At 39.5% G+C, this 144,179-nt stretch overlaps 1 long non-coding RNA gene across 1 annotated transcript; it reads left to right on the forward strand.

Moving 5' to 3' along the window:
* The first annotated feature begins 10,644 nt into the window (after positions 1–10,644).
* On the forward strand, positions 10,645–65,615 carry LOC124790107. The gene is made up of 3 exons (XR_007016224.1): positions 10,645–10,708; positions 17,774–17,926; positions 65,503–65,615. It is a non-coding gene; the product is annotated as an uncharacterized LOC124790107 (long non-coding RNA).
* The last annotated feature ends 78,564 nt before the right edge of the window (positions 65,616–144,179 follow it).

The following is a 144,179-nucleotide window of genomic DNA, read 5'->3' on the forward strand; positions in this document are numbered from 1 at the left end:
CCCCGTGGTCAACGTGCGCGTTAAAGATGCCCTCCGATACACATGTGCCTGCACCAGCGCTGTACGCTGTCGTACATCTCCAACACATCGCCTTCTATCCTCCTTTACGCAGAGGACAAACCTCCGAGCTCTAGGTTCTGCTAAAACCTCGTCGCCTACTCTCAGTTTCAGCCTCAAATGATTCAAAATGGTTCTGAGGTCTATCGGACTTAACATCTGAGGTCATCAGTCCCCTAGACTTAGAACTACTTAAACCTAACTAACTTTAGGATATCACACACATCCATGCCTGAAGCAGGATTCGAAAATGCGACCGTAGCAGCAGCGCGGTTCCGGACTGAAGCGCCTAGAACCGCTCGGTCACAGCGGCCGGCCGTTTCAGCATCCTTCAACCATTTTCCGTAGAGGCTAACGACAGTAGCACACCAACAACCGTCTAACTTCGCTGTTTTCAAATGGCTCTGACCACTATGAGACTTAACATCTTATGTCATCAGTCCCCTAGAACTTAGAACTACGTAAACCTAAAGAACCTAAGCACATCACGCGCATCCATGCCCGAGGCAGGATTCGAACCTGCGACCGTAGCAGTCACGCGGTTCGGGACTGAAGCGTCTAGAACCGCACGGCCACTGCGGCCGGCTCGCTGTTTTCTAGATGTTTCCCAGAGGTTGGACCGTAACGTTCTACCATTTATCAAAGTTGTTTGTGTCAATGGATTTTTTTTTCTTTGCGCCCCGTATCGTTGTTAGAATGATTCCCGACTTTTTTCCCTGACAATGAGTGTGTTTGAAGTCCCATCGCCTCCATCTGACCTTCACTCCACCCTTGTGTGTGAGAGGTGGGGATTATGTTCACTTGATTTCACTCTATAAAAGGATTTTAAGAGCCTACTCCTGACAATTTTGTTCTAAAATTATCTTATGCCATCTGGGCTAACGTCTTAGGATCTTTGAATCGGTGCCAGGAATCGTTGTTCCTGTGTGCTCCACCTGCCTGACTGCGTCGCGAACCTGATCGATATTACTTTGTAGATTCGTTGTTTGTTTCTGAACTGCTGTCTCTGACTTACCCATGTGGGAGTCGTGGTGCGGGCCTCTGATTCTGGAGTATCTGTTCCCTCTCAAAATACACCTAAGATATTTATTTTGGGCCACTTGCATTTCGTTGGGACGGGTTTCACTCGTTAAGCCCCAGAGGTACTGCCATGAAGTGTCTTTCACAATACCATACTCTAGGATAGTCCAGTTTTAGTAGACAAATTCGCCACTCCTCCCTGCTCCGCTTGTACGCTTTCGTAACTGCAGCACGTGAGCTGGAGTTGGTCGGCTGCCTACGATCAACTTCAGTAGACAAAATCTACAGTCTTATAGGCATAGCACCGCCGGATATTAGACGAAGAACAGCTACAGAGATTGAGAATAAGAAACAGGAAAATGATACCAGGCATCCTGTGTTTGGAAGCGAAGCATCTATCCCACGCTGAAGTTGAGAAAGAGCTTTCTTCGTACAAATGAAGCACTTACGTCATCACCTCCTGCTCGCCGAATAGAACTGTGGTGAAACAAAGTGACTAAAAGTAACAACCGAAACTTAAAGGAAGAACTAACCTACCAGATGAGGAAGACTTGCCGGCCGCTGGTGGCCGAGGGGTTCTGGCGCTACAGTCTGGAACCGCGCGACCGCTACCGTCGCAGGTTCGAATCCTTCCTCGGGCATGGATGTTTGTGTTGTCCTTAGGTTAGTTAGGTTTAAGTAGTTCTAAGTTCTAGGGGACTTATGACCTCAGCAGTTGAGTCCCATAGTGCTCAGAGCCATTTGAACCATTTTTTTGAGGAAGACTTGAAGAGACTGCGAACTGGTATGACGTGGTGGGGCTACAACCTGTGAATGTGGAGAACTACAAGATACTGGACATCTCTTGGTCTGTCAGAAGTTGCCTGAAGCGCGCACGCTGGAGAACCTGGTTTCAGTAAATGTTCCAGTAATCAAGGCTGCCGAATGTTGGGCCTCAAAATCAATTTAACATGTACAAAGGCTATGTACATGCTGTAGATATTATTTTGTGTTGTGTTATTTTGAATTTGTAAATAACTGTACTGTACTGATTGTTCTGGACACGAAAAAAGTAATATAATTGCGGCAAGTGCCCGTAAAGCCCGATTTCCCTACGAGCACGAATTTTGCGCCGTGTAGAACGTAATGCGCCGGATGTATTGCGTCGTCCCATTGACAGTGAAAAAATAGTGGAGATGTTCTTTACCTCAGGCGTGACAGGTCAACCGTCTGGACGAATCTGATGCGTTGTACGATGCGTTCTAGTGAAGCTGTTGCTGCAAGCCAGGTAAATTTCGTGTATACAATGGCTATAAAACGTGCTAAAAAGCCATAGGTGCGTCTCAATGGCCAGGAAGAAAAACTGTGTTGGTTGACGCCGTGTCCAAAGCATAATGCTGACTGTTTTTCTACTTCGAGTCAGTCTGGAGCAATTAATCCTCTTGCCCATCGTCCATTATTCGTCTAGCCAGGGGCAAACCCAGGAATTTCCTTTTCTTTTCTCCCACAAGATCATCAGTACCGTAAAGTATAGTAGCACTTTGGTTTAAGTAACAAAAGCTTGTTTAAATACTCTCCCCATATAGCACGTGTGGGCTGAATAGTTAATGCGCTTGAAGTTTCATTTTCTGGGAAAACACAAACGCGTAACGTATTTTAAGTTTCGCTCCTGTTCGCTAGGTGCAAAATTCTTGCTCGCAGGAAAACCAGGCTTAACAGCACAGACGGCATTCATTACCACGGTGAGCAGTGGTTATATGTTCCAAAACGCCGAGCATAGAAAAGGGAATTTCCGGGGCTCATACCTCGGGTTCTATTGGTAACAGAAAAGTAGGGTCACTTAGCATTTGGGCTAAGAACCAATTGTACACCCAGTTGAAGTATAAATTAGTGTAACTATCCTACAGTACAATGTGAAAGTTTGAAATTACTCACGTCCTTCAGCTTCGGTAAATGGAGCAAATCGATTGGTTCGTTTTGCATTATATGTGGACTATGGCCCGCCTTAAGAGTCTCATGGAGGCCCCATTTATTTCATGGGCGGTTCCTGAGAAAACCCGATAAACATGGTTTCTGGATACCAAAACCGAGCCGATCCCAAGACGGCTATGCACAGCAGATGGCTGAACATTTTTACGATATATTCCTAAGCTCTCGATATCGAATAACCTTGAAAGTTTTCGTGATATCTTTATCCGTTTTGGAGATACAATTTCGAATTTACACTACATGCGCACTTAAAATACGCACGTAATGTGTTATGTGAGGCGAAAACATAGTTTTTGAAGTCATATAGCATCGAGATATGTGCTGTAAAGTGCCTCCGTTTTCACCAGAAAGATTCTGGGAACCCCGTGTTGTAATAGTGAAGCATATGCAAAATTTCTGTGCACGTAAAATCCAGTCGGAGATGTAAAATTGATTTCGCGTTATTTCGCTTTCACGTAAAGAAGCTATGAATATTTTACTGGGCGATAAAGTTCTTTGCATGCAAGTGAAATGCACTGCTGTAGCAGGGAAAAGAATGATAGCTGCGGAAAATGCTCCTATCGGCGCACAAGGAGGCTAATGTGCTCCTGTTTTTGACTCTTGAGTGAAAAGTGGGGTACCAGCTGCCTCATTCTACCTTCCTCAGCATCTTTAAAAATGTTCCCAAAAATTTTGGCATGAGAACATATACGCGCTTTGTTGTGCTGAGAGAAAAGGACACAGTGGCAATGGGAAAGAGACGGAAAACTATTAAATAATAGAAGACAGTAGACAGTGATTGTGGTATAGAAAGAGCGAAGATGACAATGGTAGTATGGGAGAAAGAGAGAGACAGAGTGGCAGTGGAACACTGTTGACAGTCACAGAACAGCGCCAGGAAAAGAGTGAAGGAGACAGTGCCAGCGAGAGGTCAGTAAAGAGAGAGGAAGTGGGTGAGAGCCAGTGATAGTGAAAGACAGAGTCTCTGACAATGACAAGGGAAGAGAGACATAGTGACAGTGAGATTAGACTGCAGCAATGGGAAGGATTGAAAGGGATAGTAGCAGTAAGTGAGACGGGAGGGAGACGTTAGTAGTAGCACAAAGCGAAGGAGGCTGGGGCTGTCAGATTGAAGACACAAAGAGGTAATGACCGTTAAGCAGCATGCGCGGATGAGAATGAGCAAGTGAGATCGGATGAGCCGGCCGCTGTGGCCGAGCGGTTCTAGGCGCTTCAGTCCGGAACCGCACTGCTGCTACGTAGCAGGTTCGAATCCTGCCTCGGGCATGGATGTGTGTGATGTCCTTAGGTTAGTTAGGTTTAAGTACACTACTGGCCACTAAAATCGCTACACCACGAAGATGACGTGCTGCAGACGCGAAATTTAACCGACAGGAAGAAGATGCTGTGATATACAAATGATTAGCTTTTCAGAGCATTCACACAAGGTTGGCGGGGACATGAGGAGAGTTTCCAACCTATTTCTCATACACAAACAGCAGTTGACCGGCGTTGCCTGGTGAAACGTTGTTGTGATGCCTCGTCTAAGGAGGAGAAATGCGTACCATCACGTTTCCAACTTTGATAAAGGTCGGATTGTACCCTATCGCGATTGCAGTTTATCGTATCGTGACATTGCTGCTTGCGTTGGTCTATATCCAATGACTGTTAGCAGAATATGGAATCGGTGGGTTCAGGAGGGTAATACGGAACACCGTGCTGGATCCCAACGGCCTCGTATCACTACCAGTCGAGATGACAGGCATCTTATCCGCATGGCTGTAACGGATCGTGCAGCCACGTCGATCCCTGAGTCAACAGATGGGGACTTTTGCAAGACAACAATCATCTGCACGAACAGTTCGACTACGTTTGCCGCAGCATGGACTATCAGCTCGGTGACCATGGAGCGGTTACCCTTGACGCTGCATCACAGACAGGAGAGCCTGCGATGGTGTACACAACGATGAACCTGGGTGCATGAATGGAAAAACGTCATTTTTTCGGATGAATACAGGTTCTGTTTACAGCATTATGATGTTCGTATCCGTATTTGGCGACATCGCGGTGAACGCACATTGAAAGCGCGTATTCGTCACCGCCATTCTGGCGTATCACCCGGCGTGGTGGTATGGGGTGCCATTGGTTACACGTCTCGGTCACCTCTTGTTCGCATTGACGGCACTTTGAACAGTGGACGTTACATTTGAGATGTGTCACAACCCGTGGCTCTAACCTTCATTCGATCCCTGCGAAATCCTACATTTCAGCAGGATAATGCACGCCCGAATGTTGCAGGCACTGTACGGGCCTTTCTAGATACAGAAAATGTTCGACTGCTGCCCTGGCCAGCACGTTCTCCTGATCTCTCACCAACTGAAAACGTCTGGTCAATGGTTGCCGAGCAACTGGCTCGTCGCAATACGCCAGTCACTACCCTTGATGAACTGTGGTATCGTGTTGAAGCTGCATAGGCAGCTGTACCTGTAAATGCCATCCACGCTCTGTTTGACTCAATGCCCAGGCGTATCAAGGTCGTCATTACGGCCAGAGGTGGTTGTTCTGCGTACCCGTTTATCATCTGCATTTCCTCTTGGTGTAGCAATTTTAATGGCCAGTAGTGTAGTTCTAAGTCTAGGGGACTATTGACCTCAGATGTTAAGTCCCATAGTGCTCAGAGCCATTTGAACCATTTTGAGATCGGATGGGTATGAGTGACTTACAGCGATAAACTGGTGGGTGTGAGCGATTTTCGATTAGGGGAGCTTGTGAGCGTTAGATGTGAGTTGCATGTTAAAAAGAGCGCAATTATATTCGAATGACAAAATTTTTGGGAAAATTTGTACAGGTCAGGCAGTTGGTAGCCCTCTTTTCACACAAAGTCTTTTAAAACAGTAACCTGTTAGCCTTTTTCACCTCCAATAAAATAATTTTTCCGCTGGTCAGTGTATGTACTGTGACATGCTCACATGTTCATCAGTAAATTAATAATCGGAGTCGGTATTCTTCTTCCGCTTCGTTATAGGCATTATTTTACACTTACATACATTTAAAGAGAGCCGCCATTCATTAGAAGAAGTGGATTTTTCTACCAAATCTTTCTGAAATTCCTTACGACCGTCCCGGCTAAGACGTGTGGATGCGCGAGTCTCAGCGTGTCGGATTTTCGTAGTACTGTGTACGCATCACTTCCATACATGGCCACACTCCATAAAAATACTTTCAGAAACGACTTCCTGACGCTTAAATCTATTCTCGATATTAACAAATTTCTCTTCTTCAGAAACGCTTTCCTTGCCATTGCTAGTCTACATTTTATATCCTCTCTACTTCGACCATCATCAGTTATTTTGCTCCCCAAATAGCAAAACTCCTTTACTACTTTAAGTGTCTCATTTCCTAATCTAATTCCCTCAGCATCACCCGACTTAATTCGACTACATTCCATTATACTCGTTTTTCTTTTGTTGATGTTCATATTATATCCTCCTTTCAAGATACTGTCCGTTCCGTTCAGCTGCTCTTCCAAGTCCTTTGCTGTCTCTGACAGAATTACAGTGTCATCGGCGAACCTCAAAGTTTTCATTTCTTCCCCATAGATTTTAATACCTACTCCAAATTTTTCTTTTGTTTCCTTTACTACTTGCTCAATATACAGATTGAATAACATCGGGGAGAGGCTACAACCCTATCTCACTCCCTTCCCAACCACTGCTTCCCTTTCGTGCCCCTCGACTCTTATAATTTGGGAACATGTGGTGCAGAAAGTGGAAACTGGCGACTGGCAGAGGCGGCTGCCACGTAGCCGCAGCCATGCAACGGTGCGCCAGCCGCCGCCGCCACCGCTGCCGTGGAGTCCCGTTGAGCGATTACGCGGCAGAGCTAGGCTAGGTAGCTAGCCAGCCAGCCAGCTAGGATAGCGCGTGACACACTGACTGAGTGGCTGCCCCGGGGCTCAATGGACTACACTTTCTCACCTTGAGGTTATGTTTCCCTGCCGCGACTTTTTGCCGCGCCGCCGCCGCTACTACTAGTACTGCCGCTGCTTCTATAATGTTGAGTCACGCTTGTTCTATTCCGAGCAGACCGCTACGCCGCGCTATCCGAGGCGCGGCCGCTGCCCCGCCGGGGCTGCGCGCAGACCAGTTGCCGCGCGCCTATCTAGCCGCTCGCCTAGACTCGCCAGCATCCGCCGTCCCACGGCGGGACTATCTTCGACACTTACCGTCCCGAAGTGCGCTTCACACCTCTGGTATTTTGACGTGGAAACGTCTGTTCGCCCGTCGGTCCAACTTCCTTGTGTGTCAAGAAATCGCCACATTCGATCTCTAATAACTTGTGACTAATAACGCGTCAACAGTGATAGGACACACAACGGGTTCATCACTTCTGTGCGTGTTTGTCGCGCGGTTTTTGTTTTGCTTCTGACGTCGTCATACCTGTCTACGCTCTAGCTTTGTGTAAAGTTAGAAATTGGTGCAGCGTGGAAACATTAGCTAGGACACTGATTTGGCTGTCATTGAAGGGAGCTGCGGACCGCACCCAAAGTGAGACAAAAAGGAATTCGCCGGAATATAAGTGAAAATCGGTATTAAATGGAAAAGCACAAAATGATGAAAGAAATCGTCTCATATGACGCGCAGATATGTTCGGAACGGTAGGAAACGCGAGTCACAGGAACGCGCGCGTCGAAAGGAATCCGAACAGTGTAAAAACTCCAGTGCCAAGCGAATGTAAGAGCAGGAAATGAGAAAAACGGTGCAAAGCGTTTACGTAGCTGGCCAGCGACAGTCAAAACGTCTAGGGATCATTTACACGCGTCGCTGGAAGGCAATACTGTGCGAAACAACTGTCTTAAAGAGACTGATCAAAGAGATGATTAAATTACATATAAACGCGATAAAATTTTTATGACTTTATCCCGAAGTTCTGACGAAAAACTAAGGCGCTCACCTACACTTTGGACACTGTTGGACCACAGCAATACCAAAATTCGGTAGCGACTGTGATTAAATGCCAAGACAGCTCTCGACTTCATCTGACGAGTAACATTTGCTCCGGAACGAACAAAATCGGAAGAACTTCCAACCCTTTCTGATGGCCCACTCTCTGGCATAGGCTGGAGTTCTTCTGAATACTCATCGACCAGCAGGAACTTCTGCAAGCGGTGCCGATTATTTATCGATTTTTCTGTCTAAAAATTTTGTGATATGTTAGTGACGCTTTGAAAATATCCTAGTCCTTTGGCAAAGGCCTGTATGTCAGCGATATGGCGATATATCGGCATTAGCCTTGTTGGATCGATGTAACATTCAAGGTGCATACTATTTTCAAGACTGAGAATGTCAGTGTCTGGCGAATTTTAATTTAAGTGATGCGAAATGTTTGCCGCAGAGGTACGGAATCAGAACATCCCAACTTCCGCTCACGTATTAGTTTCACTACTCAAGTGGATTCTGTAATCGCCAAAAATATATGTAGCGCCGACACTTGATTTAAATATGAGGAATTCCGGAGTCGATGCTGTGTATTTATTGGAAATTCCTACAGTGGTTACAATTAGTGTATAATATGATAGAATTTGTTATTCCATCTTTCTAGAGTTTTTTTACTGTCGACATCGAGAACAATGAGTGAGCTCAAAGCTGATGTTGCAAGGATATGGAGGATGGTATCGGTCTTGTCATCGTTGAAGGAAACCTCGTAGCTTCTGGCTGCATTGTTTCAGTAAAAAGAGGAGAAAAGTGAATCAGGTTGGATAGACTGAGCGAAAATACAGTGTCTGAACCGTTGCGCTATTTCTGTGCGTGTTTGAACCGTGCTAGCGAAATTAAGTCGTTCACTGGGCTTTTCATTGTTACAGTATTCGATTATTATATTAGTAGTCAGAGTAACTGCTAGTTACGTTTTTTTAAAAAGAACAAAAGAAAGAAAATGAACGGTTACATATGGCTGCGGCAAAGTGGCCAATGGCAGCGTTTATTACACTGACAGGGCTTCAGTTGTCTACAACCATATCGATAGGTGTTCATATGCACTGTGTCTGAGGACGAAGAGAAGGCGATAGTATTGGTCGTTCTACAAGAAATAAAATCACATGTGTTCTGCTTCACATGTGTTCTGCTTCATCCGTGCTCGAGATAGAGGTACTTGCAAGTATTGGACACTGAAATTGTCCATGATATTACAGCAGAAGAAAATGTACTTTTGTCTTTTATTGCCAAATTTACTATCACTTGCAAATGATCTCATTTCTGTCAGTTTCTCAGGGGTATATCGCGGAAAAGTAGTGACCATACTTTCATTCTGTCGAAGGATGCCGAAATCGTCAGACTCGTATATTGAAAAATTGTAAGGGGGAGAACTAGCTTATTTGCTAAAAATCTTTTCAGAATATAGGGTTCAGTTACAACAGAGAGCTCCAAAGATAATGTTCTTGTAAGTATGGTGAAGAAAGGATGAAATACAATTCGCACTGAGTGTGGGCGACGTTAGTTCAAAAATGGTTCAATTGGCTCTGAGCACTATGGGACTTAACATCTGTGGTCATCAGTCCCCTAGAACTTAGAAGTAATTAAACCTAACTAACCTAAGGCCATCACACACATCCATGCCCGAGGCAGGATTCGAACCTGCGACCGTAGCGGTCACGCGGTTCCAGACTGAAGCGCCTAGAACCGCACGGCCACACCGGCCGGCGAGCGACGTTAGTTTTTCTTTGTTCCCGTCAGTGATTTGCAAGGCGAAATGATTAATATGTGGTTCCGGTACAATGCACGAATGCTGTCTCACTCACTCAGAGCGACTGAGAAACCGCAGACGAAGATATAGAAACCTTCTGGAAGCTGTGAAAGGGTACGGTCAGTAATCTTCGGCGTTCTGTCTGCCGTGACCAGAGAGCGTATTCTGCGCAGGCTCCGCTGCACGTGGCCTAGGCCAACAAAATTTATATTGCGCTCGAATCGTGCACCGAGTGAAAACGAGAAGAGGAAACGGAGACAAAGGAGACGGCGGTCGACAGATGGCGAGGAGAGTTCCAGCGGTGACCGGCCGCGAACAATGCTGCGGGCAAACCGTTCAGCGAGGACCGCCGGCGCGATACGCACAACCGGGCCCTTTGTGCGACGGACCGCGAAAAATAATAAAAAGGCCGAGACGCCGGGCCGGGGCAACGAGCGCGAGAGGAAGAGGGACGGGAAGGGAAGAGGTGGAAAAGAATCGGCACGCAAGCTGCGGCGGCGGTGGCGGCACGGCAGCTGGAGCCAGGCGTGCAAACTAGGGAGGGCGCGCCAGGCGCAGACGTCTGGAGCTTCTGGCTGGTCGTTTTTTCGCAAGCCTGCCAGGGCGGGCCGTGGCGAAGGCAACGAACGCGCCGAAGGTCGGCGGGCGCGCGGGCGCGCGGGCGCGCACTAACCTCGGCCAACGTCAGGTGGGTTGACGCGCTACGCCGTGCCGTCTGGGGCCGGCCGTTGACCCCGCAGCAGCGCCGCCGCCACGCCGCCAGCACAAAGCCGAAAACCGCCCGCCGCGCCTGGTGGGGGGTCCGCGGGAGGGGCGCCCGGCGAGGGAGGGCAGGGGCGGGGGCCGCAGGGGGAGGGGGAGAGCCGAGCGCGAAGATGGCGGCGGGCGACGCGCCGCGACCCGCCGGCCGAGGACGTCGTCTCCGAAAAGCAGCCACCCTGGGGTGAGTAAGGTCTACCTTAAGGCGCAGGCGCGAGCGGCGGGGGTGCCTGCTGCTGGCCGCGGGTGGCGTCGATCGCTTGCTCTGCTTGACCGAGGGGCGAGGCTGCCGCACCCTGCCACGCCAATGCCCTGCGCGTCGACAGCCGTCCATCTGATAATTTTATCGCTACATCCGCAACTGTAGGCCGCATGTGACAGGCCGATGTCCTCAGGAGCTTACGCCGCAACTTTCCTATCGCGCTGTTTCTGCCTTCTTCAAAAAGCCATTCACTCATCTCTCCACTCGTCAATACTGTTACACTCATTTCCATGTTTGTAGAAAAATTACATTTTTTCGGGGACAGTTGCTGATTTTTCTTTTTCATTTCCTTTGACGCAGTCACAAAAACGTTTAGCAGCACCGGTCACCATTGGCCGTCATCAGAACTTTTGAAGCATCGTCATGAGGGTCGCTAAATAATGCTTTGTCAGATTCTCATTACTTGGAGACCACCATCAGGCTGTTTCAGTTATTCTGATGATAGCGATTGTTGCTCGACACCATCTAACGATCATGTGATTGCGTCCAAGAAAATGTGTTTTCACTTCCACGAAAGGTCTGCTTATCTGCATTTTAAATAAACAAGTTTGCTGTTATCGGTCACTGTTTATTTATATCCACGACGCATTTCGAACGTATAAACCTCTATAGTCAGGTGGACTTACATCTGTTAGTATGTCACATGTCTGTGTTGTGTTACGGTTTTGGGGTACCTTGTGCTACTTCCGGTGGTCACAGGCTCCTTTCTTTCTCGTAAAGAGTCATATTTCGTAAACCAAGATCTTTGCGACCATCTTTGTTTACTGACCACTGGAGACGGTGCCAGAGCGTCAACCGAAATCAACACACACGTCATACTAACACATGTAAATCCACCTGATGATGGAGGTTTAAACCTTCGAAACGCGTCAGGATAAACAGTGACTGGTAACAGCAAATTTGCTGTTTCATTCGATATCAATAACAGTCACGGTAAAGCCTAACCTAAAATGTTCACATTTACAATGATTTGCATTTGTCAACTTCTTGCTAGGCGACGGAAAATCCAGTGAATGATCACCTGTATCGCAGATGGAAAGTATGTTTTTTCGGAATCATCAGTCTTCTGACTGGTTTGACGCCTATTCTACCCTAACCTATTCATCTCAGAGTAGCGCTTCCACCCTACAGCTTCAATTATTTGTTGGATGTTTTGAAATCTCTGTCTTCTGCTACAGTTTTTATCTTCAGCTCCTTCTAGTACCATGGAGGTTATTCCCTGATGTAAGACATGTCCTGTCCGTTCTTCTTGTCAGTGTTTTCCAAATGTTATGTTCTTCGCTGATTCTGCGGAGAACCTCGTCAGCTCTCCATCTCAGATGTCTGGATTCTCTTCTATCCCCGTTTACCCACAGTCCATGTTTCACTAGCACACAATGTTGTACTCTAAACGTACATTCTCAGATATTTCTTCGTCAAATTAACGGCTATGTTCGATACTAGTAGACTTCTCTTAGACAGAAATTCCGTTTTTGCCAGTGCTAGTCTGCTTTTTGTGTCTTCCTTGCTTCGTCTGTCATTGGTAATTTTGCTTCCAATGTAGCAGAATCCTTAACTTCGCTTACTTCGTGATTCCCCCCCCCCCCCCCCCCCAAAGTTTGATATTAAGTTTCTTGCTTTTTTTATTTCTGCTACATCTCATTACCTTTGCCTTGCTTCCGGTTTACATTTAATCCATATTCTGTACTGTTCCATTCAACAGATCTTGTAAACTTTCATTTTTACTGAGGAAGCGATGTCATCACCAAATCATCACTGATATCCTTTTACTCTGAATTCTAATATCAGTCTGGAAGCTTACTTTTATTTCCGTCATTGGAAATTACACCTGCCGTGGAAGCAAACCAATAGGTATGAAAATTCTTAGAAGCATCTGTGTGTCCACCGCCAAAGCCCAGGTATACTGTCCACGTGCTGTTCAGGTCGTGGTTCGATCGTTGGTGCTGTGACTGTATTGTTGCTGAGTTATTCACTCCAAATACTGCTTTGATGCAGCTCACTACTTGTCTAGAGTTCCTCTTTGCATAACCAGTGCACCCAACCTGTACAGGCATTTCGAATTGCTTACTTTACTAAGCCTACATCTCCCTCCACTTCCTCTTGTTACCAAATTGTGGTTTACTCAATACCTGAGGATGTGTCCTACCAACCAGTCCCTTCTTTGAGCCAACTTGTGCCACAAATTTATGTTCTGCACAATTCGATTCATTACATCCTCGTTAGTAATTGAATCGACGTTTCTAATCTTCAGCATGTTTCAGAAACTTTAATTTTGTTATTGTCTGTACTTTCCGTGGTCCACTTAGAGTTCTGTACAAGGCGACACTCCAGGCAAATACTTCCTGAAAAGATTTCCTAACATTTAAATTCGTCGTTTATTTTGCTGCCTAAATTACAAAACTCATCTACGACTGGCAAGTGCCTCACTTACTGGTCTAATCCTAGCATCATCTGAATTACATTCCCTCACCCTTTTTTTGATTTTTGTCGATGATCATCTTACAGCTAGGCACTATCCAGTCCGTTCAACCACACTTCCAAGTCCTCGTCCATCTCTAACAGAATTAGAACGTCATCGGCAAACCTTAAACCTTTTCATTTCTTCTCCCTAATCTTTAATCTATTTCCAGATACCTCCTAGTTTCCTTCGCAGCTTGTTCAAAGGAAATTCATTTCAGATAGAGGGCTTTTAATCCTGTTACACAACAGAGGATACACTGAACAATCACCCAGGTCGCAAGCGTAAAATGTGGACTCAGTCTAGAAAAATCTTTGGAATACTACAGCACCAACAACTGAACTATGACCTAGCTTACATTTAGATAGTATTCCTGTTCTGTATACTAGACAAAAAGAACCAGTTCTCAGGAAGATCTGCTTGTCTACTGCCTAGTTCACACACCATGTACATATATTATCCAGCTGCGATCTGTGTCATCGTTCAGTTGTTGGCGCTGCAGCATCCCACAGGTTTTTTCCAGATTGACTCCACTGGCGTCTGTTTCGTGCTGTCTTTGGCTATGACAATCTCCATGTATTCATAGCTCACCTTGGCATCATATTCTTCGTCTTTCCCTCCATTCTTGAAGGATATCAACACACAAGGAAATTTTCTCTCACGTGTCATTCTACATTGTCTTGAACTGTCGCGTTCTTTGCCGTATTAGTATATAAGCTACACACTGATCGGCAATGTTCGGAGATATGCTTCAGCAGTGGCTAAGCAGAACGTACCTCATTTCACTAAAACTCTGTACCAAATCGTTTTGGAATGTGAATAACACACCTCCATCTGTGACTGTTAAATAGCTCCATTATTTGCTATTTAATGATGAGGACAAGGTTACATAATAAAATCTGGCGCAGTTATGGGCTGTACCATGCTGCCGAATATAAGTGGATCCTTCAGTCGTTCCGTCCAGTAACTTATTGATCTGTTTCCTTTATCCCAACTCTTTCACATTTTTAATGAGCTTGGTTCTGAATTATCATGTTATTTTACTAGGCTGACCTCGACTACAATTTTCCTCTGTCCATAACGCAAGTAGAACACAAATTTTATTGTTTTGTTTGGTAATCCCTTTTCTAATTTCGTCTGCAACATTTTTAAGACAACTTTGTCTCATCTGCCAGTGTTCTATTCTCAGTTACCGTCTCTAGAGTCCACAAGCAGCATGAATACTTCATAACGTTGATCTAGTTAAGGCAACGCCTGTCATCGTAATTTCCCTTTGTTTCCCTATGCAGATTGAGAAGAATACCATGATGGTTCCTCCAGCAAGACCATGGTCTGCTCCCTTTCTGATTCTTGTCCATCAGTGTGACTGCACTGTCTCTCTCAACAGGGCAGTGAACCACTTCCACCTTCTTTAGTCCTGATTTAGCATGAAGCGACCTGTAGATGAATTCAGTTTCTATTAGCATTTCCTGCATGACACAAGTTAGCAAACCTGCCTCACAGTCTGGATGTACTTCCCAAATTTCATTATTATGGCCACTCACTGATGAAATTGATTGTAGATTATGTTACTACTTTTTAACTGGTCTAATATCAAATTATTTGGAATTACTAGCTATGTAGTTGTTTTCTTGAGTGTCCTCTAACTTCTCGACTGGTAGAACGTGAAAGTGTAACCTGCTTCTGTTTGGCAGAAGTCTCTTAATATCAGAACAGAACACCACATTGCCACACTATTTATTCTAAATCTTCCTCGTGGATCAACAACTGTCCACAGCCTAGCTGGTATTGGACTGTTTACTTTCAATACCCAGCTTGAGAATCCTTTCCAATTAGAAAGCTTTTGTACATCAGTGCACGCAATATTAGTTTTCTCTTCCTTCCCTGCATTCAGTGGTTATCTCTGTCAGTATACTACATGCTATACAATGGATGACAGAATCAGACATCTACCTGGGCTAAAACTATTCCATTAGAATAGGATTGTTGGTACCAATTTAGTTGCATGGCATTAAAAAGGTCCAAAGACAGTGGATACTACATCACATTCTCACCATTAAAATTGTAGATTTTAATTCTCCCAAACAGAGAAACAGGATAATGACAGGAGCCTTTTTAATGCATTTGCTACTATACTCCTTTTGATGTTCCAGGAAACTAATGACAAAAGGCTACATTACAACATTTTATTCACTAGCGGTTTCAGCCTAAGACCATCATCTGGTACCAAAAATTGGCCAAGGCAAATTATATGTCACTCACTGCCCAATTTTTCGTACCAAACAGTGGTCTTTGACCGAAACAGGTGGTAAATAAATTGTACTAATGCAGCCTTTTGAGATGAATTTCCTGAAACATCTATCCTCTGCTTGTGACAGCTTGAAGACATATCTAAAATCATCATGACGGAATATTTCTGCTATCCAACCAGCCGCCTTAGATGAAATATTGCTTTTATGCCGTGTGAACCTGACAAATTTGTGCTCTACCTGGAAACGTTTACACCTCTAAAGTGAATAATATTTGCAATTTTACTTCACTTTTCTGTACAGTATGTCTCGTGACAAAAGAATCACTTACTGCTACCGCAGTAATAGGTGACTTCTTAATGCATTTTTCTGTACTGCATCACAACTGTGATGGTAATTTGCCAGCATACACAAGCAATCCAATGACTTCCATTATATTCATTGCAACCTAGAAATAACACCACAATACAATTGGTACCATCATTTCAGTTAATAAGGAGACTGAAGCTTCTCAACATTCACATATAACGCTTTCATCATATTTATTTAGAAGTATCTAGACATTCACTGCCAGAAAACCAGCTGTGGCAGAATAGTTGAACAGTCAAAGACTTGCTGCATCTACATTGAATTGTGATTTACCTCATTGACTATATAACATTAACAACGCCAGTGTCTATTTTAATTGACCAGGTCCCCAATATGCTTGTGAGATACCATTTACAAGTAACTCATGTATTATTTGTGACATTTAAAATTGATTTTGGTAATAAACATTGGTGTCATAGGTATGGCGAATTATAAATAATTTTGGCTTAATACAAAAGTCATTTATTATTTTTGCATTTAAGCTAAGATACTCAATTTGATATTCAGGTGAATCTCTGAATCTTCACTACCACTGAAACATACATTTTGTAGCACACTTTTCATTGTTTTAATGCACAAGTGTTGGAAGTAAAGAAAAGCTGTGCTTTTTCTTTCTTCCCTTCAGTTATCAGTTTTAATAGTTGGAATCATTCAATGCTTCTAAAATTTCGGTGACAAGGATTAGTCAGAGAACGACCATCTGTAAGAGTAATATACGCTTTCCACATGTATTACTGAGGTCTGGGAAGTGTCAGATCCTGCACTAAGATGAAAAAATTTACTTAGCCTGAAGTGCAGTCGTGTCTTACTTCTGCAGATGGTTACTGTTTAGAATACTGATACACTAATCACAGAGTTATTGTACAACACAATATTCCACCTTATAAAACTTAGAGGAGTTTTGTTTCAGTGAAAACAAATTCCTTAGATAATACAGATAAATCGAATGAAGCAGTTAAGCAAGAAGAGATTACATTGTTTTTCAGCCTCCAGCCGTAAAACTAGAGATAGCACAACATAAATCGCTCGTAAAGTGTCACAAGACTGACAACATTGTTTTAATCTGCTGCTTATTGATGAAATATGGTCAAATCTGTAGTTTATTATTAGTGAAGTTCCAGTGCATTAATTTATATTCCTTAACAAACATCTTTCACAGACTTTTGGTGATTTAATTACTTTATCTTTCGAAACAAAACTTTGTTTTGAAACAAGTATCGTCTCTAGATGTTGTAATTCTGTACAAAATGTTCTTATCAAATTAAAATATTGCCATAATTTGCATATTATTAGACGTCTGTGACATCATAAGAAAAAGATACACATCCTTTTTAATTACAAAGTGTACAGTAAATGACATTATCAAATTTCTTCTCTCTACACGGTAGTACCCTCTGTGGTTTGACGTCCTAGAGTGATATAAATGATATTTCATCTTCTTCCATTGCCATGTATCGTAAAAATACAATGGGTGTTTGAATATAAGCTCTATACTCTTAATAAAATGATATTTTCAGCAAATATGTATTTTAAAAGTGCGATACACATCTGATAATAAATTATCTGTGTAGCCATATTTTGTTTAATATAAATTTTAATAATATGTAGTTTTCATAAGGTTATTGGTCTCAGTTAGGATAAATAAATTGTAGTAACATTTGGCCAAGAAGTGCAAAATTGCATAAAACGTAAATTTTTAGCCCATCAATGGTGATTTTATAATATGACTCAAACTGCAAAAAGCTTCATGCTTTTGTCTGAAACACAACAGTAAAAGCAGTGGCAGTCTGCTTCCTAATATCCCAGAAATTCTGTTTTTCTTGGTTTTCAAACAAAAATACCTATCAGATTAGTATTAGTGTGGAATGAAATCTTAATTCACAAAATTCGTGATAATTTTATCTTGAACAGTGCTTCCAAGCTGATTCAGGTCAGCTAACGTGACACCCTGGGTTAGAGGCAGCGTCACGTCATCAGAACTCAATGCACGGCCACAGAGCCGGCAGCGCCGCACAGTGGTCGCTTGGCAACGCGGCGGGGCTCAACCATGGGCACATTGCGCAGGTCAGTAACCAGCGCTACAAGGACGTGGCTGCGACTGCGCCGGCCCCGAACCGAGCGTTGGCGCGCCCTCTCCTCCCAAACTTGTTTCTGGCCTTGGTTAGCCCTGTCTAGACGGGCCACACAAGCATTTGGACGCTGCCGCCTGCATTCGCGTTCGGGCAACTGCCGCTGCAGCTGAGTCTCTTATTTTAATAATACAGTTAGCCACGCGAGAAATCACTCGGATTACTTGATTGTAAACAAACATTAGTGAGATAACATTTCTAGGTCTCGACATCCACAGTTCGATATCTTCTTTATGGTTATAATGATTAACACTGCACAACAAGAACGCAGAAAATGTGATAGTGTTATCAGCATCACACCAGAGATATATATAGCTGTTTATCTGACGTATTTTTCGAAATGTAAGACATAGGAAAAGAAATTTCCAGGTAAGATAAAATATCATTTCCAGTAATATTTTTATGCCTTTTTGTGTTACTGTATTGTTTTTCACTACAATAACAATAAATGTACTAACATAGTGCTATTTTTTTTTTATTTTCAGGTTACATCCCGTCTTTGTATATTTGTGAATCCGCTAATGAAGGAACACCAATTGAGACACCCCAGCTTGGAGGAAAAGTTCCATAAACAAACTGCTCTTTTATGGTGAAGATGAGCAAACTGTATAACGTTTCTGTTATATCTGAAGAGAGATTTATCGAGAGAACACCCAGAAATACAGAGATAATTTATACCATGGTGAAGTAAATGCGACTGAACTGCGACTAATTGATCGTCCAGATATTGTGATGAAAAGACACAGAATGCTATTAATTATGGAGATTGTCTTAATTGAGTGATCAAGTGAACATGAAACAGGTGGCGGAATATTTTTGGGAAGATTGAAAACACATGCTGAGTGCATCGGAGTGAACAGCAGTTATAGATACCATTTCATATTGCAACAATTATGAGGTTGTTAAATGACACAAAAAGGGCTGAAATATACTGCAGTCACCACTATAGTGCAAAAGGATATTTGTAAGTAGATACAAGGAGAAGCAAAGAGAGGAAGAGGCAATGAACAACTTGTCACATGTTCTGACAATGATCAAAAGTAAATCACTGCTGGTTAAAAGTGCTAAAGAAATGAAATTGCCCAGTAAATTGTTGAAACCCTTGAGGCAGACAAACAGGGCAGCCACCCTGAGCTCACAGTCTCAGAGCGCCTGCAAGCTGGCTGTGCACTGTGCAGCAGGCAGCCAGCAACAGCCGAGTGACTTGGCAGCACTGGAACACACCTCCACACAGCGGAGAAGACCGCAAGGAAGGCATTGTTGCGGCAGGTCGTGTCTACCGACCAGGTCAAGGAGAGCGAGTGACGAGCGAAAGCGGCCAACAGCGCAACAGCTATGACGCCGTAGCCTCGCAGCACTGCGGGCTTGCCTGTTCGCACACCCAGCCACTGTTGCCATTCATACGAGTGTCAGGCTCGCCTCAGGCGCTGCCAACCATCGCGAAGCAAATTATCTGCTGGTTAGAAGCACACGAGGGGTATCGCCACTACTCACACGCAAAGAACACTTACACCAGATGGTTGGCACAAGGAGCTTCAGTTCAGCATCGAAACTTATTTTAACGATGAATATCTCTACTGAAAGAAGACCAGAAGGCGTTTTCTGTCTACAACAAATGATTTGAGGTTGCTAATGTTGCTTCACTGGTGATATCAGTAGAAATCAAGGCAATAAAAAAGTGTTGAAGAACTTTGAAAAAGTAATTAAACAAGAAATTATAGACAGTGTTCTGAACACTAGTTATTACATGACAGACTAATCTCGAAATCATTCTGCATAGCCGTGAAGAAATGGTTAAGTATGTACTGGAGCTAAAAGACACTGTGTCTCGTACATAATTCCCTGCTCAGTTGCGGAAAGAAATAAACTGCATCAATCTGCTTTCTCTCATCCACAAAATCACTCTTAATACGTTTGTTTTCCAATCTTTTGTACACCAACACTGATTAGAGAAATATACCTGCATTGTCACTCATCCTTCACGATGGACACACACACAAAATTCACTCAAACAGCGCAAGATACTGCGCACAAAAGAGTCCTTGAACGACTATCGTCTTGTGAGAGGCGCAACTAGCCACAATGAAGTACAGATTTTTTACTTACTTCTGCGAAACTTTGCAGGAAACAGCCATCCTTTTCGTGGAACACAGTTACCACAGACGAACACTGAACACACGCACCGCATCTTTCGAGAAAATAGCGCTCCACAAGCGCGCCAGATGTGTTTCCCTTTCACGACAGCCGTACTCTCTCACAACTAGTCTGTCGCCATCACAGTCGGCGCGGCATCTAGCGGTAGAAAAACGAACGATTCGTGTTCTCCCCACCTCGCAGTGTAGCACTAAGGACGCATAGAAGCGCTCGCCGCCAGACAAGGCGGCCTTCATGCGCCCAGCCAAGCTCTCCGATTAAAAATTCTTCTTACTATCGAATACCGCAAACTAGAGATTACTTCTCTGGCTTTATTTGTAGCTTTGAGGTGTGGCGCTAAGCTCACCTGGAGTATTCTTCATAAACCTGAGTATATTCGCCAGTTAATACGCAAAATACGTCTTTAAGATTAAGTATTTTACGATAAATGTGCAAGAGACAGCGAACTTGAAATGAATGAATGAGTTTCAAATAAAGCACAAACCCCAGACGATACTTTAGTAAGGCTGCTAACTCGTATGTATAGGCAACACAGCCTTTCATTACCTAACACTTCCGTTTATTCTTAATAAAGCGGTGAACAAAACGCTTCCAAAGCTGCTTTTTGTTTCGTGAGATACACCTTTCTTCTCATTAAAACAGACCATTGTATGCAAAGCCTTTGTAAGCAACTAGAACCCACAGACTTGACATCACAGAAACATAGACACTCTAGTAAAACAGTGTTTATACTTCACAGAGAAGCAAAATGCACATATAAATGGGAAGTACAACATCATCAGCAATTTATAAAGCAAATCAAGCTTTAGTTCTAAATACAAAAAGCACAGAGAGACTCAAAAATCATTAGTATAGATTCTGAATATGTCTGTAAAATGATATCACAAAGGAAATAATCAAAAACTTCCTTCAAGTGAGGACCAGATTCACTGAATCAAATTCCACAAAGAAAAGAAAACTGAGATAAAACTTGAAATGAAAGTTAACATAAATATATTGGATAAAGAACCACATTGGGAATAACAATATTTAAGCTTAATTGTTAACCAAGAGAAAGGTACCTCTCTAACTTTTTAAACAAATCTAGTTTCAAATGATCATAAAACAGATGCCTAGATTTTCAGCTGACAGTATTCCCAAGAAGAAAATGTCATGTTAGTGAGTGAATCATTTCTAATAGTTTTAATTCCGTTCATAATCTGAAGTGGACCTAGATGTTGATACAACGATGGTTCACTGAGATGAAGGAGGTGTCTGTCATTATTTAAATACACTGACATGCAGAAAGAAAGAGGAAGGGTGAGATGTATCCGATGGGCATTGTATAGTGACATTCTACAGTGAGAGACACAAGAAATGAATCATCAAGAAAAACTGGTCTTCACCATCGTTTGCAGAACAAATAGATTGTAAAGATAAGAAAAAGAAGACAGTCAGTGGATTGAACAGTTGCCACGCCAGAAGTGAACACATGAAACCAAGAATATTGTGGAAATGATACAGTATAAAAATAAGCTAAATCTTAAATACTCTACGGATTAAATGTGAGCAGTGAAAGGAGTAAAGTCCATAGGCATTACTAGAAAAGAGTATGTGCAAGTAATGAACTGGGCTGTATCACATGACAAAGTATTAACGTAGCTCACGATAAAAACCTTCTACAAAGCATGCTTCGCTTTACAGAAATATACATTTTAGCTTTGTTTTACTAAGAACACAAGATATGAACATGCTACAGCTTGTAAGATGGTAATTTGAAGAAGATTATGAGGAGGCTCGTAATTTATACTCCTGTGCTAATGGAAAGGACAAAATTCTCTATGCAAATGAAGTTTACTTCTTCATCTGACATCCACAGAAAATGTAAGCATTGTTACAGATAATGTGGTTTAAATTACATATTGTAGCATCTGGTGGAAAGAGAGTGGAATAAAATTCAAAGCAGAGGAGACTTCACACAAAATAGAGTCTACATGAATCTATGTTGAGATGGAAAAGGCGTGAGTGGAAGATGAGTAAGAGATTAACAGTAACAGGTTAGTGATGTGAAGGGAAATCAACAACCACAGTGAAACCATTCCATTAAATGAATAGGTGGATAATCAGCCCACTGAATCATTCAACAGAGCAGACGAAAGAAACTGATTTGAAAATTATACTGAAGGAACACAAATGTGAAACAACGCCAGTAATGTACTAGACAATGCCATATGTTGATGTATACCCATCTTCAATGACCCAGGTAGCATCCTGTAACTCCATGATTCATTATGCGTGTTCTTAAATCTGTATATCAGGTACAATAACTGTCAGAAAAGACCAAGATCATAAATATGTTGGCTGATGGAATCGAAAATACTCATAGAAGAGAGAATGAGAGCAATATGTTTACAATTGAAGAAAGTAAAAGATTTCACTTATTGCACTCAAAACGAGAGTACAAAAGAAAACAAGTTAAAAATACAAAAATATTTGGAGAAATTAATCACAAAGGTCAGAAGAAAATAAAGATGCTGCAAGTCGTCTAAAAATTTTAACAGAGTATAAGCAAAATTGCTACACTTGTCATATAAATAAGAAAAAGTTAAAATGCATATCTGTAACAGTAACGTTGGACTGGGGAGTAAACAAAAACTTAGTAAGCTAGGTACATGTGTAGAATGAGCTTATTTTCTTAGTAGTGGCAATAATTAGTGGAGAGATTGAACACCATTCAGCAGAAGAACATTTCAGAGAGAGACAACATAGAAATTATTTTCAGAATGAAAAGATTGCTACGAGAACTCGCATGCGCCGTTAACACAAAGCTGAAGGAAAAGTAATTAACCATACAGTTCTTTGTTATTGAGGAAACAAACGAAAAAAGAAACGAGACTTGTCGACATAAGAAGTATAATATTGTCTCTGGAAAATAGCTGTCACATTGAAGAGTTACAGACAAAAAGTTAAATGTTTCCAGGAAAGAGATTCTAATTGTACTGAAGCAGTATTTCACAAAAATCAAGTTCATATGAAAATATAGGAAAGAAGAGGCTGTAAATCTGGCCAAAGAAAATATGGTTCTGAGTGGGAACGCTCGGAATGTCTTCTTCTTTCTTCGACCTCATATGGCGCTGAAAATTAAAATACATTCGAGTTCCTAAGTGTTTCATGCATGGATACCCGTAATCATCAATATAATTACTATGTTGACTGATTCATTTGTCGTAATGGTCGAACAGCTTTCCTTTAACCTCAACAAAAGCGTCTGCCGTTATGTGGACATGGTGGTTTGGATTTCTATCTCTTGAGGTGAAATGCCCTCCACCCAGATACTAATTATACTGCCTTAAAAAGGTGGCAAATATGTAGGGTTAGTGATCCACCGGCTATCATTTACTTCGGTGAGGAAATTGATGAGCTGGTGCAGTAGCATGCAGTCAAAAGGTTGTACAGCAAAACGACATCTGAGGAAAGTATATCTCTTCTCTTGTTTTGCAGGGCTCTGCGTAGTCGTTTGAAGGTCTCTCAGTAAGGGACTGCAATGAGTGCTGTCTTTTGTGACATAAAGTCTGGAAATTTACGTAAATAAAGATTTCTAGGGCACCGTGAAGGCACTGCTCGACAAGCAGGCGGCAGACAGATTTGCTAGTGGGCGAGGGACGCCATGGTGACTATGTTGAAAACAGTCGTACTCAATTGTAATACTAGAACTGAAACTGTTTGTAATACCCAAGCGGGTTTTAATTTGGTACTCAGTCGAAGACTGGAGAAAAATAGCTATCGACACATGTACTTGTTTATCAGTTGAGAGCCAAAGTAATTTTGAATAATAGGAGAAAAGGAAGTAATCTCCAAGACAACCTCACTTTATTGCTACTCCCACGAAAGAAAGAACTTGATGTAGATCATTTGCAGAAGTAAAGAAAGATCCCAGAAGTAGCGAAGTTTCATTAATCCCAGGGATAGAAATATCCTTAGAAGCACTAGACTGTTTCAGTAAGAGCGAATTGATAACAGGAAAGCAAGGACTCAAAAAACACACATGATCTGACTAAAGTAACTGCATGAAACTGATAATACACTGTATAAGTAAAAAGAACAATACATTGTCGTCCTTGAAATGGAAAATGAATGAGCCATGCAATGAGAAATCCTGCATGTTTTTCTAAATAATGTCTCGACTTCTATCAGATATAAACATGTCTTGCATTTCCACAGAGATAGTGATGTGAGAATGAGATACTGAAAAAAGATCGGCACAAAAAAATCTGTTAATACGTGATGTGACTGCACAGTCACAGCACAATTTAACTCAGTTCTTAAGAGCATTGCTTACCAGAAACATTCACTGCAGCCGAAATTTTCCTTCTGATGACCTAAGGTTGACATGGTTATTACGGTGGCACATGAGTCATATCACGCCGCCTGTTGTACACTAATTCCAAAAGTAACAGTGTCGTAATGGAAGTAGGTGTCACTAGCTGAGAAGATAGCTGGCCCAAGAAATCGTGCTACGAACGAAGTAACACCGAAGAATTTGGTGGAAGATGTTAAGACAGCATGTGGGCGTGAGTTCTTTCTAGTTACAAAGCTGCCTGTAAATACAGCTAAAAATCAGATTAGTGACAACATCAAGAAGTTAGTGCAGTATGTTTTCAAACTACATAGTTATACTAATAAAAAAGCTGTTCAGCAGTCGCCTTTCAATACTACATTAGTATGAAACTGAAGAAAACTCAGAACAGAACTGAAGGGAAAGACAAGACTGTAAATCAGACAGCAAATACGAGTACAATGATCAAGAAACGGAGTACTGGCGAGGCGGTATGGTCTGAGTAAGACAATGTGGAAAGGACAGAACTGGAGGTAAATTAATTGTTCGGATCGTATTTTACAGAGAGTAAACGACAGTCTGAAGTAGTGCACAGAAGAGTAATATCTAAAAATTATGACTGGAGAAAATGCAGAGGCCTCCATATGGGAAAGGATTAATGAAGTGCACAACACGTTAGGTTCTTCGAGAAATTGTACCGAATCTTAAAAAGCTTGTCTAGAATAATACTGGGAGATTCCTGAACTTAATGTCACTGCGAGATGGAAATAATGTTCAGGTAATCACCCCGGGAGAAAGGTTTATTGAAAAAGGAAGAGACCTATATATGTGCTTCATCGATCTAGAAAAGGCATTTGAAACGTGGTTTGGGACAAGCTGGCGACTATAATGAGGGAAAAGAGAGTGGACTGGAAAACCAGAAGACTTATAAACTCATTATATCTTAATCAAAAAGTTTCAGTTAAAGTGAGAGGAGAAAGTAGAAACTGGATCAGACTAGGAAAAGGAGTAAGACAAATGGCTCTGAGCACTATGCGACTTAACTTCTGAGGTCATCAGTCGCCTAGAACTTAGAACTAATTAAACCTAAATAACCTAAGAAGATCACACACATCCATGCCCGAGGCAGGATTCGAACCTGCGACCGTAGCGGTCGCTCGGTTCCAGACTGTAGCGCCTAGAACCGCACGGCCTGGAGTAAGACAAGGATGCTGTTTATCACCTACTCTTTTCAACCTCTACTTGGAAAATATGATTGACCAATGCTCATTAGATGACAAAGGAGTAGAAATTGGAGGAAGAAGAGTAGGGTGTTTGAGATTTGCTGATGACATGGTCCTTCTAGCCACAGCGGAAAAAGAATTACAGGATTTGGTGGACACCATTGCAACTAACGGAAAAAAAATATGGAATGAAAATCAACACAGATAAAACAAAAGTATTGGCACTAGGAGGAAATAAGGAAATAAAAATTGTGCTAAATGGAGAAATACTAGAACAGGTGCAAAATTTTAAGTGTCTTGGAAGCAGGATAGACACCGACTGGAAGTGCACCACAGAAATTAAAACAAGGATAGCAATGGCAAAAGAGGCGTTTTATAAGAAAAGGAGACTCTTCTGCAGCGGTCTGGACAGAGAACTCAGAAAGAGACTCATAAAATGTCTTGTATGGAGTGTTCTTCTATATGGCGCTGGAACATGGACGATGAGGAAAAAAGACAGAGAAAGGCTGGAGGCTTTTGAGATCTGGACATGACGGAAGATGGAAAGAATAAGTTGGATGGACAGAGTAAAAAATGAAGAGGTACTGAGAAGAGTGGGAGAGAAAAGACAGTTACTAGATATAATAAAGAGAAGAAAAAGAAATTGGATTGGGCATATATTAAGAAAGGATGACGGACCGATAAAAACAGTTTTAGAAAGTTATGTAGAAGGGAAAAGGAAGCGAGGAAGGAAGAGATTCCAGATACTGGATGACATGATGGACGGTACAACATACAGCAGCCGTAAGAAGGAAGCAATGGATCGCAGAAAATGGAGAGGCAAAGGACCTGCTAATATAGCAGATAACTGATGATGATGATGAATCATCCCGTCTTCGAACAACCAAACAATCTGTTCCAACAGTCACTCACTGTAAATCCAAACTATTCTACATCCAGTAAAGGTAGGAATGAAGAAAGAGAAGAAAACAGAAACCCTGATGAGGAAGGAATTCAGGCCAAAGTTCTTCAACAGCGAAGACGGAAACTTCCAGAAAGACTTCACCGGTTGATTAAAAAAACAAAAAAAAAAAAAAACCTGGTAAGGCAGAAAGTTCATGGAGACTGGGAGACAGCAATCGTTTGCCAAATTTACAAGAAGTGCTATAAAATTAACTACTCCAATGACAGTTATAGTTCCCTATCAGATACTGTTCAAATGTACACTAAGTCGAATTAAACCTTTAGCGGAAGAAATAGCTGCTGGAAGAGCTGATCCACAATGGATTATATCTATGTGCTCCGACATCTTACTGAGATGGCGTGTGAACATGGCAAAATTCCGCAGGTACTTGCTCCTTGTCGCATAATTGGAAGGTGTATGGCTGTATTCAACGAGAGAGTCTAATCAATTGCTTTATGAAGTTCAGAATACCTAAGAAACTCGTTAACATAGAGTGAGTCTGAGTAACGCAAGGGATAAAGTAAAATTCAGGAACAGAACTACAAAGATCAACCTTGCGCTAGAAAAGATACCGAAGGGAACATTCATCAACAAATTTGACATGTCGGAGATATGATCATTACTGACGTTACCCATTTTACTGATGTAGCAACGTTGTACAGATCCAGAGACGAACTGGAACAAACAGCTAGCAGGCTTGGCCTCGATATAAGCGAACCGAGAACAGAATATCTCACAGTTAGGGGTCTTGCCGCTGATAGTGAGAAGACGCTGCTACACAAGGGTGAGAGTACCAGGGAATAACATCCACGGAGAATGTATCTTGTCTGGAAGAGATCACAACGATTATCCAAGCCAGGACAGTCTCGGTACTTAATTCACAATGTCTCTTGTAAACGGTGAAACTCAAGATGTGTGTGCCAATGACCATACCACTGATATTTTATGAATTTGAGACGTGAAACAGCTAAAAAAAGGCCTTTATAATCATCTAAATTTTGAGCACTCATCTCTTGATGAAAACCAAATGCCTTGTGTAAGCAGATCATGCAATTTGAATGGCCCCCACCCGCCACCCCCACCCACATGATACCCGTAAAAGTACCGAGCGAGGAGATATGGAGATTAAGAGACTGGCCTCTCATTTGTGGGAACGGCGTTTCTCATCACCGCCCAGTCGTCCAGATTTAGTTTTTTCTCTGGTTTCCTTAAATTGCTTTAGGCAAATTCCAGGACGTTTCCTTCAAAAGACCACGCCCAGTATTATTCCCCTTTGTTAACCAAACGCAGATTGTGTTCCGTCTCTAATGACTTCGTGACCGTTACCTTCGTCCCTGCCTGTAGAGCTGTTCGATCTTACTCCCAGTTGAAGAAAGCCATGAAACAAAACGAGAAACAATGGACTCCACGAGTACACCCTTCATGATCAGCATGCAGGGGGATACATAAAATGATGGTGGAACAGAAATTCAAACTTTTTCTGGTCAGAGTGCAGGATGCTTAGAGTTTAAACGTTCTGGGCAAAACTGATACATTTGGAGAGAGTAATGAATAGGAAGAAGTCGTACTTAGTAGAGTTGATGGAGTAAAATATGAAGGGAACACAATATCTAATCGGTTTACCGGATAAGAACAACGTCAGTAAACACATATGAGTCGGCAAGTGAGTAGCAGATAAAGTTGCAATGAGCAACGATATAATCAAACAGTTTTCAGAATTACAGTTATTACTAATCATCATTAAGTGAAGGACTTCAGCCACAATATGAGTGAAGCTACATACAAGACGTTCGTTCCCAATCTACGTAATGTCAACAAAACTGGATCAACTGAAGTCAATAAATATACTGCGCAACAGCATTGGTGGATCACTTTTCGAAAGCCCGAAATTCTTTTCCATTGCGACGCATAAGTTTGAAACGTGGCTGAAAGGTGTGTAGAACTTTCCTCTCTAGAGGTTCAAAAGCGTCGTGCCCTACGGCGTCTCCCTCGGGCTCGACGAAGTTGCAAACAGCAAGGCGATTAGACGTGCGAAAAAAGGCCACAGCTCAAAAGTTCATGTGACGTATAAGGTGGATTAATGATATCACATTCGCACTAAGCTTCACCGCAATTCTGTTTAGCATCACTGTGGACGTGTCACAAGATAGAAAGGTTGTCATACCCCTTCTTACCCACACTTCACCCATTTTTCTGACGCCTCTACGATATTCTGCCTTGTGGCTACTCTAGCGCCTGAAAGCAGGCAAACAGCGCCTGAGGGGTCTCGAAGGGGTAGCCTAACCCTCAGGCGCTAGAGTAGCTAAGAGTCCTCATTTGTGTCGAAGTTTCAACAGGTTCACTTGTAACGTGCTCAACTAAGGTGCTTGGGTGCAACCATGGTCTTGACAAAACTGGGAGGAGGGTTTTACGCGGACCCTTTGCCGTTTTGTGCACCGTAATGTTATATCCCCCCCCCCCCCCCCTCTTTTTGGTACGCGAAAAATGAGGTATTAGAGTGTATTCGTAGCCTTTTCTGCCACGGATCACGTTCAGATTTCGTTGAATGGTTTTGAACAGTCCCTAGCGTTTCCAGCCCGTATCCAAGAACAAAAATTGTTGTCACGGTGCACTCCAAAGGGGTCAGATCACATTTAAGGGGGATGCATTCCCACAGTGTTCTTATTAGAGAAGGGCTGCAACGTCCAAGGGTGTCAGCAGTATTAAAAATTGTCAAGTACATCTCCCTGCTGCTCATCGCACTGCGGGCAGTCTTTTCGACTGCAAAATGTGTGGAAATCAACGCTCTAGGAAAGCGGATGATTTCATTGACGTCCTTTATGCCATTCCCTTACGCCGTTCCGTTCCGATTCTAAGCAGCGGTGTGTCCAGAATGTTTTTCGCAGACACTCATACGAACTCGCACCAAAAGTGCGTGATTTCAACGCTATCCGTCGCGGTTCTAATTTCCATCGCAGAGGCGTCAAAAGAAGGGGTTGAATGTGTGTAGGAGGGGCTGTGACGACCTTCCTTTCGTGTGACAAGTCCACGTTGGTGCTGGGTAGAATTTTGGTGAAGTTTGGTGGCACTGTGACATCATTAATCAACGTTATACTAATATGAACTTCTGAACTGTCACCTTTTTCTCACATGTGTCGCCACCTTGCTGTTTGAAGCGCCATAGAGCCCGATGGTGACGTGGCAAGGTGACATATTTTTGCACCATTATAGATAAAAGTTGTATTCACCTTTGAACAAAATTTCACACTTATCTGTAGCATTGGTTGGCAAGTACGAGGTTCTAAATAGTGATCCATTAAGTCTGTTGCGCAGAAGATCTAAGGAGCCAGTAATACAATAGTACAACGCATCCTACGTCTGGAGACTTGTTAGCTATTGGAAAACAACTCACTTTACATTCTGTTCGATTGTAGCTACAGATGCTGGCGCAACTGCAAGTTTTTTTTCTATCGCTTGTTCTAGAGAATGTATTTATGGCGTACTTCGAGGAGAATCTTCGAAAGGTCATTATCACACAGGTACTTTCCTACTTCCATGCAGATACTACATTGAAGCACCAAAGGAACTGGCAAAGACATGCGTATTCAAATACAGAGATATGTAAACAGTCAGAATACGGCACTACAGTCGGCAACGCCTTTATAAGAGAACAAGTGTCTGGCGCAGTTTTTAGATCGGTTACTGCTGCTACAATGGCAGGTGATCAAGATTTAAGTGAATTTGAACGTGGTGTTATAGTTGACGCACGAGCGATGGGACATACCATCTCCGAGGTAGCGATGAAGTGGGGGTTTTCCCGTATGACCATTTCACGAGTGTACCGTGAATATCAGGAATCCGGGAAAACAACAAATCTCCGACATCGCTGCGCCTGGAAAACGATCCTGTAAGAAATGGACCGACGACGACTGAAGAGAATCGTTCAACGTAACAGAAGTGCAACCCTTCCGCAAATTGCTGCAGATTTCAATGCTGGGCCACAAAAAAGTGACAGCGTGCTAACCATTCAACGAGACATCATCGATGTGAGCTTTCGGAGCCGAAGGGCCACTCGTTTACCTTTGATGACTGCACGACACAAAACTTTACGTCTCGTCTGGTCCCGTGAACACCGGCATTGGACTGTTGATGACTGGAAACATGTTGCCTGGTAGACGAGCCTCTTTTCAAATTGTACCGAGCGGATGGACGCGCACGGGTGTGGAGACAACCTCATAATCCATGGACCCTGCATGTGGGCAGGGTACTGTTCAAGCTGATAGAGGCTCTGTAATGGAGCAGTTGGAGTGATATGGGACCCCTGATATATCTAGATACGGTTCTGATAGGTGACACGTACGTAAGCATCCTTGCATCCATTCATGTCCATTGTGCATTACGACGGACTTGGGCAATTCCAGCAGGACAATACGACACCCCTCACGTCCAGAATTGCTAGAGAGTGGCACCAGGAACACTCTTTTGAGTTTAAACACTTCCTGTGGCCACCAAACTCCGCAGACATGAACATTATTGAGCATATGTGGGATGACTTGCAACGTGCTGTTCAGAAGAGATCTCCACATCCTCTTAATCTTACGTATTTATGGACAGCCCTGCAGGATTCATGGGTCAGTTCCCTCCAGCACTACTTCAGACATTAGTCAAGTCTATGCCACGTCATGTTGCTGCACTTCTGCTTGCTTGCTTGCTTCTGCTTGCTCGCTTGCGATAGTAGGTAGGTAATACCAGTTTCTTTGACTCTTCAATGTAATTTTCTGAGGAAACATATTTCATGCATAATAGACAAATTTACAAAGAAGCTAAGTACTTTAGATTGTCAACAAAATCATATGTTTCCAATTTGGAAAATTAACTCAATTTGCATGGATACGGATGAAACATAGCGCTTTCCCATTGGCCTTCCGGTTCTGACTTTTCATTGATTGCTTGGTTAGATATGGGACCGATGTGGTGGGGTTAGTGCAAAAGTCTGTGTCGTTTCTATTTTCGCGGCAGGATGTGGCACTGACTGAGTCATCCATGCATGGCTCCTTCCTACACCACGGAGGCGTCCGCCCGGGGTTCAGGTCAAAGTTAAGGGTATGAGAGAATGCCCCACCGGAGTATTTTCTTACTCACTCACCAAGAGGCATGTAATAACTGTACTCCATCATGGGCGAAATGCATCCCCTACCCAGACGACGAGGGTAGACGAACTAAGCAAAACTATAGCTATGCCAGACAATCATCGATCGCATTCTGCGGTTGTGAATCCAAAATGTCTCAGCGGAACTTAGCATCAAATAGCTACACATACTCGAGGACAAGACTAAGAGCGATTCTGGACGTATTCCAAACACTGACATACGAGCAAAAATACAATATCAGACATCAGAGGAAATAATTAAACGAATTACTACTTTGTGAAAAACACCAAAAGGCTTGCTGTAAGCCCTGATTAACAACGCTGAACAAGGCGATAGACAAAACAACTTTTATATCTGGTGAGACTACAGTAACATATCAGTTTCATATAACGTAACTGAATTACAGTCGTATGAGCCTAAGGGAATACCATTCCCCGAACAGAAAAAAAAAAAAAAAAAAAAAAAAAAAGTATGACAAGAAATCCTTTGGGTCTGTCATTAAAAACCCAGTCATCTCGACTGTCCAAGCTGATCATTAATAGTCACCTAGAGATGGGAGGAAGTGTCATAGCTGAAACAGAGTGCAGAAACAAAACTCAGCTTACTAGGAGAAGATCTAAGAAAAATTTAAGTCACGTACTGGATGGAGGAGGTTTGCTCATCACAAGATGACGATGATGATAAATTGGAGACGACATACAACGAAACAGGAATTGATATTTTGAAGCAAATGTAAATTTTGTGCTTGTACCAGACTAGAATGCTACATATATCTAATGCGAATGTAAAGTCGCACTGCAACACGAATTTATAATAAAATGTCAGGATTCAAGTTGTGCGCGAGCTGAAAACACAAACTTGCGCGCGTTTATACGATTTGATGCGGTTGGCAGCCTGGTGTCAGCTGTCTTCTGTCACAGTGTGGTAAGGATTTCAGACTGGCTACTACCCTGAAAAGCACAACCACGAGCGTATATAGACGCAGATCATGGTGCACTACAGTTGATCAAGAGGGTGAATTCCACTGAGGAAAATAAAAGAGAGGAGCTGGAAAAGGTGAAATATTGATGTACAAAGAAAAATGCAATAGACGAAATGATAATTAAATAACAATAATGAAAGTAGTCAAAATCATTTCATGTATGCTAAAGTGAAGGATGAAAAATCGTGCATAGCTCGAGAAATCCTTCAATTCATTGAGAAAGAAAGAAAAAACCACTGAAACATTTAAAAATGTTTTGCCTTGTGTCTATGAAACTTAAATGCCATTTTGTCACAGCAAAAGGTTTCAAAATTCACGTAGAAGCCTTCATTAAGTACAGTCATCAGATTATGTAGGTGGCTCGAATATAAAAAAAATGGTTCAAATGGCTCTGAGCACTATGGGACTTAACTTCTGTGGTCATCAGTCCCCTAGAACTTAGAACTACTTAAACCAAACTAACCTAAGGACATCACACACATCCATGCCCGAGACAGGATTCGAACCTGCGACCGTAGCAGTCGCGCGGTTCCCGACTGCGCGCCTAGAACCGCTAGACCACCGCGGCCGGCTGAATATAAAATGTCTGTACGAATGAGGAAGAGTGGTATACCAGTGAAAAAGAAAGAAATAGAAAATAAGAAGACAATTTTAATGAAAGTAATAAATCGTCCAGTATTACACCCACATTTGACACTCTGCTGAAAGATATCAGTTGCAACAAATCAGAAGAATCAAATCGATGCATATCTTCAGAGACATTAGAATTAATGAAAGACTTAGGTAACAGTAGATTTACATAGTACCTTGAATATATGAAACTGTGATGTGTTATTTGAACGATATACATAAGAATGGACAGAGAAGTAGAAAAGGCATTGAACTGAGATCCTGACTGTTTTAGGATAGGGAGAAGTACTTGAAAATCAATTTAGACTTCACACTTGATAATGTAAACATAAACAAAAAGGTGACAAAAAATACAAATCGTGACATTTATACGTCTTAAGAAGCCTATAATAATGTAAGGCAGAATAAGATGTACAAAATCCTAAGAAGAACATGGATTATGTACAGTGTCAGACCAATAGTCTTCAATCTATTATTGTGAAAAAAAGCGCAAAAATCTAGAAAACGTAATATTTTTGGAAAAGGTAATCGCCTCTGACATTTTTACTTGCGTGTGAAAGAAACAAAGCAATGAAAGAAAAATTGAGATACAAAATTAAAATAAAAGTAGAACGTACACAAATTATAAGATTCTCAAATTTCTTTCTGGTAAAAAGTAACAAAAATACTGACTGGATTGTAGAGGCTACTTCGTATAGGATTCAAATTGAGGAAGAATACAATTATGATGGATAAGCAGAAGGAGAATGGAGACCTCATAAGCATTAAAACAGGAGAAGGTAAAGACGGAGAAGTGAAGCGCTAATAATAACCAGAAAGCAAATCAGACCACGTGAATGAAGCCAGGAGTACGCGAGAAGCAGATTGATATACATGAAAAAGGATTTCCTAAGAAAAACAGAGTTCTACAACTACCACAGATTAGCAACAGAACGTAGTGGTGCAGAGGTGCATCCTGGATTGCATTCAGAAGGATGATGGTTCACTAAGGTTTTCCATGACTACCCTAAATAACTTAATGCAACTGCCGGTATGGTCTCCTTGAAAGAGCAAGGACGATTTCTTTCCCATCCAACCCTAATTCGAGCTTTTGCTCCATTCCTAATGACTGTGAAGTTGATGAGACATTAAATTCTAATCTTCCTTCCTTCCTTCGTTCAAAATAGCATAAAATTGACACGGAAAATTCAGAAACTTTACTTCGGCAGTAGGAGCATAATGGGAAGTAACAATCATGCTTCATTCTGGTGGTAATGACAGTGTTTCCGAAATTTATTTCGACGGCAACATTTTAACAAGGTGAGGAAACAGAGGCCAGTCTTCGTTGCAGCATCAGTAAGGCCCCTACGTTGGAGAGTGTTTTGAGAAAGCCCACTGATTGATGGCAACGGTGAGGATGGCAATTCATATTTTAAAAGAAAAAAATTACAGGGATTGTAATAGGAGGCTGGGAGAACAAAACGGAAAAGAAAGATAATGATGGTTAAATTAGGTGAGTAAAACGAATTTCCATCGATATAGAAATAAATCTGCAGAAAAGAGAAATCCTGATGGCAGTATAACTGGTTCAAGACTTTGAAACTTCTCTTTGCTTACACCAAAACGTAATCCAGGAATGTGCAAGAATATTCATATGTTTCGCTGCCCTGCAACAGTTCAAAACGTCTAACTTTAACACAGATCAAGGGGAATGCTAAGGATCCCAATTAATGCTGGCTGCTGGCAACGAGAAGACGTAGGTTACTATATCTTCAAGCTGTGAGTGAACCATAAAAGACATCCCAGTACCGACTGATTGCATACACAGTGCTTCACATTCTCAAGGCTGAAAATCAAACGTTAAGTAACTCTCATAACTGTAGAGAATTCAGCAGACTTGTATTTCAATATATTTTTTTCAGTATTAATACTAGAAGGTATCTGCTACTAATACAGCTACTTTGATAATCTGGGGCGCTTTGTACTGAGCTATAGAACAGAAACAGTAAGTCTCCGAGTTGCAATTCTCTTCCATTCTCTTACATTCAAATGAGTGCAAGTAGATGGAAAGCTTTGGCTGCAGCATCATTCCGTAGGGTTGCATACGTTATTTCTGTCACTAGTCATGAGCTTGAACGGATTTTCCACGATGGCAAATTGAGTGTTGAAAGTATCGAACGAAAGGAAGAACACTTCGGAAGGGGATGGCTGCTAGTGCCCTGGATGGTGTCAGCTGGTCTGTGAGCCAAAGTCAGGCTGGTTGTACAACCAGCAGGGTACCTTCGACCTGGTACCTGGGGGGTCACAGGTGTCAGGCGGGCACTAGGCGGGTCGGCAGCTCTCGCTGAGTGCGAAAGAAGGGGCGGTCTCTGGCGGATTACTCGATCTAATTTGAAAGAGTATAGACCTCTCGGCTAGTCTTGAGTTGCATTACAACAAATCTGATTTGCAGCAGGAATAAATGGAGCACAGCCAGGGACGCCGTTGCAAATGACGACTTTTACAGGACTGTCTAGTAACTAGATAGCTTATTTTTAGGTAGCACGAGTAGGCTGGACTACAGATGGATGGTAATTTCAGTTGTGTCGGGTATGAAAATGATATATTACTGCTAAGTAAGTTAGACTTTGAGTTGAAAGAAATGTACCAGAGAATGGACAAGTATGCACGGAAGGTTTGGCTAAACGTGAATCAAAACAAAACGGAGTTCCTGCAATTAGGATGTAGACGAGGAGCAAGAGTGTCTCGAAACAGGTGGCTTGAAGTCCAAGAGAATTCACCACTTCAAATACTTGGGATCGGCGTTTACCAGCTACAACAGCATAGAAATTGACACCAGGGAAAGGATAGCTGTAGGAATGAAATGCATGTATTCCTTCAGGGAGACACTCAGCTCAAAATAAATATCAGCGAATACTGAGATGAGAATACATAACAAAGTGATATGCCCAGCAGTCACGTACAGTTCAGAAACCTGAACTATGACTAAGTGAGAAAGATAAAACCTATTAATTTTTGAAAGAAGAGTAGTGAGAGAGATATGTGAACTGATCTTAGATAAAGGAGAAGGGAGAAGGAGGAAGAATGAGGAAATCTACCTCTTGGTACGTCAATCAATAACCCTACAGAAGTTAAAGAGCTAAAGAATCCAATGGGCGGGCCGTGTAGCCCACATGCCATAATAAAGACAGATGAAGAAGGTGCTTGGGGGAAACCAAACACCAGACGCCCCATAGGCCGACCGAGGCAGTGCTGGACGGACGACCTGGCAGCACTGGGGATGGAAGAGACTTAGGTGACTCGCAAATCAGAAAAGAGTGATGGCATTTTGTGGAAGGAGCGCGTGGTTTGGAGGGCCTGTTCAGTGGGAAAGGAATGATCTGTATATGAATAATGAATGCACGAACAATGGGGAACAGGAATTGTTGGACCTGGAGAAGGGATTAGTGGAGCATGTGGAAGAGAAGGGAGAAGTATGGAGGCGTACATGGGATAGGAACATGGAGACGTTAACAGACTCAGAAGAAGAGGAAAAAGATAGTGTAGAGAATAGTGTCTGGGCCAGTGAAGACAGAACAAACGATTCGTCAGAGAATGACCCAGTTTAAGTATAAAGTGTAGGCTATGCCCAATGAGGAAGAGAAAGCTAAGACAGCCATTACCATAGGAAAGGGAAGTGGTGAAATCCCTGAAGGGAGAAGGACAGTATATGAGATGCTGAAGGTACAATGGGAACAAGAATAAATGAAACAAGCAGACGTGGTAAGGGACAAGAACTGGCAGAAGGTACGAATGCTAGCAACCTACAAATCAAGCCTACCAAAGCGACGAATATTTCAAGCCGAACATGGAGCCTTTGGAAGACGACACAGAATCTTTGAAACCGGAAATGGTATCGGAAATGCCATTCGTGAATACTGAAATAGATTCTCTGACGCCATACTAAGCGAAATGAGAAACCGTTTTTATTCCAAACCAGAGTCAATATTTGGAAAGAAAATCAATTCTAATGAGCTAGAGGTTGATGAATGCGTCGATTCATCAATAATTAAATTGAAAGTAGACAAAGAAAATAGATATTGATTCTGCTATTACGTCAGAAAACAATGTTCCACAGGAAATATTGGAAGAATGCGTACTATAAGATATTAGCAAGGAAAAGTGAGCAAAAAGAAATAAGGTAGACAGCGATTCCCATAAAGGAAAAGAGTTACATGAAATCGATTCACGGGATGAATCTGACGAAGACGGTGGGTCAGAGTATAGATGGTCTCGGAAAAGAAGTAGTAAGAGTATAATATAACAAAGTTCTATTGGAAGGAGCTGGAGCACGAATCATTATGACTGAATTAAATAAGGAAGGTAAAATTACGATCTTTTAGAAAAAGAAGGATGTAATAAGTTATAACAAAGGTTACAGCAAAGTGAGGTGAGTTAAGGGGTGTGAAGAATATTGTCATGAGTGTAAAGGTACCAAATTAAAAATTATTGAGGAAAGGAGGAAGAAGCACCCGATAAGAGGTTGACAGCAGTATTGGCAGGTGATGAATCTCTTAGTAAGCATAAGAAAAGAAGAGTCAAGGAGTTCACGAATGAACATGTGTGTGGCGGACATAGCTTCCCAGACTGATTGCAATTATTTTTCTACTTCGTTTTCCGAAGTCTCTTCTACAACTATTCTGTAAATCTATTTAAAATCTTTTTCTACTTTAGAACCTATTCCCAGAATAGACACACGAGGAACCAGGAGGAGAAAAATCACTGTAAAGAAAGTAGACTGGGACTAAAAACGGAGAATAAAAGTAGGAAGGTAATGGAGGGCTAAAAGGAATAAATTCAACAATATCTGGGCTAGTGGAAAAGAAAAACATATGACGGACTATAAAGGCTATATAGTGTCAAGTGAGAAAAAGAGGAAAGCAAACATCAATAAGAAACGGAAATAGATGGCAATTCGCTACGAAAGAATAAATGAGGAACCTTATTAATAAAAGACCTTAAAGCATAATAAAGGTAAAAATTGCAGATTACAGTCAGTCTTAAGATGAAAAGAAGTATGCTCTGGCGAAGTGAGACAACTTTACGTAATAAAGATGTAGTAGTGAGATGAAAAAGGAAGTATGAGGACTTAAGAAGGAAAAGAAAGTGGAATAAGGCATAAAAGAGGAGTAATTTATGTGTGGAAGAGGGAATATGGAATTATGAGTAACGATGGTAGAATCCATGAATGTATCGTATGGTAATCGGAAGAGGGTAGAGAAGAAAGAGGGAAAGAAAATGGAGTTACCACAAAGGAAAAGAAGAGAGAGTTGAAAGGAATACCATTCAGTTATAGATATGTACACATATATTTGGAACCACAGAAGGGATAATTATGGAGGATACCCACTGAGTTGGTAGACAACAATCAATGTAACAGGCAGAGATAGAAAGCCAAAACCGATGGATGTCAGAAGGAAAAAGGATGGAAAACCATAAGTAGTGGAACGTCCCCTTTTGAACAATTATACATGACTGTCCTTAAACTGTCACACAATATTTTTAGCGCAACGCAATCTGACTTTCAATAATCCCTACAAAAGAATGGCCCTGACTAACATTAACCTATACCTTTCACAAATCACTTACCTCACAAAAATCTTCGTTATTCGAACTACTGCAATATAGCGAGCGCCACTACTGCCAGCTAAATAAAAGATTCTAACTACTGAAGGCACTAACTACTGATAGGCAAATGAAAGATTTTGATAGAGAACAAATGATGTATTTACCTTAATAGTCATAATATATATAGCAGTTCATGACATCCAGTATTACAAATTTCAAAACTCCGCCATCTCTCTCCCCACATCCACCACTGCTGGCGGCTAACCTCCAACTGCGCAACGCTACGCGCTGTTCACATCCAGCTGCCCAACACTACAATGGCAGACAACAATGCAAACTAGCCACAGACTGCACACAGTACAGCCAGTGATTTTCATACAGAGCGCTACGTGGCGTTACCAATATAAAAACCTAAACAGCCTACTTACAGTAGTAACGAGTTGGTAAAGAGGGCTAACATGCAGTTCAGGCTAGGGTCTTAGTTGTGTTAAAAGAGGTAATATAGCAACTAACATACAAAAAACGTTAACCTAAAGGTTATACGAAAACTGTGATGGCAATGTCACCACGACACCAGTCTATCTGTAGAATGAGGAGAGTAAACATTAATGGTACAAAATACGTTGGACCATCCAAGTCGACACTGTAAGGACTGTTTGTATCTACTAATTATTATCAGCTAATTACAAATCAGTTTTAAGCTGGTGTAGTGTTCTGGTGGGTGTACCAAGGGCTGGTAAGCTGTGACGCTCCATGACAGTAAAGTTTTCCAAAGAAAACCGGCAGTTATGTGTTGAGATAAATCCATGAAATTTAATTACGGTTTTATTGCTTGTGTCTCACGTGGTACCAAGTATGGGTTGGTCAATGTTACCTACAATTGAATAGACATATTTGATAAGTGTAGGAAGGTTCGACCTAAGCTATAGAATTGGAGGAAATATTAGTGGAGTGAAGATAGAATAAGTACAAGTACCCATTGGAGGACTAAAAGTGGCGCCTATTGAAGGGGAATGAATCAGTAAATTCTAGGTAATAAGGGACTATGGCGCAAATCCCACAGTGATAGGTTACGAACATCCCACTGTTAAAACTATAGGATTAGTGTTTTTTAATTAATACTGGATTTTGTTTCTGTTTTGGATCCAATTGATACCCAGATTTTCTGACAGGATTTAACTAATACCTGGAGTTTCTCTATTTTTTGTGTTTAGGTTTAGAAAAAAATTGTCACTGATGTTAGTGGTTTAGTTGCTATTCATCTCTGTCCGATTTTTTCAGGGGTTTAGCTAAAACCCATATTTTCTTCAGTGCTTTTGTGTTTGCAAGAAGAACAACATTTTTCATAGCTTTAGAGGTCTAATTAATATCCATATTAATACTTCATCATGGGTCTAAATAATACTTCCTGCTTTTTGAGATTTTTGGGGTTTAACTAAAATCTGATTTTTTTCAAGTAGTCTGTGTGGAGATGTACTTTTAGAGCTTAAGCAATAGATAGCAAAACTTGGAAGATGTTGAAAGGACTTGTAAACTAAGATGATTAGTACTGAGATGTTAACCTATTGAAAAATAATTTATTTTACGAAGAACCTTCTTGACTGTGAAAGAATGTCTTACAACTTGTAAAAATGTCAGTCTGAAAGTTTGTTTATTTCATTTGATATAATAGTAATAGATAGGTCGTATTACTGGACGAAAACATTTCTTCTCGTTATTGTGAATATAATTATGTGTAGAAATATGTGGGCATATGTAACGACGTGCTTGAATTTGGAGGTAGTGATAATTTTTCTGTAACTTATTTCAGGGACTGTGTATTGCGCAAGGTGAGAAAACAAAAGCCAAACTTTATTGTGGTGTCAGTAGGACGCCTAGGTGGGTGAGCGTTTTGAGCAAGCTCACTGATTGGTGGAAACGACGAGAAGGACAATCCAGATTTTAAAGGAAAAGAATACGGAATTTTAAAAGACGCCTAGAAGAACAAAATCGAAAAGCAAGTTAGAAAAAGACGGTTAAGGTAGGTGAATTACATGAGTGTAAATCAATTCACAACGAGAACAGAACTGTGGAATACAAAAATTATGAAGCAGCCTGCACCTCTGAAAATAATAGCCAAGAGCCAAACACCTTGTTGAGCCTCAAGTGGGAGGACAGATGGGGGGGGGGGGGGGGAGGTTGAGAGAGATATGAAGTCCAGGGCCTATCGGCTCTTAATAAAGGTTTGAATATTGCTCCTACACGACGTACTATACCCATCGTGGATCTTATTAGGGAGTAGAACAGACGGTGTGGCATCTTGCACAGGAATACGCCGACGAAGTGAGACTTATTATCAGTCGCTTTTTGGCATCAGCTAAGCCTTCCAAATCTAATATGAGTAGAGAGGAGGGAGACGGGCTCCGTTTACTTCGGAGAGATGAAGATCTTGTCGTATTACCATCTGACAAAGGAAATGCCACAGTCGTTCTTAATACTACCGAATATCATAGCAAAATGGCATTACTACTGGAGGACAATACGCACAAAAGTCTTAAATGCGACACAACTTTGACGTAGAGCAGAAAAATTACGGAGCTGCTAAAGAATTCCGGTCTGCCAAACGATGTTACGAAAATTCTCAGAGTCCAAGCTCCTAGACCTCCCAGGTTGTACGGGCTATCGAAGATCCACAAGGATAATGTTTCCTTGAGACCTACTGTCGGTGCAATTCGTTCTCCTATCTACAAGCTGGCCTTCATTGAGAAAATGAAACAGATTAGAGTTGGTCCAAATGGCACTTTGGTCAGACTGGATGTGGTATCGCTTTTCACAAAAGTTCCTGTGGAGGACACTTTGAAAAGGCTCTCGGATCTTTTTCCTCCTGAAACTATAAAGTTGTTCCAGAATGTGATGACGACCACCTACTTCTCGTATGGTAGTAAATTTTATGAAACGACGGACGGTATGGTGATGGGCTCTCCGTTGTCTCCATCATTGGCTAACTTTTTTCTGAAGAATATTGAGGAACGACCATTAAATTCGGCTCCCCTCCGTCCATCCCTATTTTATAGTTGCGTTGACGATACATTTATGGTCTGGTCACACGGCGCAGAAGGTCTCGAACAATTCATGGAACACATGAAGAGCATACATCCGAACATCTAGTTCACCGTCGATATGGAGAAGGAAGGAAGGAAAGTTACCATTCTTAGACGTTTTAGTACAACGACAGGCGGACGGGCGTTTCGGCCACTCTGTGTACCGCAAGCCGACGCATACCGACATATATATCTTAATGCACAGAGTTTCCATCGTCCCGTTCAGAAAAGAGCAATTCTGAACACATTGTTATATAGAGCAGAAACTGTTCCTGACGAGGACCACTTGAAGTCCGAAATTGACCATCTGAAGAAAGTGTTCCGAAAGAATGGCTACGGTGCACGCGAGATAATGGCAGCGTTCTCTAAGAAAAGGAAACGCGAAAATGCTGCACACTCACAGGATGAGCCACCGATTGCGGTTCTTCCTTTTTGTGGCGCTGTATCCAGTAACATAGGAACAGTAGTGAGTAGATTTTTCGTCCTCCTAAGAATATTAAGGAGATGATGCACTCTGTTAAAGACAGTCTCGGCCTCAGGGTCCCTGGAATATATAATATCCCCTGTGAGTGCGGAAGCAATCATATAGGTCAGACCATTCGTACCGTTTCCGACTGCTTTGCGGAACACCAACGGCATATTAAAAATAGAGAACTGGAGAAATCGGCAATTGCGGGAGCACAGCCTCGCTAACAAACATAAAATACTGCTTGAAACAAAAATTTTGTCCCGTGCCTCCACATACTGGGATTCTGTTATTAAGGAGGCTGTTGAAATAAGAATGAGCGAGAAGAACTTTAACAGTGATAGCGGATATTATTTGAGCAGTGCTTGGAAACGAGCGCTCGATGCAGAGAAGCGGAAGAGACATTCCTTACAGTGTTTATGTTCCCACGGAAGCAGTAGCGCCACCAGGCAGACACTGACACCATCTGCGACAGGAGTACGTAATCTCCAGCCGATCACAAGCCGACCAATCATAAACCGTCCACGGGCTATATAAGGCCACCACAGCAACAGTGAAGACCGCCGGTGTGCCCCAAGGCTCCGTCCTCTCCCCCCTTCTGTACCTTTTGTGCACGGCGGACATGCCGCCGCCGTCGCCCCCCGTCCACCTCCTCCAGTTTGCCGATGAGACCGCCTTCCTCGCCCTTGCCCCCACCCTGCAACGCTCCCAACGCCTTCTCCAATCCCATCTTGACCGGTTCACCGCTTGGTGCAACCAGTGGTTGCTCAAGGTCAATCCCTCCAAAACCCAGGCGATCATTGTAGGCAAAACCACCCCTTCCTTCCGCCTCCTTGATTTCTATCTCACCGTCTATGGCCGTCCTATCGCCCTCACTCCCACCCTTAAGTACCTTGGCGTCACCCTCGACCGTCGCCTCTCCTGGACTCCCCATCTCCAGACAATCCAAGCCAAGGCACGTTCCCGACTCCGTCTCCTCAAGCTCCTTTCCGGCCGCACGTGGGGTCTGGACCCCTCCACAATCCTCCACACCTATAAATCCCTCATCCGCCCTATCCTTTGTTACGCCCATCCAGCCTGGATCTCCGCACCCCCTACCTTCTATAAATCCCTCCAAATCCTTGAACGCCATGCTCTCCGCCTTGCCTATCGCATCCGTCTCCCCTCCCCCACGCGGATCCTGTATGATCTCATCCCCTTCCCCCACCTCCTCCTTTTCCTTGAAAGGATACGTATCCTGTACACCTCACGTAAACTTGATCCTCCTCACCCGCTCATTTCCCCGATCCTCTCCCACCCCCGCCCGCTGCCGCGCCTGTATTCTCACGTCCCAGCCGGTCTCCATCTCTCCACCCTCCATACCCTCTCCCAAGGTGGCTTCCGCCAGCTCCCTCTCCCTGATGATGTCCTCGTCCCCTCCATCTACCCCTCCTATCAACTTTGACCCTGCCCCGCCCCCCACTTCCCGTGTCCTTTCCTTTCGGCACCCTCCCTCCCTTCTCTTCTCTTCCCTTCTTTTTCCATCTCCCTGTCCCCTCCCTTCCCCCTCTTCCCCCGGGCTTCCTCTCCCCCTTCCTCCCTCCCCCCTATCTCCCCTGCCCGTGGCATCTCTGCTCTCCCCTCTCGCTCTCCCACTCCCCTTCCTCCTCCTCCTCTCTTGGCAGGTCCCCGGACTCGCACACGTATAGTGAACATTCGCGCGCCGGAGATCGTCGCCTTCTGTGTCTCGTGTGTGTGACGTCGTGTAGTGTTTTTGGTGTCTGCCGTCCCACTCCTACGTTCACTTGTGCCGTCGGACTCATCAGTGTTTTGTGCGCCGTGCCAACGTGTTTTCAGTGTTGTTATCGTCACATGTGAACGACTCCGTGTTTTTTATGTCTCTGTGACCTCTCTATTTTGCCCGTCACTTTGTTCATTGTCATTCACCATGTTTTATACTCTTGTAAACCACTATGGCTGAAGAGCGGCGTAGTGTGCCGCTGCCAGCCTACCTGAGTTGTACAGGTTTTAAAATAACAATAAAGTAAAAAAAAAAAAAAAAAAAAAAACAGTGAAGACATGTTATGCCAGCGTTGCCTGGATCTCCGCCCCCACCCGCTTTTACAAGGCCCTCCAAATCCTTGAACGCCATGCGGTCCGCCTTGCCTTCCGTATCCGGCTTCCTTCCCCCACACTGCTCCTGTATGAACTGATCTCCTTCCCCCACCTCCTCCTGTTCCTCCAACATCTCCGCATCTTTTACATTGTCCGCAGGCTTGATCCCCCCCACCCTCTGGTTTCCTCCTTCCTCTCCACACCCCGCCCGTTGCCGCGCCTCTATCGCTGTCTCCCTCTCTCTCTTCATCTCCACACCCTCCATCTCCTTCATCACGGCAATTTCCAACGCCTCCCCCTCCCGGATGACGAACTTCGCCGTGACATCTACCCTTCCTTCCAACTATAACCTGGCCTTGTTCCCCCCCCTCCCCAGGGCCCCCTTTTTTCCTCTTCCCTCCTTCTCCCAGAGCGGATTTTCCTCCTCCTCCCCCCCCCCCTGAGACCCTGCACCCCATACTTGCCTCTTTCCTTCCCACGTCCCTCCCTACCTGGCCCTCTTCAGCGCGCCCCCGCTCATCTCCCCCATCTCTTCCCCTCCCTCCCTTCTTCCAGTCTCCCTCATCTCCTTGCGCCTGGCAGATCCTCTGTTTTGATCACCGTCAGTGTGCCACATCAGTGTTGTGTTTAGTGCTGTTTCTCCTGTGTGTCAAGAGGTGTGATTTTAATTGTGTACTACCTTGAGGTTCGCCGTCAATGTTTGTTATGTGCTACGCCATCCGTCGATACCTTTTATGCTCCAGTCATACTGTGCCTTGTGTTCTTTTAATTGTCGCAGTGTGTGGCTTTTTGTGTGTGCTACTTTTAAATAGTTTTCACAGTTGTTTATCTCCATTTTACAGTCACCCCGTTTTTTTGTCTATTGCCTTCCATGATGTTCCCCCTTTTCTGTATCTATGTTCACCATATTCTCTCCTTTGTTATTTTTAAATGTCTTCTATTGTTTGTTCTATGTCTTTCAGCTGAAGAGCAGCGCATATGCTGCTGCCAGCCCGCCCCGATGGGGAATTGAAATACAATAAAGAAAAAAAAAAGATAACAGTGAAGACAGTCAGTTGCTCCTGACGATGAGGATGGAGGCTCTCGCCGAAAGCTTTTATTCCGAATTGACGCGGCAAGAAAACCGAGAATATTTTACATAAATAATGAAATTGGCGGATAAAATATGAAATTATGAGATACTGGACTTATACTCGAGGGGTAATGCCTGTCGAAAATACCGATGGACAGTAGGCTGAATATGACGATGTATAAGTAAATATTGGAAGAGTAAGGGCAATGGAAAATTCCATAGTTAGACACAGTCTGGAATTTTTTTCACGGAGTATCAAGTGAATTAGTAGTAGGAGGAATGCAGAGATGAAGTGATCGACACACATTAGGAAGGTGTAGGGAGGATCCCATGAAAGTAGTCGAAAGACAGGGGATTACAAAAAAAAATGTTTGCTATATAGTTATTGAATGAAGCGAAGGAACTGTTTTCAGAATCTTCACATGACTTTTACATCTTAATAACAGAAGTGTCAATGAGTTTCAGGGACATGACCTTAACTCGAATACAAACACAACACCTTAAACCATTATTATCGGTACAATTAAGTTATACTGAATTAGAGAAATTTTATCAGTAAGCTTGACATATTCTTTCTATCAGAGTATGGTGGTAACCCATAGTATTGTAAAGAGACATCTCACATGTGAAGAACGCTTATTGATCGATATTTAGTTCAAATGAGTCCCACACCTTAAGCAGATTGCTTTTTATTGGACCAAAGACATATCTTTGGTAGTTTTGTTGATCCACAATATGATTCCATTTAGATAAGATTGCCTGGAGAGTGTCTTCATGTATGTGGAATGTTCACTGAACCATTTTCATTCTGTTCTGAAGCACTTCTACACTACATTGTCTTTCAAAATGTAAAGGTTTTTGTTGATGTTCTATAGGTCACAATGGCGTAAATATGGTCCCCAAAGGTCGACTCAGGATGGAATGTAAAGATAAGAGAAACGCCACATTATGTCTCCCAGAAACAGGACATATGCACCCAGCTGTCAGGCACAGCCTTTTAAATGCGTTTATAGTAAGCTATGAGCGGTTCACATGGTAGATTATTGTGCGATATCCAGCAGGAAAATGAAATTACCCATGATGGAATGATGCCTTATGTGGCCATATTAAAAGTGACATTGAATTAAAAAGGAAATTTGCTATATACTCTCTAGCTTCTTTTACATACATATCAAGAGATACGTATCAGGCCTATCAGATATATTTTATTTTAAAATGCTAGGAGGACAGATCTGGAATATCCTTTAAGATGCTACAGGGTGACTTCTCGATGTGTACAGAAAACAAAACGAATTATGTACCATTTCTCACACAAACCAATATTATAGAGCCATCAGAACCTTTTTGTTGCTCATAATGGCAAGTCAAGTGAACATAGCACTAAGTAATTCAGATGCTGAATTGTTTAAATGAAGCATGTTGGCCGCATAATGCCCAAACAGTTTCAGAATGAACAAAGCGGAAGAGTGTAGTAACTTTGAAAATACCACATTTCCCCTGGGTATGGATGGAGTTGTTTCTTGGCGAATTATATAGCACACTTTTCCTTGTACATACATGTCACTTGGTATCATCAAAAAACAGGACCTGTCCTGTACAACTACTTTCCCAGTCATCTGTATGCAGCTGCTTGTTTTGGATATAGGCATTTTGTGAAAGTCTTTCTTTTCAACAAAAAAATTATGTTAATTATTGACTAAGCCATTGGCCAAAGAAAAAAGAGGGACTTTTGTCTGTAAATTATCTGCACTTTCTGTAAACAATGTTTTTGTATGCATGGAAAAGTCATATGTATGTTGAAATTTCAAGACCACTTTAAAAAACTTATTCAAACATTTTTAAGAAAATATAATTTCTTCTAAGGAAAGTGATCTAGGTATACATAATAATATCTACTATAATGCTAAAAATTTAAGGAAAAACTCATAGAATAAAATAAACCTGTTATTTGATTTCAGTATTGTTTGTAAAGGAAATTTCCAGTCTGGCCCTGATGAATCGAACGTAATCCCCTTTTTCACACTCTGCATACTTTCACATGGTACGATTTTTCATTCATCAATGTCATAGGTATTTTTAAAAAATACTGCACCCTTGAGGCCATATGCAGAACAGTTTATGTTCTTCCCAAATTTTAAATCAATCATGTCAAAAGCATTCCTTTTTAAAGTCCATTCACATTGGCACATCAACAGAAACGACTAGAGTGGAAGGCAATGTGAGTATCAAATGGAACTGCATTTACTTTAGATTGAACGTCAACACAAAGCTGCTTAACCTGGCCCTGTGCTTAATGGAGAAAGTGTTCCATAATGCAAGAAGTCTCAGTGTAACACTATAAATACGTAACTAGGAGTGATGGATTTTATTAATGGCTAAACCAAAATTCATAATATATGTTCAAGACACAATTTGTATTGAGAAATGGAAGAATATGAAAAGGAATGTTCAAATATTTCTCAACACTCACACATACTTGATAAAGAAAATATATACATTCAAAAACATCAAACAACATTGTGAAGGCAATACATAAAGATTCTTTATGTTATCGATTGTTTTCTTTTTTCCAGGTACCCTGCCACAACAGGCGTTTTTAATTGTTAAAAAATACTTTCCAATTAATATTATTTCATGAGTTAACGATATTATTTACGCCTAGTTTAGACTTTCCTTCCCCCCATGCATTGTAAAATGTAAATAATTTTTCACTTTCAGGTATTTTGTCCTTTTTGTGAAAGAACATTGAAAGGGAAAATATGCAGTTTCTCATGCGAACTTTGTAGTGTGTTACGAAAGGAAAGTACCAAAAATAGGATAAAGGAGACACAAAAGCACATTACCCATTACTATACTATGAGCAAGTACAATGAGAAAAGATCAAAACTAGTCTTTCCTCAACAATACCTAGATCTAGTGCTCATGCTGATGATGTCCCATTCCCATTGTGTTCTGCCCCATTCCTTCCTGATTTCATGTAATTTCATTCTATTCCACTGATAGGCTGGATAGCAGCCATTTGAAAAGCATTGTGGAATGTTTTGACATTGTGTCTGGTAATATCCAGTGTTAATTGACCTTTATATACTGAGTAGATTTGTTTGAAATTCATCAAAAGTGATCCCTTTCTTTCAAAGAAATGTGTTCTCACCACTGTCTCTATCATTGTTTCTCAAGCAAACAGCAATTTCTCATATTTCCGTTTAATATTATCACTACCTTTTTATAAATTATTGAGAATGTGTTTCATCAAGCTTTCCTTGCAATAATTTTTACTTTTTCATTAGGATTTTTGTAACACAGCATAGTTTTCACACCATTTTGATTGATTGTGCTACTTCTGAAGAGATTTGGCTTCTTTATCTACAAATTGCATATCTAAGTGAAAAGCTGACATGGGCAAAATGAACAAGGCTCTAATTTAGATTGGCTGCAAAAAGAGACAGAATTAAGTACAAGAACAACAATAATATTAATGTTTTTTTCCTGACACTTGACATCTCTTCTGCTACTATCTCTCCTCTGTGAGGAGAGAACCTATTTGCAGTAATTACATTCAAAAATGACCTAAAGTGACAATCAGAAATTTTTGATATGACAGGAGATTCATTTCATTTTATAATTAAAAGTAGCTGTTGAATCAACAAAGTACTTCCAAACACGAAAATAATTTTGTATGTAAATTTTCATGTACATTCTGTCATGGCAGGCAAATATTAATAATTTCAGGTATGTTCACTTCAATAAATTTTGTCTTCAAATCCGAATCACAATGGATCTTAATTTCCTTCACTTGCATTTGATTAGGTATTGATTCGATATTTACTGTATAAATGGAGGAGAACAAAGCAAACTTGTTTTCCAGTAACTTAAAATCTATAAAACTTCATTCACAATTACTTCTGAGGTTCATGATTTTTTTCTGCATGTGTCTTGTGTTATGTTGGTCCAACTGAAGTAGATTTGTTCATACTGCATATCAGAACATGCTTTAAATTTCCATTTTTCAACTGATTTTCCTGTAAAACTTTATCACACATGTTCATGATGATCTGACTTTTTCTTTGAGGTTTCAGATTAAAATCATATAGGTGATGAAGAATAAATATTGAAACCATACTTTGTGAGAAAATTATTTTGTGTCTAGATTTTAACTTGTTAAAAACTAACATATTTACTCTTCTGAGTTCCATAATTTTTTAACTCTTTCATTACCAGGAGAAGAAGGGCTACTTTATCCCCACCTTTTGAAAATGTTGCAATCTTAACAGTTACTTTATATTTTTAAATTCTGCAAAAATCTTTATTTTTTAATGAGTTTTTGATCAGATTCCATAAATATTTTAAAATTTTCAGTCAAACTTACCTCAAAAATTTAAGTTTTAGTAGTAGATGTGATTTTCCCTGATCAATGTCATGTTCAATATTTTCAGGTTCAGGGCCTTACTTGCACAGCAAAATCTCTTTAGAAAGTAAATCATGAGTGAAAGTTAACAACAGTTAAAGAAATTTGTATTTTAAAATTCGTTTTAGGATGGACATAAAGTATCCCCCCCCTTGGTAGTACATCTTATTGAAAGTGTGTTGATGTTGACAAGAGTGTGCTAAAAGATATTTCCATATTCTGGGATGTACTAACATATCAGTACCTCTCTTAAAATAGTATTGTTAATATAAATCAAAAACAGTTAACGTATTTTGCTTTTTTAATTTTTCTAGGATAAATGTAAACTACTACCTCTGCCAGTTTGGTAATGCACATAATGGAAAATGCTTTGCTATTACTGAGGCTAAGAACCATAACACAGGATAGCCTATGTATAACGAGAGGCAAAAAGATTGCCACACCTAAATGATTTAGAGTCCAGGAACAGAGCATTATGCATGCCCAAGTTCAGAAGTGTCTGTGTTTAAAACTCTAGCGGTCTCTGGAGCTTCAGCTTGGTTTTTACATAGTCAATAGAAGCAATATACTAGTTAGAATGCAGTACATGTCGAGATCCATTGCAATTTAAATCATCATCATATCAATTCTTAATAAAATCATTATTCGAGCACAGAGAAACGATTTAAATACAAGAACTCCCCATTGGTAGAATTACTACAATGACGAGCGTCTCACATCCATTACAGTAACAGGGTGGATAGGCTGACAATTTGTGTATGTAAAGGTCAAGTGTTTGAATGCAACTGGAGCCAACAGCCATTTTTTTTATTTGTATTTTAGTTCTTAATTCGCTACAAATTGTGCAGTTGTATCTTTTCTGGAACCCATATTCCTTCCAAAGATTGCATTTTATATTAGTCCAATCCTTAAACAAACAGGCAAATGATCACAGTAAAAATATTGAAAATAGATGTATTTATCTGTAATTATTTCAACTGCTACCTGGTTGTCTCTATAGTTTTCAGCTAAGAGGAATTTATCAGCTGATTGGTATATGTCGTAGGTCTGCTTCAAGATGGCTGATGTGAATGTTGGTGAGTGAATAATTGCTCTCTTTGAAAACAATCTTAGTATATTTCAGGCAGGACATTGTTATGGTGCTGACACTTCCATAGCAAGGAGACAGATGAGACGATTTAGAGATAATGGTGAGGTAGCAAGACGTCTAATACCTGGAGCACTATGAGTCTCATCATGGAGACAAGATGAAGAATTTGTCAGGGCAGGCCAGAATGCTCCATTGTCACTCATCTGGAAACTAAGGAGGGCTTCACAATTCCTGGGTTCGTCGACAGATCAGAAGATTAAATGACCATGGAATCAGGTCGTGTCATGCTCCTATCAAGCAACCATTGTCTGATGAACAAGCCATGAACTGCATAACAGTTGTGAGTACCTGCGAAGTTGTAGATTGGAAGAAATTAATTTTCTCCAACAAGTGCACGACTGAGACTATGAGCAGAAGTCCTGCTGTTGTTAACCACCCAGAAGGGCAATGATACGACCCGGGTTTCGTGACCCCACACACTAGAAGTGGATCCATAAGTGTGAAATGGTGGGGCTGGATGTCTCACATGGTTTCAGGAACTTTAGAATGTATCTAAGGCAAGTTCAATTCATCATGCTATGAACATTTCCCTGAAAACACAGTCATCGGTGGTCCTCGACTTTGGTGCCCTGAAGGATGTCTCACATACCAGCATGATAATCGTTCATCACACACTAGCATTAGCATTCACAGCTAGTTCAAAGGAGGGAGAATATTATTCAGTGCCTTCCACAGCCTCCAAAGTCATCTGATCCCAGTCCCATAGAGCATATATGGGCTCAACTTAAGACGATTCTGTGGGACAATTGGCCAGACACACCTCTGGGAACCATGAATGCCTGATGCGATTAGGTTCATTCTGCATGGGACAGAATTCCCGTGGATGAGGACTTTTTCCATTGACTTGTAAAAAATATGGCTTGAAGAATCCAAATCGTTCTTGATGCCAAAGGCATGTGAACAAGAACTGAAGCTATGCGTAGCCTAATCTTCAATTTATTTTATTTAATTTTCTGTAAAAGGTGTACATATTTAGTAGGCCAGCAATATTAATTTCAAAATACAAATCTACTTGCTACTATATTTTTATGGGAGGTCAGGTGAATATCACCTTATAAGCAAGATAATTTTTATTGGAGGCTTGATGAATATCACCCTCCAAGGAAGATTATTTTTATTGTTATGGGATGTCAGAAAATATTACCTTCCAAGAAAGATTTACAAACCATAAGTAGTTATTTAGTGAAGAGAATACTGAGAAAAGTAAAAGAAATATAATTTAATATCGAAAAGCAAATAAAGCACTAAACAAACTGACTCACTGTCAAGGAGTTAATGGTCTCTTGTTTGTATCATAACAGTCAAATGCGCCTAAGGTAGTTGAAGAACGAATATTAAACTGGAAACAAGAGATACTTGAAGGCAAATACACTCACTCATGTAAACCATGTAGAAAAATATGCCAATCAGCTGACACATTTCTACTAGCTGAAAAGTACAAAGACACCAGGTGGCAGTCAGAGTAATTACAGACAAATACAATCATTTTCAATATTTTTATTATGACCATTTGTCTGTTTATTTAAAGACTGGACTATTATAAAACAGAATCTTTTGAAAGATTGTGGTACCTAGAAAAGCCTACAACTGCACAGTTTGTGGGGAATTAAGGTTTAAAATATTACCTTAACAGGTCTAAATAATAAAAAAAGGATGGTAATTCCAGTTGGATTCGAACACTTGTCCTTTATGTTCACAAAACGTCAGCCTATCTTTCTTTTATAACATACATTTTATTTATAATTTATAACAAATTTACAGTTGCAAGTTAAAAAAAAAGTGCAATTTCATAATTTTTCGAAGTTCCAAAAGTATACTGAATTACAGTCATTTCTCTCTTAATACGATTTTGAATATGGACTATTCCGATATCCTCTTGAAACAAAAACCACCCTCTTGTTAGCAGTATGTTATGTAATTTGTGGCATTTTAGAAGAACTAAATTTTTTCTTCCTACTGAATCTGAAATAAGGGAACTAAACTTTACATCTAAGTAAACTTGGGATTTTCTTTGAAAAGTAATTGTTTGGTATTAACCCTTTTAAACATCCTACTTTTTATAAAAAAAAGTGTATGAATGGGCCAAATTTATCCTTTTTTCAGTTGTTTTTGACAATTTTGTTCCTTTCTTGGTGCAAGTATAATTTTAATTTGATTACAGATTCAGTTTCATGGTTGACCACGTAATTTATATAGGAATATATACACCACGTGATTGTTCTCGTCTTTGAAGGCGGGAACGTTTTGATATCCATGAACATTATCTCCTTTACATTAATTTCAGCCGTTTTTTGTCTTTAATACCGTTCTACATTTAAATTTAATCCATTTCCACAAGTCTGGGATTTGTGAACAGCCAACTGTTCGGTACAGCATTGCATCAGTTAATCCACAATGTTCACAGTAAGTGGTTCCGGTGTGTCACAGGTGGCGTCAGTGTGATTCTGTTGGAAACAGATTGTATAAGAAAATGTAAACGGCCGAGCATCTGAAAAATTAGGCAACACTAGCTTCCAGTTGAGATCTTTGTGTTTTATTTGGATGATTGGACGATTGCTGTGTGGACTGATTCTTTCTGTAGTTCTCCCATAATCTTTTTCATGAAGAACTTCTCATTTGGGAGTTTTTTTACAATTCCCTTTGTGATTTTAGGATTGCGAGTAATATATGTGGGTGGCCGTCATTGAGTTCTACATCTTGTGGTAATTCCCATGCGGCCTTCAATAAATCTGACTGACTCACTGGTTGTTTCAAGGATTTTGTAAGGTTTTTGACTATGAAGGCGGTGCATTTTTTCTCACAATCTATTAAGCCTAATCCACCTTCGTTTGACGGTTTTGTTAAGTGGTCCCTGGCTACATGTATTAGCATCCCCTTCCTGATGAACCAGATTATATACTTCTTTATTTGAGCAATATATTGTCGCTCTGTGGGTATTATTCGAGCTGTATACCACATTTTTGAAAAGGACAGCATAGTGACATATTGTATCCTTTGAAATAAGTTCCTTGTACTGTCCACTATTAAGGCGCCGCTTAGTTTTTCCACCATTTATTTGGAACTATCCTCAACGAGATCGTTCATGTTCTGCTACAGTTTAACGCAGAGCACTTCCATTTCATTGTATTCTTTTGTTGTGAAGTTTTGTTCAACCATCAGAGCTAGGTTTTGTTGTAGTTTATTGCTGCTCTGACTGCTTCCTTACGAGAATCCATTATTTCTAAAATCTTTGTGTGAGTACTATTGTTATATCGCCAACAAAAGCATTAAAGGCGAATCTTTGTTTAGCAACATTTATTTCAGAGATCCAGTTGGTGACTGAGCTGATCATCAGCTCCAAGGAAATTGTAAATAATTTCATAGATAATGGGCATCAATGCCAGACTGAGCACTGAACTGAAAATTCTCCCATGAAATGGCCAATTATTTGCATTTTGGAAACTATTGGATTCCAGTCTGGCAGTAATAGATCTATTGTAGCCTGTGGGAAGTTTCACCATTGCAACACATTGCTTACATATTGGTGAATGACTTTGTTAAAGACATTTCCTAGGTCGATATTCAACCATCTTATTGTTCCAGTGGAGGAGGTTATGTCTCTCAGAGAGTAAAGTCCATCAATGATCTTCATGTTGGGAAAACTACACATTTTGCCAGGCTCATTTAACGCGGAAGAGTCTCTTTTAGCCTTGTCGCTATTATACATGCCATTGCTTTTGAGTCATCACAGAACAAAATTATTGGGCTATAACCAGTCATTCTTCTTGGTTTCGGAGTTTTAGGTACAAGGTCTATAGTTCCTGGTTCATTTGCTGAATATATTTAACCACTCTCTGTTTTTCATTCATAACCTCCATGAATTCCGCCATGATAACTAACCAGAATCCTATGTAAAATTCATATGGTATGCCATCAATATCCGGACTCCTATTTCGTGGTAATTTATAACGTCTGAAATTTCTTCTTCAGATGTGGACTATCATGGTAGTGACATGTTGGTTGGTGGGGGAAGTCGTGGTGTGTTGTACCAAACTTGCTGTCTTTGTAGGATCTGATGGCTGTTCTCCGAACAGTCGCCAGAAATGATCCTTCCATATTAACTGTGTCATCCCCCTAGAAAGACGTTACATTTTTGATAAATCTCTGTCTGCACCATTTCTGTTCTCTACTGAGGTGGTAGATGCTACATTTTTCGTCTGGAATGTATCCATTATCTTCACAAGTGATTATTTTGCCTTAGAGCTCTATTTCTTGTAGTTCTATGATCTTCTTTTTGAATTTCTTGAAATAGCAAGATCGGTCTTCACGGTTATCCACTTTTTTTAGAGCTCTCATACAGCCTTGCAATACAATTCGACGTTTTTCCTTCTAGTGTCACTGATCATATACACTACGTTTTATGAACAGTTTACGAATTCCAGGTTTCACCAGTTTAGCCCACCATTCAAGGACAATGTTAAAGAACCGCTTCCAATGAACCATGTTCGACAGCATTTGCAAAATCCTGTTTATGCCCACTCAGTGTTGAGCAGCTTGCAGTTTAACTTCCAGTAATCCCTTTACCATTACACTGCACCTTGGTAAGACTTTTATTTTAATGTGAACTACATGGTGGTCTGAAAAGCTTCATAGTCCTCTACAGCTATTCCTGTTGTGGTATTAAATCTGGACAGTCTCAAGGCTATAGTGTAGATATGTATACTGTGATAGCATGATGGCTAGTAGATCTATGATGTCTCTCAGTTTTAGTTCGCCAATCATGGTATTCAGGGGCTGCAATTAGGGGTAGATCCTGTTCTGCCTGCAGTCTTACAACACCAATGAAGTCTCCTCCCATTATCACATCACCTAGCTTACTAAGCAACTTTCCACTGCTAGTTATGATATATGTTCCTGATGGGGCATAAAGGTTTAATATTGTTATATCATTTAGTTTGGCTTCAATAATGCATTCATCTGGCTACATCTCCAAGTTCTCTAATATCAGTCCCATTCTGGTTAAAATACAGAAAACCCTACTGTTGGGGCTGACATTGTTTTACACATTAATAGTATTTTTATGAGAGTTCTGGGACAAAGAGTATTTTGGAATTTAAAAATTCCAGGTTGCAAACTTGGATTTTTTACCAACAAAAAAAATTGTATTGGCCTGTATGGAAAAACCCAAATTTTTATTTTCTCATGTAAAAATTTTCAAATGTAATAAATTGTAATCTTTATAAATGAGAACAAGCAAAACTTTGAACACATTTTATACATGGGAATTTAAATTAAAAAACTCTCAAAGGTACATTTTAATGAAATAAAAAAATCAAATTTCAGTCTCTATAAATACAAACGAAAAATGGATGCGTATGGTAGCGTTGAAAATCTAGTAAGTGAACTTCACAACTATAGCAATGTGTCTTCAGAAATGATCACTAAATTATCAGAACTTCAAAAATTTAAATCTTACATCGTTGCAAAAGCTGAAATTTTGCGAACTAATTATGGTGACAAAATTTTATTACTTTTAGATGATAAATTTATAATTACTCTTCCACAATAATATACTACAATCTTTTCAAAAGATGATGATAAAGTAAATTTTTGATTATATTTTATTTATCAATGTAAAAAAATCGAACAAAGATTGTTCAATTCACTTTATAAATTTTAATAAATTTTAAAAACTTTCTATTTTTACATTTAATTAAAATAAAAATTTCCTTTCATGTCATTTATTAACTTTTTAAATAACTCAACTTTTTTCTTCAGTTTGTTGTGGAAAATGTTAAGAGAATGTTTTAATTTTTGAAACATGTTAAGCTTCAATTTTTATTTTATCTACTGCCCTGAAAATATTTCAGGGAAATGAAAACATGGGGTCAAAAGTTCTGTAATTTTTCTCATTTTTTATTTATTTATGTTTAAGTTACAAGTTATAAGTATGCATTCTGAGTTATGGATATTAAGTTAAATTTTTTTCCATACATAATAACATGTACAACTATATAATTAGGAATATTTTCATTAAGGAATGCACATAATTTAATGGTTGTTTTGAGTAATTACAACATTCTCTGTTCTAGACATATTAATTACATAAATAGGAATATATTGATTAAATTCAATAGACTTACATTCTCTCATTATTTGAGTTATTTCTTTAAAATGTCCAAAATAATCATATGCTTTGAAGAAGCTGTTTGATGGTTCAAGATCCCATTATTATTGAGGAAGATATTTCAATTCTTCCATTTTAAACATACATCTTTTATAATTTAACATGATTGAATAAAGAAGAATCAAGTAATTGATTATTTTTCGATTAGTTTGGAAAACAATGAAAGTAATGTAAGGCATATCAAATTCAATAGAATAATTAGTGATATCTAATTCGAAATTTCATTTTCCCTGTAAACCACCAAATTCAGCTGTATCTAGTTCAAAGAAATAAATTGGCATTTTTGGATTTTAAGTCTGTCTTATTCTGATTCAAGTGAATATTCTGGTTCATATTTAACAACAATTTCAGTTTCTTTTGGAAGTGTAGAAATACGATATTCTATTGTTCAATGAAGAATGGAATCTTTTTAATCTTTTCTCCAGCTAGAAGTAAAAATAATATTTAACGCAGCTTCAAAAATAATTTCTTTATTATCTTAAAAAAAACAGCAAATAATTCTAATGAATAAAGAACTTCATTTTGTTTGGTTTCAATTTTCCCTTCTTTAAGAATATATCTTTTCATATTTAATTCACTCAAAAGGGAAAAATTTAAACAAAAAACACTTGAAGAAACATAAAAGTATGTGTGATTCTAGATATAATATTGTTTCCTTTTGTAATTGTAATGATATCAAACATTTTCCAAACACATTTATCCATTAGTTTAATATATGATTTGTGTCATATGCAGAAAAATCACTTAGATCTGTGTGAATAAAATCAAAAATCATACAAACTTGTGAATAATTAGGATGAAGCCAACCATTGCCGAGATTATTATGCATTTCAGCTTTGTTGTTAGGAATGCATATATTATTTTTTGTTTTTGCTCTAACAGGAAATCATTTATAGCTGTTTTAAATTTTGAATAGCATTAAAAATTGTAATATTTACAGGAAGAATTGGTGCATAAATTATTGGCTGGCAAATTACGAATTTGGTCTAACAGTTGCATTGGTATTAGTTAATCAATAAAAATGAATATTATATTTAAAGGAATTCCATTCACTAAATGAAAAATTATATTAATTGATTCAAATAGAATAATTTTAGGAACATGTTTATCAACAATTATTTATTTGGTTCAATAATTTTATTGTTAAATGCTACAGCAATTCCAATATTATTTTCTTTTATATCGATGTATAATTTTTTATCACAATCGATGACAATTCTATGTAAAATTTTGTCTACTTTAATATGAGTTTTGGAATCAATAAATTTTTCTAAAATTTTCAAAGTACAGGGTTATTACAAATGATTGAAGCGATTTCACAGCTCTATAATAACTTTATTATTCGAGATATTTTCAAAATGCTTTGCACACACATACAAAGACTCAAAAAGTTTTTTTAGGCATTCACAAATGTTCGATATGTGCCCCTTTAGTGATTCGGCAGACATCAAGCCGATAAACAAGTTCCTCCCACACTCGGCGCAGCATGTCCCCATCAATGAGTTCGAAAGCATCGTTGATGCGAGCTCGCAGTTCTGGCACGTTTCTTGGTAGAGGAGGTTTAAAAACTGAATCTTTCACACAACCCCACAGAAAGAAATCGCATGGGTTAAGTCGGGAGAGTGTGGAGGCCATGACATGAATTGCTGATCATGATCTCCACCATGACCGATCCATCGGTTTTCCAATCTCCTGTTTAAGAAATGCCGAACATCATGATGGAAGTGCGGTGGAGGACCATCCTGTTGAAAGATGAAGTCAGCGCTGTCTGTCTCCAGTTGTGGCATGAGCCAATTTTCCGCGGGATACACGTGAAACTTGCCCGCACGCGTTCAACCGTTTCTTGGCTTACTGCAGGCCAACCCATTGATTTCCTCTTACAGAGGCATCCAGAAGCTTTGAACTGCGTATACCATAGCCGAATGGAGTTAGCAGTTGGTGGATCTTTGTTGAACTTCGTCCTGAAGTGTCGTTGCACTGTTATGACTGACTCATGTGAGTGCATTTCAAGCACAACATACGCTTTCTCGGCTCCTGTCGCCATTTTGTCTCACAGCGCTCTCGAGCGCTCTGACGGCAGAAACCTGAAGTGCGGCTTCAGCCGAACAAAACTTTATGAATTTTTCTACATATCTGTAGTGTGTCATGACCATATGTCAATGAATGGAGGTACAGTGAATTTATGAAATCGCTTCAATCATTTGTAATAGCCCTGTACATTGGCCAATAAAAAATTTCTATTGTTTCTCCATCACAATTAAATTTATTATTTTCTATGTAACAACTAGAGGTAAAAAGTTGTATAAAACAAATTAGTGAAACGTTTTTGGAAGTTTCTATTGTTGGTACAATGAAACATGATTTCAGAACAGAAGAATTATCAAGCAATTGAAATCATCTACTCATGTATATTGAAATAGATACGTAAATAGATGAAAAATTGAGATCCAAAAATAAGAATAACAGAAAAAAAAGAACTAAAAGTTTTACCAAATTCAATTTTATGTGCAAGTATAGGATCTAACAGATGTAGAAAAATAACATTAACGATTGATAATTGTATTTAAACACATGGATAGGCAATCAAAAAAATTAATTATTTGTATGTTCATTGAAAACGCTTAGATCAACCAAAATATCAAGAAATTCCAAACAAATGTAAAAACCCCAAAGGTAAATTCAATTAAAAAATTTGTTAGGTTAAAAAAATAGTTGTGTAATTATTCCATTACATGTATGTAATAATTATTCAGTTGTAATTTTTGATAATTAAATAGTGAAACTAAAGATTTAGTTAGAGAAATTTTTACATTAAAGACATGAAGGAATTGATGGTTTTTAGATAAGTAAAACATATTATAAATTGGAATACAAGTAGTTCAAGAAAATTTTTTTATCATGAATTTGATGATTGTGATTTAAAGTTTTCTGAATTTAAAGACTAATGGAGTAAATGTTGGAATAAAGATAAATTTGGGTTTATTACAAAAGATAAGACACGAACAATTCATGAAGGTAAATACAAGATAAAATTAAGCATTTTTTAATGTTGAACATAAACATTTAAGATAAAGATTGAAAGTAAATGCTAAACGTAAACGTTAAACAGAAAAACGTTAAACACAAAACATTTAATATAAATGATAAACATAAGTGTTAAATGTAAAATAAATAAATGATTATTGTTTTTTTATTCTTGATATATGGTTACAAAATACGATATAGGAATAGTTAAGAAAGCCAAACAAAATAAAAAAGTACTATAACAACTAAAGGTAGATTTTAGTGAATGGAGAATGGATAAATTCCAAGAACAGTACATAAAGAATTTAAAAAAGGTTATCCAGCTATCGATACAATACGAAAATGTAAGAAAGGAATTTAGGTATTAGGAGAAAACGTTTTAAAGGCAATTAAAGAAAATAAGTAAGTTGAAAAACAAATGGTTTCTTGAAATGAAGGGCAGTTGAGCGCCCCACAAAACCATACATCATCATCATCATCATCATCATTGAAATCTACATCATTAAAAGAATTTAATGATATTCCAACACATAAACACAATGAAAGTGGAAAAAAATATTTAACATTAAGTGAATAAGAAATACATAATTTGTTAGAGAATTACAAAAATAGTAGGAAAATTAAAAGAAAAAAAGCATTAAAAATAAATATCAGTGAAAGAATATTATAGTTTGTTAATTGTAGTGGAAATGATGTATTGGGAATTAAACCTGTTGGTCATTATAAATATGCCAGAAAATTTCCAGAAGAATTGCATGGTGACAAACTAAAAATCGTGAAAAAGAATATTTAAGAAGAGATTGATTAATAAAACTTTTAACTAGAAAACAAGTAACTATATATGATTTAGAAACAGAAGATTTACAAAATTATACAAGAATTTTATTCAATTCAAGTACAGCATACAATGAAATAAAATGAAGTAGGAGAAAAAATATTAATAATTTTTCGCAGTTCTTCAGAAAGAAAACTTGGTGATTCATTTGAAAACACTGGTGAAGATGTATTATCAAAACTATTCAGAAATGTTACAGATTTAATTGATAGATTAACAGTGTCTCAAGGTGAAGAATTAGCTGGAAATAAAAATTATCTGAATGAAAATGTTGGAATACCTCAAATATCATGAAATAATATTAGCGTTTTTATTAATAATGATGCATACGGATTTCTTTATTAAATCATATTTTTGAATAGTTTACCACATACATTTTGGAAATGGAGTTACCTGATTATAACTATTGTGGTCTAGGAAGAAAATTAGAAGAATGACTGCCTAGAAATGATAAACTAATTTATTTAATAGATAAAAATGTAAAGAACATGATATTTTTATAGAGAAAATTAAGATTTAGGAAAAATGGTTGAAAAAGATAAAAACATTGATTATTTGCAAAAGAAATAATATTTGTCAATGCTTCTTTATTAGGAGAAAAAATTGGAACAACTGCACTTAGAGGAAATATATACGGATAACGAAAATGAGGCATGAGTTTAAATGTTGATAAAAGAGAATGTTGTCTATTAAATTATATATATATATATATATATATATATATGAATAACCTTCCTATTGATACTAATTTGTTACCCAGTAGAAAAAATAAAAATCAGTGAAACCTAAACTTAATAATTAACCATTAAATATTATGCAGCCATTTTAACTGATGCTCAAAAAAAGAAAGAGGAAAAAACGGGTGGAAATTTACATGTTTCATTAACTATTACTATTGTGAAAAAGATTGTAGAATATTAACAAATAACAAAGAAGCGAAGCAAGAAGGTTTATTTTAACTATTATTATTAGTTGCAATACTGTATTTAGCAACAGTTGGTTCACTTGCTAGTGGAGACACAGCAATTTCAAATCCAGTTAAAAATAAGAAAAGAACAGGAAGAGATAATTTGGAAATCGAAAAGAAAGGAAGCGTAGTAAAAAATTTTAAAGCATTAATCTAAAAATTTAATAATCCCTTATCTAATTTTGACATTGAAGAATTAGTAAAACAATTAAACATACACCATTTTCACAGTGTTTTTATAACTGGTGACATAACTAATTAACCAACAGTTTAGGAGATGGAATACTAAATTTAAATACTTCTAATGATGTTGGAACTGATCGAATTCGGTATTAAAAATATAGATTGTAAATAGGTTTTAGGTTCATATGAGAAAATATACCAAAACAACTAGGAAATTAATTGGGAAAAATGATATATATTACAAGGAGAAAGTATAAAATGTTGATGAAGCAATTTCTGGACAACTTTGTTTACTTGTTTACTGATTATTATGTTTGAAAAATATGTTGAACGATATTTTAACTTAATAAATAGATGTTTTTTGCAATAAAATCAATACCAATTAAGGAAAAATAAAAGACTTTCAGTCATTAGAACCTAAAGATCATCAATAAAAAATTAAAAAATATTCTAGCATCAGTCGACAAAAAATAGATAATGTAAAAACCATTTTAGAAAGAATTAAGTAAATTTTTAATTTAGTTAAATATTATATTTAATTCAAAAATTGTAGAAATTTTAACATTATCCATCCAGTTGATCATATGGATCCAGTTAGCAAAAGATATTTGGAGAGAAGACTTTCATAATCTAAATTATCACAATATGTTAGAGACAACAACTGAAGACTTGAAACTTCCTGGCAGATTAACACTGTGTGCCCGACTGAGACTCGAACTCGGTTCGTAGTAGAGCTTCGGTTAAGTTTGGAAGGTAGGAGACGAGGTACTGGCAGAAGTAAAGCTGTTAGGATGGGGCGTGAGTCATGCTGGTTAGCTCAGTTGGTAGAGCACTTGCCCGCGAAAGGCAAAGGTCCAAGCTCGAGTCTCGGTCCGGCACACAGTTTTAATCTGCGAAGAAGTTTCATATCAGCACACACTCCTCTACAGAGTGCAAATCTCTGCAAACTGAAGACTTATGTTCAGGAAAAGATTAAACTCCATACTTTAATTAATTAGAAAACTTAATCATAGTGTATATGATCAAAACATTATTGAATTTTCTTTTAGACTGGAGGTGAAGAGAAAATGCAGAATTTCAATAAACAGGATTTAATAATTATAAAAGTTCTTGTAGTTGGTGAAACATTAAGAGAGATTTATTATTTGATGATTTTGATATTTGGATGAGAGTTGAATCAAACTTTACATAAATAAAAGCTGAAGTTTTGTTAGTAAAAGTACCTTGCAAAATAAGTTTCATAATTGATACATTAAAAGATTCTGGTAATACTATTCCAGATATTGTAAAGTTAGTTATACCGGTCGAAAAACGTTGTGAAAATCTCATTTACAGTTTGAAGTGAAAATAGTTTACTGAAAAAAATTATCCTCAAAGATTAACAACTGAAAATGGGAAATCAAGAATTGAAGGAATTTGTTCCATTTGTAAAACTAAAAAAGGTAAATTTGTTGAAGGAATTCAGTAGTGTAAATATTAGTGTAGAAATTATTAATGAATTTCATGAACCAATTAGAAAGATTTTTAATCGAAAAAATGTAATTTTTTCGAATTTATGATTTACAGTAATCTAGTTTAGTCGAAATGGACTGAGGTAATCTGAAAGGAATTACGAAAATAAGTAATGGATATAAACATCTATTAAGTCTTATAAATGTTTTTCAAAATTTCTTAATGCTCTTTCAGATAAAGATAAATATGGCAAAAAATTTCTTTAATATTTTGAAAAGTATTTGAGAGGAGAAAACAAAAATATTTTAATGAGATAATGATAAAGTACCTAAAATAAGAAATTTCAAGAGATCATGAAAAATTTAACATTCATCATTATTTACTTTTAGTGAATTAAAAGCAAGCATTGTTGAACTATTTAATAGAGCACATAAAGAAAAGGCATGGTAGGAATTTGCCCATCAAAGAAATTATAATTATTTGTCTTAGTTTCGATACATAGTGATACAAAAGATTCAACACTACAAATGTGTGTGAAAGGTGAAAAAAGGAAACTGAAAAAAACTTCTTGGTAACTGTCTAGTTACTGAACTTAAATATAAAATTGCTGTTAATGGAAAAATAAGTAAACAAAAGGAAATTTCTGGAAAATTATACACAGCAAGCTGGGCAACACAACTTTTCGATCCAGTCACATATAAATAGGAAGATTTAATCAGTGAACAAATAAAAGGAAATTTGTATGAACAAGGACTACTTAAAATAAATTTTCCAGATGTTTACCTTGTTCTAACAGTTTTAAATAAGAAAGGTAATAAATTTAATGATAACTCACAAAATAACTGGCTGAGAAGAAATAATGTCAATTTTCAATGTTGATAAAAAATGTTATATGTAGTTGGATTTACTTATAGAATAGCTAAACATATTTGCAAGTAAATATAATATTCATACTCTTATTGCTTTATTAAAAATAATGGAGTTTGTTTTGATATTCAAGTAAAGGCTAACAAAAACGACTACATTTCGAAATAATTTGACGATTTTAAATTTGACTTGTTAGAATCGAATGGTTAGAATAATTTTCTTGTTTTAATTGAATATGAATATCTTCATCGATATAATTTTAATTTGATTATGAAAAAGAATTGGGAAATTTAGATTTATATTCTAAGAAACGTTTGCTAGATTATTGGTATCTTCATAGAAAATTTCTCATGAATTCTTTAAAGTATAGAAATAATTTCAGTGGCAACCATTTCTTAAACTTAATTTAATTTGTTGATAAAATATACTAAACTTGTAATATAATTAATTCCAAATATTCTTTACAATTAGGATCAATCTTTCTGATATATATTTCATTATGTAAATTTTTAATTTGCCTGCAAATAACGTAATATCTATTATTAACATCAGGTAATTTTAAAATAACTTAAGTTGGTCTTCATTTTTCATCACTTATTTGCGGAATGGCATGTACTTGTAAGGTATTTATTTGCATGAATTTGTCTAGTTCTTCTATTATTTACTTTTCTAAATTAATGATTTGTTCATGTTTTTGTATGTTCTTTTTCTTGTTCCTCTATACAATAAGTTTTATGATTTATTTTATCCTTATAAAATGCTAATACTTTACTTTCTTTGTGTTTCAGAATTGAGGGGTAAAGTTAATCATAAACCCCATCTTGAAAATTTTCTGCAAAGGGCATTTTGGATTTGATAAGTAAAGTTCAGAAACCAGGATCACTAATAAATTTTGTATGAGTACAAATATTTTTAATAGTTTTATGTCACTTCCATTGTTCATATCTTGGATGTTTGTATCATAATATATCAGCAACTTGAATTACATAAAAGTAAATATTGGTTTTCATCCATGATTACTATAATTTATTTGTTATTTAATATAAGTTGGTGATGTTTTAGATTTAAAAGCGACTTCAAAAAATTTAATATATCTTTCTTGTAAAGTCTAGCGAATTTTTTCTGTGTATATGGAATGCAAAATTAAAATGATTTGTCAAGTGTGAAATAATGAAAAACATATTCATAAAGAAATTAAAATAACAAGACATAATTTGCCGAAAATCAAGTTGTAAAATTAATAAAAGAAAGAAACAAAGAGAACTTAATCACAATTGCCATATCAAAACTTTTATTTGTAAAAAAATTGGTAAGAAATTTAAAATTTATTCTAAATATATTCGTATCTATGACCATTAAAATTTTAGATATGACATTTAAAATGTAAAAAAATAAAGATTCTATTCTTACCAATAACCTCAAGGTTATTGTGGAAAATCTGATTTTAAATTTTATTTGAAAACTCATCAAAAAGAAACATATAATGACCATATATTAAAAGCTACTTAATTTTTTTATTTTCGTCTAATTTAGGTGCAACTATCTACTTCTTGTAAGACGTCATTTTTATCATAATTTATTTTAATTCGAGCTAAATTCATAATGACTATATGGTATACATGTTGATCATCATCAGAACTTATTACAATTTCATTACATTCAACTGTGTATGATTCATATTTAAATTATATAACCCATTTATTTTTCTATTTTGTTCTATTTAGTCAGTTAAATATTTCTCATAAGCATCGAAAGTAATTTCATTTATCACAATAGACTTCTAAACTCCTTTATACTTTTTCTCTTCTTTTTCACAATCTCTATAAGCAAACATTTTCTATCTTAAACTAATATGTTGTATCATAACTTTTCCACTCCTTTAATTTTTTATAAAACTTTCCGATTTACTTTCGAAAGTTCATAAATCATAAATACTGTCTTTTGGATCATCAATTGTATCAAATTTTTTTATCATTAATTTTATATCTCTACAAAAATCTTCAGTTCTTAAGTTGTCAATGAAAGAACCATTGTCCTAATAACATAAATTGTTATTTACACAATATTTTGTTTTCTTAAAAATCTAATCAAAATAATAAATTTTTGTTTTCTAAATATCTAAAATAATTATTTCATTATAGATTGGCTTAACGAACATTACTTTTATTTCGTTCACATAAACTGCTACTAAAGTTTCTAAAAATATTGTAGTACATTCATAATTTTGTTTTAGAATATAATCTGTGTTCTTTCCCTATATCTATTATTATTTTAATATTTGGTATGTGTCTATTATTTTCCATTTCTTTCCCATCCCTTAATAATTCATTAACTTGTAAAAATATTTTTCAAAGTGGTTGAAACATTTTTTCTCATTTATGTATTATAATCAATGTATTTCTTCAACCAATCTGATTGTTCACTTGAGAAGATTCTATGATTATTCATTTAATTTATTTCGAACATTATTTAAGATTTCTACAATGTAAAACGTATTTTTGACTATTGTTTAATGTTGTTAATAATCGATTTCCTCATTCTGGTTGATGAATCCACGTAAATCATGTAATTTCTTTGGATATTCTTAATCAACTTCGGAAATAAAACCAAATTTATAATCATCTGAAATTTTTTGTAGAATTAATACTTTAGGGTTTTAAGCAGTACAAATTGTACATTGCCTAACAATTTTACATTATTTGTGTCTAAATATGCAATATAATTCGTTTGTTATTCTTTTCGCTAAAACATTTTCATTTATTTGTTAAATTGTTTCACATATCTCTTAATAGTTTGTGAAATTCCATTTGAAATTTCTTTTTTAAGAAATAAAATCTTATAACAATCATAGAATTAATGTAATTCAACTAACATAGAAACACAAGGTAAACCATGTGCAGTCACATACAAAGATGGATCCAACTTATATGATGTAATGAATGTATCTCTAAAATTCTCGAAAACATCTGCTGAAATTAAAATGTGAATTTTATATATAATTTTGTCTATATTAAATTTTTAATAATGAATTTTCTCCAGACTGTTTCCTGTCTTTTATAATCGTCAACAGAAATATTGTCTTTATTAATTTTTGAATAAAAATATGTTTTTTATGTAATTTAGTTTCTTCTTCAATATCCATATATTAATGAGTTTAAAGTTCATTTTTAATTATTAAATCTAATTGTTCATCTTCAAAATGTCTTGCTGTTTCTGTAAATATTTCTTCTGAAATATTAGAAGATATTTTATCAATACAATAAATATAAACTTGTCTGTAGGTTAAAATCTTTTAGCTACTCCATCATCAACATGTTTACTAAAATAAATATAATTTTTCATTATGTGGAATTATATCAGTTTCTTTACTATCATATGAAAATTCTTTAATAAACAAATGAAAATCATAATTTTTCATCTATGAAACAAACTGAATTAAATATAAGATTTTGGTGATTAAGATGACAATTTTTATGTGCAGCTCCACGATATTTTCCTGTTTGATGGCAACGATGTTTTACTTCCTTTTCACGAGTAGTAATATAATAATATTTGAATTTTTAAAATTCAATTTCATTCGAATAGTTTGTTCACATATTTTACCAATTTCTCTTGAAACTTGTTTTAGCATTTGAAGGAATTTTTTTCGGGTTTTTAACGTGTGCAAGTATATGCATTTTTATAATGGCCTTTAGAATGTTTAACATAATAAAGCAGTGAAATTGATTAATATTTTTGACCTTTTTTGATGTAAGTTTTTTCAGGAGTAGGTTGACAAATTTGAATATCTTTTAATAAGCATTGGAAATATGCATAATTTACAAAATGATTTGCAATAAATTTTTTAGTTTCAATTTTTTGACTTTTTATAGCCATTGTACTTTTCCTTTTTTATTTTCGTTATGAACATTTTCATGACTGCTCAACATTTCTTGTGAATGAAAATATTGTAAACACCTATATCAAAGGATAAATATTTCTGTTGCATTTCCTTGTTTGAGATCCAATTATTCTAGGTAAATCTTTTTTCCAGCAACAATGTGAATTGTTTTAATCTTTAATTAAAAGAAGATTGATATGTATTTCTTATTTATTTTGCATAAGGTAATGAGGATATAGAATAATTCTTTCATCTTCTTCATTGCTTTCATATGCATTAATATAAATTGAAATATTTGATTTGTTTTCAAATATGGGAATATCTGTTCACTGGTCTTTAAAATTTCGTTATCTTATTCAGAAAAATTCATTTAATTCTAATCCAGTATTTTTATAATAATAAACACTTTATAAATAAATATTTGAAGGATATAAAGCTGATTTTATCTAAAGAAGAAAGAATTTTTTATATCTATTTTTTACTTTAGTTATTGATTTTTATCATTAATTACTTTTAGAAAATAAATATAAGAAGAACCAAAAATTGGATTATGTTTATTAACACTTACTTATAAACTATCTATATGAAATAAAGATTAACCAGATTTTTACCTTTGCACTTCATCCATTTCAGTTAATAGTTTATTTACTTATTTCATTGCTAATCTTATAAATTAGTTGTTCTTATTAAAACTTGATTACCTCATCTTGTTTTAAAATTAAAATAAAATTTCATATCAACTTTAATTGCTCTTCTTTGAATTAAAATATTTATTAATTTGGTGATTGTTTCTTCTTTAATTTGATTAACAAATTCTTGTCATTCAGCAGTATTACTATTATTGTTAATTCCAAGAGCCATTTTTTTTTAAAGTAGAAACTGTTCTGTAAATTCGTGCAAGAGATTTGGAAAATCTTCAACAACTAGAAAATTAAAACCTGGTATATTTTTCTGATAATTTTTTTGCTTAATTTCTTGGTATTTATCTACTAGAAGTTTTTGAAAATAAATCTCATTATCGTTATTAATATTGTTCTTATTTACCTTATTATTGATTTCCTTCTCACTTAAGGATGTATTGCTCAAATCATTTTACATATTAACTTTACATTCAGTATGTTTTGATAAGATCAATTAATTGGCTTTATCTTAGTTTAAATATTTATTAATTTTTTATTTTACAGTTTTGAAATAGCTATTCTAAAGTTTTTTTATTCAATTCATTATCCTTATTGCTGTTATTAATATTGTCAATTGGCTTTACAATAAGGTCGATTAATGTTTGTTAATTAAGTTTGGAAGAATTCTTCAAATTTTCTGTTTTAGCAATTGATTGAAATTGTTCTGTTTTTATATTTTAGTTCTCTCTTCTTCATTTCCTTATTCACTCATTTCCTATTAAAATAATCATTAGATTCCAACAGATCTCTACATGCACCTGAGTAACCATTTTCTTCAGAATATTTTCTAAATCATAATTCAATCCATACTACTTTTTACTACAATTTTCAACATTCTTAAATAGTTCAGCTTCATTATCCATTTTGTTTTCAGTCTACTTACATACAATGTAATTTGGATTTTATTTTCATTATAACATTTTCAATTAAAATGTACCTTTGAGATTTTTGGTTTGATGGTTCTTATTTATTAAGAACAAAGTTTATTAGATTTGAAAATTTTTAAATGGGAAAATAAAAATTAGCATTTTCGAATATCTGCAAATCAAATTCTTTGCAACCTCTGAAAGTCTCATAAATATACTACTCACATTGTATTCATGCTGAAGATTCAGCTCTTTGCAAGCTACTTCCTGTAGGAAGTCGATGTTCATATCATTGGTTTTAAGGATTTCCCTAAAAATCCACATCTTTTCATCATTTGTCATCCCACAGATATATAACATGAGTTGAGCATGTACCCTCCTATTGTGCATTGCGAGCGATTTCTCAGTTTCGATGTCCATACATATTCTGCTATTTAGTTGTCTTGTCTGTATTTGTTTCTAGGAATCTCACTTTCCATTTCCACTTTCTCAGGATCTTGGTACTTTCTTTCCATATCGTTCTTCTTTTTCCGACTTGCCTCATTTAGATTTGGTTTAGTTTTCATTCTTGGTGCCTTCTGAACATCTACAGATTTCATAGTTTTTTGGTTGCAAATACTTCCCTTTACTGCTTTAACTGTGTTCTTTGATGATTGTGTTGTGACACTGTAAGCTGTTTCAGGGCCGTTTCCTACTTTACTTTCCCATTTACATGCTCCAATCACAGATGCTCTGCACTCAGCTTTTCCTGTGGTGTTGCCTGGCATGTTGTTCCCTGCAATGGTTGGTGTTTGATTTCCTCCTGTGAACAGCTCAAGGGGCTCACCTCATATGATTGTTGCATCTGAAAAATATCTGTGTCTGCTTGACTTTCCTCCTCAGTCTGGGGTCCACACTATATTGCTGGAAAGACTTTCATTTTTCATTTCCGTTTTGTTTTTTTGCCTTGAACTGAAATCTCATGGAATCCATAGCTGTTTTCCTCCACAAAAGTTGCAGACTTGTCTCTATCAGTTTCACTCTTTTGATCTTTCTCACTGTTCTTTGTATTTCATTTGCTGCTAGCCTCTTGTTCAAGAGTGGGAATACCTCTTCAACTAAACTAGAAGAATGGCCAGTGGATTCCATGTGAGTATTCTCGGTGTTGTTGTTGCAGTACTTGAAGGAAGCAATTCTTGTGCCTGCAATATTGCCCACTGTTGCAGATTATTTTGCAGAATAAACACGCCACGTTACATGTGGAAGTCTGCCCAACATACATTACGTGTGTCTTGCAACTGGCTACAAGAATGTGGAATGGGATGTCGGAAGTAGCAAACATTTGTACAGATCTAATCCCATTGCGGCACTGGATTCTGTATCTAGTAGACTACTTTTCGAATTCGATGCTTTTTGCCAGTCCTTAATTACAAAATGTCTTTATTAAGTCCTTCTTGTCTAGCTATCGGGGAAGATTTAGCACCCTGACAATTTTCAGATCACTGTTAGCGTTACATACACCAACAGTACTGAAAGAATCGTCATGATGATGGGATTCAAATTTGCCCTGGGTTTTCAGTAATACTCTAAAATAACACAACCACACAACTTAACAAAAACACAATATTTCTCATTACCCATTTGAATGAACTCTGTATTATCACCAGAAAAACCGAAAGTTGCATGTAGCAAGTCATAAACTTCCAAAGCTGTGGGTTGGACATGTCTTGTATTTTTGTCAAAGACGAACCTCAAAGTATCGTTCCTAATCGAATCCGTGGACATTATTCACGGGCACAAAGCAGAACCTCTGAATCATGAATAGTACACAAAGACAATGAACAAGTTTGGTGGCTGTGCAATGAACACAGTATTCACGCACTGCAACAATTTTATATGTAACCAGTCAGCTATAAAATGGAGCAATTCACTGCACATCCTGTTCACTCAGCCATGAAAACACATGTGAAATGATCGTCATTGTAGTAATTGTACCCATACTGAGTTCTTATACTCCAACCATTTCTACATCTTCTAATAACGATTTTTAAAGCAAACAATACAATGAGGTAAACTGCAATGAATCCCGACATATACTGTTTTCTAACTCCACACATCAAAAAAAGTTTTATGTCACCCCGGTTCCCAGAACTCCTGAAGATAGTCATTGACAATGGATATTGTATCACACACACACAGTCCCTTTGACTGTTCAGAGATGTCACTAAACCCACCCAAAGAAGTAAACATCCATGAATGAGCTGCACCTGTTAGACGGTGGGGATCTGACAGCCGGCCATTTACAGTCATTCCACCAGGAAGGAGCTACACAGCTCGTGTTGTCTGTAGTTCAACCATGCTTAGATGGTCAATACCGCGGTCTGATCGCGTCCGTATTGTTACTTTATGCCAGGAAGAACTCTCAACAAGGGAAGTGTCCAGGCATCTGGGAGTGAACCAAAGTGGTGTAGTTCGGACATGGAGAAGATACAGAGAGACAAGAACTGTGGATGACATGCCTAGTTCAGGCCACCCAAGGCCTACTACTGCAGTGGATGGGCGCTACCTACGGATTATGGCTCGGAGGAACAGAACAGCAATGCCATCATGTTGAATAATGCTTTTCGTGCAGTCACAGGACGTCGAGTTATGACTCACACTGTGCGCAGTAGGCTGCATGACGCGCAACTTTGCTCCCAATGGGTACAATATGCCGAATAGACCACCCAGGATTGGCATCACGATCTCTTCACCAATGGGTGTTGCATAGGTCTTTAACCAGGCAATCATCGAAGACATGTTTGGAGGCAACCAGGTCAGGATGAACGCAAGGTGGAGGTTCCCTAATGCTTTGGGGTGGCATGATGTGGGGAAGACGTATGGCGCTGTTGGTTATGGAATGTGCCGCAATGGCTATACAACACGTGAATGCTGTTCTCCAACCAATAGTGCAACCATATTGGCAGCATATTGGCGAGGCATTCGTCTTCATGGACGCCCATCGTGCACATCTTGTGAATGACTTCCTTCAGGATAACGAAATCACTCGACTAGAGTGGCCAGCATGTTCTCCTGGCATGAACCCTCTCGAATATGCCTGGGATAGATTGAAAAGGGCTGTTTATGGATGACGTGACTCACCAGCCAATATGAGGCTGGCTGGCTGGCTCTGAGCACTATGGGACTTAACATCTATGGTCATCAGTCCCCTAGAACTTAGAACTACTTAAACCTAACTAACCAAAGGATATCACACAACACCAGGTCATCACGAGACAGAGAAAATCCCTGACCCCGCCGGGAATCGAACGCTACCAAACGACCACGAGCTGCGGATCCACTCTGAGGGATCTACATCGAATCGACATTGAGGAGTGGGACAGTCTAGACCTACAGTGTCTTGATGAACTTGTGGATAGTATGCCACGACAAATACAGGCATGCATCAATGCAAGAGGACGTGCTATTGGTTATTAAAGGTACCAGTGTGTACAGCAATATGGACCGCCATCTCTGAAGGTCTCGCTGCATGGTGGTACAACATGGAATGTGTGGTTTTCATGAGAAATAAAAAGGGCAGAAATGATTTTTATGTTGATCTCTATCGAATTTACTGCACAGGTTCCAGAACTCTCGGAATCGAGTTGATGAAAAACTTTTTTTGATGTGTGTACTATACTGCTTCTACTTTATGACGTAAACACCAAGCTGAAGCTCCACAGACCATTACAGTTGTGGACACTGACACTTCTGAGCTTGTGCATGTACAGTGCTCTGTTCTTGGACCCTCAATTATTTAGGCTAGGCAGTTTTTTAGTCTCTCATTGTAATTTGATACAGTGAGACAAACACAAATAATCAGATGCAGTTCACATAAGAAGTCAGAACTATTTGCTGGTTTCACGATCCAGATTTAATGAAAGGCAGGTTTTAACACTTGTTCCATGTTCATTACCTTCTTGTGCAATACTTCTTGATGTATAGTGCAATACATATGAATCTCGAATGCATCACAAATTATGCTTCCTTTTTTCAGTAAAACATTTCTTTTTTCCCAGTCAATAGAGGAGTTCCATCCACAGCTATTGAAATTTATTTCTACAGGGGTAGTTCGTGCTTTTGCAGGAGATTAAAAAAGCAACCAAATATGTCTTGCCACACATAATTTTTTTTTGAAATTTGTGGTGAGTTCCTATGGGACCAAGCTGTTGAGGTTATTGGTCCCTAGGCTTACACACTACTAGATCTAACTTAAACTAACATAGCTAAGGACAACACTCACACCCATACCCAAGAAGGACTCCAACCTCTGATGGGGGTAGCCACGTGAACCATGGGGAAGTGCCTCAGATCGTGTGGCTACCCCACACATTCACGAAGAAGTATTTTGCATCAAAATTAGTTCTAATAATTCCCCAAAAAAGTTAAAAGACTGTAATTTGCATGCAGTGCCACTTCAGTTTCTTGTGTTATTGGTTTAAACATTAACTGTTGTTTCTTCAATTGCAGTTGAGATATTTAAATTTTTGTGTCTCATTAATCCTTCATAATTGTTATAAGTTGTTTATTGTTACTCAAAATGACAATGAATGTTTTATGTTTGGTATACTAGAAGCAAGGCAGCATATCAAGCTGGCTATTATATTATTTATTTCACACAAAAAACAGCAGTTCCCACTATTACTTGGTCTCAATACACACATGCTCAAAACAAAACGCTGAAATAAATGAATAACTGTAAAAATGTAAAAGCAATAAAACTTTCTAATAAAAATTAATGTATGTATGTAACACAAACTTATCAGCACAGAATAATAGGAAATAGTTATAATTGTTTTCCAAATGTGAAATATGTCTCTTTTTACTTGCCAAACAAATCAGTTTGCATATACATTATGTGTGTCAATGTGGCTGTGTTGAATGAGATGAGGAGGAAGTAAATATCAGCTAATACAGGGTGTTGGAGTTATAGAAAGGAACGTTTTTTCTGTCTTGCATTGCTACCAACTCCGATGCCATGTACAATCAGCAGCTGTGGCAGAAAAGGCATGTGGAAGTAACAACATTTCATGAAAGTGTATTGTACGGACGTTCATATTCAAATGTGCTACTTATTTGTAGTAATGAATATGATGCTAATGAGCCAAGTTGCTGTTAGTGCCAGAGAAATACATCATGTTATACATCATGTTATGGTTACTAGGGTATTGACTTGTATCAGTGTATATCAGGGGGATCTGAGGAACAAAGTGACGCATTTACAATGACAGACTCTACTCACAGAGACATCCTCTTTGATTGTGTAATTTGGTAGTAGCCTATCAAAATACTCACTTGAAGTTGGGTTTTGTGCGCCTACTCATAAAAGACACGATATTTCTGTTCTGTTGTAGTGACAGGGTTGTGTGGGACAGGTCAGGGTTGTGTGGGCAACAAAAATAACCTTTAACAGGCGCAAGTGGTGTATGTGCCGTGAGTTTGATACCCTTGACCTGCTACATTAACAAATCCAAAAAAATCAGGTTCTAAACTTTCAGAATTTATTTCTATCTCCAAACACCAAATTCATACATTTATTACCATAATGTCTTGGTTTCCTTAATTTTTTTACCGAACTACTCAATACATTTTTCTCTTGAATTACAAAACTCTTAATATTTCTGTTTTCTCTTCCAATTTGATATATAGCTCTTTTTAGATTGTATCTATCTTTGCTCATTTCCCTTGTACAATTACTGCAAACTCCACTTCCTCTTAGAATTATTTGTAACTAAAGTTTCAGCACTTCTCACATATTTGCAGATTATTCATATTGTTTATTTATAAACTAAAATTTTATTAAACATAATTCCTTCCTCATTATTCCACATAGTTTAAAAAGACATGTATAAAATGACAATCAAACCTACTCTAGCTTTGAAGTGACACTGATTATACAAAAAAAATTACTTACGTTTCTTTCTGTCTAGAAAAAGTCAAAATATATGTAAAGTCAAAAAGTTCAAAAACTAATTTTTACAGAATAAGACAAATTATTTAATTGAAGTTATGAAATATTAATTATCATTCCTAGTGCAGAGAGTGAAGACATTTTAAAATTGGGTCATTTTGTAATGTACACTGGGCAACAGAAAAACAGTCTGATTTGTAATTTGATCTTTCCAGAAATTTACAAATGTCATACGCCACGTAAAGGAATTGACCTTAAAGTCTTGTTTATTGGATGAATGAATAGACACTTGGAATAATTTTAAACAACAGAGGCAACACTGTAGGTGTTTGAAGTGCAGTCAACATTTATCTTTATACACATATGGACCAGCTTGCGCTTTTCAAAGTTTGAAATATGACAGGTCCTTCACGCTCACCTTTCTCAGATCATGTGAACATATCAATTAGGACAATTATATTTAGTTAGGAAGGCACTGTGACCAATTTGGTGCTTATGAAAGAGGTTTGACAGTGGTCAGGTACTGAGTTCACTGGCATCTAATTGCTTGGATTAATTTGAGATGCCGAAAATGGTTTTGTGTATGACAGAATGTTTTGTTTGACAGTTGCGACTGCAGCTGGGCGACGGGAAGCTCGCCAACCAGTTATAGTGGAAAGAGCACTTTATTGGTGTCAGTTCAGAGGACAAGAAATGGGCCAGGTGCAGGTATATGTAAAACTGGCGAATACTGCTAGAAAAACAGGCGGTCGCCCAGCGATGTGCAGAGAAGTGCTATTAGCGGTCCACAGTACCTTGTCCCAGTCCCAGAGGCAGCTTGCGGCGGAAATAACTTCTTCAGACGATTCATGATAGACCAGTGATCTGATAATTTGTCGCTGTTGAGGTGAGTGCATTCTTCTGATTCTCTGGTATCCAGCTGACGTTTTCCCATTGGCCTACCTGAGAGATCCATACCTGTAAGGATCATGAAAGCATTTCACCTTGAGAGCTGAAATGGGTCGATGCGACAAAACGTCCAACACACTGTAGCCAGGATAGCCACTGCGTTTTTGAGATGTCACCTAGGTACTCAGGCCAAGTGGTTTCCCAAGTGGGTGACAAAAAGAGTCTTGATTGGTAATCTGATGTTGATGTCAGAAGACATATCTGAGGGTGTCTGTCACAGAAAGCGATAGGATTGAAGAGGAATTTGGCTTCTTTCTGTAGGGAGAGAGAAGAAATATGCAACTGGAGGAAAGAAGGTCTGCTGCATTTCGATTGACAGTTTTGGTTTTTAGAGAGTACTCCACATGAAGTGTTTTTGGAAATTATAGGGAAGTGACATAAAAATGGATTCGTTCTTTGGTCAGGAGGCAAGTTGACTGTATACTTGGGTGAGAGCCTGGATTCTCATTAGAACTTGGCTTCAGGTTTCATCTACAGATGCAGTCACATATATTGGGATGAGAGAAGGAGACTTTGGTCCAATGTCCATGTCGAGGTGGAGATGTGCTAGTAGCTTCAAAAATGGTTCAAATGGCTCTGAGCACTATGGGACTTAATTTCTGAGGTCATCAGTCCCCTAGAGCTTAGAACTACTTAAACCTAACTAACCTAAGGACATCACACACATCCATGTCTGAGGCAGGATTCGAACCTGCGACTGTAGCGGTCAAATGGTTCCAGACCTTAGCACCTCGAATCGCTCGACCACCCTGGCCGGTGTGTTAGTAGCATCAGTGCAGACTCCTGCAGGTGTATGGGGGGCATTTTGCAACTCTGGCGCATTAGAAACCTTTAGGGTGAATTCTCACTTTGCACAGCATGCTCTTGCAAACAGCAGCAGTCGCTGTTCCATGTATGTGTGTCATGCTATCACACTAGGTTGCATCTTTGTAGTTCACAGTCACTGTCAACCGAAGCAGATTCAGTCAGATTGTGGTATCAGTACTTAATGTTGGATGCATAGTAAATTATTCCACTCATTCCCAACTATGTCAACTGCGCATCAGTACACTCTTTATTTCATTGAATAGAGGCTTGAATCGAATTAATATTTGTTTAGTTATGTTTATATATGACGTCATTCATCTTTGTGTAATAAAGGTACTTTTGTCCTGAGTACTCATCTCTTATTCCAGAAGATACCATTCCCTGTTCATTTATTAATTTTGTTCATTTACCTGGAGGTAATAGAAGTGATGTTGGGTGTAATACATTGGAGCAAGTTCAGTTTCCCTGCCAGGGCTGCAAAGCAAACATTTGCATTTAAAATTTACCATTGCATTTAGTTTCACACTGGTGCAGCTGAAGGGTGGTTCTGTGCCATAGAATATTCCAGAACAAAAGTTCATTATAGGTATCCTCCCATTAACTCCCCACCAGACATGTTGTATAACAGTCGCTCCCCGTCAGGATCCCCCACTTTTTCGGAATTTTTTGACGCAGTCATGCCAATAATGTTGAGCACAAATTTCGTTCAACTTCACCAAATAATAGCGTGTATCAAATTGACACCTGGCAGGATCTAGTTTTGTTACTTAAATCTGATTTGCAGTCATATAATTTCAATTTCATTACCATTTAGTTTTGTTATGTAACAAGACTGTGAACCTGTAGATCTGTCGTAGTTACAGCTGCTGGTACAAATTTATTAAGCCATGTGTTTCTTCTGTTAGAGAAATTATTTTTGTTTGTGTTTGTCTGTGGTTTCCGCATCACGTGTTGTTGTTGTTTGTGGTATCTATAACAGCGTTGTTCAGTTTTGGAGGGGTTATTTCTTGAGTTATGGTGTCAGTACAGCGTATGTGTCTTGTAATTTTTTAAGGATACTTGACAACTGACTCCATTCTTATAATGGTGTGTTAGAGAGTGACGTGAGTGATAACGAAGCGTTAAGCACAATTGAGCTAAGAGGATAAAAACAGAAATTTTCGTAATTTGGATCAGTCCAGTGACGACGGGATTAATTTGCATATGGAACAGTCGGACAGGTGCAGTGACAGTATGGGTAAAACAGTATCAGACTGTGAGGAACTGAATGGTACATTCGACGACAGTGCAGTTGAAGGTGGAGTCGCTTCCCGACATGTTAATGCTGCAGTAACTACAGAAATGCTTCAGCAGGGGATAATGATTGGTCGGTTTCGCCACCGAAGCGCTGAATCACAATGTGTTCATCTACCACAGAAGTGGTGATGGGCAAGAATATGCAGATAGACGCAATATCGAAATTTTTAAAGTTGGCAAAAGGGAGGAGGCAAAAAGTCGTTTTAAAATAGGAAGAAATGAGGAGGCAAAAGCAAGCAAAAGAGATAAGGTGGGAATAAAGGAAAGAAAGGAAGGAACTCGAGAAAGAATTGAAGTGTAACTTAACTGAGTTCAAAGACAAGGTGATGGAAGTTAAGACAGTGTTGGCTGAGTCAAAACAAAGAACAGTTGTGTCATGTCTGCACTTATCGGAGGTCGCATCAAGGGGCAATGATCTCTGACCTCCTTCCAGGCTGTGAAGGACCGAAGGTTCTCAGATACATTGGTCGGCCACAAGTGAAGAAGGGGTTGTCAACTGGAGTGAGGCAAACAGGGAACATGACAGGCAAGCTGTGACTGGTGGACCACGAGAGATGGTCCTGAACAAGTGGTGTGCTCAGTGCTCTGCTCAAGCAGAGTATCAATGCGAGCACAGTCTGTCCCGATGAACTCCATATAATGCCATAAACACATGCTGAAAGACTGAACAGGAGAGTGGCAATAGTTGATGTATGCTGCAACAGAAGTGAAGTATTATTTTGTATTCATTATAGATTCCTGCATTTCTGAAAATGATGCTGTAAAAGGTGTTCATATACTGGGTCAAAACCTGACTCGAAAGAGTTGTGGGTTCCGTAATTATGTTTGTTTGATGAAGGGGATAAATCAATATCGTTGACTATAGTTTTATAAAGTATAAATTTTGTAATTTGTATATGTTGTTTTTAAGATTCTTATCTTAATAATATGCTGCTAAGTCTTTGATTATCAGAAATTATACTAAGGAAGTTAAACATTGGAAATTGTTTTTTGATCAGATTTTGATGCAAAAATTGACTTTTTTGCTGTTTTACCCTAATAGTTGTTCTTACAGTAAGTGACAGTCATTACATTGTACTAGTTATCCTATTTATACTTGGGGTCACTACTGCATAATCAGATCAATAAATTTGACCTTGTATTGTATATTCAATCAGTTGACTCCACAAATAATTATTTTGGCCAACTCCCTGCTTCCATTACACAATCAGTGTGAAGGAAGACGCAAGAGTAGCCAGGACAGAAGCACTAAGAGCAAGGAAAAACGTGCTAGTAGCAAAAAATGCGAAGCAGGCAAAAAATGCAGTAAATCAAACGAAGAAGATTTTGGCCACACTATAGGAACAGTGTAAGGAGATAGTAAAAGAAACATAGGAAGAACTACAAAAAATCGAAAAGGATAGATCAGTTGGAACAACAGAAGGAAGACCCGTCAGAGTTGCGAGAGGATCACCTGCGCATTGTTCACAGCAAACACAGAAAAGACATGAAAGATGTGTGGGATCACAAAGCAGAACCGACAGTCAATGTGCGGAAAAATCGAAAGAGCGTGATCATGGTCCAAAACGAATGGAGCGTATTGCCTTGCAATATAACAGAACCAGTTCATACATTAGAATCCCCAGAATGCCTATCAGCTTTTGCATGTCCACCATATGTGAGCACACCACCAGTCACTCAGAACAAATGACAAATAAATATCATAATCGAGATGGAGACAGACAGGCAGAGAAATTAGAACTTCTACAAAATTTTCATGGAGTGACTGAATTTTCGTCAGTGAACTTACATTCCAGCTTCTGGCAGATATCTCTGCACGCCGATTGTCGAAAATATACTGTGTTGCTGGCGTTTGGTAGATACTATCAATTTAGGTGCCTATCATTTGGGTTAAACATATCTTCAGCTTCCTTTATACGTGAACTGAATAGTATTCTGAGTGACTCTCTTAAACAGAACATCTCTTGGTAGCAGAAGCATCTCGGGATGACCATAATAAAATTCTGAATCAAATCCTACAAACTTCCAAAGAGCACAGTGTGACAGCAAACAGCAATGAATCATGATGAAGGGCACCAGACAGATTCCATATTTCTAGATTTCCGGAAAGCATTTGATACAGCGCCCCATTGCTGACTGTTAATGAAGGTACGAGCATAAGGAATATGTTGCCAGGTATGTGAATGGCTCGATTACTTCTTAACTAATAGAAACCAGTATGTTGCCCTCGATGGCGAGTGCCCATCAGAGACAAGGTCATCGTCAGAAGTGCCCCAGGGAAGTGTGATAGGACTACTGATTTTCTATATACTAAATGATCTGACAGACAAAGTGGCTAGCAAATTGTGTTTGTTTCTGATGGTGCTGTGGTGGACAAGAGTGTTCTGACATTGAGTGACGGTTGGAAGATACAGGAGGACTTAGAAAAAATTTTTAGTAGGTGCAATGAATTGCAGCTAGCTCTCAATGGAGAAAACTGTCAGTTAATGCAGGTGAGTAGTAAAAACAAACCTACAATGTTCGGATGCAGCATTAGTAGAATCCTGCTTGACACATTCATGTTATTGAAATATCTGGTTGTAATATTGCGGAGTGATATGAAATGGCATGAGTATGTGAGGATTGTGATAGAGGAGGCGAATGCTCGATTTCGGTTTTCTGGAAGAACTTTGGAAAAATTTGATTCATCTATAAATGAGATGGCATACAGGACGCTAGAGTGATGTGTTCTTGAATATTGCTCGAGGGTTTGGTATCTGTACCAGATCAGATTAATGAAGACATTAGATTTGTTACTGGTAGGTTTGAACAAGACACAGGTGTTATGGAGATCCTTTGAGAATTCAAATGGGAATCCCTGGACGGAAGATGAAGTTCTTTTTGAGGAATACTATGGAGACTATTTACAGAACTGGGATTTGTAGCTGACTGCAGAACGATTCTACTGCTGCCATCATACATTTCAAATAAGGACCTCAACGATAAAATATGAGATAGTCATTTTCCCCTCCTTTTTTCAAGTTGAAAAGGAAAGGAAATGGCTGTAGTGGCACAGAGTACCCTATGACATGCACCATATGGTGCTATGTAGATGTTTGAGAACTTTGTAAGTCAAATTTCTTGGGCACCTTATTACAGTTTACGATGGAAAGGATCTCTCTGAACCAGGGAAAGAGTGAAGGTGTTGAAAAATTTTCAGCAACAACAACAAAAAAAAAAGCTCAGAGGCTTTCTTGGGACAATTAGTTTCTACAAGAGATTTATAAATTTGATCACATTAACGTCACTGTGACGCTTCCAACTTGCCCGCGAGACGACTCCATGGTCTTGGGATGCTGATGAAGAACAGGTATATGAGTATTTAAAGTCAACATTGATAAAAGTACCAATATTTTCACACCATATTTTCTCGGAAAAATTCAGTATGTTCATGATATTTCAACAACACAAAGGGAATGGATATGTAGTCCACAAGACCATTGCATTCGGAAATTTTATTCTATAAAAGAGAGGAAAGAACTATTCTCTCTGCCAATAGGAATCACTTGCTATTTTTGGGGGTTTCCAAAATTCAAGTTTTTCTTGTTCAGCAGAAAGACAAGAATCTTCAAGGGCCACAAGGTACTTGAGTTCTTATTAAGGCAAAACTAACACATAAGAGACAGATGTGATAGGTGCTCTGCCTTCAGGAATTTGATTCCGCCATCAGTTATGTACCAGAGTAAAGTAATATAATTGTGGAAGCTTTGTCTACTCGCCTGTTGGGTCAGTTGAAGGTGTGAGCGAAGTTCTTGAGGGTAACAATTTCAGTTTGCTTTACATGCGTAAAATGGCATTTGAAAATTATATAACAGTCAGCAAGAAGGACATTGGGTGGGAGCAGGAGAGAGACCCAGCATTTCTGGCTCTGAAAAGAAGATGGAAAGATTGGATCCAAGCAACCATTAGGCAGTTTTACCTATTACACAAGGGAATACTGTTCCAGTGGAGCAGTGCAGGAGATTCACTGTTGCTCTTGTGCATACTCCATGAACTTGTAACAAAGTCATATGGTAACACATCTGAATTGCTCTGGACCCAGAAAGCATTTCTTAAGGCTGTGGATACTCTGTTATTTCAACAATATGGAGAGGAGAATTAGGAGAGTCTTAGCTAACCGTAAACCTTCTCAGAAGGTAAAACATCCCACAATTGTACGCCACTGCGTTCAAGAATCTAAAACAGTTAGTGGCAATGGATTTGATGGGCCTCTCCCACGCACTCAGAGAGGGTTTTGTTACATAACAGTGGCTGTGGAGCTGACTTCAAAATTCGTGACACTCATGCCACTGAAGAAAAGTTACAACCTTGAATGCGTCAAGAGTGCTGTGCATGGATTCTTGCCACACATAAGACACACTGATAAGATAATTTCTGATAATGGTCTTCAGCTTAGAAATGAGAAAGGCTACTTTGAAGAGGTGCAGGATTGAACCTGTATATAATCAATCATGACACCTGGCTTCGAACTCATCTGAATTAATGATGCAAAACAACGCACTACATGGAACATTTCCTTACATGGTTTTCAAGGCGTGATGAATGAGGTGTCCCATGATATAATGATGCTGACTCCAGTCACCGAATTAAGGAACCACCAGCCAAAAGACCTCATTAGAGAAGTTGTTGACTTTCTGCTAAGAACATAGGGCCAACACGAAAAGATCGTGGAGCAGGTACACCAAAGGATACAGTGAGCAGCCAGGAAATGGAAGGAGTGGTCCGACAAGAAGGAAAGAGTTCATGTTTTCTATGCTGGGCGGAAAGTCCTTGTGACGTCTTTCAGGTCCTCGAATAGACAGCAACAGATTTTCCATAAATTTTTCTCGGTTTACAAAGGACCAGTGTGCATCCAATGGATTGCATACCCAAACATGGAATCTCTGACTCAGCCGGGAGTCGAACCCAGGCCCCTTCACTTAGCACTCAGTCGTGCTGATCACAGAGCTACCGCGGCAGACATCGATAGGAGTTCATCACATCTGTGACATCCAACCTTTTGTCGGTTCGAGAGAAACGGTACTGACTCAACTGGCGTAGCACGACTGTTTTAGTCTACTTTTATTTTACAAGAATTTTTAGTCTTAGTAATTGCCTTTAACTAACAACACGTGTCATCCTGGGGCTACAATGATTGATTAATTCAGCTTCGAAGAATGTGGGTGTGACGTACGGTCTCAGTAGTTGCTTGTTGACACTACTGCATTCATGAAGATGACACTACTGCATTCATGAAGATGAGAGGATGTTATGCAGACTTGTCAGGTAATTTCTGTGATAAAAACTAAGTGGCAAGGTTATTGGGATGTGTGCTGGTATTCTGTCATTCTTTTTGTCCGTGAGAATCAGGAAAATTTTGTCATCCTACTCCAAGTGTGGAGCGGATACGTCGTTTGCCTCTCCAAGATCTGATCACCTTTTTGGTTGTAGGCAGCATTCTTGTTGTTCAGCTGCTGTGGCTGGCCATACCAGAGTGTGTGTTCGCCCACATCGTGTTCTTGCTGGCCTTTGTAGTGTGTGCACGCAATGGATTAATGTTTGACACGATCTTATCTGTTGACGTTGGTCCACACTAACATAGCGTAGACACCACTCCATAGATTGTTCTTGTGAGCACCCCACGTCCCAGTATGGGTGTGAGGTAATCAGTTTATTTGTTGTAAAGTATTGCGATTGTAGCATGGACAGTGTGGGTCATTCTGAATGGCGGCTCATCATGTAGCATCAAAGGAATTGTTCACCCAAGGTTTAGTGATCATGCTGGCCGCACACTGACTGGCAGAAGTCTTTCCTATGGGTATATCAACTGTCAATAGGGACATAAAAACACTTAAATTTTTGTAATTGAGTCAGTACGGTATCATTAATGCACAACTTTGAATTTCATGATGCAGGAGAGATGAAGTTGACAACTGCTGAAAAAACAGTATGCCATTTCATCACCACTGTATTATGAGAGGAGATCTGTGAACCAAAACGAGGGTTTTGTAACTAAGGTAATCTGGCCATATGGTAGTCATGAGTATGTATTAATCGAAGGTATATGATCATAGATTTACAGTTATGATTTTTGAGTTCTTACCGACACAACAGTATGACTAGAAGCTCAAGTAATATGTTCGCATAGATTTAATGTAAAACTATTATTTTTGCTCCATTTTGTAGCTGTTCATGTGTATCACAAAATGTTTGTAGATTGTGCAGCTGGTATATCTGAACATGTACATCTGCAAAGGGAATGTTCAATTCACAGAATGTTTGAATGGTGTCAGTATGAGGCAACACGTCAGTGCTATGTAATTTTATCCAAGTTCTCGTTATTTAGTTGCATGTTGGTGTAGGTAAGACTGGCATTAGTGATTATGGGAAACTGTTAAACTTAGTTCTTAAGAGATGATCATAAATATGTAGATGAAGTACATTAACTGCATGAATGTGTGCTGCCACATGGTCAAAAACACTGTTTAGTAGGTTCCTTACATGTACACCGAACCACAAATAGCTATTAAAATTTCGCACCATATGCACATGAAGGCAGCTTTTGTACTTGTGGACTATTGTTTACCTATTCTAAATAATTTATAGGCACTTGTATTCATGCATTCCTAGAGAATTCATATTTTTTGTATTGTAGCAATTTTTTGTTATTTTGTCCTGTCGACTGAAGCTGGAGCTGATCATGACTATCATATTGCACTTGGATAACAGCAACATGCGTGATGCACTACTCCACTCTCTTGTATACAATGTGCTCATCACAGAGCCATGAATATCTTACTGCCAGTCTTGTGAGTTAACGATATTCAAGAAGGTCAAGTACAGGAAGTGCATTGTAGACAGGCTGCTGTCAGAAAACGAATATATTGAGCCAATCCTGCTGTCTGCCAAAATGTCATAATGTAACTCCTGGATGTTGCGCTCCAAGTATGTTGATAAGAAACAACTGGTCCAGTCCATATTTCCATTGACAAGAAGGAAGGATGTCAAGTATTGCCCACAACTGCATAGCACCCAGATGCAGAACTTCAAGGAGGTCTTCACCCCTGCTCGTGACCTCTGAACAGTACTTTGGTGCTGCACATCCAGCTCCGCTTCGACAGTTCGTTTAATTGAAAGTCACACCCAGAGTGACGTAAGGGAGTGAACATAGTGAAGTCATATGACTGTTTCTTAGTGCCACAGTTGCTAGATCTTGGGTTATTCAATGTGTCGTTCTATCCCTTACATGCCATGACTAATTTTTCCAGGTTGAACTGATTATTTATTTGTTTCATTTTCATATATGTTTCATGTAACATACTGTTCTAATGTTTGGTATGTTGTACAATTTATACTATTTTAAAATTTTTATATATATGATAATCGCATTTGACACATGATATCTTCGAAACTTCCTGGCAAATTAAAGCTGTGTGCTGGATAAAGAATCGACACTGGGACCTTTGCCTTTCGCAGGCAAGTGCTCTACCAACTGAGCTACCCAAGCACGACTCACGACCCGTCCTCACAGCTTCAGTTCTTCCAGTACCTCGTCTCCTACCTTCCAAACTTCAGCTGTGAGGACGGGTTTTGAGTCGTGCTTGGGTAGCTCAGTTGGTAGAGCATTTCCCTGCGAAAGGCAAAGGTACCAAGTTCGAGTCTCGGTCCAGCACACAGTTTTAAACTGCCAGGAAGTTTCATATCAGCACACACTCTGCTGCAGAGTGAAAACCTCATCCTACATGATATCGCTGATCATTCATTTTTGTGTTCACTATGAAGGTGCAGATATTACACTGATTTTTGGTTAACAATTGCTTCACTCTAATTTCATTACTTGTGATTGTTATTACACATTTGACATGTTTTATTCTGTTGACACAATTTATGTTCATGAATGTTATTCAAATAATCATTTCTTTGTATTTATTTGTATGTTCATTTTTTACCCAAACACTTATTTACAGCTGGTGCATGTACAGCTGGCCACTTCGGTGTATTGTGCATATACATCGTAAATCACACATAACCTATGTATCTGCCTGTTTGCATTTAATTATATGTTCACTTTTTGGTGTACATATATCTTGATTTGCAACCTGTATTTGCACATTTGTCGACATTGGTGTTCTCTTTATACAAACCACATTTCAATTGTCACAAAGATGTTTTACTGCACATGTCTTGTGTGTAAGTGTTGGTGACAACAGGATAGTTTAACCTGTCATGACAGTCAGTTTAAATTCTTTTGCGCTTCTGTTTGGAATCAGGGAGACCATATTTTGTAGGGGTACAGTGATCTCTTCTTAAAGAAGTGAGTGTGTTATCATGACAGATATATTCCATTTGCATTGAACTACCTAAATGAGTGTATGGGATATTTGCAGAGACCACCCAGTCCTACATATTAAATGCCAGCAACATCCAGCACAACCTTAATCCCAATATGCAGCTGTAAAATGGGTATGTGTGATTTTCTGTTGGGATCTCTCAAGACTTTTCGTTGTTGGATGGTGATTAACTATATTTCAGTTTTGGGTTGAGGTTGTCAAAGTGGAACCAATTTTTTCGTTTTCATCAGGATAAATTAAAACGATTGTTAGTGAGAAATTCTAATTTATCCTTGCCTACCACCATGATTGAAGTGCACTGTGAGTGGAGGGTTGTGAAGACAGTGAGTCCTTTGGGCTCACCTTTCTTTCACTTTAATTATTCAGGTCATGTGAATGTATGTAATTAGGACACTCATATCCAGTTTGGAAGTCACTGTGACCAATATGATGGCTATGAAAGAGGTTTGACAGTGTTTGGATACTGAGTTCGTTGGTATTTAATTTGAGATGATGGTACTGGGTTTGTGGAATGTTTTTTTGAACAGTTACAAGTGCAGCTGGGCAAAGGGAAGGTCGCTAGCTGGAGATAGCGAAGCATGTTTTATTGGTGTTTGCCCAGGAAGGGGCACAGCTACAGGAAGGAGTGCAGGTATGTCAGACAGACCTAGGAGACTTGGTTGCTTTTTTTATGCAGAGGATGAGAAATCGGCAGATGTGGTGAGAACTGCAGGGGTGCCCCTGCCTTGTCAGAGGAGTTCTCTTAGCGGGCCACAACACATTGTCCCAGAGGCTAGGAGCAGGGTTTTTTACAGCAATTTCTTTAGCCAAGTTACAATGGAATGGTGCCCTAATTATTTATTCATGCTGAGGTGAGTGAATTCTTCAGATTCTGCAGGTATCCACCCATTGTTTTTCTGTGGATCTTTCTACGAGATCTTTATTTGCAAGGATCATGAAAACTTGACTCAAGGACTGAAATGGACCTGTGGAGCAGGATGCCTGTTACACTGTCGCCAGGACAGCTGTTGCATTGTGTGGACATCACATAGGCACTCAAGCCAAATTGTTTCCCATGCGAGGTGCATAATATCTTGATTTGGAATCTGATGGTTTGACAGAAAGCAGTAGCATTGGAGGACAGTAATTTGCCCATTTTCTGTGGGGAGCCTGTACTGAGAGAGAATTATGCGACTGGCATGAAGAAGTGTTACTGCATTTCTATTGGTAGTTTTAGTTTTGCAAGAGAATTCCACATGGAGTGTTTTTGGAAGTGACAGTTATGTGGTGGAGAACTGGATTCGGACTTCAGCTCTTTGGTGAGTTGTATCCTATTTTTGGGCGAGAGCGTGGACCCACATTAGATCATGATCTGGAGATGCAGTTGTGGATCAGGGGATGAGAGTAGGTGACTGAGATCCACTGTTCAAATCAATGTGGAGGCATGCTGGTTGCAACATTGAAGATCCTTGCTGGTGTATGCTGATGCACAAGGAACCTTTAGGGTGAGTTTTCACTATCCACAGTATGCTCTTTCAAACAGTAGCAGTAGCTGTCCACTGTATGCATGTTGTACTGACTTGCAGCTTTGTAGTTCACTATCACTGTCAACTGAAGTGATTCAGTTGGATCACAGTATCCATATTTGAAGTAGGTTGCTAGTAAATTATTCCACCCAATCACCCAAATAATGTTTATTTATGTTTATGTATGTCATTCCTGATCTTGTTGTAATAAAGAAATTCCAGAATGAGATTTTCACTCTGCAGCGGAGTGTGCGCTGATATGAGACTTCCTGGCAGATTAAAACAGTGTGCCCGACCGAGACTCGAACTCGGGACCTTTGCCTTTCGCGGGCAACTGCTCTACCATCTGAGCTACCGAAGCACGATTCACGCCCTTTCCTCACGGCTTTACTTCTGCCAGTATCTCGTCTCCTACCTTCCAAACTTTACAGAAGCTCTCCTGCGAACCTTGCAGAACTAGCACTCCTGAAAGAAAGGATGCTGCGGAGACATGGCTTAGCCACAGCCTGGGGGAAGTTTCCAGAATGAGATTTTCACTCTGCAGCGGAGTGTGCGCTGATATTAAACTTCCTGGCAGATTAAAACTGTGTGTCCGACCTGCAGAGGATGGGTATGCTTGTCATTGGGAGCTCCAGTATTAGGTGGGCGATGGAGAACCCTCATGGAGATAGCAGGCATGGCGAGAAAGAATTCCAGTGTGCATTCGGTATTTTTGCCGGGAGGTCTCATCGGTGATGTGGAGGAGGTCCTGCCGGCGGCTATCGAGCGCACTGGGTGCAACCGGCTGCATGTAGTGGCACATGTCGGCACGAATGACGCCTGCCTTTTGGGTTCTGAGACCATCCTCGGCTCCTTTCTGGTTTGGAGCAGACTGGAAGGTCTAAGACAGAGTCTCAGACGACTCTGCGACGGTATCGGATGCGAATTTCTCGACCTCCACTATCGGGTGCAGAATTGTAGCGTTCCCCTTAGTAGGTCAGGCGTGCACTACGCGCGGGAAGCGGCTACTAGGGTAGTGGCTTGCGCATGGGGACCCACATTAGATCATGATCTGGAGATGCAGTTGTGGATCAGGGGATGAGAGTAGGTGACTGGCAGAGGTTAGAGAACCCCCCTCCAGATTTTGGTCGTATGTAAAATCAGTAAGTGGATCTAAATCGTCTATTCATTCTCTCAGCGACCATACCAGCACCGAAACGGAAGGTAACAGAGACGTCCGACATACTGAATTCGGTCTTGCGTAGTTGTTTCGCCTTGGAAGATCGTAACACTGTCCCTCGTTTCAATCGTCGTACGAACGTCGAAATGGCAGATAGTGAGATAACCGATCGCGGAACTGAAAAGCAGCTACAGTCGCTTAGTAGTGGAAAGGCGTCAGGACCAGATGAGATACATATAACATTCTTTAAAGATTATGCGAAAGAACTTGCTCCCCTCCTAGCAGTAATTTATCGCAGATCGCTTGAGCAACAAAAGACAGCTAACGACAGGAAAAAAGTGCAGGTCATTCCCGTTTTGAGAAAGGCCGTAAGACAGATGCACACAATTATAGACCTATTTTGTCGACGTCAATCTGTTGGAGAATTATGGAACATGTTTAATGTCAAGAATTATGACATCTTTGGCAAATGAGCATCTCCTCTATAAAAATCAACATGGATTCCGCAAACAGAGATCCTGCGAAACTCAGCTAGCTCTGTTCCTCCACGAGACCCACAGCACACTGGACACCTGCGCTTAGGTTGATGCCGTGCTCCTTGATTTCAGTAAGGCATTTGACGCCGTCCCGCATTACCGTTTAATGAAAATAGTACGAGCTTACGGAGTTTCCGAGCAGACTTGCAATTGGATTCAAGACTTTCTTGTAGATAGAACTCAACAAGTCGCTCTTAACGGGACTAAATCGACAGATGTAATATCCGGAGTACCACAGGGATGTCTGATAGGACCGTTGCTGTTTACAATATTTATAAATGATCTAGTAGAAAGTGTCTGATGCTCTTTAACGCAATTCGCAGATGATGCACTTTTCTATACCAAAGTAGCAACGCCAGAAGATAGAATTTGCAGAACGACATGCAGAGAATTGAGGAATGGTCCAGGCTCTGGCAGTTGACCCTGAACGTAAATAAATGTAAGGTATTGCGCATACATAGGAAAAGAAATCCACTACTGTACAGCTACACTACTGGTGACAAACGGCTGGAGACAGCGTCTGCCGTAAAATATCTAGGCCTAACTATCCAGAGCGACGTTAAGTGGAATGACCACATAAAACAACAGTGGGAAAAGCAGATACCAGGCTCAGCTTCATTGGAAGAATCTTAAGGAAATGTAACTCATCCACGAAAGAACTGGCTTATAAGGCGCTTGTTCGCCCGATTCTTGAGTTTTGTTCATCTATTTGGGATTCTTGTCATGTAGGACTGATACAGAAGATAGAGAAGATCCGACGAAAAGCGGCGCATTTCATAACGGGATCGTTTAGCTGTGCGAGAGAGCGTTACGGAGATGCTGAACAAACTCCACTGGCAGACGTTACAAGAGAGGCGCTGTGTATCAGGGAGAGACTTACTACTGAAATTTCGGGACAGCACTTTTCAGGAGTCAGACAACATATTACTTCCCCTCACATACATCTCGCGTATTGACCACGAGGAGAAAATTCGAGAAATTAGAGCCAATACAGAGGCTTACTGGCAGTCATTCTTCCCACGCACTATTCGCGAGTGGTACATGGTTGGAGGGATCAGACAGTGGTACCATAGTACCCTCCGCCACACACCATTAGGTGGCTTGCGGAGTATGGTGTAGATGAATGTTATCTGTGATTGACACCCTTTGTACCCAGGCGCGCCAACTCGAGGATGACAAACGTAATTCCCTCTTCCTCATGTAATATTTTTTAGAAGGTAGTGTTTAAAAGGTACTTGTGCAGATAAAATATATCCTTGCATATAAAAGTAGCTGTTGGTATATAGTTTGGTTTGCATTACATCTGACTGATCATTTGATTTAATTGTTAATGATAGATTAAACTGGGCTAGCAGTATAGTTACTTAAGTTTTAAGGACTAAGTGAAAATATTTCCAAGTCCAGGTGACACTCTTACTTCAACAATAAATGATAAAAAGATCAGTGAACAGAGGATAAGGCTCTCCCAGCAAAAGACCGTGCACATTTAAATTAACTGAAAGTAGGTGACTAACAGCTTAAACACATCTTTAATAAGACAGCCAATCTGCTTCTAGGTACATTACTTTTGAAAAATGAATCTTTGCTTAGTAATAAAAAATAAATGGGACTTTTCATCTACACAAAGGATAATGCCATGGTATACACCCTAGGAAACAGAGATTGCGGTGTGGTATAAAGATGACACTAAAAATTGGACTGAACATTTAATGTATCCAAAATTTTAGGCAGAAGAATACTATACATTAATATTCGAACATAATGGGTTCCTAGTGCCTGGATTACTAAGCATCTGAGGAAAAACATTAATAAAATACCTTGCCTCATGAGCTCACGAACCACTGACAACTCATAAAATAGCGATAGTTTGAAAGGCAGGTATCACATACACCCTTCACATTCATACTAGCACCACACAGAGAGGAAACAGATGAAACGAGAAAAGTTACAACATACAATTACTATCACGTATAGTCGGCAAAAAGTCATGTCTCCATCGGCCTAACGCATAAACAACGAACACAAAAAATTCATACGAGACAACTGAACGAAAAATTATGGCATGAAATGCAATTTACATTACGAGTAGTGTCTCAATAACACGCAGAAGGTGAGGTTCCTCCAAATGGACCAGGAAAGAACCACATGGCCGAACAATTTAACATGCAGAGTAACCAGAGGATGTCACAGCCACTCCGAAAGTAATAAAAGAAACGACAAGAAATCGCAAACACTAAAGAACACTGCAACAGGTAAAGAAGATTACACATCTTCTCAGTATATTCAATAAAATGAAATTTTGACAGAAAATTTTTGCCAGATCGCTACACTACTAAGGGCTGGTTGTTCAGTTCCCGTCTAAGTTCTTTTCTCGGAATAGCGCACAAAACTCGTTGTACGAACGCGTAATAGTGCCTAACCGGAGAATAAACGGGGATAACTATGCCGACGATTCTGGCAGGATTAGTGATGTTAACCGGAGAATAAGTTTTGACAGCAGCAGGAATAGTTACGAAATTAATTATGACAAGATTGAATGTTAGAACTAGGAAGAGAAGAAAAGGTGCCGTCACACAAATTGTATGGAAGAACATGACGATTCGAAATTTTATATAAAATTTCGTACTATTGCTTCTCGATTTCATGATTGAGAAACTGGAGAGTATGAATGAAATGTAAAACTATTCCCTAACATAAAACTTTTTGTTTGTAGTAGGCCGAATTTTTAGTATTACACATGGACATTTTGATTTTTTATGTGGCAAAACGTTTGACGAACTTTGATGACGTTATAGATCCTTTCGTAGAAAGCAAATCGCGCCATGTAAAGCTGTAGTAAGATGAGTGAGAAAAATATGTTGGGACATAAGGTGTCTTGTCTTGCTTGTCTTTCCTAGTTTTATGTTTGCTGTATTTAATTTTCTGTGAGACAAAAGGCGAAGTTATTAGCTAATATGCAATACAGAATGCAAATTTTCTGAAGAGTTCTTATTCTCCCGGTTACAAATAATCTCACCCAGTATTCACTGAGTTTTTTTTACGGGGGTTGGGATATCAAACCGGTCGACAGAACAGGAGAGGCACCACAGGACACTTTAATTTGCACTGTCATGACTATAGGTTTGATCGCTTACATTACAAAAACACGTTAGAATTCCACACACCGAAATACAGTGATGTGCGACAGAAGAATGCTGTGTGAAGAGGCGTGACACAGCACTTTGGCACACTTAAGACCAAATAACGTGTCTTACATTTCCTCGAACATGTATGTTTTATGTATCAAACTCTCCAGAAAGATGTGCGCTACAAAATGAACGTATTTTTGATTTTTTTTTAAATTTTTGACTTCCTATCTCAAACGTTCGAGTGGGGGTGTGTAACGTCCTTCGGATCTTCGGTCTTGGCTAACACACAGCGGTAGAGCAATGACATTGTTATTTCTTATGTACCGGTATCGACGTTACACACAGAACATTGATGAACTGAACTCGTGACTTGTGCGAGATATTTACTTCACCAACTGTCATAATTAAATCGTTTATAATCGATGGTTTAGCAGTTGCTATTTAAATATTAATGATAAGTTCAAATTAGTTCCAGCGACACCAAATTCCCTATAGACTGGTTGTAATCTCAAATCTATAACCAGTCGTAACAGTGTTATTAATTCCTAACGTCACGGAGTTTCTATATAAGCGCCGAGCGCTTCAGTCAAATAATATCGCATCACGTTATCTATATAAATAATATTGTAAAACTTTAATGATAAAAGCGTGAATTGACACGATGTGCCGGTTTATTACACAATATTAGTCACTTCCTAACAGAGCCGTGAGGAAGAAGGTTTTCCAGGTGTTGGGGGGAATTATAAATTATATCCTTCGTAACTATCGCCAAGTTCCTTAGTCCATTAGTTATTACGAATGAAATTGTCTATCAGTGTTCACTTCCTAAATAGTGTTAACTTCAGGTTATCTAATTAAAAGTCACTTCTGTCTAATGTATCCAAGTTCTCTATCTGAATTCTAAATAACGTAATATTTGAAGTCAAAGTATCGTTTCATTGCGTCGTAGTAGATCGCAATAATTAATTCTGAAAAAACAATCTAATTGCGCCTACATATACGAGCATTCAGAAGTATGACCTGCTTCGGCTAACTCTCGTAATGTAGTGACAATGGATTGAATTATCCTTAGCCATTACTCACGAATCTCAAAGAGAACTCACACGGAGTATTCTTTGGGAACGTTGGTTCTACTTTGCGAATTTTAATTATAATGAGTTTGCGATTTACTATGATTTTGAATTTTGAGTTTGATTTTACTGGAATCCTATCTTTCTTTCGTATGTTAATAAATTACTAAGTATTAGATTCCTGATTCAATTACTGGTTAATATCCAAATAATAGTGTTAACTGGAAATTTGTTTTCTTGTTCATTTTTCATGGAATTTGGAACTTGTTTTGGGGAAATATTTGGGAATTTTGGAGCTAATTTTTGATTTTCATTTCTCGTCCGAGGAAGTGGCATTACAGGTGGGAGGATTGGGGGGGTGGGGGAGGTGGGGATCCACCACCATAAAGCTTTCGCCCCGGTTCGGAAATGGCCGAGCGGTTCTAGGCGCTACAATCTGGCACTGCGCGACCGCTGCGGTTGCAGGTTCGAATCCTGCCTCGGGCTTGGATGTGTGTGATGTCCTTAGGTTAGTTAGGTTTAAGTAGTTCTAAGTTCTAGGGGACTGATGACCACAGAAGTTAAGTCCCATAATGCTCAGAGTCATTTGAACCGGTTCGGAAATATCGTAGATCCGGGGCTGCTTGTGACGACTCTTCAGCAGACTCGCGACTCGCCGAACCAGCCATTATTACAGTCTATATCCGCGACTATCAATCCGAAGTCGCACACGAACTGGAAGACATGGTACTTTTGTCTGAAGCTAGTCATGTGGTTCCCAGGACTCCTTGTCCACGCCAATCCGTTCCCAGCTCATCGGTACCTTCCGCCTGCCGCCAACTGTGGATTTTGCTGCTGCATACGCCCGCCTTTCTCTGGCAAGGAAGCTATCACCCTGCCGGCTAATTCTCAAAGCCTCTCGCCGCCCGCGGCTACGCCACCGCTTCCACCGCCGCACACACGCGGTCGGTCGTCGTCACTGCCAGGTGCACAGTCGCCTCCAGCACCTGGCACATCACGCTCCGACAGAACCATCGCCTCCCGCCACGGCTCCTACCGTAGTATGTGTACTCGATATCCAGGTGACAGCCACTGACGAGTTCCAGCAGCGCTAGCCACTCCACGACGTCGACCACACAGCACGCCCCCTGGTACTTCACATTCCGGTGAGGCGTGGAGAGGAGGGGGGGGGGGGGGGGAGGGGGAGGGGGCGGGGTCTGTACACCGCCACAAATAGGATCGCCGACTAGCGTTCCCGCGCGGAAGAAGTGAATTTCTTCGCTCTAGAGCACGTTACAAGGCGTAAGCATTGTATTACGTCAAATGCGATGAGCCATGTGTCGGCTCTCAACATATATCGCGCTGTAAAGATTGTTCTGAATCCTTCCATTCCATCGTTAATTGATTCTTTCATATTTATCGTTATGCTGCGTACGGTTCTCTTGAGATTTCCCTCTGGCGGCGTGTCTGGTCTTATCGATCTTCGAGTCGTTGCTTCCTGTTAGCCTTGTCTAAGGAAATAAGATCTTTGGGGGGGGATGGCCGGTTGGTTGCCTAGCGGTGACGAGTCGGTCGGTCGGTCGGTTTTTAAAATCTGGAATTAGAGAATGTCGTACGATGAGATCGCGGCGTCGCGTGGCGGTGGAGAGTTGGCCGTTGTTCCGAGAAGCCGTGTTGTCTGTCTATCCTGGCTGTGCGAGACGAGTGGGACGAGTTGACGGGACAAGGCTGTAAGCTCTTGCTGTGAGCACCCGGGGGCCACGGCCGTGATTCTGTGATTCCGAGTCACTGCTTGGTGGGAGCGGCAACGGACGTCTTAAAATTTTCCGCCTGGAGGCGGGAATGATGGACTAGTAACTCGCCTAACCTGAGGAGTGGTATCTCGCCGCCGTGGGTGCAGAGAAGACGAGGGCTCCGGTGTCAGAGCACGTGGATGCGTGACTGTGCCCAGTTGGGTACGCTGGCGACGTGTACACGGTCGGATGTGAGGAACCTTTGCATCGGAGTTCACCTGCTGTTTCTCTGATAAACTGCAAGGTAAGTTGGTTAAAGGTTGAGATGTTAATTGAAGAATTTTGGTTTGTGCAAGCAGCGTCTTTTCTGGCTTGTGGACTCCTGCGTTCGGGTTTCCTGTCCCTGTTGCCGGTATATTTATAGACAGTGATCATTTCCGCTTCTTATTAGTACTGCCCGGTAGGAAGTGTATTTTTGGGCAGGGATTATGGTTCCTGATTTGATTCCTCCTCCTCCCCTGGCCTCGCGTGAGGTCGATGTGATTGCTGAATGTGAGGCGCTGTGGGTCTGTTAGTCCGCTTCTAGCCTGAGTATCCTTCGGGAGACAATTGTGGCCGCCCTTTCACCCGGTCCGTTAGTTATTTCTATCCCAGGACATTTTGGTGGCAGGACATGGTATTAAAGTTGGTAGTTATTGTAAAATGGTAAATGGTTGTATTTCACTCTGATTGTTTTGGCCACTGTTTAAAAAGGTTAAGTCTGCCTTTCATTGGTGGGTTTTTAAAATTACGTGGCTTTAAAATTGTTAGTTATTGCAAAAGGTATCTTTAATTTGTTTTAATCTACTTGGCATCCTTTGAAACTGCTAGTTCTGACTCCGTTACCGAGCTCTTGTAATTTAAAATCTTGTTGTGCCAAAGTATAAAAGAAGTTAGCTCCCTATATGTTCGGTAGCGAAATTGTATGCAAATTGGTGGTTTTTTAATTTCATTACTTGGAAAATTTTGATTTGTTATCAAATGTTTTATCAAAGTCGGTTTTAAGTAAAATGGCTTGGCCGTTAACTGTAAAGTAAATTGTTTTGAAAAGGCACTCATGCCTACTAGTTTTTTTGGATCTGTTCCTGGTCAAGTGATAAGGAAATGACTTTTAATGGTTGAAGTAATCAATAAAGAAATTGTAAATTGACAGTAACCAACTAATTTTGGCCCCGTTTCCCAACTGGGGGTTTTCCTTGATTAATCGTAACACCCGTCTCATGCGAATAAAGGCTTTATATCCGTATATCGTGTCCGGTGTATTACTGGTACGTTCTCCTATCCCATATGAGGGAAACACGACCTACTTACTTATACAATGAATGGATTATAAAACTCGCTGCGAAATGAATGATTTCTATAGTCTCTCACACCGTCAAAGTGTTTCGAATGGAGGTATGCCTTGATTAATTCTGAGCACTCTAAATTAGCCACAGAGCTACTTCTTTTTGTAAGGGCACATGTTCCAGCTTTAAATTAACGGTCCACTGTCAGCAGCTGTGCTGTTTTTGGATTTGCTTTTTTTCTGCAAGAAATAATTTTGGTCGGTCCGTTCCTCTGTGTTACGTAAATGCTCTGTGACTGCGGTAGAGGTCTCCGTTTTCTATTTGGTCAGATGTAAGACCAGCAATATACTTTTACCTGACACAAGTAACGTAAGGCATTCTATACATATTTAGAAGACATTTTGTGGTAAGTTATAGAAGTACAGTCGGTGGGTACATGAATCAGTGTACTTTTCCTGGGGATCGCTGGGGACGCGTACCCCGAAACTTTTCTGTCCGCAAGAATGAAATGAAAGGCTCTTGTGACATTGCTGGCCAGGAGGCTTCGTCCGGGAAAGTTCGGCCACCGGGTGCAAGTTCTTACTGCAGGTGACGCCACATTGGGTGACTTGCTTGTCGGTGATGAGTGGATGATGATAACGCCCAGTCCACGAGTAGAGAAAATCTCCAACCCGGCCGGGAAATGAACCCAGCGCCGCTGCACGGTAGGCAAACTCGTTAGCACTCAACTAAGCAGGGGGACTTCTGTTCGGAAAGTAATTTATTTACGATGTTGCAAAACTTAAGTTTGTGAACAATTTATTTCACCAACGTAAATGGGATTTATTTCATTTTTTGATTTTGGTATCCGTAACAGTATGGATGTCATTGCAGTCTGTCGATAGAAAAGCGATACCGTTAGCTATTTCGAACGTTTCAAAGCAGCAGGCAATCGTTCTCGACAACTGAAGCGTTGGAAGCCATTCAGTGAGTCTACATTCTTGTACTGTGAGTCGACACACAGGACACGGTATACCTGGTTATTCATTTACTGTTCCCTTTCTGTTGGTTGTGCGTGAATTGTATGGTGTGTCCTGCCTTTCTTTGTAAATTAGCTTAGAGGTTAAGGTAAGATGAGCACCAAAACAACAAATTAACTTACTTGTTCTCCTTCATCTAAAAAGCTAAAACTTATCAATAATTCTTGTATGAATGGAAAGTCGGAAATTCAGTGGATGATAAAAGTGAAAATGTAAACCTGAACTCTGAATGAAAATAGAGTGGAAGAACGTGTGTACGATAACAAATGAAATGTTCAGGATGTTAGACTTTGGATCAAGAAATCACCTTTTGAGGGGAAAATAATTGGTTAATGGTTTCAAGCAAAAACCTTTGACGCAAAAAAGTAGAAAATTTGAGTTTACAAAGAAATAAAGGCGTGAACATGGCACAATCTATGGCTACCGTATCTGTGTCATCTTCAGATGATTCAAGAAAATGAGATACGGTGCCTTCCGTGAAAAAAATATTTAAACATAAAGAAAATTCTGCTCATCAAGTTGCTCTTCAAATACTATGTCGTGCTGAAGAGAAGACTTTGGAAATTCTTGCATTAGGGCGTCTCAAAATGGACAGGAAGTGACAGCAAATGTTTCGCACTGCTTTTAAAGTCGTGAAAGCGAATCAAACTTTCAGTGGTCTTGAGACCGAAACTGATTTGCAAGACCTTAACGAAGTTGACTAGGTCCGCAATTTACACTATGGAAGTGCGTGTATTAACATGATAAATCACATTGCTCGATACAAACACAAAGTTTGTTGAAAATGTTCAAATGTGTGTGAATTTCTCGGGGACAAAACTGCTGAGGTCATCCGTCCCTAGGCTTACACACTACTTAAACTAACTTATGCTAATAACAACACAAACACCCATGCCCGAGGGAGGACTCGAACCTCCGGCAGGAGGGGCCGCGCAGTCCGTGTCATGGCGCCTCTAACCGCGGGGCCACTCCGCGCGGCAAACACAATGATTAAAATAGTTGTGATGATGGTTGAGCTAAATAATGTTATTGCTGAAGGTATTTGTAGCACATTTCTAAATTGTTTAGTATGCAAGGGCTTTTGTAACGACTTCCTGAAAGAAAATATTATTTCATTTGCAACATATGGGGCAGCAGTGATGATGGGAGGAAAATAGGAGTGTTACATTAAGGAAACAGCATTTGCTACAGATCTTGCTTTGTCATAACGCTAACAATAATGTTGAATTGTCAGTTGGTGACGTAATAAACAGAGAATTCCCGTCACCGAAGAACATTCAACAATTGAAGCACCATGCAGAGCTACATGAAATTGAACTTCTGACAATAGACAGTGTTTTGGGCAGCAGTTCACTGTCATCGAGCTTCAGAAGTATGGGACAACTTTAAAGCTTTGGTTGCTTACTTGACAGCTGCAGAAGGTGATCAAAGAAGGAGTCAGCTTACTGAAGTGCATTACTAAAGTTGATTTCATTCTCGACTTAGCAATGCCCTTCAAGAATTATCAGAACCCTTGAACGGAGTCTCGAGACATCGCACTGTATTCTGCCCAAAGAAATATCAGAAGTCAGCTTCTGGTGTTCGAAGAAAGCAAACTGAGCAGTGTTCCTCATTACTGTGGCCTCAGAGCAGTAGAGGATCTGAACTTCAGAGCAGTTACATCAGGAAGGGGACAAAAAGATCTTAGGATTGTCTAAAACAGGGGATGCAGAATCGTCTTCTGCAGACTGAGGACATTACTATATCTCAATGTGCGAAGTGTTGGACTCATCCACTTGGCCAGAAAATTATGGAATAGCCTATGGTGAAACAAGTATAAAAATCTTATATCGTAGTTTCTGTCTCCGAGAAAGAGGGATACTTAAAGGATTTCGGGATTATTTGATGAAGAAAATGCGTTCCTCTTTTCAGTGCAGTGGAATATGTTCCCGTATCTATTAGAGAACGTGAATGTGGGTTTTCACAAGTGAATCTCGTTATCTCACCTACGACAGCTTCATTCCATCTTTCTACCGTCATCAGTCTGATGTTCGTTAAATTGGTTGGTCATGCACTGCAGTTGTTTCAACATGTGGTTTATGTACGTTCTCGATTTATAAAACGCAGACTTTTGCTGCTGATACTATGAGTAAAATAAGAAGGCGGTAAGAATACAGTAGCCACGAACTCATGTCAGTTTGAAACAGGCAATGTTGATTACAATGTACTTTCATAGTCAAAAAAATAATTAGCTGAATTAAAAACTTGAGGAAATGTCGCATTGTATCGAGTGTGAGAATACCCCCAAACGTTATTTAGAAAACGAACACTGACGTGAATGAAGCACTTGAGCCCAGACTATGTCCTGGATCACTGCCAGATTAGCTTACCCATTCGGAACCAGACGCTCCCTTCGTTCAGTGGGCGCTGCTGTGTAGCCGTTATTGCGCTGGTAATATCAAATTAAGTTGTACCGTTGAACCACACAAGGCGGTAACTACATAAATGGCTCTGTACTGCTGTAAGTAGGCCGTTCAAGCTTTATTGTCTCGATCTCCTTCGGACGATTTGTAGGTGGCTACGTAATATTAGAAGACGGCTCGATGAAAAGCAGTTACTGAAAACTGGCAAACATTCTTACACGAAATAATTGACATATTCCACCACATAATATAAAACAGATTGCCGATCTTTGCACTGGTACCCTCACGCAAGTAATAAACACATTTTTCTTCTTGCAGAGGTACTACATTCACAGTTTTGTTGTCTCTGCAATTCCAGTTAATATATTACTGCTATCTCTTTTCTGAATTAGCAGTTGTTTCCGGGCACGTCTCTAGGGAAATGACTACCTCATTAGTATAATTTTTCGTTAATGTTATCTGCTTGCTGCCGGCCGAAGTGGCCGTGCGGTTAAAGGCGCTGCAGTCTGGAACCGCGAGACCGCTACGGTCGCAGGTTCGAATCCTGCCTCGGGCATGGATGTTTGTGATGTCGTTAGGTTTAACTAGTTCTAAGTTCTAGGGGACTAATGACCTCAGCAGTTGAGTCCCATAGTGCTCAGAGCCATTTGAACCATTTTATCTGCTTGCTCCAAATCGTGTCGATGTTAATTGTAGCTACTGCATATCCCATTAACTTCAATTTCAGATATGTTAATTACAATTTTCTCATTTGGTAAATTTTTTATAGAGTTTTCTAGATATGGCGGCCAGCTGTTTATGCACATGAGCTCCGAAAACGTTTTGGAACTGGCGGAAGTTTTCTGAATTAATTCCTTAACGGAGCTGAATTATCTGCTAACAGGCTACTTTTCTGACATATTGTATGTTACGTCTTTGGTCTCTAAGTTACGATGTCTTGCGACACTAAGGGTGTTATCGTTGTACTGCAGAAAAATTGTCAGTTCAAGAGCGAGCGAAGTGGTACAGCGGTTAAAAACGGTAAGCTCTCATTCAGAGTGGGTGGAGTTCAAGTCTCCTTGCAGTCTTCTGTTTTCCGTGGTTTTCCAAATAAGTTTTTCTAAATGATATGGGCCGATTTCCTTCAGGGTCGTGTGCCGAGAATATCGTGCTCAGCATCTTCGCTAGGGAGGATAAATCAAATTAGTTTAGTGCGGGCGGTTGCAGAAAACAAATCGGAATTCAATCAACTATGAAGAAACTGTACTTGTTAAACACCAAACCTACTAATCGCTGCACTTTATTACAGGTTTCTACTACCTACAATATACTTAATTGAGGGAAGACACTTTTGGCATAAAGCAGGCAACATTCAAGAACATACGAATACTATGTATCTCATCACCCTCATTAGACTATTCAAAAATGTTCGAAAATTATTACTCTGCGTCACGCAACAACTGGATTTATGTTGGTATCAGGAAGTGTTCAGTTATGATAAGCAAGAACATGAGAGTGAGCAGGATAGATAATTAACTTCAGCAATTTTAGTAAAAAAACTGTCAACTAGTTTCTTGAACGATAACTGCAGATTCGTCTCATTCTTGCTTGTGGCAAAGAAGTCTTAGTGGATCATTCCCTTCTGCAATGTCTAAAAAAGGCCCCAGGTTTTCTATCTCCATTCAGTAAGTAAACAACAAGTTGTTGCAGGATTGTATATTCTTTCGAAACACATTTATTCAGTATTAGGTGAATTCTGTGATACAGTTTTAACACAGTACAGTCCATCCATCTCACAGTAATTTCCAAGGTCACTTGCAAGTGGTATATGCCGGGCGTGCGACTTTCATGGCGGCAGATATCGATTAATTACTGCTTTTGTTTACAGCATGGACAACAGAACATCTTGTTGTGCTCAGTCTTGGCAGCAGTCTCTTAGAGATGAAGGAACTGAAGCCGGTGCAATACCATTACCTGGAGGGAGATAATTCCGAGATTCATTTGGATGTTTGGGAACTTTCTTTATTGCCGAATCACGATTTTAAGAACTGCGTGGTTGTCATAAGGAGATGAGTGGAATTTGGAAAAAAATCTAGAAACTATGGGGAAGTAAATTCCTGTCTCCCTCGATGTGACTTTTAGAAAACGGTAGCTTCCCACGACACCAATGAAGAATATGTTACTTTAAACAACATTTCATGACAATCTGTTGTAACCTTCATCATTTTAATACTTCTGAAATGCGCATTGTTATCACGAACATCAATTTTTTGTTTGGTAGTGATGTCGGTAACACTCTTAAAGGTTCTGAAATCCTCAGCGTCGATTTTACAGACTGAAATGCTGAAACAATGAAACGTGAGGTTATGTTGGGACATTCCCTTAAGAGCTTCCAGCTTTTAAGAGGAAATGAATGTCAGTGTGGCAAATGATGGTTCCCAAAGCAATGAAACAATTATTGATCGGTCTCATATGGAAGTGAATATCAGAGGAATCGTTGAGATAGCTTTTTGTAAAGATTCATCTATACGGTGTAGTGGTACAGCACTGATAAAGCTGGATCACCGTAAGATCGACAGATGTGAGGAGCATCTTTACATGTTACAATCTCAAATTTGACTGTGTGGTTTAGGCCCTAATGTTTCTTAGTGCATCAATCTTACGTTAGCTTCATCTTTTATTTATGTTTATAAAACGTATGATAGCTTTGGCTGCAACATCAGAATTATAGTAAACACAGAATTCAATTTCGATCCCGTTCCATCATTTAACGAACTAATTTTTATCGAATTTTCCAATAGGTAACGAAAAAAGAGATTACCAGTTCCATTGCAAATGGTTCAAATGGCTCTGAGCACAATGGGACTTAACATCTGAGGTTATCAGTCCCCTAGACTTAGAACTACTTAAACCTAACTAACAGAAGGCCATCATACATATCCATGCCCGAGGCAGGATTCGAACCTGCGACCGTAGCAGCTGCGCGGTTCCGGACTGAGGCCCCTAGAACTTCTCGGCCACAACGACGATTAGTTCCATTACAATACCCACAAGTTTAGTAGAGATTGACGTTGACTAGTAACAAAAAATACGCGTCGAAATGAAGGTAAAAAACTGGTGGAAGGTTTTAACACCCAGAATGTATCTATGTATGTAGAAACATCTTCTATTCTCAGTTGCAAAGGTAGTAGCGGCAATCGGCGAAACAGTTTCGAGATGGCTGTGGGTGCACTTACTACGAATGAATACCAGTTATATGTTCTAGCATAATTCAAACTGATATTGAACTGATACGACTGTCTTTCTGTGTGTGTGTGTGTGTGTGTGTGTGTGTGTGTGTGTGTGTGTGTGTGTGTGTGTGTGTGTGTGTGTGTGTGTGTGTGTGTGTGTGTGTGTGTGCGTGCGTGCGCAAGCAATGGGACAAGTTGTGCATACCTCACTTTCTCTGTGAGGCGGCAAAATTTATCATATTCAGTAACTTAATCCTCCTTATTATTCGTTCCTCTTTGCAGGTGGTTTCGGAAGTCGGATAAAAATAAGAGGTGACAGGATAGCATTGATAAGATTCTCAATGGTGAGACAGCCGTCCTGTATGAAAATGAGAAAGAATTACAGGACCTTTTGATAGGATGAAATGGCCACAGAATGTGCATTGAAAGTGCAACAGAGAAATACGAACGTACTAAGGGGTGGCGGAAATGACACTAACGACAAACTTAACGCCAAAATTCAGGAAGATGTTTGTCTTGGAAGCCAAATAACACATGACGAACGAAGAGAAGGGAATACATGAAGCAGAGTAGAACAAACAAAGAGAACATACCGTGGCAAAAATAGAAGACTGCTATATAACAGCCCTTAACTCGATAAAGAAATTTTTTAGAATGTGCGTCTGGAGCATAGCATTATGTGGAAGCGGATAACGGACTCTGGGATAACCGGTACAGACGAGAATCGAAGCATTTGAGACGGTGTTGCAGAAAGATGTGAAAATTAAATGTACCCAAAGGCTAAGAAATGAGGAGTTCCGCCGCAGAATCTGCAGGGAAGTGAGTATACGGAAATAACAACTAGAAGAAAGGATGGATGATATAATGTGTGTTCAGACGACAGCGAATAATTGACAGTGCACGAGAGAGGGACGTACAAGAAGAAATTTTGAGGGAAAGACGGAGACTAGGGTACAGGGTGTTTCAAAATAGAAGTTGTAATTTCAGATATGTATTCCCCATGTACAGTTTCTTCAAAATGTGTCCAGAAATGCTTGTTTTCCGAAGTTATGGTCTTCAGACCAATGATATTGAACGGAACTTTTTTTTTTGCCGCAGGTATTCGCAGTCACAGAAGCGACAGTAAGGTGCGTGGCAGAGGTAACCTTGTACCATTACTGCTCATTTCCTTTCTTGCTCAACTCGCAAATAGAGCGAAGGAAAAACTATCTATACGCCTGATTTCTTGTATGCTGTCTTCGTGGTGCTTACATGAGATGTACGTTAGCAGCAGTAGAATCGTTTTGCAGTCAACAAATCTGCCCAATGCCACCGTGGGTGTGACGGGAAGGTCATCATGGACCTACAACCCCACTAACGTGACTGCGCCCTTTGTAGTGTAGCACGACTGCAGTTTTTGCTATGGCATGTTGGCTGGAACGACTAGGGACGCTTTGAATATGGTCCGATGTAGCAAAGCTTCTTCAACCCTCCTGCTTCGCGCCCTCCTGTGACGTGATAGGGTGGGTGGGTGGGAGGGAAGTGGGGGGGGGGGGGGGCATTTACACATGCGTGAATAAACGGCAAAGGGTCTTTCTAAGAACTCCCAGTTCGGTAACATCCTCAGCGCCACATGCGCCTCTTCATTGAGTATTTTAAAAATGTATCTGCACAGAGAGAGAGCTAGTCACTGATCACTGGGTGCTGACGTATTGACATCTCTTCCGACACCCCTTAGATTTCGCATGTGACCAGTGGGCGCCAGTTCAGCGACATAACACCACTCAGCTCAGGGTGTCGAAGTTGTTGCCTGTCACGCTGGCGCTCAGTAATCAGATACATTTTTAAAGTGTTCAATAACGGTGCTTGGGTGGCACCGAGGGTGTTGCCGAACTGGTGTCCTGGATAGTTCCTTTCCGATTTTTGTGTCAATCTCGATTCCCCCCCCCCCCGCCCCTTGTGATCACGTAACAGGAGTGCTCTAAACAGGAGGACTGAAGAAGCATGACACCCTTTGGTACTTCGGATCACGTTCAGATTTCGTCGACTGGTTTTGAACCGTTCCTTGTGGTTCCACTCTGTATACCTGAGTATAACTTGCTGCCACACTACACTCGAAAGGTTGTGATCACTTTCAGTGAGGCCGCAGAGAAGGGTTGAATAGTTTGGACAGGGGGGGGGGGAAGATGTCAGCTGTGTCAACAATTGTCAAAAACGTCGTACTGTTGGTGGGCTGAATAGTCTGGATGGAGGTGGGGGGGGGGGGGGGGGGAGGATGTGAGCGGTGTCAACAGTTGTCAAAAACATCGTGCTGTTGGTCATCGCATTGCAAACTGTCATTTTTCGACCTCGAAGTGTGTGTAAATGAACGCCCCAAGGGATGGTATGGTTTCATTGAAGCCCTTTATGCCACACTCTTAGGCTTCTTCGTGTCGATCTGGGCGGCGGTGCGTCTGAAATGTTTTCGTCGGCCACCCATAAACAACACTTGATTTCAACGTTGGACGTCGCATAATTTGTACTGAAACTAACACAAAAAATTAATAGTGGGTAAGGCAGATGCCAGACACATTCATTGGTAGGATTCTCACGATACATACCCCATCGCCATTTACATCTACATGGATACTCTGCAAATCACATTCAGGTGCCAGGTAGAGGGTCCATCGAACCACCTTCACAATTCTCTATTATTCCAATCTCGTATAGCGCGCGCAAAAAACGAACACCTACATTTTCTCCGTATGTAAGTCGGTGTCAACAAAATATTTTCGCATTCGGAGGGGTAAGCTGGTGATTAGAATTTCGTGATAAGATTCCACTGCAACGAAAAAGTCTTTGTTTTAATGATGTCCACTCCAAATCCCGCATCAATTCAGTGACACTCTCTCCCCCATTTTGCGATAGTACAAAACTTTTTCAATGTACTCCGTCAATCCTATCTCGTAAGGATTCCACACCGCGCAGCCGCATTCTAAAAGAGGACGGACAAGCGCAGTGTAGGCAGTCTCCTTAGTAGATCTGTTACGTTTTCTAAGTTTCCTGCCCATAAGATGCAGTCTTTGACTAGCCTTCCCCACAACATTTTCCATGTGTTACTTCCAATTTAAGTTGTTTGTAGTTGTAATACCTAGGAATTTAGTTGGATTTACGGCCTTTAGATTTGACTGATTTACGTGTAACCGAAGTTTAACGGATTCTTTCATCACTCTTGTGGATGGCCTCACACTTTTCGTTATTTAGGATCAATTGCCGATTTTCGCACCATGTAGACATCTTTCCTAAATTGTTTTATAGTTCGTTTCGATCTTCTAATGACTTTATTAGTCGATAAACGACAACGTCATCTGTAAACAACCTAAGAAGGCTGCTCAGATTGTATCCCAAATCGATTATACAGATAAGGAACAACACAGGGCCTATAAAACTACCTTTGCGAACGCCAGGAATCACTTCTGTTTCACTCGATGACTTTCCATCAATTACTAAGAAATATGACCTCTCTGATAGGTGGTAATTTACAGAACACTCGTTAGATAAGATGAGAGTTGCCCATAAATATTGCACCATATTTTTTCTTCAACAATTCTTTATTGAACATAACGGAATTACGAAAGAATGATGTTTTATCTACACATCCTATTTTTCCCGTTCTATGGCGCTCCTCCAGCGCGAAACAAGGGCGTGTATGCCCTGTCGGTAACAATCCTTGTCCTGGCGGCGGAGCCAGTGCTTCACTGTGTGAATCACCTCCAGATGCAGCGCCAACTGCCGAGTCGTAATGCGCCTGTCATCGCGAATGACAACATCAGCTCGCTGCAACGTGTCAGGTGTGACAGCCATGGATGGTCTGCCCGACCACTGTAAATTGTGGAGCTCCGCCGAGCCGCCTTTGATGACCGTGCTCTGCGACTAACTGCACTTCTGAGGACAGCAGATACTCCACAGACTTTGCACAAGTGTTTGTGAATATTACCCACAGTTTCTTTCTCTGCAGCGAGAAATTCAATGACGGCACGTTGCTCGTAATGTACATCACCTACAGACGCTATTTTGAAACCGTCCTGCAGCTACGCTATCTGTCGAAAGTGACGGAAACTTGGCGCGCTCACTAAGGAGACTTCGGATAATTCATACGTAAAGTTTCGCATGTGTAGCATTGTTTTCGGCTGAGAAAAAAATGCGGTGTATTACTTTCTGGGCAACTCTCGTACTTCAATATTCCCCATCGGTCTGGGATCTGTACTAAATAGGACTGATAGAGAAAATGCAGAAGATCCAAAGAAGAGCAGCACGTTTCGTTACAGGCTCATTTAGTAAGCACGACAGTGTCACTGAGATACTCAGTGCAGGAGGAGCTTTTTGCATCACAATGTAATTTACTGTTAGAGTTCTGAGAGAGTGCGTTCGTGGAAGAGTAAACCAATATATTGCTTCCTCCCACAAATATAGCAAGAAACCCTGAGGTAAAATTAGAGATATTCTAGCCCATATGGAAGATTACCAACAATCTTTCTTTCCGATCATCATTCGCGGCTGGAACGGGAAAAGCAGGCAGTGGCACTAGTACTCCAACTACCCTCTGCCACACACCGTAAGGAGGCTTACGGAGTACAGATGTAGATGTAAACATATTTACGGTGCAGACGTATAGAATCTTCCTGGGAAACATCTCATCTCATCCAGAATAAAATTTTCACTCTGCAGCGGTGTGTGCGCTGATATGAAACTTCCTGGCAGATTAAAACTGTGTGCCGGACCGAGACTCGAATTCAGGACCTTTGCCTTTCGCGGGCAACTGCTCTACCATCTGAGCTACCCAAGCACGACTCACGCCCCGTCCTCACAGCTTACTTCTGCCAGCATCTCGCCTCCTACCTTCCAAACTATACAGAAATTCTCCTGCGTACACTTCCTGGTAGAGCACTTGCCCGCGAAAGGCAAAGGTCCCAAGTTCGAGTCTCGGTCCGGCACACAGTTTTAATCTGCAAGGAAGTTTCATATCAGCGCACACTCCGCTGCAGAGTGAAAATCTCATTCTGGAAACATCCCCCCGGCTGTGGCTAAGCCATGTCTCCGCAGTATCCTTTCTTTCAGGAGTGCTAGTTCTGCAAGGTTCGCAGGAGAGCTTCTGTAACGTCTGGAAGGTAGGAGGCGAGGTGCTGGCAGAAGTAAAGCTGTGAGGACGGGGCGTGAGTCGTGCTTGGGTAGCTCAGATGGTAGAACACTTGGCCGCGAAAGGCAAAGGTCCCGAGTTCGAGTCTCGATCCGGCACACAGTTTCAATCTGCCAGGTTGTTTCATCTCACATGTTTCTGAAGAGAGTCAACAGATCATTCGTCGGAATGCTCACTTCTTGCATGATGGCGCTCCTGCCCACTTCAGTCCTACAGTTAGCCGGTATTTGGATCGAACGTTCCGTGAACGATGGAATCTCCCAACTGCTTGGAGTCTACGCTCACCTGATTTGAACCCTGTCGGTTTCTGCTTGTGGGGCCATTTAAACACATCGTCTGGCATCAGACATAGAATCCCTGCGCGATCGAATTATGGCAGACTGTGAGGAAATAGGCAGTACTCCCGGAATTTGGTTCAAAATGGCTCTGAGCACTATGGGGCTGAACATCTGAGGTCATCAATCCCCTAGAACTTAGAACTACTTAAACCTAACTAACCTAAGGACATCACACACAACCATGCCCGAGGCAGAATTCTAACTTGCGACCGCAGCAGCAGCGCGGTTCCGGACTGAAGCACCTAGAACCGCTCGGCCACAACGGCCGGCCCGGAATTTGGGATCGTGTTTGTTGGACCATGAGTCACTGATGTGTGTTCAAGGAGAAGGTGGACTTTTTGAAAGCCTTCTGACACAGCAGCTACCTGCGAGAAGAAAACCGTTCCGGTGAGTATCACTGTTTTAAAAGCCATAACTAAGAAACCTAGCCTTACCGGACGCTTGCTACGATCAACTGGTTATCCTCTATTTTTTAATAGTCCAGTATACACAACGAATAATTAAAGACGTTTGGTGTATGTTCTACTATGAGATTGAGAGATTGACATAAGTCAGTCATAATAACCCATTCTACTACTGCAGCGCAGTGAAACGGACGTGTACACATCAGACAATAAGGAATGTCCTAATCAAGGATATCGTGTCAAATTCTGTGCAACTAACGCGTTAGGCTGCCATAATCCCGAGATGGTTGCAGCGTCCTGTCCACAATGCTCCAAACGTTCTCAGACCTTGCTGGCCAAAGTAGTGTTTGACAAGCAGGAAGACAAGTTGTAGAAACTCTCGCCGTGTGCGAGCGGGTATTATCTTGCTGAAATGTAAGCCCAGGAGGGCTTACCACTAAGGGCAACAAAACGGGGCCTAGAATATCATCGATGAACCGCTGACTGGAGGCTGCAGCAGATGGCAACCAAAGGGGTCGTGCTACGAAATAAAAAGGCATCCCAGACCATCAGTCCCAGTTCCAGGTTGGTATCCCGCAGTTGTCTGGGGCATCTCCAAACACACCTTCGCTGTCATCTTGGATCAGTTCGAAGCGGGACACATCACTGAAGACAATTTTATTCCAGTCAGTGAGGTACTAGGCCCCGATGTCCAGCGAAGGCGTGTCTGGAAATGCCCTGGACAGCTGTGGGAGACCAACCTGCCTGCGCTCGCCGTACGGCTCCACAACTAGTGGTGATGGTCCGAGGTGCCATTTATTTTCATAGCAGGACCCCTTCGGCTGTCATCCGCGGCACCTTTACTGCACAGCGGTACGGCAACGGTATTCTACGCCCCGTTTTGTTGCCGTTCATGGCACGCCATCCTGGGCTTACATTTCAGCAAGACAATACCCGCCTGCACACGGAGAGTGTTTCCACTACTTGTCTTCGTCCTTGTCAAACCCTACCGTGGCAAGCGAAGTCATAAGTTCTCTCTCTTACCTAGAACGTTTTGAGCATTATGAGGAGGGTCCTCCAACCAGCTTCAGATTTTGATAACCTAAGGCGCCAATAGGACAGAATTTGCAGGGTATCCCCCAGGAGGATATCCAACAACTATCAATCAGTGCTAAGCCGAATAACTGCTTGCATAAAGCCGTCGGCACACGGACCGTGCTGTCGAACGTCAACGTTGAGCGTGCCAAGTTCAACGTGCTGCTGAACGCTCAGGAACGATGCGACTTGGGCATACGGTACGTGGGCCCCAACGTGGTATACGCGATCGCAACGCACTCCTGTGGCAGTTGAGGGATGTTTCTAGTTCGTAAATCACACTGTTTACGCAATGGACACGCGTAAAATTCCCACGTTAGCCCTATTAAAATGCACATTTCCTTCATCGTCTACGAAAAGGAAGGTACCATGTCCAATCAATAAGGGCACAGGCTTACAAATATTCCATTACAAAAATTGCTGTAAAAATTTGGAATACTTCTCAGCATAAGATAAACGTTATTTCATCATTCCCATATTTTAGTAAAACCCCAGGGTCAGTCTTACTTGATCACTGTTCCTATCTAGTAGCAGAATCTTCGCAACGTGTGAATGACGAAGCATAAAAGATAAAGGAGCAAAATATCTTTATACAAGTAGCGCAAGCTGTCCTGTAGATTAAGCCAATCGAACTGTCACCCCTCAAAAAAAGGTGAACTTATATTTACATAACATCAGATATTATAACATATACTTATATTAAACTAATAATAAAGTATCGGAACCTAATAAAAGCGCGAATGTAAGGAAAAAAATTAGGAGGGGTGAAGACGCGAACCACCGCCCCATCAAAGACTGAATGTCGTGCAGATACGCTACTCATTACGCTAAACCAACAACACCCTTTATTAAATTCGCCATATTGTGTTACGCCCTACTAAAAACGTTAATCGTAGATAACTGTTACTAACTGAAATTTAATTATAACACACTGTACCAAGAACAATGTGTTTTGGATGGATCTTCGGTGTGTCGCTGCCTTCAAATAGCCTACTCTCATAATACGCATGTTTCAATAATTCTTTTGCCACGAATGTGATGTTTCTCGTTATTTATTGGAACGAATCACACAACTAACAACGGTTTTTCCAGGGATTCTCAATCTGCTGGTGCTCAGAAACGGTATTTATACATAAAGGCTTGAAATGAACGCCAATATGGCGCCTCACAACTCTGTACTGAAGGGAGACGGCGTGCGTGTGACGTAGGTGGCGTTGTGCCATCTCATTGGTCAACGCTCGGACGCACGCTCAGAATATCTGGTATGCCAGATATTGCTCTGCACGTTCGGAAAGACTCCCGAACGTGCTATTCCACGTTATGACGTCAGAAACTCGGCACACTCAACGCTCAACGTTCGGATGCACGGTCCGTGTGCCGGCGGCTTAAGGGCCAGAGGTGGAGCAACGCGTTATTCTCTTTCTACATCTACATGGTTACTCTGCAATTCACACTTAAGTGCCTGGCGGAGGGTTCACCGAACCATTTTCATACTACTTCTCTACCATTCCACTCTCGAATGGCGCGTGGGAAAAAGGAACACATGAATCTTTCCGTTCGAGCTCTGATTTCTCTTATTTTATTATGATGATCATTTCTCCCCTACATAGGTGGATGTCAGTGTGTGATGCTCTTTCTCTCGAATAAATCATCCGGTTTTTCTGAATCTGTAATCATTTGTTTCTCTACACATTTACATAACATCTGCCGGTTTCTGTCCCTTTCTGGTAATCCCTTCATGGTGTGTTTCTTGTCTTTTTCTTTTGTTTGTATGTTTTTGCAATTGAGTAGTCTGCTGCCAGTAAAATGAATAAAATAGGTCACAATTGCTCCCAAGAAACTAATTTTAGCCACACACAGTTATGTGCTGCATTATGCCACCGACATTTTTTGTCTTGTAATGGTTCTTTATTTACGTGACCATTACGGTACTCCAACCCCAGTTCTCGATACCAGTAATATCGTACTACTTTTCTGCGAAGTAAAAGACATATTTTTGTGACAATATTCACATTTGGTTTTATTAATATATGGGTACTCCGATGTATCGATATATTACAGTGATATGGTTCTTGTATGTATTCATTTCTGTGAGACTGTCATAATCTTTCACTTACTTGTAACCGTTTTGGCGCGAATGCGCACAGAGCAGTCTTCGTTTCACTTTGCAGAAGTTAAGTTGTTATTTCGCTTTGTAAAACAATAGTCAACTCCTGTGTTTGCTTAAAGTGGAAATTAAATATATGAAGATTGATAGAAAACTGTTTTCTTGATGATGTGACAATTAAGAAGTAGTATATGTGAATTTACAAGAAGTTTAATAAAAATGTGGATCGTGAACACCAAGTCAAAAATTATTTCTACCATACCACTGTTCTGATCTGGGATTGTTTGATCATTAAGGTCTTCAAATATTGCTAAAATACAGATCTGGACCTTCTAGCAGTCAAAGTGGAATCACCCTAGAATCAACAAGATGAGCCATAACAACTTCGACGAAATCTAAGTGGGAATCCATTCAAGATAAGTGCCAAAATTAATGACTTTTACAGTGACTTCATTATTTCCATTCTGACGATACCATCCACAGTCAATAACTTTGTTGTTGCCCGATAAAGCGAACATATGCTGCGTGAGCAACATTATTAATCTGATTTCTAACCTACTTCTAACCTACTTTGCAAGTGGTGGTATTATTAGACACTACATGTAAGTTTTTGATAAGCAGACATTCGTCAGTTTCCTGCTGATCCGTTCTTTTACACCAAGAGTGTTTTCTGTACTTTCTAATTCATGGCACGGAAATTGAGTGTTTCTAGCTTATTATCAGTTTTATTACGATTAGTAACCAAACATCAAGAAGAAGACGGATATAAATTAACTTCTTGTTACCGGCTCTCATTTTACGCGGCGTTTTGCTTAAAATTATGCGAAGAACACAGAACAAGATAACCTGTCCAAGACACTGATAAGCAATAGTGCAATTACTGGCAAAAAAAATGGGACACTCCTTGACTGACAGCCGTCAGGAACCAGTACAAGCAGTTTCATTATGCGGCCATCACATTTATGTAAACAGTGTGGGGTATCACCAGCTGAAGCTCCAAATGGATTCATTTATTGTATGCATTATGTTATAATTAATACACAAAAGTACAAGAATTCGAAGACATGGCATTAACACGTTATAACAAAACCGGCAAATTCAGCATTTATCACCAACTGGAGTCATAGAACACATACAGAAGTAAGGTATTCTGTATAAGCTGTATAAGCTGAATTTACTAAGAATATAAGCTGCGGACGGTCTATGTAAAACTAAAACTAGACAAGAGCAAAAGAAGTTATAAATACGTTTCTCTCTCTCTGTTTGTGTATGTATGTGTGAGTGTGCGCGCGTGCGCCTGTGTGTGTGTGTGTGTGTGTGAGAGTGAGAGTGAGAGTGAGAGAGAGAGAGAGAGAGAGAGAGAGAGAGAGAGAGAGAGATATGGGGAGAGAGAGAGAGAGAGCACTTTGCACAATGCCAGCCACTCGTGCTGGCGAACGTCAGAAAAATCGTCAAACATACGTCGGCCGAAGAACCCGAGACAGAATCCAACAGGCAATGTGTCAATATTAAAGGGTTTTCACTAGCTTTAGAAAATGACACTAAGTAACAGGAAAAAATACAATACAAATTTAATTAAGATACGGTCCCTAGAGAAGTATAAAAAGAAAAACCCCCCCACGTACAAGCATTAACTCAGAAGTATTGAAATATGGAGCACTTATACAGAAATTATTGCTCTTCTGTTGGCTTCACCTCTGATGGACACAACAATGGACGATAATGTTCTGCGAGGCAACTGGAGAATAAGCAATAAGTTACGAACTGTATGCTAAATCACGAACAATGCTGTGCAAGCTATAGTAGGGTACATTTTATGATACGGGAATTCCACAGACCACTTAAATGTCTTCGAGTTATATTTCTTTGTAATTTAAGCCATCACTAGCGAATGATTATGAAAGAAAAGTGAATGTGGGTCTCCTAAACCGGTATTTGAGGAAGGTTTAGAGGGAATGAAAAAAGCCTATCTTTAACATAATGTCTCAAGGACTCTAATTACCGAAAACCTTAACATTTCTAATGGAAATATCTTGCAGTTTCTCTTTGCTGTGATGGTTCCCTTTCTACAGTACATAAGCTGTGTGCGCAGTAACGAATTTTCAACAGTTATTTGTGTAAAGAGCATGAAGCATGGAAGGAAATGGCGCATTGGTTAACGGAAGACTGATGTTCAAATTCTCTCCCTAACATCCACATTTAGGTAGAGCACTGCAAGAAGTACATGGATGGGGCTGAAATTAGTTTCTTTGGAACAAGTATGACTCAGATTCTTCATTTTACCAGCAGCAGACTCCATTAAATTGCAGGAATATATTAAAGACTAATTATATTGCTGTCTTTGTCGTCTGGATGGAAATAGATCACCAAAATAAAAAGATATTTGAGACTAAAGAGTTACGTGCTTTACACTGTGCACCGAATGGGACACTCGTTACAATGAAATAAAAACATTTTTTGTCGGCATGTAACTGTTCTTTCACTAATGCGACCACGATTACTAGCAGATACCAAATAAATGATGAAATGAGCTGCTCATTAATGAAACGTTTTTAACAGTTACTCTATTCACTTTTTACGTTAGTGGGTCCGAAGGCACTGCTAACTCTGATGTTGACGAGTCCTTCACATATGTGTGAAATTTCTGAAAAACAGTTTCCATTTGACTTGTTCTCTGAATGAGATAGTGAAAGTGACAGTTTCCTAGGAACGTACATAAGGATTTTTGTTAAGATCACCGAAACAGGGGATTTTTTTTGATGTAGGTATGAAATCAAATGGTGGGAAGTGGAGCGTGATGGAAAAACGTACTATCAATGTGTACCTTCACAACTACCGGGGGTAACTATGAAATATCGCTACATTCCTAGAACCCATTCTCGTTTTCGATAAGTTGCAACAGGCAAATGCTAGATTGAACGAACATAGGTATGCTCTCCGTACCCTCGAAGAACGGGTATACCGTGAAATACGTCGAAAATAGTGGTCATATTTAAGAGAATGAAAAAGTGAACAACAAATAGCTAATTGACACGGAAAAACGACGAATGTGTAAAGTAACCAATTAAACCACACAGAAAACACATAAACAAGAATGCTTTTCTTACAGGGAACAACAAGCCATGAAGATTATCTCACGTTGCGCAAACCACTAAAGTTAAAAATACAATCAAAGGATAAAAGCTACTTACATGCTAGTAAAAGATGAATCAAACATACAGACCACATTATACTTGGTCTTGGGAAGTATACAACATTAAGTTTGATCAGTCGTCATTTAAAAACTACTAACAAACTTACATCTTCAAAAACAGTTAAGCACTTCCGCTGGGCACTAAACTACCCACACTTGAACGTTATTATCTGGGACGCCTTGCAACGTGCTGTTCATAAGAGATCTCCATCGTCTCGTATTCTTGCGGATTTATGGACAGCCCTGCGGGATTCAAGGTGTCAGTTCCCTCCAGCACTACTTGAGACATTTGTCGAGTCCATGTCACGTCGTGTTGCGGCACTTCTGTGTGCTTGCGGGGCCCTACAGATATTAGGCAGGTGTACTAGTTTCTTTGGCTCTTCAGGGTATAATCGAAGCATGTAACTCTTTAATCTCATATGTCTTTTTATTTTGGTGATCCATTTTCATCTGGACGACGAAGACAGCAATATAATTAGACTTTAATATACTTCTGCAGTAAGTAAGTTACAGCATCGTGTGCAAGCGTTACATTCGATTCATCATTATGAAATAATTTTAACGACATTGTACAATGCTTCTGTTACTTTTCTACATAGTCGCCATGTTTTTCCAAGCATTTTTGGATAAAGTGATAAGTTTTTCAAAATGAGTATTGTACCAGGTCTGGTCCCGGTCTCGTACGTTTGAGTTCGGGGAATATATAAAAAACTCTTGTGACAAGATCTAGAAGTGAGCGTTGTCAATACATATCAGTGGAATTCGCCAGCCCTCACATGTCATGGGCACAGTCTATTTGGCAGAGAAATAAAACAGGAAAACTTATTTATTGGACGACCCTTGTATCAGTTGGTTACAATTAACGTGCGGCTACTCATAGAAGTCCAGCGCAGGTTCCAATTATCTTATGGCAGCGAAACTCGGTAGACAGTGCGGAACCAATTTACCCTGGAAAAAAAAATTAGTTCCAATTTTGGCCACCACCTGCGAACTGGTGCTGTACAGCTTCTCGTCGACATCTCCAGTGCTCACATTTAACAAACTGCGTAAGCGGTGGTTCATAACATCAACATTGTCTTTCTCACTTGTTTTACCTTCTTTGTCCACGTCCCCTTCCTAATCCATTACTTATGGAAACATTTCTATACTTCTCACTTGCATTCACAGCTCCAGATTTGCACCTGGAAGCCAAAATTGGAACTTTAATAATAATCACCTTGTACATAATCTTCAAACGACTAAAGTGCCGTGGCAAAAGGTACTTAGCGTAGTGCTACATGTTGAGATCTCTTCCCGGTCCAATTGCGTATAGAGAGTGGGAAGAATGCATGAATGTCTCTGTAATTATCCTGATCGTGTGTTCACGGTCCCTATGGGAGTGATACATAGGGGGCTGAACGAATCTCTATACCAGTTTTACTAGTTCCAAAATTATATAAGCAAGCTTTTGCGGTATAATTTGCTTGTATGTGCAAGTCTGTCAAATTAGTTTTTTTCAACATTTCCACGACAGTTTCCCGTGAGTCGTACAAGTTCAATAGCCCCTGTTAGTCGTATAAGTTATCTACCCTAGGAATCTGAGCAATATTCTAAGGTAAGACGCAGAAGGCAAATGAAAAATATCAAACCACACACAACACAAACAAAAGATTACAGATAAACACACAATAGTTGGCAACACTACGCACAGAAAACACACATATGTTCATCACAAAATGGAAAGTGCAAGTGATACATGCGATGTGACAGATGTGGGTGAAAAAACGCCAGAAATCGGCCAGTTGGAGCATGGAAACTAATTAATAATCTCCAGGACCACACGCATGAGTTAACAGCGCAAAAAATCGTAAGTAACACCTAACGATAATTTCACATTACAAAATTTGTGCTAAAAAAGTTGATTGGAACCTAAAAACACGAGCGAAACACGACAAAATGTAACATAGCAACATATTGTATCTACCAAACAATACGTTTATTGAACGTATAAAAAAAGCATGTATTAGAGGCCACTGAAGATACTTCACAAATAAAAGAAGCGAAACGCGTATGGCAATAAACTGCCTTCAATTACTTGCATAGGCGGAACATACCTCCACGTATATAAAAAAACATTGAGAAGAAGGGCAGGATGACACGACATCTGGTAAGACATCAGTAAATAACTTGCACGGTACTGGAAGGAGGCGTAGAGAGTAAAAAATGCAAGGAAGAAAGAAACTGGAATACATCCAGCAAATAACTGAGGCTGCAAGTGCTACTCTGGACGAAGAGGTTGGCACAGGCGAGGAAGGGGCAACGGTCCGCATCAAACAAGTCTCCAGACTGATGACTCAAAAAATCTCGTGACTTCTTTCTCATCTAAACTTCTTTTTAACACTGTTATCCTAAATTTTTTCTTGAGAATTTTCCTATCTTGGTTTTCTATGGTTTTTATTTAGAATCTGCTATGAGTTATCACGGTAAAGATGGGTAAAGATATTTTATCTAATAGATACGTTATAACATCTCTAGTGTGCACAGCATACCGCCTAACTGCTGACTGAGCTTGTGCCGGACGAAGTGTTTGTATCCTCGCCATGTTCCGGAAGGTGCCTTTAACGTCAAGCAAGACGATTAGAATTCTTGAGTCATGATATCGTCACACTTCTGTGAGAATTTGTTAGGAAGACTGATGTCGAATTTTCTGTCATGGTGTTGAACGAAACCGGTGGAGACGTAATAAATGTACCTTAAATACACTTGCGGTTCTTCTTATTAACATCAGGTATAGAAATTCATCTATTGGCCAAAATCTGTAATTTCATTGCAATGGTGCTATAGCTGCTCATGTTTGAAGACTGTTCGTGTTATCTGCCCAACGCGAGTTTCTTCTCTTGTGAGCCATCACTTAATGCTTGCTTGGATATTCACAAGTCACAGTATGTAACGCTGTGAACACTAAACTGCCTACCTTTCGCTAAGTGATTCCTGCAATTTCTAATGTATCCACATATTCAACCACAAACCGACGAGGAAGTAAATGTACAAGGAACATAGGGTGGGTGGTCCCAGACGTCAAATAGTAGCCTGGATTAAATTTGCGAACCGACACCCCAGATCGTTCTGAGAGCCCTAACATGGGTCGAGGATGTTCTTCGTGTATTAACAGACGTGCCTCAAAATATGATATGACATAATATGAGATAATGCAGGGAAAAAATAAGCATTGGAGTAGAGTTTAACTTTACACTGGAAGTGGCAGTGGACGTTATTCTTCTAGAGAAGACAGCAGCATTCAGACTCTACAAATAACCACGATTTTGACGCTTCCAAGAAAACTTTTCATGTACCTTCATTTCCAAGAATTGAAAATATTCGGTTTTACTGAAACTTTTATCGCTCAAAGATAATAGCATAACACAGTTACAGTTTCGACACAAACAGCATACACTGTGTTTTGTTGTAATTAACCTAAAATTTGCCGTGCGGGGTAGCCGCGCGGTCTAGGCGTCTTGTAACGGTCTGCGCGGCTGCCCTCGTCGGAGGTTCGACTCCTGCCTCGGGTATGGGTGTGTGTGTGTTGTCCATAGTGTAGGTTAGTTTTAAGTCAGACTAAGTAGTGAGTAAGCCTAGGGACCGATGATTCAAATGGTTCAAATGGCTCTGAGCACTATGGGACTCAACTGCTGAGGTCATTAGTCCCCTAGAACTTAGAACTAGTTACACCTAACTAACCTAAGGACATCACAAACATCCGTGCCCGAGGCAGGATTCGAACCTGCGACCGTAGCGGTCTTGCGGTTCCAGACTGCAGCGCCTTTAACCGCACGGCCACTTCGGCCGGCAGGGACTGATGACGTCAGCAGTTTGGTCCCATAGGAACTTACCACCACCACCATCGATTTCCAGGAACAAATAACGTATGTGGGTAAAAGTACTTCATAAAAAAGGGAGAAAGACATAACGTAGAAAATTACAGGACAGTATTATTACTGTGTTTTCGAAAGCTTTTGGGAAGGCTCTGTATAAAGAAATACTGTCACATCTAAGTACACAAAATATCTCTATAATCGTAGGTTGGCAAATAATATATTTCATTCATGGCGGTCATTATTGGACGGTTCTTAAGTGCAGTGGCCGCCACCGGAGCTGATTCCGCCGTCGTTTGAGGAGCTGTGCGGTTGCTTTTGAGCTCAGATCAAGTGGTTGCCGTACTGTGCTGTGGTGTAGTGACTTGATACGTCTTGTTCAGGTGCAAACAAAGATACTGGTACTAAGAAGATCGTGAAGTGGCGTGCGGATAATATTGAAACATATTTAGAAACTTTCCGGAACTATGAACTACTGTGGAATATACGCCTTGAAGATAACTCCAACACAACAAAAAGGGAAAGTAGTATTTTGAAACTGAAAGACGACCTTGAAAGTCAGGATGTAGTTGTTCCCGATGTTGCATTTTTGAGAGCTCGAATAAAGGCTATCATGACAACATATAGAAGTGAGTTACTAAACGTTATCTCGTCTAAAAGAAGCGGAGCTGGGGCTGATGATGTTCATACGCCGAAGCTACGATGGTTCAAGACAGCTGACACGTTTCTAAACAGCGTCGTCGTAACTCGTGACACTCTATCAAATTTGGTAAGTTAACGTATTCTATTCTATGTACATGGCCTGAAAATTACTAAATATACAGATAACTAAAAATTGCCTTTTTAGAATTGTTAATACATGGAAATGTTTAATTGTATTTTACAATGTATGCAAAAAATTTTAATGACAATTTTTGTAAATAATATAACTTTTGACTAGAGTGGTCCAATGAAGGCCATAAAATAAATAATAATAATAATAATAATAATAATAATAATAATAATAATAATAATAATAATAATAATAATAATAATAATAATAATAATAATAATAATAACCACTCATGGTTACTACAAATATTGGAAATATACAAAGTAGATCCTAAATTGATACAGTTCCTAAACATAGTAATGAAAAATTGGAAAACCACACTTAATATCCAAACAAATTCAAATAATATCACATCACAGCCAATACAGATTAAGCGTGGAATATACCAAGGAGACTCATTAAGTCCTTTCTGTTTCTGCCTTGCTCTGAACCCACTATCCAATGTGCTAAATAATACAAATTATGGATACAATATTACTGGAACATACCCACACAAAATCACACATTTGCTATACATGGATGATCTAAAACTACTGGCAACAACAAATCAACAACTCAACCAATTACTAAAGATAACAGAAGTATTCAGCAATGATATAAATATGGCTTTTGGAACAGACAAATGTAAGAAAAATAGCATAGTCAAGGGAAAACACACTAAACAGGAAGATTACATATTGGATAACCACAGCGACTGCATAGAAGCGATGGAAAAAACAGATGCCTATAAATATCTATGATACAGACAAAAAATAGGAATAGATAATACAAATATTAAAGCACAACTAAAACAAAAATATAGACAAGAAACAAGACAAAAGCTATAAATACTTATGCTATAACAATACTGACCTAACCATTTGGAGTAGTGAAATGGAGTAACACAGACCTAGAAGCACTCAATACACTTACACGATCACAATGCCACAAATATAGAATACATCACATACATTCAGCAACTGAAAGATTCACATTAAGCAGAAAGGAAGGAGGAAGGGGATTCATCGACATAAAAAACCTACATTATGGACAGGTAGACAATTTAAGAAAATTCTTTCTAGAACGAGCAGAAACTAGCAAAATACACAAAGCAATCACTCATATAAATACATCGGCTACACCACTACAATTTCATAACCACTTCTACAACCCTTTAGATCACATAACATCAACAGATACGAAGAAAGTAAATTGGAAAAAGAAAACACTACATGGCAAGCACCCACATGATCTAACACAGCCACACATCGATCAAGACACATCCAACACATGGCTAAGAAAAGGCGATATATACAGTGAGATGGAAGGATTCATGATTGCAATACATGATCAAACAATAAACACCAGATATTACAGTAAGCATATTATTAAAGATCCCAATACCACAACAGATAAATGCAGACTTTGCAAACAACAAATAGAAACAGTAGATCACAGCACAAGCGGGTGTACAATACTAGCAAATACAGGATACCCCAGAAGACATGACAATGTAGCAAAAATAATACATCAACAGCTTGCCTTACAACATAAACTTATAAAACAACATGTTCCCACATACAAGTATGCACCACAAAATGTACTGGAGAATGATGAATACAAATTATACTGGAATAGAACCATTATAACAGATAAAACAACACCACATAACAAACCTGACATCATACTCACCAATAAAAAGAAGAAATTAACACAACTAATCGAAATATACATACCCAATACAACAAATATACAGAAGAAAACAGGAGAAAAAATTGAAAAATACATCCAACTGGCTGAGGAAGTCAAGGACATGTGGCATCAGGATAAAGTTGACATTATACCGATTATACTATCAACTACAGGAGTCATACCACACAATATCCACCAGTACATCAATGCACTACAGCTACATCCAAACTTATATATACAACTACAGAAATCCGTAATTATTGATACACGTTCAATTACCCGAAAGTTCCTAAATGCAATATAACATATACCATACAGTTAAAAGGAAGTCACGCTTGATCAAGGTCTGTGTCACTTTCCATTTTTGACCAGACATAACGTCTGAGAAAAGAAAGAAATAATAATAATATAACTAATTTTATTGATTATTTACAAAAAAGTTATTACGAGCTTCTGAACTGTGTATTAGAGATTGTTAAAATTCTAATTTTGTAAGAGTAGAAAAGCTAAATCGCTGAACAAAAGCAGATACAATCTGAAGTTTGAGTTACTAATCATCTTGCATCATATTTACATTCCGATGGCGTTCATTTGCCAAGGAACTTGTCCTTCGTTGTTGAAGTAAGCAGCCACATATTCCTCCTTTCTGATGCCTGCTTTGAGTAGGCGTTTGCTGTATGAACGCTACTTATGGATGGCAGCTCAGTTCCAGGTGCGCGCCATAGCCCTGGATGCAGCACTCCTGTTTCTGCGTTTTCATAATCAGCCCATCCCATTTCAAAGTACGACCCTGGCGATACTGTACGTAACCAGTTGTGAATTTTGCATGGAGCTTGCACTATTAGATCAACTGTGGATAAATTAACTTCAGTCTCTTTTCGAAATACTCTAAATCTACCTGCTAGTACGCCGAAAGCATTCTCAGCAACTCTATGTGCTCTTGATAACCGGTAGTTGAATACGCGTTCTTCTAAGGATAAGTTACTTCTTGAGAATGGTTCATTAAATTTGTAGTCATGGGAAATGCGTCATCTGCTACAATAATGTAATCCGGAGGCAAATTCAGGCTGTCGTTGACAATGGGTGTTTTCAAACTAGACAGCCTAAAGACACTTCCATCATTAGCCGTTCCATTTGCGCCAACATCTACATAAATGAATTTACAATCGGCGTCAACCAAAGCCAACAGTGTTATGCTGTAACCCCCTTTGTAGTTGTAAAATACTGCACAACTTCCAGGTGATCGTTTGATGGAAGTATCTTTACCATCCAATGCACCATAACAGGATGGAAACTTCCATCTGATCTCAAAACTGTTTTGTATTTGTCTCCACTCATCCAAAGTTTGAGATACCTTCAACAAAAAAACAAAATAAATAAACATTAAAATATAATTTATTGATTTGTTAGTCTATATAAAAACCAAACAAAACACTTTTCAAATAGACAAATCATTACAAAATTTCTATAATGTCGCATTTATATCTTTCAGAAAAGTCCCACTGAAGAATGTGATGATGGACAACAGGAAGCCATTAGTCTCCTTACTGAACGTCAAGAAAATGAGGAAGAAAATACTCAAGACATGGATGATAACATTGCTAAAAGCACAGTAAGAACAACAGGAACGTCGGCCCAAGAGAACCAATTTGCGACGCCAGTTTCAAAGAAAAGACGCATTTCAGAACTTTACAAAGTTGAAAGTGCAATTAATAAATTACATCGTCTACAAAAAAAGTAGTGGACGAGTATGACCTGTTTGGCCAACACATTGCTGGCCAATTGAGAACACCTCCTGCCAGAAGCTCTGCAATCTTGCAAAAAAAGTTCCAGAGCCTTATCACCAAAGAAAAGCTAAAATACTTGCCACCATATTCACCAATTACTTCTGCATCACCATACGGAAGTACATCTTCTCATGTGTCAGAAGAAAAAGAAGACCTTACCAGTTTGAACTCAGACTTATTTACAGTTGATGATATGATATACAGAAATCTTCAATAACTTCTCCAGAAATAAAACTGAGTTAATGTTTATATAAGGTAATGTTTCATTTGTAGAAAACTTTGGGTCAATTATAATACCTGAGAAAAAAGAGAAGAACTTTTAACTTGCCTTGTCAAAGTTTCATAATGAAATGATCGTGTGGCATTTTATTGCCTAGTGCAAGTCTCTTTAGTTGAAGCCACTTCGGTGACTTACATGTCAATGATGATGACAAATACACAACACCCAGTCCCCTGCCGAGATTCGAACCCGGGCCCCCTGCCTGGTAGTCAGCAACGCTGTCGACTGAGCTACGGAGGCGGACAGGTTTTGTAATAGCAGGTTATGGATGAAGATGTTTTGTTTCTAAATAACAGTGTTAAAATAATCAGTTAAATAATTACATAATTAATATAAGGTATGTCTAGACGACTTTCTACACGTCTACTTTTATCAAATTACACAATAATCAACCAGTAAAACTCACCTTTCAGTAGTGTCGTAATCCATTTCTGATTTCCTGAAGAACTTCAGGAATGAATCTTGAAATTGTGGTGGCTGGTATGCGAAATAATACTGCCAGGGACTGAAAACTATCACCACTTGCTAAATACCGTAGCGTAATCTCTAGTTTCGGTTTGAGAGTTATTGCATTTCTCGTAACAGTATCTCTCTTGGCTATCTGTGGCTCAAGTACGCTCAAAAGCTCATTAAATTGTTCAACAGCCATTCTCAGTTGTCTCTTTTATTCTAAAGGATCTTCCACTGAAAGTTCACGAAACAAAGTGGATGATGCTCCAAGGGTTTCTCTTCGACCTACCCAGTCTCTTACCCACACTCTATGTTGATTTAAAATGGTTCTTAGCTCCTCACTTAAAGTTACAACAATTTCACCCGCCACTTCGTCAAAAGCCTCTTCAAACTCACTGTCACTGTAACATGCCATATTTTTCACGAAGAAACACGTAACACTTGTGTCTTCGTGTATAGGCTTACTGGCCGGTAAAATTGTGGCGTCCACTTCCGGCCGGCCGCGGTGGTCTAGCGGTTCTAGGCGCGCAGTCCGGAACCGCGCGACTGCTACGGTCGCAGGTTCGAATCCTGCCTCGGGCATGGATGTGTGTGATGTCCTTAGGTTAGTTAGGTTTAAGTAGTTCTAAGTTCTAGGGGACTGATGACCACAGATGTTAAGTCCCATGGTGCTCTGAGCCTTTTGAGCCATTTGAATTTTTCCACTTCTGACAGCCAGAACTGGCTACCACTACTGGCCCCCTGTACAGCGGCCTATAGATACGGGAGGTATCGCCTTTACCCTTAGAAAATATATCGTATCCCTGCGGAAGAATTAACATTTGATGATTTTCCTACCACATTCAGAAAAATGTGGTATTTCCGCTACCTGTTGTACCAATATCCTACCACCTTGCATAATGCGCACAGTGATTTTTTTTCTTGGGGGTTTTGCTCTTCGTCCTAATACGTCTATGACTTTTTCTGAGTCTCCTGTTTTTATCCAGTATTGCATTTTCTTCTTTCTGATTACTAAGCCTAAACGACATTTTAACTGATATGCTGAAAAGAGCTTCAGCAGAGGTGGTTCTGTATGCACCCGTCAATCTCAGTAGGATGTGTCTCTGCATTCCCACGCGGAGGATTTTTAGGTCAACGTAGTCCATAAAGGAGCCATTTAATTCTTGATTAGTTGCGGAGAGGCGAAATGTCTCCTGTGAGTGAGCTGAGTATAAGGGTGTGACAGTTCCAGTACAGTATATTTTGTGAAAAAGAAATGTCGACAAAAAAATTACATCGGTGGAAATCGAGAAGTAAATGTTATCTGCATGTTTTCATTTGCAGCTACCATCACTGCGGTTTTGTGGTACATATTGAAAGTTTATATTTCTCGTTGTCTGAACAGACATCGCTGACAGTTCCGTGACGTTAACAGATATTACAAAACTTAGTTCACGCTTCTGTTGTGAGAACTGTGTTAACATTCAAAACGCGATATTCCTGTTCGAAAGTACATATCCGATGAATTTTTTGAAAAGAGAGAGAGTTTATTTTCAGTGTAACCAACTGTAAATACGTCGAATTTCAATCAGAGTGGAAATTCAACATTTCGGATTTCTTTTACGTAACGAATAGAAATCAAGTTCAGTTGCATTATGCGATTTGGCGAATGTATTACTATTATACTTAAAGTAAGGTCAACAATTTCTGGGATTTGGTTTGAGTCTCTTCAAAACCCACAACCTTATACTTATTAACGTCTACACATTAGTTTATGCATAAACTCGCTGACTGTATCGTCGCCGGAAACAGTTGTTGGTGATTTCAAATATTGTTTATTTATTATGAAGTGTTAATTTAATCTCCACATCAATTATTCTTTTGAGGAAAACGAATCTCAAAAATGTTTTCTTTTTCTTTATTGTGGCGAGGGAGAGGGGGATGGGTGAGCGGCAGTCAGGGGTACAAAATCCCACCCTTCAGCTAAAAGGTTTAGCAAAGATGAAGAAGCACAAGATTAAAATATGCAAATTTAGAAACTTTTAAATCATATAAGATGACGAGTGTTTCCTGTTATTTCTATAAAATTACATCGTTGTTTTTCTTCGTTTTCTTTTTAAGTGGAGTGGCCGAGCGGTTCTAGGCGCTTCAGTCTGGAGCCGCGCGACTGCTACGGTCGCAGGTTCGAATCCTGCCTCGGGCATGGATGTGTGCGTTGTACTTAGGTTAGTTAGGTTTAAGTAATTCTAAGTTATAGAGGACTGATGACCTCAGATGTTTAAGTACCATAGTGCCCAGAGCCATTTGAACCATCTTTTTAAGTGAAAATAAAAAACTCTACAATTGAAGGATAAAATGAAAACAAAGGTGTTTAAAAATCTTTGAAAAACGTGGTAACGTTCATTAAAAAGGAGCACTGCACTTTCACTAAAAAGCTGAAGGATTTGCACTCATAATAATAATGGCATGGGGAGGTGTAGGGTTGAGTCTGTGGGTAAACAGTGTAGGGGAACACAGCTAGTAACTGGAGCTGAAGGTATGTGTTGGGATGGATAGTGGAAAGACCGAAAGTGAAAAGCTGTCTGGCGGGTGGAAAAAGTGGTGGTATCAAGAGAAGAAAAAAAGAAGAGGTGGTAGAGGATGTAAGTGTGTGAAAGTAAACGGATGCGGAAAGCAAAGCAGTGTGTATGACGTTCAGGGAGTCGTGGGGACTGATAGAACGGGTGGAGAAGAAATCCATGCAAAAACTTTAGAGGAAAGGATAGAGACGGATCCAGGTTTTGCAGTTATGGAGGATACTGAAGTGTTGTAATCCCCTAGTTCGACCAGCTAGCAGTTTTAGTGTGTCGTGGGTTTCATGTCGGGAGGTGCACGTGAAGTTTCCAAGTCAGCTGCCGATTGAAGGTTAGTGCAAGATATTTTATTGTATTAATTAACTAGATAGGACGGTTATAAACGGTGAGGTAGAAGCCATAGAGGCGAAAGCTGCAGGTTGTTCTTTCTGTAAGTATTGCCTGGGTTCTGGAGGGGTTGAAAAATTGTGTGTTCTTGTGCTTTACCTTTCACGTAGAGAAATGTATACACCAACAGCAAAAAATATTCTCTTGCCAATGAGATAACAATCTTAGTAAATTTGACTTTTGCTTGTAAACGGGGCATAAAAAAAATAAAATACCGTAAAATAAAAAAATAAAAAATTTAAAAAAAGAAATTAAAATCAAACCAGTTTGAATTACTACGCTACTGCTTTTGCGCAGTGCCGTACTTTACGTACAAAACGGTTCGTTTCTCAATCGTTCACGGGGAGTAGAGAATGTGAACGTAATCGAATGAAGAGCTGCGACTGCTATGCCGCTTAGAGCGAGCTTTGCGATAGGTCCTGACATCTAGCGCCTGTCGCCGCAACTACAAGGGTACTGCGACAGTTGGCTGTTCTGTTTCCACGGGCGCGGGCGCTTGAATGTTCCTCGATCGACAAATGTTCCTTAATTTTATATTTCAGCACATAAATTGTAACACATCGCTTGAATTATTATCTTAAACGCTTCTTTTTCATTAATGTAACGCAACAGGCAGCTGAGATCCAGAACTCAACTGTAGTTCAGTGGCTGCTCGTTTCATTAAAATTTCCCCATGCCATCGACGCAAATTCTTATTAGTCCACGCACAGAAAGATACTACCAAATTCACCACTGACTGACAAAGACAGATGTCTCAATAACCCAGAGGTTTGACTCTGCATGTATTTCCACCGAGAAGAAACGTCAGCTGAAAACTGAATTCCATTTCTGAAAGTGTGCGTCTTTTGAGTGTTGAAATGCTTTCAAGTAACGTTTGGACACATGCTGCCGTCACAAAGCTGTTTAAGACCAAAACGTTTCCAGGTACCTGTAATAATCGCCTCTGTAGTTAAAAGAACTGCGGTATATTATGATCACTTTCCTCATCATAATTTGTAACTATGCCCTATCCCTAAACTACTTCAGGACATCGTAGAAAAACTGCTCAGGAACCAGTTCAAATACATGGAGACCCGTCCTCCTCTCAAAACTAACACTTCGTTTGATATCGGAGGCTTGTGGGGAACTTTATGAAGTGTTTTTACAAATAATTGTTATTATTGATACTGGGGAACTTGGATTCTGCTCAAAACACATCGTCATCTACCAATACCTACATTTGTATAGGTATATGTTACAGGTGGAGAACTCAAGTAACAGCTATAGAGCAGATTTTCTCTTTAAAGAAAAAAAAAGTCGAGATAGATTTAGTCAAGGTCTGGCACGACTATTTAGTTTGAGATGAGATATTCCACGACTCGCGATACACATTGTGTCTCGGTTCTAAGAAGATGTAAAGACGATGGTATGATTAGGAATATCATTGCAGGGGTCCTGAAAGACTAGGTTGGAGTCCTCATGTTTTACAAATTACGCATAAATAATGTACGTAAGTCGGAAATTAGGAAGAGTTCGCAAAGCGCTAACGATACGATCGTACAGGGCGAATCAGGAGGAAAGGTACATTCTTTGAGAGGTGATAGTCATTCTAAACAAAAAGTCAGAAGAACATATCTCCAGTTTTTAACACGTTCCGAGGAAACTGCTAAACAACGGGGAACAGAGCAACTGCAGGTGATAATAAATGAAAGGTTGTGAACTAATGTTTTGTTTGATTTTGTATATTTCCTTACAAACGATGTTCAAAGAGCCCACCGCAAATGCAATGCATTTTGCAGCTCATTCAGACAGCTGCTCTGTTGCTAATCTGGGCGCATTCGTTGGGTCCTTTACTCGAGCACAGGCATATAAAATACGAGCGTGAAGTTCCTCCCTTGTGTCCACTCTGCCCTTGTGTACATAGATCAAGCTAACACCACAAACAGGAATCTAGTGGAGTGAAATCGGGTAACCTCGGTGGTCAAGAAATGACTCCACGGCCGCCGATCCAACGCAGAGGATACGTTTCAGAGACCTACTGTATCATTGATCGTCCAGGATATGCAGGAGCTCCGTCGTGCTGAAAGTACATATTAAGACGTCGTGTTGCCAAAATATTATCTTTCACGTATTCTGTTAACACATTTTGAAGCAAGTCAAGGTACAGCGCTGCGTTGAGTCGGTAATCTAAAACAACTGGACCGATGAGTTGGTCTTTGTCGCCCCACCACGCACAAGTGAAGTGTGCATTGAAATGGCCAGTATAGACAACACTACGTAGCCTAATGTCGATTTGGTTGTATTCAAATGTGAGTAATGGTGAAGTAGGAAACGATACCGATATACCGATGCCTCTGATTTTCAAACAGCCGTAAGGTGGTTAAGAAAAGGGCAAACGTTCATTTGGAATTTCTTGTTAGAATCAGCAATATTATCACCCCTCAGATCATGTACCTTTCCTCCTACTCACCCTGTATTTAGAACTACTTAGTTTTGGAGATAGAAGCTGTGGTGGAAGCTCAAAATTAATACTGATGAAATTCATTTACTGGGTTATATGTGTATTATATGTGTAAGCTGGATTAATCATTTGTAACTAACGTCCTGCTTTTATATCCACTTACAAACTCTTGCCCCGTCGCTTGATCTCCGTTGGTAATCTAAATCGGAAATACTGTTTTGCAGTGTCTGTGTTTTACGGTGAACTATACAACGTCCTTCAGACATGCACCCATGTTTGAAGGAACAGATACTGTTACGTTCGGCAGCTGTATGAAACAGAAGACAGTTATTCGCAAAATGTACATTTCTTCTAAATCTGAAATAGCTGATTTTCGAGTTGTTCTAGGCACAGATAAAGACAGGAGGTCAAGCTCTTACAAGCAGATTAAGCTATTTAAAGGAAAACAAATTTAATTGATTTTAGAGATTATTTCTATAGACCAGAATTTCTTAAACTGTTTTCCGCAAAACCTTAGAAATCCGTGGAGCGTTCAACGAAACTTACGTACCTTGTTCTATAACATTCAGCAAAGCAACTTACAAAATAAATAAATAAATGAAAATGAAAAAAGAATACCTCAACGAAAAACAAGAAATAATAACTAAACGTTGCTTCCACTTATTAACTTGTATAGTCGGTACCACTCGACACTGATAGGCACACCCAACAGTGAGGGATGACTGCAGAAGTGACGGTAGCAGTCCGTTAAAGCTTCCTCCGTCGTCCTCATCACAGTACAAACGCAAAATCTAGTGATCATGGAAATGAGAAGAGTTTCCTTTTAAAATAAGTACCGCGCTACAGACAAAAATTTCAAAATCTTATTCCATTGCTACATACCCTGAAGGAAACCGTTTCTGTTTAAGATAATTCCTGATATGTTTAAAAGCTTTCAGTGAAAACAGAAAGAAGTGGACCTATGTGTTCTAGCTCCAGTAAACGTTTACTAGGTTTTAAACTGAGTGGAGAAATAAAAATATAGATTTATAGTTCCGCCATTGAACTAAAGAAAAGACAGATACTTCGTATTTTCATTTTTTCACTCAGTTTAATAGATACCACATTTTTATTGGAGCTAGAACAAGACGCTAAGTCTAGTTAGTTCTGTTTTCACTAAAACCCTTTGAAGATATTGGAAATTGCAACTAATACTGTAATGATAGACCTTATAAACGTATAATTTACAAATATTCCTCTTTTCATCGGAGAAAGTGGGATATAAATACAAAAAATATCATTAAGTGTTTTGGTAGTGCAGGGAGCAGTAAGCAGTAACAATTTGGGGTGTAGGATCAGCAAGAGTGAGTGCTGAGAACTAACAAGTAACGCAAGTAGCTGAAGAAGTCATATGAGTCTAAAAAACCATGAGACCGATGAAGAATTATAGAACTGGCAGGATGATGAATTAATTGTGTGTCAGTGTAAAAAGTATGTCTCGAGCCTTTAGGACCAATTTCGTAACGAAGCTCGTAAATAAGTTTATTGACGATTCTCTTTCCGCATTCTCACTGATTTCCTGTGCTTTTATGATTTCCTTTCAGCGTTTAGTTTTGTATCAGTCCATTTTCCTCTCATCCAGCATCCTTCGTAACGAGTAGGTCAATTACTAATCTTTTGTGTTGAATAGATCACATTTGCAACAATTTTCTACGACGTTAGCAGGTTAACGAACATAGTACATCTCCTAAATGAAAATATGCCTACATGCAGGTCATTTACATTATTGGGCTTTTACTTAACCTTATCTACAACAAAATCTGTGAAATGTAGCCCAGCGACATTCTGGCATTATCTGTTCCGAAATTAATGTATATAGAGGAATAAGTTGTCAAGCATAAATTATTTGATGTGCTTTTAAATCTTTCATTACCTACAAACACCTTTAATTCACGAGGGTGGCTATCAAAAGAATTTTTGGCTGCATGTTTTGTTCTTTTATGGGAAAGAGTAAGGTTAACTTTTTTGCAGTAAAGGTAATTTTTGTTCTTGGTATTACGTTTATGAATGTTATCATATTATCAAATTGTGCGTGGTTCTTCACATCAAGCTTCAAAAGAGACTAAATGTATTGCCAGGCTGCTGCTACTATGCGCAGTTTTTTTAACAGGTGCCCATGAGACTCTAAAGTACGGTTTCACAAAATATACTCCACGGAACAATGGTGTTCCACGGGAAGTGCGTAAGTGCTCCGCGAAAAACTATTAACAAGCTGGGGTTTTCTTCGACATTTCAACGGTACTATTTTTTAATTTTATTATGATTTTGTGTCACAGGTTATGTTTTAAAATTCAAGTAATCACTGAATAGAATAAGTTATTTTCATTTGTTAAAATTTTGTTAACTTTCAGAATAAACAAGGAGAATGTGTTCCCTCCGAGTACCGGGATTCTGTAAGTGTTTAGTCAGAGGAAAAGTTTTGAAACCTTTGCAACAGAGGACGGACACAGACAAGAACGACACAACACCTTTCTGCGCAATTAATAATTTATTTCTTAACGTTAGATTATCCCACAAAATGATTCCTTGTTACGTTAATCGATGGAAGTGTGCAAAGCAATCCAACTTTATAAAGTTTTTTTTTTGTTGATAATTTTTCGCGTAGGTGTGGATTTCTCCTTTGCAGAAACGTAGTCTTTGGTGCTACCAAAGAAGCGTCTGCAGAAACGAAATTTATACTGATGATTTTTATCTTTGACAGAAATATGTCTATGCTACCTGTTTGACATACTGATCGAATAAAAAATATCTTCATGCACTAAATTTTGACATTAATGTTTAACCTTTATGTTATTTCGAGGAATAATGTCACGTTTCATTTAGTATAATATGGGCTATGGTAGACGTTACCAGCTACAAAAGTCACACACTGTTGATGTCAAACAAAATGATGAATTCTTTCCTCCTTAGAGAGCTACAAAGAGGATCTCAGAAAATTCGGAAGACAAATCGAAAGTCAACTCTACTGAGAGATCCGCTAAAGATTATTGCATCTACATTACCTTAGTGTCACAATGAACACCGAGAATTGTCTCTCAAATTCTGTATTTGTATTCCATCCTGAATAATGTCGTATTTCTGTAAATCTGTCATCTATTTAAAAAGAAGAAACTGAGTATAAATTTATCTTGGTGAGATTTAAATTTGGAGTATCAACATCTGTATTTATTACACAACTAGTGACCAGCTCCGAACTGCACGACTAGCATTCTGTGGCGGGATTATTTGTCTGTCTCAGCGGTAATAAATTGTATAGTTCCTGAGATTAGCCTTCACAAAGAGATAAACAAACAAAGCAAAGGGCTTCATAATATGTATGAGCTAAGTTAGCGCCCGCTGCTTCGCTCGAATGCACTATATGGCCTGCACAGATTTCCTTTTCTTTGATCGAAATTTTATGTTTTGCACGAACTTCAACATCTTCTAAACTTTCCATGTTAATTAAAGCCATAGAGGCATGATCTTTCCCCAACGCACTTGTGACTAAAGAGCGATTGTGGTTGCTGCAGTCGTGACTTTTGTTAATCCTGCCGTTTCAGTTCTTGTAGACATTTCCATAGAAACTTTCATCCCCTAACACACATTTCTTTAGAAGACAAAAGCAAATTTTCTTCAATTTAGATTTAAAAATGTTTTAATATCATGAAATATTTTCTTAAAAATTGTCATATCCTATTTTACTCACTTAGGAGTTGAATTTCCAAAAACATTAAAACCCGCATTTTTTTATTTTCAAGAGAGAAATCAAATACCAGTTTTCATAAATAAAGCTTTAAAAATGTTTTGTTAGTTCTTTAATGACGATTTATTTAAAAAAGAATTTTACCTACTATTTCACCTCCATTGAGGTTAAATTACCAAACATGCTGAAACACACATTCGTATACTTCTGACTAACAAACCAAATACAAATTTTCGTAATTCTATCTTCAAAGATGCCTCCATAGCGACGCATTTTCCAAAATCCTTTCATCCCATATTTCACCCCATTAGGGACGTAATTTTGGAAAATTCCTACTTTAACGATTCCTATAAGATAAGATCAACACACTCTCAAAGTTTCGTGCTTCTGTCCTTAGTGGTTTGAGCTGTGCGATAATGAGTATGTGAATCAGTCAGTCAGTCACGACATTTCCTTCGGTGTATAGAGATGGAGCACAAGAGAACTAATCGTATGCCTCTGTGAGCACAAAAGTGTCCCTTACCTCATTCTCAAAGTCCATCCACAAGATATTCAATGCAAGCAGCAGAATTGATTAAGATCAACTCCGCATGTTCACAACAGGAAAGTTTTCCACATACCAACGCCATAGGAGTCTTGCGTACAGTCTACTTTGTAGCTATATTACGCTTTGCTACAATTTTTCATTATCCGAAGTCTACTAGTTACCTCCTCCCCACTCACATCTCACAGTCACCTCGGCCCCCACTCCCCCCTTCCCCCAGTAGACTTCTTGTATTCAGTCCAAATAATATCGCTCTCGGTATTTAATTAACGTCTGGATCTAGAGGCACACCGTATACTCAAAATTATCAGATAGTTCTTCTACGCTTGGATTATCTGATATTTAGGCCTATCTATAGTTAATGTAAGGCGTAATTTATAACACAAAGCCGATGTTCTATTCAGTTATTTCAAATTTCCTCACAGTTATTGGTTAAAAACAGTCTTGGTTGCAATTTTAGTTTTTTATTTTTCAACTACGCGTTTCGGCTTACTTAGGCATCTTCAGGTTATCTACATAGAAAAAAGAGAACAAAACATGTATTTAAGAATCGCGATCTCGTTGCGCAGACTTCGATGACCTAAAAGCATGTATAAACAGATCAAATATGAAAGAGCAAATACCATAATTTGGTATTTCTTAGAAGGATCCATTAGTCAGTGTAGCCAAAGGGCATCGTCGAAGATATCAGGCCACCATCGCCTTCGTTAAACTCAGTAAAAACTAGAAATATAAAATAGTAAAATCAGATAAAAATTCACCAGTGATCGGACACTCACAAGGGAACCTCCCCATCGCACCCCCCCTCAGATTTAGTTATAAGTTGGCACAGTGGATAGGCCTTGATAAACTGAACACAGACCAATTCAGGAAACAGGAAGAGGTTGTGTGGAACTATGAAAAAATAAGCAAAATATACAAACTGAGTAGTCCATTTGCAAGATAAGCAACATCAAGGATTAAATGAGCTCAGGAGCGCCGTGGTCCCGTGGTTAGCGTGAGCAGCTGTGGAACAAAAGGTCCTTGGTTCAAGTCTTCCCTCGACTGAAAAATTTCCTTTCTTTATTTTTGCAAAGTTATGATCTGTCCGTTCGTTCATTGACGCCTCTGTTCACTGTAATAAGTTTAGTGTCTGTGTTTTGCGACCGCACCGCAAAAGCGTGCGATTGGTAGACGAAAGAACGTGCCTCTCCAATGGAAACCAAAAACATCGCAAGGTCATAGGTCAACCGATTCCTTCACAGGAAAACACGTCTGACATATTCCATACGACACTGGTGACGGCATGTGCGTCACATGACAGGAATATGTTGTCGACCCACCTAACTTGTACGGACAGATAATAATTGTCTCAAAATAAAAAGTTGAACTTCTCACTCGAGGGAGGACTTGAACCAAGGACCTCTCGTTCCGCAGCTGCTCACGCTAACCACGGGACCACGGCTCTCCTGAGCTCATACAATGCTTGATGTTGCGTATCTTGCAAATGGACTACTCAGTTTGTATATTTTGCTTATTTTTTCATAGTTCCACACAACTTCTTCCTGTTTTCTCGATTGATCTGTGTTCAGTTTTTCAAGGCCTATCCACTGTACCAACTTATAACTAAATCTGAGGGGGTTGCGATGGGGAGGTTCCCTTGTCAGAAATGCAATCATATTGCCGAAGCCTTATAATAAGGTCTTAACTTTTCTAGATGGACGCGAGTGACACCAAGATATGCATAACGCGTTCCCGTTCACAGGAGCGAGTAATAGAATAAGATGGGGGCCCGGGTAGTAAGCATAATGCACCACGGCGTCGTGTGCGAGTACTGAAGCCTAGTACAGAATCACCTCAATAGGTGGCGCTGCCACGCACCAATGATAAGAATGAGAGATCGTAAACTCAGTTACTCAACGGAGATGCTTTCCTTTACATAACAGTATTTTAAACGAACGCTTCGAATGTGGTGGTTGGAAAAATCTCTAAAAGCTTTGAGGAATGGTATATTACATCAAAACAAGTTACAGTAGTCAAGAATGTACGAGCTGGAAATGCTTAGTTCTTTCTATTGCCATAGAAATTCTTGGAAGTCTGTAATATTTGAAAGAAATGCTAGTTTTGTAATGGTAAAGCTTTCGGGGGAGAGGGTCGTGATCTACGAAACTCTTCTGTTTCTAAAGTTTCGTCGAGAACTGCGTTGAACATCTGCAGAGGCGTTGCTCCTCCGTCTCGCCGACCTACGGATCAGGCGTCTGAGAGCCACATATATACTATTACGAACAGAAGAGTTTTGTGGAGCACGACCTTATACTCCGAAACGTTTCCCAGCAGCAATGTCATCCGGTCGTGAAAGCCTTCACTCTCTCATTAAATGCTAGTTTTTTTGGAGATCCCTGAATGACAGCAGATACTCACGACATTGGTTAAGGCCACTTTAGCAATGTGATTCAGCTGCATCTGCGTGCTTCATTTGGTGAGGAGTGGATAGGAAGAAGAGGTCCTGTTGTTTGGCAAGCGAGATATCATATTTTACACTAGTGTACTACTTTCTATGAGGGAAGGGGTACGTGCTGATTGGCCACTAAGAACTACTCGTACATTTGATCGCTAGTGAACATCAGACTGAATCGAAGAAGTGGGTGATTTCTCTGTACTGCGGCTTGAGCTAGACGTGGTCTGACATAGCATTATAAAGCTGTGGGTACATTAGCCAGTAGACACAGGACAGTCACAATGATAATACAAGTAATGCGAATCCTTTTCACACTACTGAAGTCAAAGTGGCTTCATCTACTGCCTCTGTTGTTCTTTGACGTGGTTGTAAATTATTAGTTGTGTAGAATTTCTTTTAGGGAAAGTTAAAATTGTGAACAGATCAAATAATTTTAACGCCGATTCCGTGCTATAGCTATTTTGAGAACACAGCTCTCAGTGTGTAAGTAACATGGCTTTAGAGTCTGATAAAATCAGCGCCATCGCATTGCTGTAGGTATCTCAAGTGTCATCTGTTCCAGTGACAGGAACAAATATAGTCTGAGTACTTCGGCTGTTCTTCCGTAGCGCCATAAACAATGTAAACGCTTCCTATACCTTGTAAATAACGGCTGATAGGAATGATATAAGCTGTTGATAACGAATGCTGGGGCCTTTTGAAATCTTATTCTTGTGCTTTTCTTACTCCTAAGCACCACCTTTGTCCACAGTCTATCCAAACACGTCTTTGGCAGTTAATTACCTGCAGCCCATGTTTCTCTGTCATTAATTCCAGTTCTTGCGGCGTAACTACAGCAGAAGCTAACTTAATCTCACACTTGCATCAGGTGTGAGTAGAGAAAGGCGTGTGTGGTCCTTTCAGTTTACTGCCTTGCAGTCTTTGTTCTGCGCCGAATTCCTTTTAAAATTTCCTTTACTATTTACGCGTTTGCCTTGATACTTAGACACACAACGAATGAGGCAAGTAACAATGTTTCGGCGATTCTGGATGTCTTTGGTAACCAAAGCTTTCATTGTTTCACAACTTCGTGCGAGTGCGTGCAACTATAATCTGAGAAAAGTTACCACCCAGCATTTTGTGGAACGCGATTATCAGTTACAGTTTCACGACCTAGTGTTTACCGAATCGTGGGTACAAGAGCACTCCGCAGGTGAAACACGGAAATATAGCACTTCCCGATAGTTTAAGCACTCGATCCAGGTGTAAGGGATCCAGTTTAGATTTTCTTCTGTTCCCTAAATAATTAAAGGCGAATGCTAAAACGACTACTTTGCAAAGAACCTTGCGATTTCCTGCCTCCTCCTTCTTTAATCATAGCTTGATGTCCATCGCTAACCTCCAAATCATTTACGGGTCTCGTAACCATCATCATTCATCTTCTGTAGTAGGTCCATCCATTAATTAGTAACGTTAAGGAAATTATGATATTAGAGGTTCGCGTTGCTGGAGTAAGTAGGACTTGGTAACATTCGGCATCTCAGACGCTCTTATACGTAGAGTAATAAAGATAGTTTGACTCGCACGCCTAGCGACAGAAAAGGAAATGCAGCCATTAGGCTAACATCCTAGACAGTAGCGAACTACTTTTTCTTTCATATATTCTGATGACTTACTTAACCCTGCCTGCAGTGGACTTCCTTCGGGCTGCTTACGTTCATGTTTATGCATAGAGAGATCTATCATGTCGCAAGACTGTTCAAAAATGTCATAAAATGCGGAAGCTGCCATTACATGATGTGATATTTCTGAACACTGCCTTTCACAGGGACGCAAGTTTTCCAAAGCCTTCATGATACTATTGTCACTTTGAAAAGAAAAATCGAAAAAGGCGTTCTCATGGACAATGTCTGTGCACATCACATTGCACTCGACTACACACGTAAACTGAACATCCACGTTTCACTACTGCCAAGTTTCTACCACGACTGCAGTTATGTAGAAATCCACACAAAGGCAGTCACTCGCTAGAGTGGCTGCTTATCACCCCATGGGAAGGGGACGACGATCTGGAGCGACTTGAAAGTACTATAATGGCAACAACTGGGTTCTGATTTTAATAGTTAAGTTCCACAGCTTATAAAAATGCTACAGTAAAACCAAGGACACCACACCCTCATTACAATTTAGATCAAATTTGTATGATTATAACTACGAAATTCACGAATGTTTATAACTATGAATATTCCAATAAGAAACAAAAATGTAATAAACAATGTAATCTTTCGTACTGTATGAGGTATGACATGAAAGCTGAAGATGTCAGTAAGCGCCACAAAAAGTCACATTTCATATCTTTTACATCTATGAAATGTTACAGCCGATTTTATAACAGTATGATTATGCGAATGTGCCATTACTCCGTGTCCTCGGCAAATACACGTAGTAAGAAGACAGCATCAGTTCTCCAGTTCCTTTCTTAATTATCCCGAGATACTGAAAATTTAAATTTTAAGTTTATTTAATAGTTAGTTTACTGATTGTGTAAATGGCCATTAGTAAAATTACTAAATTGGGCAAACTATCTAATAATTTTAAGGTAGCAGTGAATAAGGACAGACATTAGCTGCTTTTAACCTGGCCACATTTATTCTTATAAATTTATTTAACATACTACTTTTGTGTTAAGTAAAGCATATACGTCATATCGCGTTAGTGAAGGAGCAGTGCTTCCGAACTTCGGTAGTCTGCTCATAGGTTTTGATAGTTAATGCTTTGAGAAACGACCCATGCACACTTGTGTTACATTTTTATGTTGTACTGGAGCACTCTATTAATTTATTACTTGGCTGTTAACTTTAATCTGAATCCGTGCTAGTGTGAGGTCACCATTCACTGATTTCTGATCAATATCAATAAGCATTTAGTTCACATAAACACAAACTTTTGTGTTTGTCAGCGTTATTAATACCATGGAATTTTTTCATTCGTTTTGCCGTATTAATTATTCCCTGACCTGCCGATAGAGTATTTGACCGATGAATCATTTTTTAACGTAAATACCAAGGCTTTAAAGCGAGTGTGTGCGTCCACCCTTCCCTCCCGCCCCCCTTCCCCACATGGCACAACAAGACGAAAAAGTTTATACTCAAGATCATTCAACTGGCCGCGCCGTTTCTGGTACTGGGGTCCAGCAACGTGCAGTTGTTGTGTCCAGAAGGCATACTTTCTGCTTTAGTTACAACGGCTGTAACATTGCACTAAGGTTGCATTTTCAATGAAAGATTTCCGTATTCGCAACTAAACAGGTTGGACTCCAACAATAGACAGGTTCATAATTTAAACTATGAAAAACTGCATCAGTTACATAATTTTTCACGCTTAGTATTTGATAATGTACACAAGAAAATAAATTTCACAGCTGAATACCAAAAAAATGGCATTAATTTTCTATATTGGTGCATATAAAATCAAAGCAACAGACTCAATTTCGAGATATATAGAAAAATGTCAACGTCCAGCAGCATAATTCCTGCCACATCATGTCACTCAGATGTACACAAGAAAGTTAAATGCGAAATAGTGGTACACAGAGCAAACAAAATTACATTGCACAAAGAGAACAGGAAGAAAAATTGAGACATCACTAAGCAAATTCCAGTGGCTAATGACTTCCCCAGTTCAATCACAGACAAAATGCAGAAACAAATAACAAAAAAGAAAGAAATTCATGGCTCTTTAAAAAGGAACTAATAATACAGTCAAATGTATGGCCAGATACCTTGTACTGATAACATTTCTCAAAAAATAGTAAAACTACGTAAGTCACATAAAGTGAAAATTGCTTCCTCTACAGACAACAAGCTACAATAGAAATTAGTTCACACCTTAAACAATAAAACAGCTCAGTTCTCAGCCTCGGGGATATACAAAATCACAAGTAACAGTTGTTCAAGCTACTACATAGGACAGAGTACTAGGAACTTTCAAATTAAATACCTAGAACACATCAACTGTTACACACATAACGTATTCACAAAATCAGCAATAGCAACACATATTGAAAAACACTAGACATCTGTTTACAGACATAGAAGAAGAGATAAACAACTTCCTACGGAGGGCAATCACAGCTCAGAGACGTTGTGAATAACAATAAAGAAGCACTCAACTCTCAATAGCCATTGAAAGTACCATAAAAATTATAATAATTAAAATTGTCAAGAATGATGAGGCGTATCCAAAAGCTGCATAGCTATACGAAGGGGCTTTATGTGCAACTACTGCTTTCACGTAAGTACAGACGCATCTACATGTTTACCTGCCAAGAATACAAATCACTGTGTTAAATTTTATGAAGTAGTAGAAATACGGAAGCATAGATGGTATTGAAACTCAACAAAAAACAATGACATGTGTATATTCCGATTATATATTTTCATAATGTAGATGAACAATTATGGAGTTACAGCAACGGGGAAATTATACATGCTAACAAGGGAACCTCCCCATCGCACCCCCCTCAGATTTAGTTATAAATGGACACAGTGGATAGGCCTTGAAAAACTGAACACAGATCAATCGAGAAAACAGGAAGAAGTTGTGTGCAACTATGAAAAAATAAGCAAAAATATACAAACTGAGTACTCCATGGGCAAGATAGCAAACATCAAGGACAACATGAGCTTACGAGCGCCGTGGTCCCGTGGGTAGAGTGAGCAGCTGCGGAACGAGAGGTACTTGGTTCGAGTCTTCCCTCGAGTGAAAATTTTACTTTCTTTATTTTCCCAAAGTTACGATCTGTCCGTTCATTCATTGACGTCTCTGTTCACTGTAATAAGTTTGGTGTCTGTGTTTTGGGACCGCACCGCAAAACCGTGCGATTAGTAGACGAAAGGGCATGTCTCTCCAATGGGAACCGAAAACATTTGATCGCAAGGTCATAGCTCAACCGATTCCTCCACAGGAAAACACGTCTGATATATTCTGTACGACACTGGTGACGGCATGTGTGTCACATGACAGGAATATGTTGTTGACCCACCTAACTTGCACACTTGGCGAATGGGTAAAAAGATTCTTCTACCTTGACCGATTTAGCTTTTCTTGTGGATGTGATAATCACTCCCAAAAAAGTGATGAAAACATAACAGTTTGTCACATAAACTGCAACAAATGAATGCAACAGTTTCACAGCCGCACAGTTTTCCCTGTGCTCTGTCAAGACATATGTTTTTTACGTTTTCAAATGTTTCCGTGTGTACACCGTCAAATCCTGCATATGTCCAAGCAAAACTGAACATGTCCTGGAATTTTGGAGAGCGAAGTTTATTATGTGTGAGTACCTGAACTTTGATAGTTGTCTGAAAACAAAAAATTACTTTTCACTCGAGAGAGGACTTGAACCAAGGACCTCTCGTTCCACAGCTGCTCACGCTAACCACGGGACCACGGCGCTTGTAAGCTCACGCTATCCTTGATGTTGCTTACCTTGCACATGGACTACTCAGTTTGTATATTTTGCTTATATTTTTCATAGTTCCACACAACTTCTTCCTGTTTTCTCGATTGATCTGTGTTCAGTTCTTCAAGGCCTATCCCTGTGCCAAATTTAACTAAATCTGAGGGGGGTGCGATGGGGAGGTTCCCTTGTAAGAATCAAACCACATAAGCGAGTTATCAAAATAAAATTGAGCGAAGCCCAAAGACACATGTCAAAATGTACAAAGCATGACTGCAGAATGAAGGAGGCCTAGAAAACAATGGAGAAAAAAAAAAACAATAAATAAGACAGTAATGTGATTTTTTTTATTGTTATGTACATAGAAGATCTTAAGATACTCCACCCCTTCCAAAAATCACATCCTAAGGATTTAAAGGAAGAACTGGAAAGTTTTGTGCATCACGGAAAGCAAGGGAGAAAATTCTCAATGGCACACTACACTGAGGTGGCAAAAGTCACAGGACATTGGTACACGCATATACCATAACACTACACAAGGTGTAAAAGGGCAGTGCATTGGCGAAGCTGTCGTTTGTATTTAGATGATTCATGTGAAAAGGTTTCTGACGTGATTATGACCGCAAAAAGAGGACAGACTTTGAATCTGGAAAGGTAGTTCGTGATGCACGCTTGAGACACTCCATTTCGGCAATCGGCAGGGAATTCCGTATTCCGAGATCCACAGTGTCAAGAGCGCGCCGAGAATACAAGATTCCAGGCGTTACGTCTCACCACAGACAACGCAGTCACTTAACGACCGAGAGCAGCGGCGCTTGCGTAGAGCTGTCAGTACTAACAGACAAGCACACTTCGTGAAGTAGCCGCAGAAATGTATGTGGGACGTACGACGATAGTATCTGTTAGGACAGTGCGGCGAAATTTGGTGTTAGCGAGTTATGGCACCAGACGACCAACGCCAA

This window comes from Schistocerca piceifrons, chromosome 3, assembly GCF_021461385.2.
Source record: "Schistocerca piceifrons isolate TAMUIC-IGC-003096 chromosome 3, iqSchPice1.1, whole genome shotgun sequence".
Taxonomy (NCBI): domain Eukaryota; kingdom Metazoa; phylum Arthropoda; class Insecta; order Orthoptera; family Acrididae; genus Schistocerca; species Schistocerca piceifrons.